Source organism: Atractosteus spatula, chromosome 19 (assembly GCF_055471065.1).
Source record: "Atractosteus spatula isolate fAtrSpa1 chromosome 19, fAtrSpa1.hap1, whole genome shotgun sequence".
In the NCBI taxonomy this organism is placed as follows: Eukaryota; Metazoa; Chordata; class Actinopteri; order Semionotiformes; family Lepisosteidae; genus Atractosteus; species Atractosteus spatula.
Genome location: NC_142724.1, coordinates 2663642 through 2805193, shown reverse-complemented (window position 1 = coordinate 2805193; position 141552 = coordinate 2663642). Strand labels below are relative to the sequence as shown.

The window sequence follows — 141552 nt, the reverse complement described above, 5'->3', positions numbered from 1 at the left end:
GGCGGCGCCTGGAGGTCAGGAGAGAAGGGAGGAGGGAACAGCGAGAGAGTGGAGAAGAGATCTGACACAAACGCCACAGGAGACACAGCAGAGCCCAGGGACATGTCGCACCAGGAGTTTCCTTCTGCATACAGCTTTCCTCTGTATTTCTTTCACAGTATCTAGTTTAGATTGATTACATAAGAAAATGAAACTGAGTTTAAATGGAATGAAGCTATCATGCCTTGCAGACAGCTCGCAGACTTCCCTCACCCAAAATTCAGAAACGGCGCCTATGGCTGAACTGGCTCATGGCTCAGCTGAATGAACTGCTCGTGAATAATCCAGCACAGGGACCAGGGTGCTGAAGGACCTTGAAAAGACCACCGGCGGTGAGGCCAGAACCATGGCCAAGCTTGCAGAGCTGTCACAGCAGCGACACCACTGTGCGAAACCCCTGCCAAGCACGCGCCAGCTGGGAGACTGCCGCCAGCACCCCGGAGGATGTTAATGGAGAGAAAGACTGGCGCTGCCGAGTGCCAAGGTCTTTTTCAAAACATGCGATTCAACTGCCGCTGGGCTTCACTCTGTTTTTCTTCTGCTGTGTACCTCCTTCTTCATACTGCTGAACCATTTCAAACATGGGGACAACCTTTCTTCTCTGAAAGCAGAAACTTAAAGGTGTACTGGTCTCCAGTAAGTCATGGAACATACACTCTGTGGAAGGCAGGGAGACAGCTTCTATAAATACTGAAGAGACAGGCTTTATTTTTAGGCAGAGTGCAGTTGAGTTCACCCTCTGCCATTGCTAGTGTGTCAAGCACTCTGGACAGGGGTGCAACAACCAACACTATTAGGATTCTAGCAGACGATGCACTGACACTCTTACAGATAAGTTGCAAGAGCTTTCCCACCATGTGCACCAGATTTCTCAGCCTTCCTGACCAGAGGAAACACCGTCTGAACACAGACACAGAGTGGTCTTTTGAAAAGGGCCTCTGGTTGCTCTCCTGGGGCTTAACAGGCTGAGCCAGCACCAAGGTGCAAGGTTACAACAAACCACCTGAGGTTTAGTTTATTCCTTAGGCTACTGATCGAATAAAGGACACGGGAAGTCAGCTGGATGCAGGACCACAGGGACTGGAGTTGGGAGCCCCTGTGTGGAAGTAAGAGCTGACCGATCTTACCGGATGATCTTCACCAGCTCGCTCATATTGACGTGATCGGGCACCAGGAATTTGGTTTTGTCCAGAACTGGCAACTGCTTCTCCCCCTTGTACCTCTCGATGATCACCTACAGGGTGAAACGGAATAAGCGGGTTTAAGGAATATACAGTAATTCCTAAACACTATATAGCATGACTGGTGCTTACATTTCAATTGAACAGCCGCAAGGGAGGGTGTAGAATCGTGCTACTTCAGTGGATTAGCAATGTGTCGAAAGGAACACTCCATCGAGACTGGTAGCTCGATTAAACTCTATGGCATTGCAACAGGCACAAGCCTTGGAAAGAGCTGGTGTCATTGACGAATACTTATTAGGATCGGTAAAATGAATTATGAGGCTAGCCATGAATAACTTTATTGCCTCAGACTCAGAACCACACTGTGCAGATGTTACATCACCCTATTATGAGCAACACATTTGCTACACTTTACCATCCACAACCCCTGTGCTTCTCAGACTGCTTTAATAAATGTCTTAGCTGCCGAAAAACACAGCTCCACTTAGTCTGGCAGCTTTTTTTTTTTAAACTGCAGACAGATTGTGTGCTGAAGGAAGTGTGGTTGTGTGAGAGATCAGAGAACCAGGCCAGGCCACAGGACGGCAGCAAAGGACGTCCCAGCTGTGGACAGAGTGACCCCGGGTAACAAGGTCTGGCACATACCCCAGGGAATACAGCTGTGAGCTGTAAGTGAACACTGTGAGCACGTGTCCCGGGATCTCATTAATCACAGCCACAGCTTGCAAAACAAAAACACCTCATGGACCACGCACGGCCTGTACACGATGAAAAAATCAGCTTTTCCCTTAGCATGGTATATGAGTATCAAAGTGTTTTTTTGTTCCTGTCTAAGATGAGGTGGTATATTGCTGTAAAGACTACATTACAACACAGGGGAAGATGCCGTTACAGCTTTGGGTGACTGAGAAGTGTCTCTTAGATTTTAGATGAAGTTTGTGACACTGGGAAGAGTACTGATCGATTAAACTGCTCAGTCAATTCCTGATTTCCACCAGTTTCTAACCCCCCTGTTTGTAACAATGCCTTTTGTGATTTTTTTCCCCTTTGAAATAAAAAATCAATGCTTGAGCTTTGACAGTACATGCATCATTTACTAGAAGCTTTTAGAAAAAATGTTTTTTTTAAAATATATATATATACAAATCTTCTAAATAGAATAATGTCCAAGCAAGGGAGCGAACTCTGAGAAGAAAAGCTTATGGCCCCAGTCCTCTAAAACGATCCAGCTGTATTAGAGCAGCTAGATTTTAGAAGAGCCCATGTTAAAAACCAGTGAGGTGTTTGAGGGGATCTGAGTGTGGTTTGAGTGTTGAGTTAGTCTGAGCTGCTCTACGGAGGCAGGGTGAGAAAGCTGGGAGAGTCTGGGAAGACAGTGGCGCCACCCTGCCCCAGGATGACCAGAAGATGTGGGAGGAGCGTGGAGCTGGTTTCCGTCTGTTTATCACTGTGTTTTACAGAAATCGGACACCCAGACTCTTTGGAGCTGGGAGGAGCCCAGGGGACAGGCTGTTCAATGCTAAGCACATCTCTTACAGAACCATTTCAGCAGTAATGCATTAGGCTCAAAACTGTGGCAGCCCTGCTGTGGTCTTCACAACCACCAGAGCTTTTGTAGACCCACATTAGGGATGTAAGAGAATGGCAGTCTGGAACTCTTTAATCAGATTGCATGTACTATGTTATAGCTGCAGCAATTTAATGCTGTGAACCAGGATAATAGCACAGTAAATGCTGCAAAGTGCACAGTAAGGTACAGTGAAGCCACAGTAGGATTTAAACCAGGATTTAAAGCCCAAGCTGTGTCACGTAGATGAAGTCCAGCTCCAGGGAGGATTAATGTCATAATTAAAAGGCCCACCATTCTCTGCACAGAGCAGCAAACTGGAGTCCCCTGCTGAGATCGCACTCCTATGCCAGGAAGCACACCTAATGGGTTTGTAACCAACTTCCTTTCCCCCTCATTCGCTTCATGCTTTTGCTAAAACCAGTATTAGTGTTTACTGGAGACTTACATTAATCTTAGTAGCACTTAAAGTGCTGGATGATGGCTGTATTAAAGTACTGTATCACAGGGAGACAGACACCCTGAACATAAATACGCACACACTGCCGTGTGTTCCCGTGATCTGTTTATTATTAAAACAATCATTCATCACTAAAGGACTGAGATTTTAGAACACAACTTTATGAAACACTTCAGCATGTGAAGCAAACTGGAGTTTTGTGTACTTTAAACATGGGGGCATCATATGCTTCATTTAGATCTTAAACGTTTGTGCTGGCTAGAAAATATAATTTTAAATTAATCTATACCTCTTCTAAGCCACTCATCACTCCTGAGGACTATGCTACTGCAGGCAAATCTGCACACGGTAAATATCGGCTGCATATCATTTAGTACTTTTTCACACAAGTCTTTTAAATAGAATAATGTCCAAACAAGGGAGCAAACTCTGAAAAGAAAAGCTTACGGCCTCGGGTCTCTAAAACACTCACGACTATCCAGCTGTATAAGAGAAAGGATTTCTGATTCAACGGTGTCTTAGTGCAGGAGTCAGTAATCTCCAAGGATCGGGAAGCAGTGCCTTACCGGGATTTTGTTGGGATGCTGTTCTCGGATCTGCTGTACCTCTTTGCAGCGGTCGGCTGGAATACAACAGGAGATAGAAGGAATATCTCTGGAGGCCTCACATACATGACACATACAGTACTAATAAACATGGCAAGCAGTCCACATTGATAACTGAGTCTCAGGGAGGGTGATCAACTCGTACTATATCTAATACATAATCTGTTTCAATATATATAATCAGGTGGTTTAAAAATATATTAAACAAAAAGGAGATATTATTTTAAGTTCTCTTTTTCCCTTCAAAGGCCTATATCTTAAAATGTTTAGAACAGGTGAAGCAGGATATAATTTAGAACAGCAGGCTAATGCGAAGCTGTTTCTCCTGTCCTAGTAACTCCCATTCTGCAGCAATTTTGGCTTTCTTCCTGGGTGATCTGCTGTGATTGAAGCCCCACTACCTATAGTGTTAATCATGAAGCATCTTAACCCAGGAGGTCCCAAATTCCTGGTGGGTCTGCTGTCTTTTGATTGTTCCAGACTGAGTGCTTAATTAAACAACTGACACAATTCTTTTCACTTAGACATATATACAATTCTTCTGCAAGTCTTTTACAGTTGATAGTGTTCAACATTCACTTTCATTATGCATTTACCACTGAAAGCCTGGTCAGACGTATTACATACACAGTATTACACAATTCAATAATTAGATTACCTATGTAAACAGAGCTCAAGTGGAAGACAGACCTGAAAACACCAGGCTCTCCAGGAACTGAGTCTGAGATTCCTGATCTAGACCAACACACCTCTGTTGGTTAATGCCAGACATCACACAGGCTGTAAGCCAGTGGAATAAATCCTGTAAATGTTCATGCACGAGCACAGGAATGAGCTTGTTGTGCAAGCAGGCGGGTAGAATTTCAGACACACACAGTGACGTTCTCCTCTGATGGCATGATTGAGTGCACCAGTCCGGAGTCACGTGCACTGTGTCTTAAGACTCACTTGCCTCTCACTGAGTCTACTACTATACCTAGCGGCTTCGTCATGGAGCAGGGGGGTCCCACTCCTCATGAATCAAAAACAAGAGCAAGCCTCGTGCCCTGCATTAACTCTCTAGTGCCCTCCGCCCTCCACTGCCCGCTCCAGAGGCTGTAACCGGTGTGACTCTCTGGGTAACCCTTGACCGGTGCAAGCAGACGTTCCCCAGCTCTGGGACACAACACTGCGCAGTCACAAGTGAAGCCCAAGCGTGTTTCAAAATGATATTCAGCTGGCACTGCCCGCTTGTCAGGGGGAAAGGAAAACAGGAGAAGCTAGTCAGAGGCAGAGCCGGAAAGCGTAAACAGGCATCGCACACAGCAGGGTTATATTCGAGCAGCAATTCTCAGGTCACACAACAGCTGCCCGAGGGCTCTGCAGCTCTCTTCCCCGTTTTTGTCCTTTGTCCCCTCCCCCTCACAGCCTGGCCAATCACAGGTGTATCTGTGCCCTCTGGTTACCAAGACCGTCACGACTGACTGTCATGGCCATACAAAGGGAATGTGACCTCCTCCCATCTGGGCACCTAGATTCAACAGCAAGTCATCTTTTATACTGACATTTATTAACCTGCTATGGTTAACTGAGATATATATATATAAATCATAACTGACAGTATATTTTACTTTATTTATATTTTCTTTCTCATCGTACATTTATGTCTCTTATTTGTTCATGTGTTCATGTTGTGTTTCATGTGTTATGTCTTTACATTCCCACAAAGAACATTTCCCACCTGGGACAATAAAATCAAGTAACACAGCCAGCTGACCTGTGTTAGCTACTGAAACGAGTTCAGCCAGGCAGTCTCTGCCTGTACCACAGATCGTCCTGATCAGAGTACACAGCTGTACACAGACGTGGCTGACTTTTGACCGCGAACACTGACAGCACAAAAATAAACAGTGGGCGAATGAGAAAAATCAATTTTCCGCTACATAAACAGCACCAGGACTGGTCTAGGCCAGAGGTTCCCACTCCGAGATAAAGGAGCTGAGCTCTCTATTTAATTAGTCCTTAACGAGGAACCAACAACTTGCTTGCTTCGAACCTTTGAAAGCTTTTCTTCTACTCAGTAGGTGGAGAACAAATAACTTAAGAAAAAGTTGAAAGGCAACCTCTAACTAAATATAATTAAAGAGCTCCAATGAAACCTATTATTAGGTTATAACAGGCAGTCATCCTTAAAGATCAGCGGGGGGTCGGAGCAGAGAGTGCAGTCATGCTGACTGAACTGCAGTTTTCCACCAGGAACAGGATAACCGGCAAAACTCCCCATTCTTTATTACAACACCCCAAGCAGTGACCCCCCATCATCTGTGGATCACATTATACTACAGTCTGACCGCGGGACCTGTGCATAATGACAGCAAAGAGGAGCTACAGCACAAAGCCCCTTGAGAGGGCAAACAGGGGTAACTAGGGGTCGACCCCCGAAATCAATTTTTCCAAGTTGGGATGTCTGCTAGGGTCACACCCACCAGGGGCGCAAATTACATCCTGGTCCTGGAGTTCTGTCCCAGTCGAGCTCACGGTCCCAGAACTGAGCCCTTCACTGATGGTATCAACAGGGTTCACTTGAATCTCTGGATTGTTCTTTGGCTCTTAAACATCATGCTGGAGGGTGGTTTCTGCCTACTGCATTTCATTAATGGAATAAGACACCACCCTTCCGAGTGGAGAAAAAACACCAAACATTCCAGCCAAGAAACGTGTTGCTTCAACCAGGAACAGCTGTGCTACAGAGCAGCAGGTGTGTGGTCTTCCCGTGCCACGATCGGCAAGCCCTTCCTTATTCACACCCACCTGAGGCGGAGCCTGAACGAGTCTATTTAAAGCAAGAAGGGAGGGGCTTTCCTCTCCTTTACCAATTAGTTCCGTGTTGTTCCGATACCGGCTGTCAGCTACAAGTCCCTAATCGACAAGACGTCTTAAGGTAGAGCTTCTAAATGAAAACCTGTAAATGTAACCAAAGTTGTGTGCTAAATGAAATAGAATGCTTAATTATCCCTCGGCATTGTTGAATTATACCGTCATAAGAAAAAAATAATATTGACCCGTTTTTCTATTTGTAGGACTTCCTAAGCCTATTGCTTTTATTTTGCCGTTACCCATACTGCAAATTTGCTGTCAAGCCCTACATCCTCTTAATATGCACGGTTTCTTTGCAAGAAATCCGTAATGAGGATCACCCGTTAACACAATTGACCTGGGGTCAGCTGGCATTCGGAATCCAGCATGCACTGTCCCAACAGGTTTTTACTGTAGTAAAAGACCAAGCTTCGCGGAGGTGAAGGGGTGTGGTCCTGCCTGAAGACGGAGCCCGCCCACCCCGGAGCTCCGCCCCCACCGCGCCGGAAACACGCGGGGCCGTCGGGTCGCCTTGAGACCTTCCTGTTGGGAGATTTCTGCAGACGAGCAGCTTTTCCGTCTGGAAGCACATTGACGATCTCTCCAAGACGAGTAACATCCCCATTAACCTGCGTGGCTGCGCGGTACGGCGCTGTCTTTGGAGGCGTGCATTTTCACACAAGCCTGCTTTGATTCATTTTTAAGTGAAAAGGCGGGGGATATTTGCGGTAAGGCGTGACACAGGTTGTCAAACTGTTCAAGACACCTGTTGAATACTCTAAGATGCGACATAACCGGGATTACAGGTCAATATCCGCTTATTAGAAAATCCTGATTTATGAAATCAAGTCCGTAAAACTGAATCGCTTTTAACGTCCTAACAAGAATGATGAAAACGTTCTTTGGGTTAATCTGATGTATAGTATGTCATGTACGTAATACATTCTGATATAGAGAATGATTCCATTTTATGCAATTTGCTGTTCTTTTGCCACCATGCATCCGATATGCATCTCATACGCGGACCCATATTAAACAGTGAATTACATGTAACTTCACTGTACCTCACCATCTCCCCCCGTGGGGTGCAAACCGGGTGCCCGCGTCGCCAAGCACACTGTGACTTCGGACCATTCTGTGGCAGCGCTGCCCTGCGGGGCTGGCGATACTACATCATCACAGAATTCTTTCGTGAAGAACCTGACATCAAAACCTGGTGCTGTTGGCTGCGTTATCTGAAGTGGTCTCGCATAGAGCGAGGTCCTGCAGTGCACCCAGAAAGCTGGTGTAATAACGGGACTCAAAGTCTCCGTCCTTCAACACCAGAGCCCATAAAGCCTGGGAGGTTTGGTACGGATGCCAACTTTTTCGGTCCTGCCGGTATTCAACGAACACCCTTACGTCTGATTTAAGAGCGGCGATGTTAACGCACGGCCTTCTGGATGGCTCCGCGTTTTAATAAACTACACGGACGTGAGAAAAACACCTTTCAACCCGCTAACGCCCGTTTCACGTACACGGCAGAAAAACAACCCACCCAGGTCGGACACAACAGAAGTGCCCGACAGGCCGTCTTAAGACGAGGTTTCTAGATTGTTTGTCTTTTTTTTTTTGTTTGGTAAACAAAAGACTGAGCGACACGACAATCTGGTAATCAATAATAGTGGGGGGAATACATTGTCCTAATTTGCAAAGAAACTGTTTATGACTTACCAAACGTCCTCCTTTGTTTGAAAGGTCTGTCGGAAGGCATTATTGTGAGGGATCAGTCCGGTTTAACGCCCGTCTTAAGCACAGATGACTGGACAACCTGGGGCTCGGATCTCTGTCTGCCCAGCTCGCTTTTGTGACAATGTAGCTAGCCGAGCAGTATGACGTCAGCCGGAGACTTTTAAAGGGGAAGGAGCCGTGTTGTGGAGGGTGGAGGAGTGTTTAGCCGACAGAATCGGCTCGATGTGTTTCATGAATCCATTTCATCCATTTTAGACGCTCTCGTATAACATAATCATTTAATGGGGTTGGAGACACAAATTTAAAAGGCAACAATAAGACCCGCAATGGTGCTCCTTACTGATAACATTGCCCATGTTTGGCTTTTCCCCCCCCAATGTATTGAAATGTGACACGTTTAAACTTGACGTTTAGAGACGGGGTAGGTGGGAGTGTTGGACAAACTGATTCATCCAGGGTATGGGCTTTGACCACGTGGCCTCTTTCAATAAACACCTCGATAAAATCCCGGGATCAATTAACTACTAACTAGCAAAGAAGCTGTATGAGCTGAATGCCCTCCTGGTAAATGACCTTTTAGATATTAAAAACAAAAATTAGAGGTCGTTACTTTTATGCGTTAATGAGGCTTTTATTTGTTTTTAGTAGTTTTGTGTTGCAATTAAAATGAACACTTCTACTGGACATGTAGGCAAAGGAAAGCTGGTGGGGGGGGGAATACTGTAGGATTCCTCACTGGGTGTTTCTGATACAATCCTGGCTGTGAAAACTGAATCATTATTTCTGCTTGATATGCATTAAGTGTTGTATGTAATGCAGAGGGCAGTGCTGATCAGTCTAATTCAGTGCAGAGAGTGCATGTACATACCAGGCCATTACAGGGCAGGCAGAAAAACACTCACACTAGCAGCAGGTTTCTGGGCTGTGGGAGGAAACCCAAGCAAACATACAGACTCTTTGCACATATTGCCACCATGAGAAGTTTATTAGATGCTTTTAAATTGACACATGACTTTCTTAAATATATATTATGGAACAAGTTCTGTAAAGGAAAAGGGTGCTTCATGGTCCAAGACAGTAGGGGCAAGAGCCAAGATGAGTCTTTTCTGCACTCGTCCAGTGGGTGGCTGTCTTTAGTCAGCTGAAGAAATCAAGAGATTTTAAACGGCCTTACATCGGAGGAAAAGCACTGTGCACGTAGTGGAATCTACTCTTCCCAAAAGCCACGGTAAAAACCGTGTTGAGCTGCAGATGCCTTTTGAGTTCACAGGTGCAGGAAATGAATGGAAACAAATACAACTCAAATTCAAACACCCTCTGCAAGCCAGCTCCCTTTGTGGAAAACCACAGCTTTCCAACCCCTCAAGTTTTATTAAACTAAAAGATTGTTTAAATGTAAATAAGAACAAGTTCTACATCCTTGCATAACGTCTCTGAAAATATAGTGACCAGTTTTTGAGCAGGACAGTGCAGGATGCTTAATCATTAATGCTCCAGGCCTTCATGGAAGCAGTCTGGAATTAAACACAGGATCGCACTGGACCCGGTCAGTCTTCACCCCTGCACTTCAGTGATTTTGTTTCCAACTCTTTAAAGCAGCAGCAGTTCCTAGCCTGTGCTTTCTGCTGCATGTGCATGGAGAATACATTCTCTTTCATTGTATAGTTATGATGTATAGCTTGGGAACCAGAGGGATGGAGCTGCAGTAAAGGTTTACTTCTTATTGCACTAAATTACACTTTTTGCACAAAATGAATACTTGTGATGAAACTAATTCATGCTTTTTTCTCCAAGATAAACCTAGAACAATTTATCCGACACTGGCACGGTTTTCGACATGAACCATTTGGCCTTCTAAATAAAAAAAAATAACTTAATAAAAGGAATAGGTCTTCTTATTCTGTAGGATTCTGGACGACAATGAGGAAGTATTCTTTATCTGTCAAAAGGAAAAAACAAAGATTATCATTTTACTGAACATTGCAAAACAAGCTTAAAATATTATTGCCTTAAAGCACTCCCAATGTCCCCCTGCATGACATAAGTGGGATTTTGTTTTAAACTATTTTTAATGTCCAGTCTGTTTCTGCTCATTTTGCTGCTTTTCTGTTTGCACAGAGAGTGAGCACCTGCCTACCTGTCAGAGCTGAACCCTCCGTGAGAATCGCCTGGGAGGTCGCAGGGCTCTCCTGCCTGAATAAGGCCCTCTCTATCCTGGCCACGCTCTGCCTGCGTGCAGCTGGCCCTCGTCCAGCTCGGACAAGGGGCTCGATCTGCACTCTGGGTGAGAGAGCCCTTAGGCTGAGCCACGCTAATACCCGTCTGCTGCTCCTGCTCGCACCCCCACAGTGGTCAGTGAGCAGGACATTGGGCGAGGGATTTTACACATCAGCATGCGTGGAGCATAGAAACACAAAAAACAGCTACTAACATAATGCAGTGAAGCTTTTTTTTTCCCTGTTATTCCGTTCCTGTATCGTGAACCAACAGTCCACTAAACCCCAGACAATTACAGGGTGCTTATGGGGGGGCAATAAGCCCAGCTCCCTAGTTTTATAAATCTCAACGAAGACATGCACTGTATATAACTCCACATACTGCTGCAAACGTCACTCGGCTCTTAAAATCAATCTAGCAATACAGATGCAAACAGCGATTGGACTAATAAATGTTTGTTTTTAAATGCTTTTGATCTGGTTACCTGGGGCGACCATGATTTCGTTTTTCTTGGAGCGGAGCCGGAGGAAGGTGAGGTCATTCTGGGGGTCGATGTCCCGCACGGTGCTCCGCGCTTTCATCACCAGCTGGTGGATGAGCCCCGAGTACTGCACGGTGGTGGAGTTGTCCAGCGTGGACTTGATGGGGATCCCTACCAGCAGGGGCAAGAGGGAGTGAGGTGGGTGACGCACGGCGCACGAATTTCAAGTCCACCCATCTTCTAAGCTCTTTATCCAGTTCAGGGCTGCAGGGGAGCTGGAGCCTATCGCAGCAAGCAAGGGGTGCAAGGCAGGGTACACCCTGGGTGGGACGCCAGTCCATCACAGGGCGCCCAAACTCGCACCAGGGCCAGTTTTTCCAGAAGCCAATTAACCTGCCAGGATGTTTCTGTACTGTGGGAGTATACTGGGGGGAAAACCCCTGTGAACACGGAGGATATCAAACTTGGTCAGAAACCCACTGGACACGTTTTGTGGCCCGCGTTTAAGAATAGTAAAAACCTTCCTTGAAGCCCTAGCGTTCTCGGGCTCTGCCTCAGCCTGCAGGGACGCTGGTGCGAGAGACGTGATGCTGAACGGCTCTCCAGGGGGGCCTGTCTGCCAGCCTCCACACTCTCCTGGGCTCACGGCCCTAAAAACAACTGGCGATGCCCACTTGAGCAAGTAAAGAAAACAGACCATTTTCTAAGTGCTTTTCGAAGTGTGGGAGCTGAAGCCTATCCCAGCAGTGGCCACGAGGCAGGGTACACCCTGGACAGGACTCCAGTCCACCGTAGGGCAGACACACTCACGCCAGGGCCAGTTTTCCCAGAAGCCAGTGAACATACAAGTATGTGGACTCGCCCAGAGGAAACCCACGCAAACATGGGGATAACATACAAACTCCACACAGACAGCACCCCAGGTCTGGAACTAAGCCCAGGAATCCACCACCATGAGGCAGCAATGCTGACCACTGTGCCACCTGTGCAGGTGGGCAAACGTACCTTCTGCATTAACGATGATGATGCCCTGGACACCCTTCTGACTTTGAATCCTCTTCAAGGTTTCCTCCACTTCAGCCTGCAAGACACGGCCGTCATCAGTAACGACCGTCACATCAAACACTGCGAGCAGCAGCTTATCTAGTCTGAGGCAGGGTTGCCAACACAGGAGAAACAGACGCTGTAAGCTTGCAGTGCATCTTCAAAGCAGGCCAGGGGTCTTACACTGACCTGCCCACCTACTGAAACACAGGAATAGTTTTACACGGTCACAAAAGCTCCCGAGAAGAAAAGGGTCTAGATCTGCAATGCTTCAGCCTAACCGTACAATTCAACAAAGGCAAGTGATTTGAACGAGCTATACTGTGCGAGGTAGTGCTGTCACACCTCACACCACGGCTCCGCTACGCTGTCCAAGCAAAAGTACAGTACTCCTACTCATTTAAGACGGAATTTCTATAATTTGACATTCATATAATCCTTTCAGTGAACTGAAACAGTTAAACGCAGCTTATACGTGCCCAGTCAACGCAGAAAATAGTAAAGTTACCAGGTACAAAAAGACCAACGCCCCACTGTGCCATGAAACCACAAATACATAAACATTCGCTGTTCGCTGATCAGGCAATGCACTCAGCTCTAAATATTGGCAGATAACATGCTGATAGAACGATTTAACTTGTATATAATCACCATTTTGGAACTGGACTGCTGTTGTTATTCCAATCCGCGATGCGGCTTCCTAGCAGCAGCGAAACACACAACACAGGCAACCGGACATGCGCAACCCGGAACTGACGTCATAACGGGTGGGCTGACTTGATGCTACATATCGCGATATTTTCGCTTCATGCCCAAGTTGGATAAAAGGGGAAGTCAGCTGGCCTGTTCCTCCTGCCAACCCCGAACTATCCACAAGGGGGAGACATAGTGTTGCGGATAATATTTCACGGTAGACTGTACGCAAAGGACCGATTCGCGTAAAACAGACACTTTATTATGTCTATATTAACATAGACTACTCGCATCGTATTTAAACCGAAGTTTTTACTTAGTTATGCCATGGAGATATGGTCTCACAACAGGATGTACAGATTCACTATTAGCACCCAAGCAGAAAGTAATCAAAAACAGTGTTTGGCTTTAGCGTAGATGCAAGAGAGGAATTCATAGAAAAAAATAATTTGTGGTTTCTGGTTGTCAACAGATTGGCAGCAACACCAAGCTTTCTGCATTCTAGATACCATCAAACTAGTTTACTACTACGTTGAGGTGATGCTCTTTTTTCCAAGAGAAGATATCAATACAAAATAATATTATCCCCACAGGTTTATTAGACTACCCTACACCTTCACTATGCGCTCAGATATTGGGAAAGCCTGTGTTTCTTAACGGTAGCTCCGGTGCTCTGGTTGGTTGCAAAAAGAAGATTTTGTTGGACCTGAAGAGCTACATTATTTTTCAGTAATGGCTGTTCTCTGCAGAGCAGGCCATCTGGCAGAGAGGTACGCTCCACTGGCAGACAGACGGGAAATGGGGAGATTAAATTAATTTTGTGTCTCTGCTCCCGAGAGGGAACAGAGCTACCAGGACTGACCCTGCGCCTCAAGGGAGAGCCCATGGCCTGGTGTCATCGCAAACGCCAGAGTTCAACCATAACAAACTGGCCATGCAGAGACACTCTTGCAAGGAGACGTTCTTTTAGGGTGAGGCCTGTATGGAGAAACAAAGTGACCTTTTGAGCAGCCATTGAAATACTGAAATCGCCGAGCAGTTAAACTCCTTGGTCTTACCGTTCATGCATCTGTGTGAAGTTTTTATTACATTACATTATTGTCAGCTGAAGCAGAGAAGTAGAGAAAATATGTTTCACGTTTTCAGAAATATAATTTACCAAACATGAAAGCGTTTTTAAACAGACTCAAATGACACAGCGGTTTGTTTGACAGTGATTTCTTTAGAATAAAGTTCTAGTGCTGAGAACATGTATGAAAAGTACATTCTGTCCAAACTAAACTGAGTAAGCCGGTGTATTTTCTTTCAATACAGGTTAGGACTGAGGTGAATACTTTGGGACCGAGCATTCTTGACATTGCTGAAGCACAGGGCTTTAATTACAACCGCAGCCCATTAAGAAACTCACAGAGACGTGACAATGGGGCAAAGAGAGGTTTACTAAAAGCCATGTGCTCTGTCAATGAGCAAGCAGCCCTTGAGTTGTACCCACAGTGCTAATGGGGGTCAGCCCATTGTTAGGGCAGGCAGGGTACAGTCTTGTGAACAGACTGTACCACTGAGACACCAGGGGGGTTCGGAACTGAGCCACTGGATTATTGGCATAGAGGTGCACTAGAGGAAAAAAACAAGTCATGTGCATTGTTGTAGGTCAGGGTTAGAATGTAAGCAATGATAAGAGCAGGCCATTAAAGCCATCACAGGTGGCTTGTGTAAGATTCCAGTGAGTTGTATCTCTCAGTATGGGGCTGGTTATTTTTTGCGCATTGCCTATCTGAAACAGTATACTAATATACTAATAATAGGCAATATAATAACTCTTACTTTGCCATTTGTACTCCCATTGTATTTCTACCTGATGAGCGTGGTTGCATGTTGAGCAGAGCGGTTTCCAAGTCAGAATGCGTTCAGGTGAAATACCCTGATCTGCTGGGGAGGAGGAGGTGCTGGAAGATATTTGTGCCTGGGGAGTGTCAGACAACAGCGGCTACGACAGCGAGCAGACGAGAGCTGGAGTCTGTCAGCCTGGCCTGGACAGCTGTCTCTGCTCCCATTACAGCCCTGCCTGCTATCTCTCCCTGAGGAATTTATTGCTTGGCAAGAACTCTGGGGATTAGAAAAAGTTACAGCTGCACAAAGCACATTCTTAATAGCTGCTTCTCACCAGGAGACCACTATTGTCCGGGTACTGTCTATTTTGCATTTCTAGCCCTGTGTGGGAGGCCTGTTCATGAAGGTGGAGAGGTCCTCTATTGCTGGTCTGCAAGGTCACTAGCTACACGTTCCCCTGGCCAGCTGGGAACACACACAGGGATTTGGGTTTTCAGTAGAACTTTGCTTATTGATTTTTTTCTTGCATGCAAAAAGGATGAGCAGACGAAAACAACTGTAGAAAACATGTTAAGAGAAGACAAAAATACAAAAGGGCAGATGCAGAAAAGGTATAGATGGAAAAGACTCCTACCCAAATTTCCATTGATCTGTTAAAGCCATAACAAAGACCAGTCAAGTGACTCAGACTCCAGAGTGCAGGGGCTCTTATACTGAACAGGTCTTTTTACACTCATTCCTTCTGAAGTCCACCCTCCAAGTTCTGTCACAGCTCAGTGACGGACAGGTGTCAGTCAGAGTAGATTGACTCACAGCTCCACTGTGGTGTGTGGGACTCATCCACCACTGGGATTCAGGTGCCTCTCAGCTCCACCAACAGTGGAGCAGTCTGCCACACCTAAAGACCAGCCCAGCATCTCAGAAGATGCCCATCTGGGCAACATATAGTAGCCATTCTGCACCAGCATCCCCACCTTGGAGACGCACAGCGGCCATTCTGCACCAGCAGCCCCACCTGGGAGACGCACAGTGATCATTCTGCACCAGCAGCCCCACCTGGGAGACGCACAGTGATCGTTCTGCACCAGCAACCCCAAGACACAGCGAATCAGGGGGAGGAGTGAGAAATTACTGCACCAGTCGAATTAAGGGGGAACTTTAGGGAAGCCAATTTATTCAGGATATCAGGGTTAACACCCCTAATTCTTAGGAACACTGGCAGAGGACTCTCAATGACCAAGTAGTCAGGACCTCAGGGTTAGTAACCCTGGTTTCACGAACTCTGGAGAACTAACATAACCTTTCTGAAATTTAGCACAAATCTAAATTGCAGTATTTGTTCTTGATGAATCATTAGCTCAATGCTAGAATTGTTCTGGTCAGACTGGAACTTGATTCATTTCAATCCCATTGATCCTGTCCTCTACTCACTATAGTCTTATTTCCTCATCAGAAAATAACCAAACACAAATTTCTGTAGAGTTCTCTTTACTTGCCTGTTTTTTTTTTAAAGAGAGACGCATGATTTTCCAAGAGGCTTACTGTAGCTGTTTTGAAATCCTTATCCTCTTTAGGAACAAAAACTACATCCTTTGTGCCAGAACTTCCTGAACTTTAGCACACGTCTTTTCTTCACAATGTTTTCTTTCCCTCTCAACACAGGATATCTCATTTCTCATAATCTCCACACTGCACTACAACAATAACTCGTTGGTAGAATTTATGAACCGTTAGAAAACTGTGTATAGAGTATATGTAGATACAGTTTTGGATGTGTGTTGATGCCTGCCATCTCCAACAATATCGCTCAGTAATGTATTAAAATAAAGTATGCTGTTGTTTCTCTTCTAAGTCTGTTGAACACTCATTCCTCACAGAAAAGGGCAGTTTAAATTTATAGTTAATTTGTTTAAGATCCACAACTCCCTACATCCTTCCTTATGTTGTGGGATATTTAGAAAAGAACAGATGAGAAAAAAGACAAAACAATGTAAGGCAAAACTGTGATGCAGTGGTCAGAAATGCTGCCCTACAGCTCTGGGGCCCTGGGTCCTGTCTATGTGGAGTTTATATGTTCACCCTGTGCGTGTGTGGGTTTCCTCCAGATGCTCTGGTTTCGTCCCACAGTCCAAAGACATACTGGTAGGCTAATTGGCTTCTGGGTGTGTGTGTGTGCTCTGCATCCCATCCAGGGTGAACCCTGCCTTATGCCTGCTGCTCACCAGGATAGGCTCCAGCTCCCCTGCACACCTGAATTGTATAAAGTGGTTAGGAAACGGATGGATAAAACGATTTTCTTTATTTTTATCAGTTTTGGATGAATCCTCACCTGTTCAATTGCGGAACGTCACTCTGACCTCTTTCTACTGTTGTTTTACCTGTCTCTGCTGCTACACCAGCTGTCCATGGAGTTCACACAGCACCCGGAGGTGTTCAGCTTAAAGAAGTTGGGTTGCGTGTATGTGGGTGAAAGCACTCTGGCGTTTTTTCCAACTTCAGTCTCCAAACGTTGACTTTGCTCAGCTGATTCATCTGTCTGAACATTAATTCAGCTGCCTGTGGACTGAACCTGTTGATCTTGGGGTCACTGACTCATATTGTACTGCATGTATCACTACATCATGGGGGACTGACGCCAATGTGACCCTGAGATTTACCCAGGTGTCCACAGAGGCTCGTTGGCATCAGCTGGCATGGCCAGGCTTGCCCGTTCTCCATGGAGTCACCCAGTTCTCCTGGGAGCCTAGGCTGTGATTTTAGTCAGCTAGAGGTGGGATTCAAACCTGTGCTCCTGGAAGCATTTGTGTTTACAAGACAGCAGTTTAACCCAGTGAGCTAACTTGGGCCAGAAGCCTGGACTGCAGTTCTGTGGTATCAACCACACGACTAGCAGTCTAGTTTCAATTCTGCAGCTCTCCCCCATCATCATCATGTATTCCTAGTCCTGTGAAGATCACGGCTTTTAAAATACTTATCATTTCATTTGATTTACTAGGGATTAAAATAATACAAGTGCTAAGCATGGCAGACCGGTGTGTTGGAGTGGCCTGTCTAGCAGCCAGGCCTGGACAGGCAGGGGTGGGGTTCACAGTGAGGCTTGGGGGATTGTGGGTAGGGAGACCCTGATCAGCAAGCCTCTCTTACAGCAGAAATGAAAGACACGAAACCCAGATGTCCTGGCTCTCTCCTGAACCCCTAATTCCTTCTTTTTGATGCCAAAATCGGGTGGGTGGAACTAAAAAAACTGGAAAGTCTCTTTTTTATTTTTATTAAATAAAACCTTAGAGGATTTGTCAGCTGTTTTGGGTGGATGAAGGCAGGCAAGAGGGAGCCTGAGTCTTGTAAGCACATACAGGCACCTCTGTGATGAGGAAGAGGCAGCTGAATGGAAGACTCATTCCGTGACTCACAGGAGCTCCGGAATCACACCCAGAGCCAGACATGGCCAAACTTGTGCCAGTGGAAACCCCCCCCCCTCTCCCCTCCCGTTTCATTCCCACCTACTTTTAAGCTGCAGTTGTGCCAACAGTTCTTCTGGAAATCCGAGCAAATCCTTCTCTCCTGCGTACTGGCAGCCAGGTCAGCAGGCAGACTGTGTGTCTGCAGCAGTATCAGGATGCCTGGTGATGTGTCAGCCCCAAGGTGGCACAGTCATAACAAACAACCAAAAGACTGGAGAAGTGACTCAGTGGGCTTGGGACACATTTCAAACCCCAGAGTGTTATGTCACCTCAACAGGCTTGTGTACATAACTAGCCTTTTTGCACTCATTCCTATCCATTTTCTAACTGTTTTATCCCATACAGGGTCATGAGCTGGAGCCTGTCCCACCCAGCAAGCCATGGGTGCAAAGTGCGATACTCCCTGGGCAGGACAGCAGTCCACTGCAGGACACACACACACCCTGGACAGGACACCAGTCCCTCACAGGACACACACACACACACCCTGGACAGGACACCAGTCCCTCACAGGACACACACACACACCCTGGACAGGACACCAGTCCCTCACAGGACACACAGACACACACACTCACACTCACACCAGGGACAATTTTCCTCAGAAGCCAATTAACCAGAGGGCATTGGAGTTCCACACAGATAACACCCCAGAAATTGAACCCAGGGCCCCAGCACTGAGAGGCAGCAATGCGAACCATTGTGCCACCGTGCCTCTCTCCCTCTAAAGTCGCCACTTCGGGTTCTATTGCAGCTCAGTGACTGACATGTGTCAGTCAGAGTCAATTGACTCATAACTCCACTGTAGCCTGTGGGGATCATCCACCTCTGGGGTTCAGGTGCCTCGCAGCCCCAACCAACAGTGGTGCACCTCAAGACCAACCAGGTGTCTCAGAAGCTGCACAATGTCTTCCAAGCCGGGGTTCCCAGGGGTTATGTCAGTAGAGGAGAAGGGGGGGCTGTTTCATCTCCCACTGAAGTGCTGCCCCACCAGGGGTACAAACAGCAGCCATTCTGAACCAGCAGCCCCACCTGGGAGACACAAAGCAGCCATCCTGCACCAGCAACCCCACCTGGGAGACACACAGCAGCCATTCTGCACCAGCAACCCCACCTGGGAGACACACAGCAGCCAATCTGCACCAGCAACCCCACCTGGGAGACACACAGCAGCCATTCTGCACCAGCAACCCCACCTGGGAGACACACAGCAGCCATTCTGCACCAGCAACCCCACCTGGGAGACACACAGCAGCCATTCTGCACCAGCAACCCCACCTGGGAGACACACAGCAGACATTCTGCACCAGTAGCCCCCCTGGGAGACACACAGCAGCCATTCTGCAACAGCAACCCCACCTGGGAGACACACAGCAGCCATTCTGAACCAGCAGCCCCACCTGGGAGACACACAGCAGCCATTCTGAACCAGCAGCCCCACTACACAGCAAGCAAAAGGAGAGAGTTGAAAAACTGCTTCACTGGGTGAAATACAGGGTTAACACCAGGAAGGCCAGATTCTTCAAGGTCAGAGATAACTACAGCAGTACACCAGGATATTTAATGACCAAATAGTCAGGAATTCATTGTACTGTTTCATCTGAAGGATGGTAAAGCACAGTGTCCCCGGTCAACATTCTGGGTGGGTGGCTTGGAAATTCTAAACCCACAGCAACAGCCTCGCTCCCCTTGAGATCTCCCTTCAGAGCACAGCCCAGGCCCAGGCCCAGCCCTGCTCAGCTACAGTGAAACAGACTGAAAGAGCATCGTAGGGAATTCTGTTTCCAGTTTATCCTGGGTTGATTCCAAGTTTTATTTTCTTTAGGCAGCTCACTGGTTTTCTTAAACACTTTGCGATGAATACATGTGTAAGTTAAAAGAATACAGCTGTTATAACAGAGGCTGTCCCACAATGTGTAAGTTAGAGAGTTAGTATACTTAACAGGCATGGGATCCCTGTCACACATTTCCATAACGCAAACGTTTCCTGTCTCCACCTCTGCTTTGAGCAGCTAACAGACAAAAACATAGCTGCCACTGAATGCCCAAGGTTATCTGGATATTGTCTTTGCAGCTCAATTTTTCTAACCTCTTTGTCTGTGAGGAAGCAGAAAGGAAACTTAAAAACACCCAGTTCATCTGAACATCTGTTTCTTTTTCATCACAGTTTTTATCACAGCTGACACCCCTACACAGAGCCTCAGAGCCAGCACTCAGTACTGAAACTCACAGAATGTTTCTCCAGATGAACAGATGCAACTTTTTTTTTTCAGATACTGAACCAGAAATCCCCTACAAACCGTGAGGAAATAAGATACAGTTACAGTCATGAAACAACAGAAAAAGACAGAAGTACTTCAGCAGTAAATAGTCTCTTCACTGTAAAGGCCCATTTTATGCTCCACCTCTCTGAGAAAGGAGAAAAAAACCCTCCTCACGTCATAATTTAAACCATCTTGTGCAGATTATGTTCAGTCTTAGCATAGCGAGCACAATAGCTGAGCTGAGGGAGTGTGCTATGGTTGAGCTGTGAGAAATGAGTTTTGACTCTCGTCTACAAGGTAGGTTCATGGTTTTTTTTTTACATTTGCTTCTCTCATTTCCTCCTCTCCCTGTCGGGGTTTCGGCCCACAGTTCAGCCCTCTCTTTCTCTGAGCTGCGGCTGAGCCCGGATCAAAGATTTCCCCCCACACACACCTTCTCAACTGAGTTTTTAAGCAACTGACTTTGTCGTTTTCTCTCTTTCTCTCATTCTCGCATTGTTCACAAGCTGCTGCTTTAAAAGAAAAAAACAACGGAAGTTTTACTTCTAGAACCGCAAGCTGCCTCAGTGATGATGTGGGCCCTGATTAATTTACTTTTAGCGTTATTTCATTTGGGGGGCTGAAAGCTTTTGGAGTCTGTCCAACTCAAAACCTTTAATAGTTGGGCTCTAGGAGGTAAGCCAACAACAGAAACAAGCGCTCCTGAACAGAGTATACAGTATGTGCAGCAGATATGTGCACAGCAGGACATGATACACATACCATGATTTATTCTTTGAAGCAAGAGTCCCTGGAGCCTTGTAGAGTTGCAGAAGCTATAGAGAAACAGATGGAGAAATTTGTAGTGGTTGTCAGAACACTGGTTGGTACAGTAGACCAGGTGTTCCCCGTGCTCGTGCTGCTGGTGTGCGTTCTGCCCAAGCTCTCATTATATAACCGAACCCTTAGCAGACCTAACGACATTTTTAATTGAACTTATTTCATTGTTTCCAGTTCCTAAACACGTAGGAAGCTGCCTTTTAACTACTGCATTTCTTAAGTAACTTAAAATCTCCAATCCTTGAGCACAAAAAGCTTGCAGAAGTTCTTACCAAGCAGCTTGAGGGTCCGGTGAAGGAGCTCAGTGAAGAAGCTGCAGTGAAATCCAGCAGGACGTGGGGGTCTCTATGACCAGGACTGAGAACCCCTGGACTAGCTGTACTGCAGTAGGAGGGAGAGCAGCTACTTGCGAGACGACCTTGTTGTGAAGCGGGTCTGATAACACCGGGCCCGTGTGGGCCGAGACTGGATCGAGAGAGGCCAGGGAGGCAGAGAGTCTCCTTGCACAGCTCCACGAGCTCTCTGGTGAGATGTGAGGCGGTAGGAGCTCAATGCTGAGCTCAGTCACAGTTCTTTCCAGCTGGCACAGGCAGGCAGGTGCCAAGGTGGATGCAGCACAGGGCAAATCAGCGCCAGGTGACCGTTCTGCCCCGGTCACGAGCAGAAATGCAGCAGCCAGCTGAAATTCAGAACCTGTTTCTCTTTTCTTTCCTTCCGGTACGGACGCAGGTATTTTGCCAAGTGGAATTCTCTCCTAATTCTCAGAGCACGGGAAAGCCTGAGACTTAGGGGGTGTCTGAAGTGACCAAATACTTAATCTTTTAAGGCAGTGGCGTGACAGCTTGTCTCAAAAAGACAGCTTAATCTGACAAATTGTGGTAGGTGTTGCAATACAGTTTTAAATCTCATCTCATTCTGTGGAGATGTTTGAGAAATAAAATATATTGCATTAAAGGCAGGAGCTGCTCTGAAAACACTGACTCACTTGCACTCCATGCATAAAACAATGGCTGTTTCCCAAGAAGTAATAACAGATGTAAGTACCCAAAAGTACCCAGTCCAGCTTATCTGATAGTATTAACAATATTACCAAGCATAAAGATAATGGGAACGATAAAAGCTGATTTTCCATCAAAGCAACATTTAGGGAGGAAGAAATATATCTGTTTATTATTCATTTGCTTAATACTTTATCCCAAGCAAGTTACGTTCAAACCGCCGTGCATCTTAACGTTCTGAGTGAGGTACCTTGCTCAAGAGAGCAGCAGCTGTGCCTCACCTCCTGGGATTCAAACCCGCAAAAATCCCTTTCTAATCCAGAGCCCTAACCATTACATCACACTGCTGCCCGTCAGCCTGCCTCGAAAGTTTGTGACCAGTTGCATTAGTGTGCAATCGTGTCAAGTCTTGCTTTCTCTGATGGCTGTGGACCATGCACACACATCTGAAGCATACGCGTCTTTGCAGAATTAGGCTCCTGCATTCTTCAGTTTTTTAAATAATCTATTTTTGTTTGCTGCCCTTGGATGAGGCTAGTGCATTCCAATCCTGACTGCATACCACAGACTCGATGGGAGTCTCTGCACTGAATAACACATACATATTGAGCAATTTGAAAAAGCACATTCTCTAATACTTAGGCCAAATATACAGTAGAACAAAGCTGAATGATAATCTTCTGCCTTCGACTCCAGAAAAGAGCTTTTCTTTCTTACCTCTTTTTTTTGGAAAAAAAAGAAACAAAACCAACAAGCAAGACTACCTTACAAATGATTTTTATTATTTACAAGTCTGTATTTTGAAATATTTTAACTTTCAAAAAACAATAATCATGTTACTTGAGTTGTTTTGTTTTATTTAATTGTGGAAAAAAAGCAGGGTGATAAAGTCGGATTTGTGCAATATACTTCAGTATGAACACTAGCTCTAATTCAGGTTAATACTCTTAATAACCCCCTTCACTATAATTTTTCTCCTCTCAATTCGGTTATTATCCTCTATTTGTCTGGCTTGTTTAAGCCTTTCAGAACAATTTTCTTCCCAGCTCTGAAAAGCATGCTCTGTCATCTCCCCTGCTGTTATGTGTGAGCACTCCCTCTGAAATGTACTTCATCCTAATCTGCTGTTCACTTATCCCAGACCCCTGCTGTGCTTCCCAGGGTGATTTTGGGAACCCACTGTCCCGCTGACACTGGCTTGTGTGTTTTTTGTGAAAGAAAACTGGTTGATTGAACTCTAGTTTGTCCCCCTGGTCTATCTGCTCCGTCCAGACACAGGGACACCTCTCTCACTGGCCTTTCTGACAGCTGCCCACCAAACTTTCCTGTGCAGTGGACGGACGATTACAAAGGGTCCTGTCTACAGTATCTGTGAATGAATCATGGGAACTGTGCTAGAAAGCACACTGCTGAAGAAACGTCTGATTTACCTTCCCATAAATTACATCAAATGTTAGTGGCCTTGGCTGCTACACTGTTAAAAGTGAAGTTGTGCCACGTTGATGATTGGGGGGGGGAAAGCTTTCCACTGCTTCTAACTTTGAAGCAGAAATAGGTCTTTCTTTAGGAGGATGTCCTTCCACCACAGAGAAACAGTCACAGTAAGTGTCAAGAGTAAGCAGCGACATCTGCTTGATCTCAAGAATATAAATAGCAGCGTCATCTGCTTGATCTCAAGAATATAAATAGCAGCGTCATCTGCTTGATCTCAAGAATATAAGTACTGCTGGAAGCAGATGGAGTACAACGGAGAGTCCATTAAGCCACTTTGCCCATAACGTCTACCCTGCTGACGCTCTGAGATGCTGCTTCAGCAAATGTAGCTCATACCTAGAAGCAGGCGTGCCAGCCCCCCCGACAGCCCCAGCCTGAGCGCCCCGTGTGCCATCAACACCGATCTCTGCTGAGCCCTGAGCAGTGAGCAGTGGTGGAGCAGGCCAGAGATAAAGCTTGTTGCGTTGGCTCATAAAGACAGCCACCAGGGTAATTAGTGCAGTAGGACGGCCACACACAGATAATGACTTACAGCTGTTCCCCAGCGATGAACAACAGTGCTTTGCCCTGAGTGGCGATTATTGCCGCTATCAAGGAATGCCTTAGCAAATGGAACGTTCTTCCGAAAAGGAAAACAGAGCCCGACCTATTCAAACAAATCAAATTGTTTTCCGAGAAGGCAGAGCACACACCACACAATGTACTGTAGCTGGCAGCCCTTTGTTATTTTTGGAAATCCATGGACACACTTCGTCATCCCTGCAGTGGGTGTAAGGAGATGCCGTCATGCTTCCCATGCTCAGAGAGGGGAGAAAGACTCCCAGCGCTCACTGGCGCTGTGCTGGTAAGGACAGATATTCCGGATCCAGCATCCTCCCAGGAGACTGGCTCAGTCCTGCCAATGTCAGCTTGCTTTTTTTCAGATCTTGAATCAGAGTCAAAGTAGCCTTTGAGTCAATAGAGCATTTAGCGACGGCAATTTAAAATAGCGGGGAGGCAGGCATCACGACGTTTCTTTGTATTTGAGATCCTGTATCAGAAAAACAGCTACAAGGGAAAGGAGGTCATTTGCCCATTCAGCAGTTTGTGGAGAATTGATCCAAGGTTTTCATCCTGCTTTTATTTTGGCTGCACTCCAGCTGACAAATGTCACAGTTGTGCAGATTTATGCAAAAAGTACACCGTTGTTAAATTGACCTAAGCTAAGCCTTTTAAACTGATGTAACTGGGACAGTGAAGACAGGGGTGATAGCTCGCCTGCGCTGGAGAAAGCCGTGCTGAGCACGAGTGTGCAGCCCTTCAGGGACAAAAACCACTGCGGTTCCCTTTCTGACCCCCTCCATCGTGATGATGTGTCTTCTTCCCAGTCCAAGGCCGACCCACAGCCTGCAGCAGGAGGCCGACAGAACTTTATCGGATCACAGCTGCACAGGAAGTGCTCTCACTCTGAACTAATCAGCCGAGACTCACCTAGATCACATAACGGCTACAAAAGCATTGGGCTCTACAGTCGGAATCAGAATGTTCCGCCTAAATTCGATATAAACAACATCTTCAGTGAAAGGAATATAATACAAGGTACAGTTAGAAAACAACAACTCACCATTTTCCTCACTTTTTCTTATGGACGCTGTTTGGGATTCAGCAGCTGTTTGCTCACCTGATGGCTTGTGTGGGGGTTCGAAGTCGGAGCTGAAGGAAAAGCACAGTCCTGACAGCAGCTGAATGGGAGACTGAGCCGAGCGCGGAGCTCACTGTTCTGCACAACGTAGTCCGTGCACAATACACAGCACAAGCAGTATGTGACAGACAAGGCCGTGTCTCTTCCCTGTGTCAGGGGCTACATGGTCTTATGACTTCAGACGTTTTAAGAAGGAACAGGGAAGAGACTGTCAGATGATAGCTGCATGTTTCTTGTGTCTGAATGGGGCTGTAAATGCCTTGTTTTCCCCTTAGCATGTGGGATCGTGTTTCATGGGCCTGCAAAAGCCCCTGCTGGTTAGTGAGCCCTAGGCTCTGTGCCTACAGTGCCTCATGGGAAATCCAGGACTGAGCGCGGGTCTCAGCCACAAGTAACACAATGAATTAATGCCTCTTTCTAAAAGTGAAGATTGGGAGGGGAAATGAGACCAGAGGCCAGACATGGGTCAAACTGTACTTTTCATTGTACAGCATCAACAATGCCTGTAAGCTGTCACTGGTTGTGATGGGTGACCTGCTTTTCAATATCACTTTTGGCATCCCCGAATGGCCTGTTTCCTGAACAAAAGACGATGTGTTCTGGTTTGTTTCCCATCTGTATCTTTTTTAGAAAAAAAAAAACTGCATTTAGATCCGTGTCTTTAGGAAGAAAGGATGTTGCAGAGTGATGTCAAGAAAAGATAGTGATGGTGATAAAAATGAACGAATGCAAATTTACTTTGAGGCTCGGTGCTGGTCTGATATTAGCATGCAGGCAGTCCGCCCTGGGCAGATAAGCATAGTGAACCTGGCTCCATGATGGCCTGGGGCTGGCTTCTTATCTGAGCCTCTGCTGATGAAGGTTTACAGTATTTATTGGCAATGGGGGAGAAATAATAATAATAATAATTGCTTACACTTATATAGCGCTTTTTCTGGACACTCCACTCAAAGCGCTTTACAGGTAATGGGGACTCCCCTCCACCATCACCAATGTGCAGCCCCACCTGGATGATGCGACGGCAGCCATAGTGCGCCAGTACACTCACCACACACCAGCTCTCAGTGGGGAGGAGAGCAGAGTGATGGAGCCAGTTCATAGATGGGGATTATTAGCAGGCCATGATTGGTAAGGGCCAATGGGAAGTTTGGCCAGGACGCCGGGGTTACACCCCTACTCTTTTAGAGAAACGCCCTGAGATTTTTAATGACCACAGAGAGTCAGGACCTCGGTTTTACATCTCATCTGAAGGACGGCGCTTGTTTACAGTATAGTGTCCCCGTCACTACACTGGGGCATTAGGACATTAGGACGTCACATTAGGTGAGCGCCCCCTGCTGGCCCCACTAACACCTCTTCCAGCAGCAACCTTAGTTTTTCCCCCAGGAGGTCTAACATCCAGGTACTGGCCAGGCTCACACCTGCTGAGCTTCAGTGGGGCTGCCAGTCATGAGCTGCAGGGTGACATGGCTGCTGGCCATAAAGTAGTGTACACACTGTACTTTTAAAGACAGCCTGAGAAAGATACCCTGAATCTCGTGAAAGAAGCAAAAACAGACATGGTTTTGCGAACCGGAAGGGACCCGCACCGATAGTAAAAGCAGAACAGATTTCAAGAGAGAGGCCAGCGCAAGGAAAACTTCACATTGCGAACCCCTGCCAGCAATTCTAAACTCACTTCTGGGCGGATAACAGCACTTCCCCGAAACCGAGTGCTCCAGACGCAGGAAAAGCCCCAATCCATGCCCCCCTCTGCTTGAGAAACGATGGACAAAAAATGTGGGCTGGAAGAGCCCAGCGGAGTATTTCCACGAGTCTAACAAGGAGCCGGAAGGCTCTTGGGGGGGGGGGTTTGTAAAGCTGGGGGCTACGCAGGGCCTCTGCTGATGCAGAGAGGCAGCAGTGGTTAAGGTCCTGGGCCGGGGACTGGTTCAGGTTCAGATCGCAGGTACGGCACCTTGAGCAATCGATGGCTCTTACCTCGCATTACCCAGCTGTGTGCGAGTAAGAGCCATCAGCCGGACGAAGCGCAGGATGAGTGCCTGCTGTCTGCAGAACCTCGGTCAGCGCGCCAGGACCAGAGCCCGGGGGCTCCAGACACCCTGCCGGCGCAGGCTCTGTCCTCGCCTCGTGCGCATTTTCAAGCGATTGCTCGCGGGGCTCCCGGGAATTGCCCGCATATGACGCGTGAGAACCCAAGGCCGACAGAAACGGAAATATCGGACGGCAAGGACGCCCGGAGGAAGGCACGGCTTTGAGACGCGTCCCCTTGCACACGGCCGGGTCGTGCGGCTCAGCACGCCCGCTGGCCCAGAAGCGAAAGAAACGCCAACAAGCCTATAAATTCCCCCAGCAACCATGACTTCCCAAAGGCTTGAGGTGACACACACAAAGACCGAACAGATTAAAATAAAGATAACGTTACTTTCACAAGGACAACCCCCCCCCCAGGTAAAAAAAAAAACAAACCAGAACAAACCAACCAGCATCCATTACAAGAATTCACTCGAGACACGCTTTGCACCCAAAACGGGGAGGAACCTAGTCAAAGCAGCAGAGGCGTTTTTCCAGAAGGCTGTTGATTGCTCACCCGGGGGGTATCGCAGTAGACGGAGCCCGGTGGGGGTCCCCTCAAGCGCGCTGTGTGGCTGGGAGGAGGAGGAGGAGGAGGAGGGGGACCGGCGCGCGGCACCTCCTCGCTGTACCGTTACAGCGCCCGCCGCGCGCTCAAGTTGGCAGCTTGCAGCCGCGCGGCGCGCCTGAAGCCTCCTTCCCCTCTGTAAGTACTGCACGGTTTCTGCTTCTGCTCCGCGCAACATGTCGGTCTTTTAGCTGCTGTAAAGGGAGCGGAGAGCTTAGGCATGCTTATAAGAAACGGTGCATTTTATGTGCACGTATATATATGTGTGTGTGTGTAACAAAACAATTTGTCCGAGACCAGTAACTTAGGCTAGAATTTTAGAAGGCGTACAACCTGTAGAATTAGGGGCTCTCTGGTAGTATTTTAAGAGTTCCCCGCAACAGGAAGGCGACGGGACGATAAAACAGCGAAGCGAAAAGGCCCCGTCGCTGTCGAACGCTTCGTAGCTTGCCCGGCGGACTCGCGAATATGTATTTTTAAGCCTACCTTAGAAAACGTGCATACGAGTTATACAAAGGAGAAATTAAAAAACAAACAAACGAGGCGCTAAGTAAATACAGCAGAGCACGTGTAATTTAAAATAAATCTGGTAGTCTACTGTGATTTTTTTTATGGGTTTCGTGTTTACCGAAATCCCACCATATTTTGCTGTATACGGAAGGGAACGATATTGTTCCTCACCTTATTGCAAATGTTGCAAATTGTTACCGCAGTGCTTTCAAATTCAGTGCCCTCTATAATGAATAGAGACAGATCTCGATTCGGTAAATAATTTACGCACTCCGTGCAGGTCGAAACAATTTTCTTTTGTTATTCAGATTGTAGCTGCAGCTCGGAAACGTCTCCCTGTCCCGTACACTGCAATATTAAACTTTTATGCTGCGTTTAGTACCTGCGCACTCCACCTAGTTACAAAGTTACGAATCAAGAGGTACAAGAAAGTGTGTTTTCTCTGTTTTGATGGGCAGCCCACAATGAGAATCGGTAGCCCGACAAGATAAAAATGTATCTGATTTTACTCAAACAAAGCTAGGTGGAGTTTGGGGACATCAGTGACATACTTTGTAACTTCTACTGAAAGGGAGAGTGGGGGAGGTCGCCTCATTTTAATTAGTTCTGCCCTCTCACACCTGCCTGGCGCCTTTTACAAGTGGAAATGTTTACGTGTCTAAGATGTGCGCATTTTAATGACCCGAGTGTCTTCAAAAACACCGCGTGTTCACTACTCCCTCCGTTTTAAAGTCTCCCTGACAGGAGCTTCTTCAAGAGGAAAACAAAACAAAAAAAATGCCTTTCTTCCGTGTTTTTCCCTTTCAGAACAGAATAATAACTTAATGAGAAGAATTCAGTTCAGCCGCACTTAATCAATTTCCTCTTAGGCAACAGTTGTCTTTTTTTTTTTTATTAATACAGCGCGCAGAAGCCACGTAGACAATACCCGTTTACAGCAAATGCAAATATATTTCAAGAAAAGAAAAAAGCTTGCGAGATCTTTGGATCAATTACTAACTCCCAGACAGGCTGGAATGGTCTCCTCTCGTTTATAACTTGTCCTATTGTACACTGAGCACCGGATTTAATACAGGAGGCTGGAAAGCCGTTTTTAATTGCAGAGATATCCCCTGTATTTAACTAGAACAGTTCTCGGGGAAACAATGAGACAGTGAAGTTCACAAGTTTACTTTTAGCGGAGCGTTTATTAAGATCCCTGCTCCCTTTTTAGGATTCGAGGCGGCCCCAGTGTGTTTATGCTTGGGAAAGAAAGGTCGGCACACATTTAATCCCACTGCTGTTCGGGAATGTAAGCATGTGACAAAAAATTGTAAATACTGCTCGGACAGCTGGCATTCTGAGAATCAGAGAGAGCACCTGGACAATTCTGTAAGGGCTAACTAGTGCTAAAAGACAACAGGATAAGAAAGGCGATCGAGCGTCTACTTCATCGCGGGTTTGTCAGTTGTTGCTGTGTTTCCAGTTTGCTCTGTGAGTTCTATCAGTCTGGGAGCAGCGCGTTCTCATGTTATCAGTGTGTTCGCACAATCGCTGAAACTGACAGATGGCAAGAGGCCGACTGCGGTCCCGCGCGTACGTTAGACCAGCCAACTTTGCGTCAAAAAGGCGACTTTGAGGATAGCCCGGGGAGCAACTATTTCTTTTGGGTGCCTAAAAACGTGAGTCAAGTCCAGGGCCCAACCTAAACGGACCGCATGGCCCCGAGGACGGAAACGGAAACGTGGAAGTGGAAACCAGGAGGCACATTGTTACGCTAAGGGTTGTGGGAGTAGGGAACCACCTAGCCAGCAAGAGCAAGGTAGTGGTGGAAGCTGATACTTTGACGTCAACCGGGAAAAGTATGGATGAGATCCTTGGATCGATTAACTCCTAACTACCAAACGGATTACATAGGCCCACTGGCCTATCTGGAAACCGTTCCTATGTTCTGAGCCAGAAGTGGGAAGAGGACCTTTAACCAACTGTTCAAAAATATTCGAAATGTATCTCGATATATTCAGCAATTAAGTTTATACGTATTATAAAACCTTCCTTATTTCCCCATATTTCAATGTCTGATTTAATTTGTTTTTGAAGTGGAACATCTTTTGCATCAGGGTTTATCTCATCTTTTACAGTAACATGCGACTTTTTATCAGCTGCTGGGAAACAAACACTAGAGTTTCTGGGGGAAGCGGAACCAGAGGCCCATGCAAATCCTTCAGTTTTTTTAAAAAGGGGAAGTTTCACTATGCACACGTCACATGCACTTGAAATTCAATTCCAGTTCAGATGCGATAGAGACGTTTTCACAGTTTGTGGTTTCTTCATTCGGTTCTACATGACTGACAGAGCTCCTATGGGCAGCTCAGCCTTTGTCACATTGACCGGTTAATGAAAGAGCCAGAAAGGATCCATATGCTGCCATCATTGATCACATTAAAGCTGCATCTTGTCTCACAGCAGCCATTGCTCTGCAGGCAAAAATACACCCTGCCAGATGCTGACACACAGAGTTGGCTTCTCTTTTGCAGCGGGTGGGCTTTATCTATTGCCATATAGATCAAGTGTGCAGATTCAGGTCTGTGAAAGAATGCTAGCAATTTCCTCACAATGTTTACCAAACTTTAGTGCAAGACAATCGGATTGTTCCGACTGGTCAATGCCTGGGCGTCCCGGATGCTCACGGATGCACTAAGGCTTCGTGAATTGCCCGTTCCCCAGGCTCTCCCTTATTTCTATACTGCTGATTTTTAATCAATAGGGATGTTGAGGGCAGGTCGGAAAGCTTTCTGCTGAATGAGTAATGAATGCACTCAGCAAGGGAGAAGCGCAGATAAGCTCGGCTGCAGTCTGGCGGCTCTCCGGCTCTGGCAGCGAAGGAGCAGAGAGCCCTCTCCTGATCAGCAGCTCCGATGTCTGGATCAGCTGAAAGTCAGCTGATTCCATGGAATTCTCCCCGGCTGACCTCGTCAACCTCGCTACCCTACCCCCCCTACCTCCTCAGCAACGGCCACGGCCTCTCCCAAGTCCCTGCCTCAGAGTTCCCGGAGCCTGATCACGGCATTCTGCTGCTCGTCCCAGGGAAGGGAGGCTGGAGTTACTCGGGCACGCTAGAGATCTCCTTGCGCTGAGCAAGCAGGCTGCAAGCTGGGCTGCTTCCAGGAGGCCTGAGCCTTCCAGTGAAGGAGAAGCGCTGGGCATTTCCGAGCGGTCCTCCAGGTTTGTGTCCGTGCAGTCAGAGCCACCGGAAGGGTATGTGGAAATGCATGAGTCTCTGGCTGTTCACAAAATGCTTTAACGAGGAGGAACATGTGCCGATATCTAGAAAAGAAGTATATGTCCCAACGGGACCTTGCGCCACCTGTTAGGCTGCATTGCAATGAACGAGGTACCTGGGGAATCCAGCGGACACAGGGCAGATCCAGGTTTGCTCCCTGAACCCCAGGGCTGCTGTCTTCCACATCTTTCATGAAAGCACTGGAAGGAGGCGAAACCACGCTGTGAAGGAGGGGGTTTGCTTCGGCTCTGCTTTGTGAACGTTTCACAGCTGAAAAATGTTCCCATTAAAAAAACGGTGAAGCTTCAGACCGGCTGACATCCTGGTCTGCAATTCCAGCTCTCGAAAGCATCATTTACCCTGTAAGAGTTGAGCTCAGGCGGTCTGTACAGAGGGTTCGCTGACACTACACTCGCACAAAGCTGTCGTTCTTTTCTTTTCTCTGAATTTGTGACCGGTCAGTGCTCTAGTCTTGTGTTCAATTTAAATTTTGTTCCCTGCAGCTCTTCCACGTTTCCTGGCTGACAGATGTTAGTGGAGTGGCACCGGGGGCAGGGGGGTTGAGTCTGTACTGCCACGTGATTTACAGCGTGCTTCTGTTTTTGAATGGCTCAGGGGCACGGATGCTGGTGGCGCCCCGGAGCGACGCGCGGAGCTAACGAGGGGCTCCTGGACAGGGGGATGGCGGCAGACTGAGCCACACGCCGGAGGAGCCCTGCTAGATCTCTCAGTACTGTATGTGGCCCAGTGTCTCCCCCGGCTCTTCACTGTGGTTTTTATTGTCTGAGCTGCAGAGAGTCCTGGCCGGATAGGATGTTGCCTTGTCGGACTACAGGGAGGCTGAGTGGAGTTTTTGCCTTTAAAGAGAAGCTCAGGTCACGGGAATCGCCTGCTGTTTATTTATTTTTTTAAAGACTGAAAATCCTGCAAGCTTGAAGCTCTGCAGGGTGCTGGATGGTTACTACTGAACATTGTGAAGCTCCAACGACTGCCCCCACTGCCTCCGGCCCGCCCTCCACGGCCTCATGAACTGCCGAAGGAAGGCGTGCCTGTGCGCGCTCCTGTGTGGGGCGCTGTTCCTCATGCTGGTCACTCATGGCAGACAGAAGTGGCCACCGGGCCTCCAGCGCCTGGCCCCTGCGGGCACGCGGCTCGCGGCGAGGGGGCAGACGAGGAACCAGACGCGCGCGCCGCCGGCCCGGAGCAGGCCCTCCGCCCGCCCGGCCCCCGGCGCCCCGTGCGGCTGTCCCTCCTGCGTCTCGGAGCGGGGGCGCTCGCCCTGGTTCGACCAGCGCTTCGACGCCCGGCAGCTGCCCTTCCTCACGGCCCAGAACGGCAGCGTCCCTCCCAGCGCGCTGCGATGGTGGCTGGTAAGAGAGCCGGGAGGGGATGACGTCAGTGTCGCTGTGCCCGGGGGGCCCTGCGGCGCGTGGCCGTGAAGGCACAGGGGATTGTTAACTCGCCGGTATGTGCTTGAACTTGCTTGACCAACAGAGTCAAACTTGCAGGGTCTGGCGGCAGTGAAAAGGTATTGGCATCCCCTGTCTTAAGCTGGTTAATTGTTATTGTAAGAAGGAGCTTAACATATCAGAGGGGACTCATTGCATCCCCCGCTGAAGTGTGGCCCCCAGCTGGGTGACGCACAGCGGCCCCACTGCGCTGCAGACCCAGGGCGGGAGCACCTGTAGAATTAAGGGGGAGCTTTAGGGAGGCCAGACTGCACAAGGGGAGTTTAACACCCACTCTTATGAGCAGTGCCATGGGAAGTTTAAAGCAGTCAGGACCTGGGTTTCGTGTGCGACCTGGGTGTCCCCTGAGCACCTCCACCTTCACCTAGAGATCGAATCAAGGTGAAGCATCCTGCTAAGGCTCTTGGTAGATGTTGCCAAGGAAGCACGAAGTAAAGCATTGCTGATCTAAGGTCCTTTCGGCTTTTGCGTTTCAGCTTTCGCTGGGATCTGGCACTTGCTTCAGCAAGCTTGCGTCTTAATGGAATTATTTTCAGTCCTGCCAGGACCAAGCCCAGACACAGCCAGCACAGAATCAGAGCGCACTTTCTGAAACACGAGGAACGGAGGCACTTTTCATAACCCCCTCCCGGGGACGACAGAAAACGCTGGGCGACTCCTACCGTTCCGGGTCGGGGCACGATCCAAACCTCATGAAGTGAAGCGTGCGCCGCACAGCGCGTCCTGCCCTTGTGCCACGTCTCCCGGTCCTTTCCAAAAAAAAGGCGCGTTCAGCCGCACGGTGGGAGGCGCGATTCGGCAGCTGGCATGAGCGTCGCGTCTCGTTTCCTTCCCACCAGGCTTTGCAGCGGTCCTCGGACGCGCAGGAGCCCGACCGGGTGATCCGGAAGATGTTCCGGGTCGTCTCCGAGCCGCCGCCGCACGAGCCCGCTGTGCCTGCCCGCTGCAGGAGGTGTGCAGTGGTGGGGAACTCGGGAAACCTCCGGGGCTCCCACAGTGGGCCCCTGGTAGACTCCCATGACGCTGTGATCAGGTGGGTATGACCGGACCCCCCTGAAGGGCGGTCGAAGGCGGTGAGCCTCGTCTGCGACCTCTGCCCGGCTATTTAGGTGCCTACAGCTTTCTCTTTTCTAGACGATCAATTCATTATGCATTGCGCGATTATCTTTAATTATGCATTAATGAGACGTCGGGGCTGTATGAAAGCTGGGAGCCCGCGACAGAGAGGAGTTCAATCAAACGTTTGCCTTTTCTTTTCTTCGGCAAGCAATTGAAGCTTCTGGGCCAAAGAAACCCCAACAGCTCAGCTCAGACAGGATTCCAGTGCCGGGGTTCTTAGTGGACCAATGCTAGTTTTAAAAGCACCAGTTCGTTTTTTAATCTGGAGAGTCCAGGTGTCCTGGCCAACTAGGGTGCAGTCCAGATATCAGCGCTTTGAGCCTGAGCTTGCTCATTAGCTGATTGGCTTGCGAATTCCCCAATATACCTGGTGGTATACCTCAGGGCTTGAACCAGCTGGGTTATCTTCAGCATACCGGGTCTCGCAATACAAGAGAAGATGCCCCAGGACTCCCATTCAAGCTCCCTTGGCCAAGGGAATACCCTTTGAAACAGGAGGCACCGAGCTTGTCTGCGCTGAGCAGGTTGAGTGCCCCAAGTGTCCGGCACAATGGCCTGAATCTGTTTCCAGAAGGCCTGTGCTCTTGCCAGCCACAGCAGCCTCTACAGTAAGCAGACACAGAGCACTGTGACAACTCGGCTGAGGCTCGCTATTTCAGGACGCATTTTTTTATGAGAAAATATCAGAACGTTTTCTGTAAATCTGGAGCCTATTCCCCGTGTGTCTCCATTACTGTAGCTGCTTTTTCAAAAAAACAAGTCGGTTATCGTTAGTTCTAATAATTGTTTCCATAACTTTGCATTAATAGAAGTCAGACTTGTTGGTCTGTAACTACTCGGTTCAGTTTTGTCACCCTTCCTGTGGATGGGCAACTCTCCAGTCCCTGCGTACAGCCTGTCCAGAGAGACTGTCGCAAGAGTTGCACCACTACTTTCTGAACACGTTAGTGACACAGTACAGTAATTATTTATCTCCTGGAGTACAATGGTTAAGATACCAACAGCAGATACGTACAGTAACGGATGTCTCTGACTGGGAATAAAGGCTCCACAGCCCATTGTGAGTAATGTAAAAATCAAGTGAAAAGTCAAAAGAAAGAGTTTATTTCAATTTCTAAAGAAGCCTTTTCATCTCTCAAAACACAGGAGAAAAGAAATAGTTCTCTGAAAATCCGGCAGTTTTCAGTGTTTCTGTATAGGTAAATGACATATTTAAAACTTATGTTGAAAAGAAAAAAAATCTCTTATACCCTATTTTAAATATTTTTGTCCGTTGCTAAACTACTACCGCAGGGTGACCTGAGGCAGCTTATTTCCTCTTTAGATGCGGTTTACAGAAAGCCAACTAGACAAACTGTCACCCAATATTCATTTGACATGTGTGCAAAGAAATTGAGACACACTTCTGCAAAAACAATCTGCTTACATCCGCTGCTGCATGTGTGATTTTGTCAAAGTAGACCAGTTTTACTGTACATTTCCATTTCTGCACATCAAAGAACTGTAATCAAACAAAACGAAATTAACCCCCCTAGTCCCACCACCCCTGCAACCTGCTCTCAGAAGGAGAGAAAACGCACTCGGTCGAAACCCCTTGACTCCGACAGTCGTAGGGATATGAAAGCACTTGAAACACCCACCTGCACTCCAGCTGAAACAGGGGTGAGGGGAAGGTAGCGCACTCTGATCCGGGCGGAGGACTCATGTGTTTTTCCCGGCTGCGGCGTCTGGCAGGATGAACAAGGCGACCACGCTGGGGTTCGAGGCCGACGTGGGGAACAGGACCACGCACCACTTCATGTACCCCGAGAGCGCGGTGGACCTGCCCCCGGGGGTGTGGCTGGTCCTGCTGCCCTTCAAGCTGCGGGACCTGCAGTGGCTGGCCAGCGCGCTGTCCACCGGGGAGATCAAAACGTACGTCCGGGGCACCTCGACAGCCGCGTCCGAACCCAGGGCGCTCGGCTGAGCTGCTGTTCCGCACTCGTGGATCAAAGAGGGGCTAAGGCAGCACAGAACAGCAGGGGCGATGCAGTGGTCAGCAGCGCTGGGGCCCTGGGTTCAATTCCTGGGGTACTGTCTGTGTGGAGTTTGCATGTTCTCCCCGTGTTTGCGTGGGTTTCCTCCCACAGTCCAAAGACATGGCGGGTAGATTAACTTCTGGGAAAACTGGCCCTGGTGTGAGTGCCCTGTGATGGACTGGCGTCCCATCCAGGGTGTATCCCACCTTATGCCCAATTCTTGCTGGGATAGGCTCTGCCACCCCCCCCCCCCCCCCCGACCCTGAATTGGATAGTGTGGACAGAAAATGGATAGGTCTAGGTAAAACTGACACTTGTTTTGTTTTCTTCCTAGAACTTACATGAGAGTCAAAGAGCGGGTTCGAGCTGATAAGGACAAGGTGAGAGATGCCTTTTGAAGTTGCTCATAATGATCGGTCAGTACGTCAGGTGGGTGGTGGACAGCTGACACAGGTTGAAGCTGACAATGGAGAAGAAAGCGGGTAGGAAACGCATGTCAGTGGTTTCCTAAAAACCCACTTGCTGTGGCAGGCCAGATTCAAATCAAGTGTGATTCGTTCCCAGCCCGTCTGTGCAAAGACCCGGCCCTGACATCGTGAGACGGGTAACAGTGATTGAGTAGCAGCACAGAGCCACAGGGAGTAATGGCCCCAGGGCTCATGCTTTGTGTGCGGGCTATTCAGGCTCAGACAAAGCACAGCTGGAACTGGATCAGTGTGTATTCCTGTAACGGTCCCCCCAAGCATCCCGTTGAAGCTGGAGCTGGAGCAGTTGATTCAGTGCTGCCACTGACCACCGCTGAAGAGAGTTAACTCTTGTTAACATTCACTGTGCCCCCTGTGGCTCTCTACTGCTATCCCATCACAGTGCCCCAGTGTGATGGTGTCGGCTACGCGTCTCTGCATCAAGCCCACTAAGCCACATCAACCTCAAGGGTGAACTGCAAAGCGTCTTCCATGTCCCCTTTTGTCAACTTGTCCTCTCAGAGACCTGCGCCAGTTGTCCACTGGAATACAGGCCAATGGCTCTGATTACAGTTGCCATACGGGCCAGCAGATGGGCTTGCTGGTCTGGATTCGGCCCGCGGGCCATGGGGGTCACACCTCTGCCTTCTGAGCTTAGAGACCTCTAGGACCTTGCAGGGGCACTTTGTACAAACCCTTCACTGGCTGTCCTGGTCCACGTTTCTGCAGGTGATTGTGGTGAACCCGGCCTTCTTTAAATACACCCACGACAGCTGGACAGAGCATCACGGGCGGTATCCTTCCACGGGCATGCTGGCTATAATTTTCGCTCTGCACATCTGTGACGAGGTGAGTGTCCCGCCCGGACCGCTTCCCCAGTTCCAGGCTGCCTGCTCATCATGGCCTTTTCTGTCTGCTGTAGCAACACCGAAAATGCTTTGCCTTATCAAAGAAGCCAAAAAAAAATTCAGACTGGCTTTTCCACAATTCAGCAGGTTCTTTTTTATAGAGGTGGGTGGCCAACTCTGGTCCTTAATCAACAATTTCTAGACATCTGGAAGAATGTATATTTTTTACCCCGAAGCGGGCGGGTTGCTCAATGAGGTGAAGTGAAACACACATCCCAAAGCCCTGTAGCTCTTCTTCCTGGCCATTGCCGAATTCATTCAGCCGGTTAAATTCCTAAATTGATGAAAACAAAAACCGTGTTCCAAGTCCTGACTAATTATAAATGCTGGATTGGGGCCATCCCTGCCTTATGCTCACAGTCCGTGTCCTGTGATGAATCGCAAAGACTTTGCTGCTGCAACCTCTGAAAACTTGCAGGCAGATGATCAGGGAGCCAGCGATGAGACTCGGGCCCACCAGCATTACAAACACGTGCATCCCCTCTGTCCGTCAGCTCTCGTTTTCCTTCCTTTGCCTAGACGCCCCTCAGCTACTGTCCTGCAGGGGTCGCTCTCACACTTGCCCCTCTTTCACACGCTGTACTGCAGCAGGACATTTAGTTGCAGCTATTATTGGAAAATAATAGCGCATGCTGCAGTGAACACCCCGTTGTGGGCGTGCCAATCAGCCGCACAGACTGTCCAGCTGCTCCCTGGCATGTCACAACACCTGGAGCGTATGGTCAGTGTGCATCTCTGTAGCTGTGCACCAAGTATCCCTTTGAAATGGTGCGACGGTTCTACCGTACAGGACAAAGACGCTCTACAAAGGGCTGTGGTAACGACACAGAGGATTGTAGGAACTGACTTGCCATCAATCGGCAAGATCCACACCATCCGCTGTCGCAATAAAGCCTGATCTGTTATTCTGAATCCCAACCATCCCAGCCACAAACTGTTCTTCCCCCTGTGCTCTGGCAAGCGGTACCGCACCACTGAAGCACGGACCACTAGGCTGAAGAAGAGCTTCTATCCTACAGCAGCTCACATCATAAACCGCCATCGTAAACACATCATAAACTCACATATTCGCTATCCGTGCAATGCCTCAGAACTCAGCACATCTCTGTGCTCTGCACTGTTTACCTGGCTGCCCTGTGTATACTGTCCTGTGTGTTTCTTGCTGTTGTTCCACTGCCCACTGCATGTTGTTGTGCTATTTTGTGCATGATGGGTGGCTGCGAGTGCCATTATTTATTATCAAGGAACAAGTAATAGCTTTATTCCACCCTGAAAAAAAGAAGAAAGAAAACAACGTTTCGGCCGTGGAGCCTTCTTCAGGTGTCAGGTGGTCAGGTGACACCTGAAGAAGGCTCCACGGCTGAAATGTTGCGTTTTCTTTCTTTTCTTCAGCCTGGAATAAACCTTTTACTTGTTCCTTTGCAGCCTAAGCATGCCGACGCAGCTGCCCACCTGAATTATTTATGATCTACTGTTCTGTCACGTACCGTGCGCGTTGTGTGAAAGTGTCGCCTGTTGTACAGGCCATGTCCCGAGAGGACAGTGCTAATAAGTGTCCCAATGTAGACACTCACGCGGCAGATGAACCCCTCTGCCCTCCTCCGAAGCCACTGGCCATGGCTGACGCTCTCTCTCTGTCCTCTCCAGGTGTCTGTATTCGGCTATGGGGCTGACCCCCAGGGCAACTGGCACCACTACTGGGAGGATAACAAATACGCCGGAGCCTTTCGGAAAACGGGGGTCCACAACGCCGATTTCGAAACCCACATCATACTAAAGCTGCACTCGGAGGGGAAAATCAAGCTGCACAGGTGACGAGGGTAGGAACTGCAAATAAAAACAACCCCCAGGGCTTTGGCAAAGCCACGCACCAGTACCTCTGTGAAACAGACGAGGCGGTGATGAGAGAGAGAGCGAGTCACAAGACAGCACCTCGTCAAGAGGGGGAAAGAGAACCCTCTTGGGGATTTTAACACTTTTCTTAAAGGATTTTTTTTTAAGCATGCTCGTGCAGATGGTCCAGAAAGCAGGGCAGCCCCCGGTTGAAGAATGGAAGGACCCGAGGAGCTGGACCTTCAGAAAGGACTGCAGACGAAAACAAAACAAAAAAAACGCACGTTTTTGCCGAGCCACTTGTTTTTATAGGTATGGACTTTTATAGGTATGGAAAAAAAATGTATTCACGTTTGTTACTGGTCCGCCACACCCACAAGCCTTACGTCGCACGACACGGGAGGAAGAAGGGTCTTGAGCAGCCTGGGGGAGGGCGGACCACCGGCGTGTGGCTGCAGTGTGGTCCCAGACCCGGGCCTCCTCGCTACGGGGAGGAGGAAGCAGCATCCGGCGTTCGAGAGCAGCTGAGGCCTCTTCTGATGAAAGAGAATAAATCTTGGACAAAACCCCAGCGTGCGGTGTGTGTGTGTTTTTTTGTGCGTGCAAAATCATCGGCTCTTGCCTGGGAACTTGGAGCAGGCAGTCCGTGCTCTGGGACGAATCGCGATGAGACTCGGGCCCACCAGCATTACAAACACGCGTATTCCCTCTGTCCAGCAGCCCTCGTTTTCCTTCCTTTGCCTAGACACCCCTCGGCTCCGGCCCTGCAGGGCTCGCTCTCACACTTGTCCCTCTTTCACACACTGTACTGCAGCAGGAGATTGAGCTACAGCAGGTAAAATAATAGCGCGTGCTTCAGCATGGGAGCGCCCCATCGTGGTCGTGAGAACGAGATGCACAGACTGTCCAGCTGTTTGCTTGTCTGGGAGCAAGGCAGTGCCATCCCTAAAAACACCATGTGGGTTTCTGCCTTTTTCTTTGCAACGTCTGTGCCTGTTCCCTTTACAAGTCCCAGGATCAAAATTTCCTTTGAAGCAGGTGTAGCATCTCCCCAACACAGAGGTAGTGTTCTGGAAGAGGAAATACATCACTACACCCTTATTATATGATCCAGATATATTACCTGAATGTATCAAAGTGCTGGTATTCTGCATTTCCACTGGTTATTCGCTAACTCGCAGCTTTGTAAAAATTGTTTAACCGTAGAAGGCAAGTTTATTTCGGTGAAAAAGGTTAGATTCTGTGCTATACTGCTTTGCTTAAGCCACACTGCTGGTTCCTCGAAAGAAGAACTTTCTTTCCCAGCTCTGGACAGAGGGCGCGTGGGTCCGCACCCCGCAGGAGGCTGCAGGACCCCCACAGCGCACTCCCCCCATGTGCGTCTGTGATTCACACAACACTTTTCACAAACAAACAAAATCCCCAATCTGCACCCTGTCAAGGAGTAACCCGTGCGTGGTAAGGCAGGATTTAAGAGAATCCTGAAGACTGTTTCCGAAACGCATCTCCCAGGGGCCTGCCTGACTGAGACATCAACCCTTCAAACCAACAGATACCGAAGAAGAGCCAAAGGCTTTCTGCAAACGAGCGTTGACACGTCCCCTTTCATTTGAGCACAGGCTTACTTCCGTATGAAGCCGGTTACTGCAAATACAAAATTCACTTTCCGCACACCTGCCTCACTGGCCTCCATGAACCCAGACTGAACTCCATACTTACATGCTCAAACTGTAGGTGGTAAGGGCAGAGGAGAAGGCTCATAAGAAAGGTGAGCAAATTCAGGGGTGCCCAGTCCTGCTGTTGGGGGGGGGGGGGGGTGATGTGTCTACAGGCTTTCTGGGTGAAACCGGTCGAGCTGAGACGGTAACATTAAGAGCTCGTTAAGAGCCGAGCTGGAAAATGTACAGGAACGCCGGCCCTTCAGGATCACAACAGGAAACTGCTAATTTAACCCACTGCAGAGCTGTAAACAAGAACAAAAAGCTGTCTCCTGTTTCCTATGGTAGCCACAAGTCAGCCGATGATGTCATGCCTCTGCTGTAGAAAATTAACCTGTTAAACAGCTAAAGAAGCTCCGCGGCCGAAACCCTGCCTTTCAGCGTGGAATAAACCTGTTACCAGGTCCTTTGCAGACTACGAATGCTGACAGCTCCCAACCCAAACATATTTCTCATATCAATACCACGTTCACACAAAAAAGTTTCTAGCTGACAATGAGAGCTCTGAAGTGTTATCTGTATTCTGTGTTTGAGACGACAATTTTAACGAATTTAATGATAAGGAAATGTTGGGTGGACTCAAGGGAACTAATCAAAGCAGGGGTCAGTATAGGTGCAAGAGTTTATTTAACTTCATTATAATAGAATAAAACCAGTTATACCATATCACATATAGAATAAACATTTTTTTCACAACTGCATTCCACCATTAAAAACAAATTTGTAAAATATAAATTGTTTATAAAATAAAAAAATAAATATGAAAAGTAAAATTGCACAAGTTAAAGGTAGATAATACTTGTTATTTCTTCTGACAAAAACAGCAGATAACATTAGAGAAAAAAATAACAACGAAGGCAGAAAAGATAATTTAAGGCAAAAAAAAATAGAAATGAGAAGCTGTTTTTAAATAGGTCTGTTCTCCCCCTCAAGTCATAGAAAAATAACAATGATACAACAGCTAGCTTCCCAGCTTAATACTCTTTGTCAATGTTACAGCAATAAAACACGGACCAAAAGAGAGCTTCAATCTCATCTGAATAATTTACAATTACTTAAAAAAATAATTGTTTGTAAGTAGGAGTGGAATAGGTAGAGTATGTTGGACAAAAGAATCGTTACTGAGTAACCCATCAGGGGAAAAGGCAAAGTGCCCTCTGGCATCTGTAACAAATTTCAAGTATTTATCTTCAGCCAGCATCTTTTTAAATACCCAGAGGAGACCAAAAAAAAGTCTTTGAGCTACTAGAGATCATCTCACAACTCACAACACACAGACTCGAAGTATAGAGGGGGGCATGATGTTGGAACAGAACAATGAGACGATTAAGAGATTTCAATTTCAAATGTTTGGTACACTTTCTCTCTCAGGCAAGCTTAGATACCAGTTTTGCTTTTTGAAAACGTTCCGTGTCACAGATGTTTTTTGTGTTCTTTGTGCTTTGATCATCACTACAACCGGAGAGCAGTGCGAACCTTGGCCGACTGGGAGTTTTGTACTTTTGAGGACCCAGGCTTACTTGCAACATCGCTGCAGGATGTCACCTTTGTGCAACAGTGCTCACAAGCACCCAGGCGCCGCTGTCCGCTGAACATCTCCCCCTCGAAAGACGGCAGGCCCTTATCGCCCAGATTCATTTCCTGCAGGCGGGACTCGGAGCGCCGGCTGCCATGGCGATGCACTTCCAGGCTGTGGATCGAATCCGGCGGCAGGAAATTTGATTGTCAAGAAGCTCTCGCTCGCAAGCGGGGAAAAAAAACTAAAATGAGGCCAAGATCGCGAGCACCTGTCACGTTTTCTGTGTTGCCGCCGGTACCTTGCAAAAAGCGTTTCTTTGTTTGCGCCTAGCACTGTCGTGGACAACTCGGGCAGTCTGTGCCACAAAAACCCATTGACGAGCAGCACCTCCTTGACATCCAGTTCTTCAGAGAGCCTTACAAGGAACAGTTTTGCAGGCTGAACACATCGCAAACCCCATTTTGAATTTCTACCCATCTCGGCTCAGGGCTCACAAAGACACGCTTCTAGACTTGCGTTTCTCACACTTGTTCCGCTGTGCGAGCTGAGCTGTTAAGAGTGCCGTGTGTGCGCAGACAGGCTGGGGCCATTGAAGACCATTCCTAGTCTGGTGGGGCTCTGTGAACCATCGAGCCTTGAGGAGCGACGCACAGCCTGAGCGCCAACCTCTCACCCCTCACTCACTCTCTCTCGACAAGAGGCCAACTGACCGGCGCGCTGGCCAGCCGAGAGACACTGCTGGCCTGGGCCATCCGCTGGTGACTGTCAGCGCGCACACAGCCACATTTCTTCAAAAATAAAATCCTGACAAAAATCCAACCCCTCTCCCTCATCCATCAGTGCTCAGCCCATGCTGGCCCACTTGTCATCTGATTATCGGCTTTATCCTCATCTAAAAATGAGTACGTGCTAATTGAATACGTTTACTACAGACAGAACCTGCAAGTGGGGCTGCACTTCGGTGGGGGGAGAAGTCTCTTCCTATATGTATAGTGCTTTCCATTGTCTTGGCGGAAGGGACAATGCGGAGCTGGAACTCTTTTTCCACAGAACAGACCCACGGGATTATCCTTGCAGCCTGTGCACGGGCTCTGCGCACAGGAAAAACCACCGGGAGGTGGGAAGGGAGGACGTTGTCTCTCTTCATTTTTCGGGGAAGCAGCCTGCTGAATCGGTAGCGCTTGCATGAACAGCGCCCAGCGTGACGAGCCCCCAGTGGAACTGCATCAGACTCGCTCGCTCCCAAACTCCAGCTTCCACTCAGCGGCTCGGGGACGGGGGTACAATCCCTGCTGCCAGCCGGGGCCATTGGGCTGAATTCCCCCCCCCAGTTTCTAATGGCAATTTTCCCCATGGTGGAGCGAAGGGGCGTGCGCAACAGGAAGTCACAGAGTCACGGAAAACACAACAGCACCCCAGCGTGTCCTGCAGCGCCTGCAACTGGCACCGTTCAGCCTGGGACCGCTCGGTCTCCAGAGGGATTTTCACACAGTCCCGAGTATTCGTGGATGAGATGTGTGTGCGATTCTATGTCTAATGCCTTTTCATTTAAGAAGCCCCATGGGAGAACGAGTGATGTGGGTATTGCGGCTGTCCCCCGGGCACGAGCAGGTACCGTGCAGGCGCCGGACTGGGGGCGGCTCAAGACTCAGGCTGCTCGCCGGCTCCACGGGTCCCCTTTATTCCGACAGGATGTGAACGAAAGACGCAGGGAACAGGCCCCTCTTGTGCGGATGTCCCTCGATGTAGCCCAGCTGAAACAACAAGACGACGCAGTGTGAGGGCCTTCACCCCACTCCACAGCGAGCTTTAAAACGTCACACACATCTTTCCACACGGCAGTTTAAGACGCCCTAAAGGCAGATGCAATGTTCCTTTTTGACTGAGCCACAGAAGAAATGCTTTTCTTTCCTAAAATGACTGAAACCTCATACTGTCTCTGTTTCTGAAATTACCAACTTGCCTTGGCTGAAAATCTATGGAAATGACCAATTAAGTACTCTTCCAGGTGTCTCTTCTTTGTCAAAAAAAGATCTAGATTTACTACTCTTAACCCTAGACAGACCTGCACAACACGTCATACAAATATCAACTGTTCAGCATTAGAAAACTAAAAAATTCACACACGTATAAATAACCACGTATGAACTGCTCTTTATAAGTAGACCCTTCTAAGATAATTCACTGGGTTGCTTTTGTAAATCACACTGACATGCTTGAAAAGAAAGCTTTAAAGGAGACAATTTCTTTGTCATTCATGTTGTTTGACTGTCAAAGATCTTGGATGCTTATCAAAGAGCTAAAGATGAGACATATTTGAAAAGCCCAGTTTTGGGAGAGAAAATTATATATTTTAATAGTTATGTAATTGTCATGTATGTTCTGCACAACGTCTAATGTCTGAACATGATTCAAAAGAGAATGCTGTTTGTTTTTTTAAAAAAACCAAGGCCAAAGTGTTTTTCCTAGACAGGAGGGAATTAAGGATTAGGAACATATTCCATGAACCTGGAAGGAATTTGCGAGAGCAATCGGAAATTTGCAAAGGACTCAGCGAATCTGGAGTCTCGGCGCAAATGGCTCCCAGCTGGGGAGCGGCTCGTTCACTGGCTTCACGCATCCCAGACACGCTGCGCGCGTTTTTACTTCCCAGCCCCTGCATCTGAAAGATGACCTCGCAAGACGCCATGTGTATCGGCACCACAAGGGAGGGAATGTGTTCTGGAGGAAAGGGAGGAGGAAATGAGATGCAAAGGTGGCTAATGAAGAATCCAGACAGGAAAGGAGGCGGAGAAGGAAATCCAGAGGGAAATTTGAAACCACACGCAGGCTGAACTCTGGCCGCAAGGGGAGGCTGCCCCCTGTTGACCAGAATGCCACCCTGCAGCTGATTTTCCTTAAAGCCTTTATATCCTGCACGCGGCGGGATAAACGCAAACTGCAGAGAGGCACGGCCCGCAGTGCCTCACCTGCGCAGGGGGTGTCCTGGGGCACAATACCTACCCACCAGTCGGCGTCCTCCTCGGCCATGACGACCAGCACCTCCCCCTCGCTGAAGGTCAGCTCGTCGTGGTGGTCAGCCACGCAGTCGTAGATGGCCTTCACCCTTCGCACCCTGGGCTTGGCCTGCGAAACCGCCCAGCCCGGACAAACAAGAGGAGAAGGGAATTGAAGGAAGCAACAGGGGAGACAGAATTTTTTTTCGGCAACTACCAGCAGAAGACGGGAGGGAAACAGGAAGTGGGAGGGAGGCGGACGGAAGTGCAATCTGTGCGTCACCTCGAGGCAGCGCTACAGACCGCTCCCTCTTAACCAAGAGACTTCTGTGAGTAAGCCTTCTTTGGGCAGTTTCTTGTGCGCACACACGCTATGAGCCGAGCCGAAGGTCCCAGGGCTGACCGACCCGTCACACGACCGGCCTTGTGGTACCGAGCCCCAGCAGGCCCAGTGCTCAGGCTCGGCCGCACCGGTTCTCCTGCCTCTCAGTTGCCGAGCCTCACGCGTACAGAGCAGCACAAGCTGGGGAGCGACACACAGGCAGACGTGCTTCCACGGGACCAAGACCCTCCTCCTTGTGTCTGCCTTTCGACTGCGTCACCAGGAAGCACACGAAAAAAATCACACAGTGATCCCGAGCCAAGTCCTGGACGGGTCACACTCGAGCCCTGAGACCCCTCTCCTCCCTGACGACGCCCACTGAATTCGGCCACCGGCCTCGGCAGACACTGCGCCCCCAAAACCTGCCACCCCCCCAGCTCTCATTAAGCTCCCCCAACTCCCAGTTTAGTTTTTCAGACTGCGGCAGGTGATCTCGCCACAGCTTTCAGGCCTTCGAATCCAGACAAGCTGGAAACTCTCTCGCTCTGCTCCCACGTGCCACCAGCGCCGCGGACCCGCAACGGACACAACGTCACCAGCGCCGGACCGTACCAGAGCTTTCCTGGGCAGCGGGTGGGGGGCGGGGGGCCCCAGGAGCGCAGGGGAGGCACCGTTGGGCTCGGGTCCGTCCGCGCGGAAGGGCGGGGAGCTGGGCAGCCGGGCTCGGCCGCTGGGCTGCGGCGTGGCGTAGATGCACTGGGGCGAGCTGCCCTCCCCGTCCGCCCTCCCTGGAGGCCCTGGGGGAGCGGGAGAGGAACAGCGTTTACCGGCTGGGGCAGCAAGGCATTCTGCGTCCATCCACATCCAGGACTCCGCCTGCATTTCACCGGAAGCTCGTTCCCAGGAGCACGAGGGTCGTGCTGCACTGCTAACCCATCCCTACCCCAGCCTGGAGCCGACACAGCGCCCCCTAGTGCGGGGGTGGATACATCTCGTGTGCAACGCAGTTCCATTAAAGCAGATCTCCTTGCTGTTGGAAACGTGCCCTTCCGTGAGCTGCATGAGAACGATGGACAGACAGGACTGCAGGTCTGCACTTAAGGGATGGTGTTTTGTTAAGAAAAGGACAGCAAAAAAACTAAAATTAAGGTGCTCAATTAGCTGGAAGATATGAGATAAAGCATTCTGGAACAGCAGTATTTGCTGTCTAAGCTGTGAAAGTATGATACTGGTCTCGCTTGCTTAAATAGAGACAGCAGCGTTACCACCCTGTACCCTGCTCTCAGCAGCGAAGCCCGCCGGGCCTGGTCAGTACTGGGATGGGAGACCACCAAGGAAAGGCAAGACTGCTGTAACAAATGGTGTTGGTGGACCAGTAGGTGGCACCCCTTTCCTCTGGAGCAGAATTTCCAATTCACTGCCCCAGTGTGGTGATCAGGGAACGCTGTGCCTCTAGGAGGTGCTGTTCTTTGGATGACATGTTAAACCAAAGTTCTGACAGCTTGGTCATTAAAGATACCATGGCACTGTAGGCCACAAGACTAGGGTGTTAACCCCGAGTCTTCATTCAAGTCCACTCTGGGTGTGAACAGTCTGGCCTCCGAAATGTCCCTCTTAATTCAGCGGGTGCAGCAGTTTCTCACCCCACCCCCCTCCCGCACAGTAGATCACCCCAGATCAAGTGGGGGGTGAAGTCTCTTCCTATATGTATAGTGCCTTCCAAACACTAATAAACACCAGGTAATATTATAACAATTATTCATTCTTAATACTCCCTTGTCTCAGTCTGAAACTGTGACTGGGTACTGCAAAGAGCTTAATAACAGTACATCCCTGCATTCCCCGAGATAGATCATTGCAGTACCTTTCTCAGGCAGCTCTGGCAGGGCGTTGAGAGTTGTCACAGTGTATTTTGGTGACCCTAAGCTGAAAGGAGAAGAAAACAGAAGTGAAGACATCGGGTTCCGTGCAGGCGAATCCTGGGTAAAGTGACCGTCATTCAGTAAAGAGTGTGCCACGTGTGCGGGTCAGGATACTACAAGAAGATGACCCGACTGGTTCGCTTGTAGCACTTTTGATATTTCTTGGAAGCAGTGAATCCGATTTCCACCACTGGAGGCCCTTATTGCTTTACCCAAACGTTTAACTTGACGTTCACCGGTCAGCGGGACAGACCTAAATCGACACGCTGCTTTTCAAGACATGTTTTTCATAGGTCATTGTTTTCTCTGTGTATTTGATTCTTTTCACTGCTGAGTGATCTTAACTTCCTGGAAGGTAAAGACATCCAAGACAATTTGACATAACACAAGATAAACGTGGCTTGGGAAGAGAGTATAACTTCGTCTTTCTGTGTTTAGACAAAGGATGATGCTTTCTTCATCGCGACATTATTAAAAGTGTAAAAATATATCTACGCCACAATGTGCTAAAACCACCGTAGCATTACCACTACTGTCCACTAGGTGGCACGCAAACCCTACTATTGAACATGGTCGCCGTTTCTGCGCATCTCGCTTTACAGCAACGTCTGCAGCCCAAAGTGAAAACACAACTCACGCAGATTTCTGATACACTCCCTCTGGACCGCTGTACCCCCTCGAGTTTCCAGGGAAGCCATAATCTGGGAGTAAAAACAACAAGGTCATGCAAACGGCTTTCTAAAGTGGACAGAGTTATAAATTGTAACGATGTCTTACTGAACCGTCCCCTCTCTGATCGGGTGCCGTGACTTGTGTCGTAGTGGACACGTTGGCCGTGCTTCCTGAAACTTGGAGGTCTTTAAGAATGCACTGTCTGTGAATGTGGTCCCACCATCCTCACCCGGCACTTCAGGAGACCGAGCCTGGCCAGTGTCCACCCCCCAGCCTGCAGTCTCGCGCCTCCGGCCCGGGCCAGGAGCCCAGACGGACAGATGAAAGGGTGAGAGCAGAGGAGGGCGACGAGAGCAGCCCGGCCTGCCTCTCCCGGAGAGGTCAGGGCCGGTGTAGCGGCGCTCGTTTGGGCACGGTGACGTCATCGCCCTCCCTGCGCGTAGCGGGGGCCTCAGCCGCCTGGGCTGGGGGAGGTCTCGGCCGGCTCCCTCTTGAGACCCGGGTTCGCGCCCAGGTGTTGCGGGGCGGGGCGGGGCGGGGCGGGGCGGGGCGAGGGCACACCTGCACTTACCCAGGGAGACGTGGCGCGGGGTGTGGGGGCTGTGTGGCAGGTGGGGGCTGGGCTCCGACAGGGTGCGCTTGTGCCGGATCACCAGGGGGGGCGGCAGGTTGCGCCTCCTCCCCGGCACGCTGTCGCAGTGCGCGTCGGGGGGGCTGGCCGGGGGCGGAGGAGGCGGGGGCACGTTCGGAGCTGCGAGGAAGAAGAAGAGAGAGAGGGAGATGAGAGCGACCGGCAGGGGGTGGCGCCCAGCCCCCTGGGGGGCGCGTCTCTCCTACCTCTGATCCGCGGGGGCAGGGGGGGAGCCGGCGAGGAGGGCGGGGGTGGCGGGGGGCTGTCCAGGCTCCGGGTCTGGGTGCTGGGGGAGGCATAGGTCTCGCGGCGGGGGTCCCGGACCAGGCTGGCCAGGCGGCGGCCCACGGAGGCGTGCCCGCCGCGATCCGGGCCGGCCGGGCTGGAGGCCTGGTACAGGCTGAAGGGCCGGCAGGAGCGCTCCTTCTTCACGGGGCCCAGCTGCGGGGGACACAGGACAGCAGCTCGGTGAGCCTCGGCTAGGTGTCGCAGAGCGCGCACACTGCCCTCTTCCTGCCCTTTCCCTCCCCACTCCCCCCCGGAGAGCGCTGACTTGGGTTTCCCCAGACTCGTCTCACGCAGGCCTCACTCGGATCGCCAGCAGCCGTGTCGCCTGAGACTCCCACCAGGCCACCCACTGGAGCTCAGCAGCTGAGACTCTGGCCAGTACCTGGATGGGAGACCTCCTGGGAAAAACTAAGGTTGCTGCTGGAAGAGGTGTTAGTGGGGCCAGCAGGGGGCGCTCACCCTGCGGTCCATGTGGGTCCTGATGCCCCAGTATAGTGACGGGGACACTGGACTGTAAAACAGGCACCGTCCTTCGGATGAGACGTAAAACTGAGGTCCTGACTCTCTGTGGTCATTAAAAATCCCAGGGCGGTTCTCGAAAAGAGTAGGGGTGCAACCCCGGCTTCCTGGCCAAATTTCCCATTGGCCCTTACCAGTCATGGCCTCCTAATAATCCCCATCTATGAATTGGCTTCATCACTCTGTTCTCCTCCCCACTGAGAGCTGGTGTGTGGGGAGGGTACTGGAGCACTATGGCCGCTGTGGCACACTGGTGGGGGTGGAGGGGAGTCCCCATTAGCATGTGCAGCTAGACATGTGTAAGGAATGATTATTATTATTATTATTCATCAATTCAGTTCAGCTTGCTGTTTCTAATTTGTCGACCTTCTCCGATTAACAATTGAATTCCAGGAATCCCACGTGTCCAGCGCCCCCTTAGTTTCTGGGGCACCAGCTTCCTTTTCCCTGCTAGGGAGTAAGGGGGCCCGGCGGCCTGGGGTCACCTTCTCGTCCAGATCGTCGTCGCTCTCGTACAGGTCCTCCTGCCGCAGCCGCCACTCGTACTCCACGTGCACGTGCATGTTGAACTGGTTGCTCTGGGCCTGGTGTATCTGGGGGTGGGGAGAGCAAGGAGGAGAATCAGTCGTGGGTGAGAGGGGGACCCCGAGCTGGACACTATTCACGAGAACATCAACACAGTCCCTGTTTCACCCCCAGCCCAGAAACACCCCCTAAACCAAGGGGTGCCACGAGGTCTTCTGCTGTTCCCTGCAACTTAGCTCCACAGTTGAACTATTAATTGGCTTAACTGGAACAGCACCTCCAGCTGCATCTGCATCCCAGCCTGAGCGCTAGTCCTACACCACCTGCGGCCGCACTCTCACTGTTGTAGGACAATCCCAGCGCAGCCTCCCCTCCAGCCCAGACCCCAGCCTGAGCGCTAGTCCTACACCACCTGCAGCCGCACTCTCACTGTTGTAGGACAATCCCAGCCCAGCCTCCCCTCCAGCCCAGACCCCAGCCTGAGCGCTAGTCCTACACCACCTGCAGCCACACTCTCACTGTCGTAGGACAATCCCAGCGCAGCCTCCCCTCCAGCCCAGACCCCAGCCTGAGCGCTAGTCCTACACCACCTGCAGCCGCACTCTCACTGTTGTAGGACAATCCCAGCGCAGCCTCCCCTCCAGCCCAGACCCCAGCCTGAGCGCTAGTCCTACACCACCTGCAGCCGCACTCTCACTGTCGTAGGACAATCCCAGCCCAGCCTCCCCTCCAGCCCAGACCCCAGCCTGAGCGCTAGTCCTACACCACCTGCGGCCACACTCTCACTGTTGTAGGACAATCCCAGCGCAGCCTCCCCTCCAGCCCAGACCCCAGCCTGAGCGCTAGTCCTACACCACCTGCGGCCGCACTCTCACTGTCGTAGGACAATCCCAGCCCAGCCTCCCCTCCAGCCCAGACCCCAGCCTGAGCGCTAGTCCTACACCACCTGCGGCCGCACTCTCACTGTCGTAGGACAATCCCAGCCCAGCCTCCCCTCCAGCCCAGACCCCAGCCTGAGCGCTAGTCCTACACCACCTGCAGCCGCACTCTCACTGTTGTAGGACAATCCCAGCGCAGCCTCCCCTCCAGCCCAGACCCCAGCCTGAGCGCTAGTCCTACACCACCTGCGGCCACACTCTCACTGTCGTAGGACAATCCCAGCCCAGCCTCCCCTCCAGCCCAGACCCCAGCCTGAGCGCTAGTCCTACACCACCTGCGGCCGCACTCTCACTGTCGTAGGACAATCCCAGCCCAGCCTCCCCTCCAGCCCAGACCCCAGCCTGAACCCAGAGGAAGCTCATCCCTCATCCCCATGCTAACAGTCAGCTGTGCTCCACCTCTGTTCATGCGTGTTTGTTGCTCACAGGAGAATTGATATACTGGAGAAGACTAGCATCTCAAGAAAAACACCACCACGCGACTCAGTGATGGGAGTCTGTCTTACCAGTTCTTCACAGTGACTGTGCTTTAGTCTCCGAGCAATATCTAATCCGGTCTCGCCCGCTTCGTTCTCTGCAAGAGGACAGGGAGAGCGTGTGATCACGACGACGGACATCAAGCCGAATCCCCCAGCACAGCCCAGACTGACAGTACACAGCGGCAGGATGATGGTTCTTGTTCACTTTGGTAAACCCGTAAAAGAATCAGAGAGCACGTTAAAGGAAACGAAAACAGAACAGCAAAAAATAACACTGATTGATAGAAACTGCACTTTCCCATATGGTAATGACTACTTTACAACACACACATAAACGCATTTGGGTTTTAAGGGGAAAAATATTTTGATGATTTAATGCGTTATAACAGTACAGCTCCTCCGCAGGTGTTCCTCCTCCAGGCTCTCTCTCGCGCTCCGCTAGAACAGCCTGTAAGGACAGCCAGCAGAACCTGGGAGCCCAGCTCTGAAAACAAATCATGTGTTAAAACTCTGCTATGCTGCTTTGTTGCGGCTCAACCGCTGTGTCCCCGCGGATCAGGGGGCACACCGGCACAGGACAGGCACTGGAGTTTTTCCACCTACTGTACAGGGTTATCGCGTCCAAGGAGGACTGCACCGTGATTTTGTGTTCCTCACATTTCAACAGACCCCAGCAGCCCAATTAAACCAAGGTCAGATTTAAAAGAAGAAAGCCTTGAATGCACCCAATCAAATCTGCCATAAAAATCCACTCTTTTAAAACTGAAATGGAGCAGTTGCCATGCTATTTACTACAGGCCCATGCAATTATTAACTGCCCATTATTTAAGACGCAGCTTGGTTGCGACAACCGTTCTGCTCAGAAGTACACGCCCACTGGACACACCCAAACGCACTCCCCTGACACGCCCACCCGGAGGTGCAGCGTCTCTAGCTGAAGATAGTACAAGCCCGAGTCTCAGGTTTGCAACAGGCTGGGGTGAACCTGGCTGACTTCTGCCCACTCTCACCTCCTATCTCTCTGGCTATCTCATGACCCAGGCTCGAAGTGGTAATGTCTAAGCCGCAGGGGTAAACTGATGCTCTGAATGAGCACTTGTACAGTTAAGCTATTATGAAACCTCCAAACTACCACCCTCGTTTTTAAAACTGCAGGAAAGCAAAATAAGTGTCTGCTGAAACCAGGGAGAACTGCAACTTGCCTGGCACATATACTGTGGTAAACTATTACTTAAGGGCATTCTGTTGCAAGCTGCATGTGCTGAGATCCCACCCAGTTTATCATTCACAGAGTGTGAAAGACTTTATAGACTCTGGCTGTGGCTCTGCAAAGAGGAATTAATCTGCTGTTACAGGATTATCTGCTACTTATGTGAAAACAGCGCAAAGCCCATTATAAAGATAACAAGTGCTTCGACTGCAATGCAGTATGTGCCAATTAGCATTTAATTATCCAATAGCCTCAGGCTGATAAGCATGTGGAAACACAAGTAATCCATCTAGTTTAACAAACGTTCCTTCTCAACAGCAATTTACAGGAACTATCCGTTTTAAAGTGCATCATCGGTCACATTCAGTTATAACTGGACGTTATGTAATCAGCTTTGCTCACTGTTTATTCTTTTTGTTGTTCAGGTGTGTGAACGGCACCTCTAATTAGATCTTGGCTCCTTGCAATGCTGATGTCTCGTGGGGATTCAACAGGCAGTTCAGAGCCTGGGGCGGCCAGGGCAGACAGCGGTCAGTGAGATCAGCGTCCTGCGTGTCCGGCTCATCACCCCAACGCCTGCCCCTGAGATTCAAGCTTCCCTTCTTTGTGATTTTCCAAATAACTCCTTGCAGATTGGCGCATCATTCAAGCGGTGGAAGAATTCATGTTTAGTTAACAGTGTTACAGGCTTTCCAGAAACTCCAAACGTCGTTACTTTTGTCACGAGTAGCCTTTTCTGTACAGCTCATGTGGGCGACTTCAACGCGCCGCCCCACAGGGGCTTGTGACATGACCCAGACTGCACCACTGCCTCCGGTCCCAAGACCTCTTGGCGCTTGCAGTGGGTCGGTTGCTTCCAGCTCCACCTCTTTCATGAGCCAGGAGGCTTGAAACCACAAAGCGTGTCACAATCCAACCGGGGCTCTGGAGTAGACCGTCCACTTTCCAAACACTTGGTCTGATTCAGGGTCGCGGGGGAGCCGGGGCCCACCCTGGCGAGCAAGAGGCACAAGGCAGGGTACACCCTGGACAGGACGCCAGTCCATCGCAGGGCACACACAGACACACACACTCACACCGGGACCAATTTTCCCAGAAGCCAATTAACACACCAGTATATTTTTGGACCGTGGGAGGAAAGCAGAGCACCCCGAAGGAAACCCACGTAAACGTGGGAAGAACTGCAAACTCCACACATGCACCCCATGTGTGGAATTGAACCCAGGGCCCCGGTACTGCGAGGCTAACCACTGCGCCACTGTGCTGCCCCAGAGCATGATGATGCTTCAACAAATGCAAAACTTTCACTTATCGAGGAGGCTGGGCTGTTGGCGGAGGCGATCAAGGTTCCCTGACAATCCCGGAGAGGGACCTGGGTTCCGAGGCGCCCCCGTTGCGGACGGTCACTTACTGATGTGCGTGTTGGCCTTCGCTCTGAGCAGCAGTTTAAGGCACTCGGTTTTGTTGTGCAGACAGCAGTAGTGCAGAGCCGTGTTTCCACGAACAGTCTGTTTGTCGAGATTGTTACTGCGGGGAGAAGCACACCAGTAAGCAGAAACTAAGCTGTGCCATTCCAGTCCCCTCTGACCTCGATTTCGCTCTATGACTGCACAGGCACTATAAGCCCACTGAACAGAAACTGCCCCCCAGCCTGTTTCTATGACATAATGTCCCGGCAGGTAACCAGCCAACAAAACCCAGCTGCTTCCATCTAATCTGCCTTTATCAAATAAATTAAAGAAGAAAACTGCGCTGGTTTTAAGCCCAGCTGTTGCTTCTTCATTATCCTCACGTGACAGAATCTCTCTTCCCTCAGCTGGGTGCAGGGCTATAAATATGTTTGCAGATGAAAATGCAGTTTTTTAGATTAAGGGCTCACTATAACATTTCCATCATGCAGGGCTGTCTCCCTTGAACACACCAGACTGGCCAGACTGCAAGCACTGATACTCCTTTTCTCTTTAGAAGCTAGACTTTCACGCTCCTGTCTCCTGATGAGTTCGATCATCTCTAGCATCTGTTGATTTATTCAGAAAAAAAAATAATAGCCCGTATCTGCCACCATCTTTAGAAGTCAAGGAAACAAGCACCAGCTTGACTTCTCAAAGCAACAGAATTCTTAATACTGTGAACCACTCAACACAAGGACTCAGCTGGAAGCGTCTGCCTCCTTCCGGCTGTTCTGAGCAACTGCACATCTTATCTCGAGAGGGCAGGGTATCTCCAAGCTCTCACCAGTTGTGAACGAGGAAGTCCACCATGTGCAATGAGGTCCGATCAGCCAAGAGCACAGCCAGATGCAGGGCGGCCTCCCCAGGCTCCTGAAGAGGGAAGAACCAATTGGCACCAAGAGTTTCAATGACGAGGCAGGGTGAGGCAGGGTGAGGCAGGGCAGGGTGGAGCCAGGCGGGGCAGGGCGAGGCTGGGCAGGGTGAGGCAGAGTGGGGCAGGGCAGGGGCGGGGCCAGGCTGGGCAGGGGCGGGGCAGGGACTGCGGACAGAGCATGCACTGACAGCGCCGCTGTGCTGCTGCTGCCCCCTGGTGAGCGCCGCCAGTATAGTACCTGTACAGGGCTGTGCAGCGGCTGGCTGAGATCCAGCCTCTCGCCGTACAGCCGGAGCAGGGCGAAGATGTCCCGGCTCCTCACCGCCTCCTGCAGGCTCCTCCGGAGCGTCCCGGGAGAGCCCCCGCTGTGCCGCGCGAACTGCCGCTCCATGTACTTGGACACGATGAAGTCCTTCCGCACAGCCCTGCCCGCGAACCGGGAGGGAGACAGAGGACAGGAAAACTGAGCTGGGGGGTATACAGCCATCTCTAATTAGAATAAATACAGTATTGTAATATCAATAATGTTAGTATTGATTATGGTGATGTCATGAATGGGGCTACTTTTAAAACAGTATTTTGTGATGCAAAAAGTTAACCAGAGTAGAGATACTGCATAATTCTCCTCTCGAGAGAAATGACTTCACATTTTCTGCCTCTTCTTGCTGTGCAGATTTATGTACTGCATTAACTCTGGTGTGAAGAGCCATTTAGCATCGTGCCCTGCTGCAGAGGAGACGGATGAGCCCTCCGTGCCAGCTCTGCAGTGCTCTGACTTCAGCGGCTCTTCTCCCCCAGTCTTTACAGGGCCAGCATGAGTAGCTTTCATTCAGGCTTTCCCTGGCTGTCATGCTGCGCTGAGCACGAAGCTGCTGCTGCTGCATCTTAGCAATGCTCCCTTCGTGCATTAACAATAAGAACAGCCGCCACATTGCTTTGTAAGATAAAAACAGGCAAAAATGAACCGAGGCCCCCACGTGAATTTTCTCTGTTCTTCTGCAACATATAATTTAAAGGCACTTACAAAACAGAAAATACTCACAATAAATTCTTATTGGCCACTGCCTCATATAGATCATGCAGGACCGAAATCGGAGCACCCCTCTGCCCTTTCCAGAGTTCTTTTAAATGGAATCAGATGATTTGCACGAATGATCAGTAATTAGCAGGTGACCCAAACTTTACAAGCAGGTGAGCTATAAACCTAACTGGATGGGGGCATATCCAGGGCCAGTGTCGGATGCCACTGGACTAAGCTGGCAGTTTTAAAAAATAAAATCGGATTTAAAAAAATACATATATACAGTCCACTACAGAAAATACAGATACCTTTCTGAATAATGCTATAATGAGAGAGAGTGAGTTTAAGGGTAGCCTGCAGCGATGACCCCTGTACCCACATGGAGAGAACGAGGATATGCCGACAGGCTCCTCTGACCCACCCACCCATCCATCAAGCCAATCACCATCTGGCTCTGCACAGACGTAAAAGATCATTGGAGGAGATACACATCCCTCAGTGAGATCACCGCAAGCCATCAGGCACTGGGAAAGTCACAGGGGTCTCGGTTTCACTGGGATCTGAGACATCCTGGAGTACTAGCCGTGGGGTCACCCAGCTTCACCCTGACGGTGCCCACAGCAGCAAGGAGTGAGAGCCTTTCATTGGTCAAGTGACCCGGGAGCGCACAATTCAAACAGCGCTGACCTTAACCATGTTAGACAGAGGACTGGCTTTCACAGCAGAAAAGGTCAAAGCTGTGCAGCGGGAGAGGATGGGAGCAAGGACTGTCAGATCACGAGCAGGCAGTCAACCCGACGAGAACAGTGACAAGATCACGCCAGTGACTTCAACACGGATTTGTCCTGTCGAAGAGACCTCTGCTCAGGGAGTGCAGCTGATGACGCTGTTACACTGCGTCTATCGTCCCTGACCTCAAAGGTACAAAGCGGATATACTCCGTCCTTGTCGGCGAGGTGGGACAGAGTGATCGCCCTTGATCTGCACGACCAGGAGAGGCTCTCCCAGCCTGCCTGGCTCTGCGGGGACTGTGGCCGCGGGTGACACGGAAAGCCCAATGCCCTTGGCGGGGGGGTGGAGAAGAATCAGATATGCCATCGGCTGGCGCTGGAGGCCAGAGCCAAGTCACCCAGCACTCAGCATCTCTGCGGCGTCGGGCTCCTGGGAGTGAGGAGAGCTGCTGCAGACTGCAGCTGCTCGTGCACGAGCTGAGAACACTCACATCGGTCTCAGTCTCTGGGGAGAATTCTAGCAGCCTAATATAGCAAAGCCAAGCGTTAGACCATGAGATTCATATTTTAAGAAGCCTTAATGACCCCATTTATTTCTGGTTCCGACGAAGATGCGTAGCTCGTGCAATTCCCTTCAGTGGAAAAAATGGAGCAGACTCTTTTTAAAGCGACGCCAATGCCCGCAGCAGTGGAGATTTGTGAGGGAACGCGAGTGGTGCGTCTGGTGTGACGATATCACCGAACGGAGCTGCGGTTCAACACCACAGTGCGAAAATAAACTGCTTCACAGCGGGGTGCCACTGGCGCACTTCTTCTCAAGGGTCATTTCTTACAGACCATTTTCAGCATTTTTATCCTGCCTCACCAGCTCACTGTCCACTACACTGTCTTTGGTTACCAGACCTGAGGTATTCATTCATTTTTCATGTGATCTGTTTTGGAACTGAACTGCCAATACCCATGCTTACTGCGGGCAAGACAAGAGAAAGAAACGGTTAAAACTTTGTTCCTTACAAACATTCTGGGGTAAAGTGACAGCGCAGAGGTCACAAAGCCACAAGGTTGGCAGCACAATCAGGGAGAAAAAGTAAGAATTCTGCATTCAATGAGCTGAAACACCAGGGTCCCTGTGGGAGAAGAGCATCTTGCCTCATTAGATTAGAATATGGAATTCGATAGATCAGAGAATTTGGTCTCGATGGCACAGAACAATAACCCTCTGCAGTCACCTCTGTGTGTGAGAAATGGAGTAGTTACAGAACACTTCATAACTCACATGTCACTGTCAGCGGATGGTTTCAGAGAGGTACTGGGGAGGTTGGCCTCCACAATTTCATTAAAGCCTGCATTCCCGACATTCTTGGCCAGCTGGAAAGAAAAAGAGACCAATACATCCTGGATGAAGAAAATTGCAGCTACCTCCTCCTACAGTGTTTTCAGATTCATCACGCAGCTGTCTGGCTCAATTCTGCGACTGATCCATCAATAGATCTTCTGAAGACACAAGAACTTTTAAAGAAGACAGGCAAACAAACTTTTTTTTAGCAGCACTGTTCTCCGGCTTTTTAATGAAGAGGTTTGGAAGGCAGACAAGTCAGCAAAATTTTAGTTTAAGTGACAGGTAGAGTTTTAAAACACATGTGAAGTAACGCAAAACAGGCAAATCAGCTTTTGATTAAATGTGAAGGAACGTGGTGCTTGCTATAGAAGCCGGCAGGTGTTTGTTTGCCTGTGTGTTCTGCGGTCTGACTGACTCCAAGGAGATCACAGCCAAGTTCAGGAATCCAGTCAACCTCCCCACAGTGCACTGGGCAGGGTGCTGTGTACTCCGGATCAGACATACGGCCAACCGGCAGCGTCCAGTTTATAACTCAGACAGAGCGACAGGTGTAGCAGCGATTGCCAAGGGTTGAGCAAACTGCTGGTTTTTACCTCTGGAACGTGTGTGAGAAACAATGAAACTTCACGCGCTCCGCCTGCATTATCCATCACAGCGACCTGTCCCAGCTGAGCTGAAGCTTTGCGCTGAAACGTTCAGCACACAGGGCCAGCCAAGGGGCAGGGCAGAGGCGAGGACTCACCAGCAGCTCGGAGGTGCCCAGCTTGTCCAGGGACAGGGACTGGATCCGGGAGTAGTGCACGCCCATCTCCCGGTGGATCCCGGAGCACTCGATGCATGCCAGGATTCCCAGATTAGTGGAGAGCCAGGTGGGGTCTGAAGAAGATAGGCACCAATGAGCGCACAGTGGGGACCAATAATATAGCAAGACACTTGTCCGTTCTGTAAGAAGCGCCACTCTCGGCAGCCAGACAGCTCCTCACATCTTGTAAAAGCCCTGGGGTCTCATTCTAGACCCTCACGCACAAATACAGTTCCTCACTCCAGGCGCACACAAAACATGCAGGGAAAAAAAGACCAGGTCAGTTTGAGTGCTGAAAGAGATGTATTACGGGTGATTTCACCTTCGCCATCCAGCTCTGGGAAAAAAACAGATGGGGGACATTAAGCCTGCTTCCTGACAGGAGAGACTCGTGATTAAAAAAAAAAGATCTATTGCCCAGAAAAAACTATATTTAGAATTAACTAACTGCTGCTTCTGTATCCAGTGTGACTGAAGATGTGGCCCATTAACCACATTGCTCCAGACTCAGATCTGGTCTCCTCACTTGGGCTCTGTCTCAAATAGGATTTCAGGCTGGTTACACACATCGGCCTCATTCGAGAGACACAGGCTCCCCCAGGCTGCAGGCGTGCTACGCAGTAGGCCTGTTCCTCCCCTCTGCTTGTTCTGTAACGCACTGTTCCAAGTTTACTGCACCCCGTCCTGTAATTATACATTAATATTCATCTCGGCGAAGGCGTAATGCTTAACTTATCCAATATATTTCCACCTAAGGGCAGTTCTTGCAATTCGTAAAAAAACAATGAAGTGCGATTTTATTGCGCGGTACTGCTCTACTGCCCTTCGTACCGACAGGCTGTCATTCATATCGGACCATTCCAGAGAAAAACCGGACAGGGGCAGGTAGAGACCCATGTGTTTCCTGTGATGACCGCAGGTGAAGAGACTGCTACACAGGAAGTCTAACGGGAGGTTACTAGCGTTAATTAATCTTGTATTCGTTTGGTCATGCTGCGACCTGACCTTGACCTCTCCCCCTGCAGGGGCGGGGGTGCACCCTGTGTGGCCCCAGCTCCTGTGCCACGGGGTTCAGTGGGCAGTCTGACCTGGCCGAGCGTGGCGTGGCCCCAGGCTCACCTGGCGCCCTGCAGTCGCAGCACATGTTGTTCCCCGGCATGCGGCGGACGTCCTCGATGATGCTTTTGGTCAGGTCCTCGATGCTGTTCTCTCCGCTCGGACGCCTCTCGTCCAGGGCCACGTTCAGGGCCTCCTGCTTGCTGTTGGTCAGGACCGAGATCCACCTGCAAAGACCCCAGGAGTCACAACCCGGCTGCCCCGCCCCACGCCCCGCCCCACGCCCTGTGTTAAAGATGGGGAAATCTGCTCTGAGCTACAGAGGATGCTGGGGGGGGGGGGGGGGAGATATTTCAAGGCTTTCTTTTCGCTGTTGTTTCTCAGAATCCTCTACAGCCGGGGAAACATCAGCCAGAATGATGGATTGCAGCTGGGTGTCCCAGGGGCTGGCTGGGCTCAGTGCTGTCGAGAACAGGGCTGCTTCCTGCTGACTGGCACATGAACGCAGCCTGCGGAGGCATCAGCCCTCTCTGGGTGAATCCCACACTCCGCTTCTGAAGGCGGCAGAATAAGCAACTTACAAACAACCGAGAGGAGGTCATCTAGTTTGTCAAACGTGCATGTGAAACCATAGCCAGGGAAATCACGCCTTGTGCACCCTAAGAAATAAGGTGTTTACCAGTCACAAAAAAAACAGCTTGCACAGTGAATTGTATCCCTTTTCCCCCTATAATGTGAAAAAATGTCTGTTCAAAGCGGAGTGTGAATCATGGAAACGCCCAGTGAGTGAAAATGGCAGGGAGTCTTTACTTACGCAACACACTCTGCCTCGTCGTCGGCCAGGAAGTGGTACGTGCGGTTATCTAGACAAAACATGGCAAGAGAAGAAGGGAGCTCTGATCAGGGGATGGACAGAGGGGGGCCCTGCCACAGTGATGGGGAGACTAGCAGTCTCCTGCTACTTTAAAACAAGTCCCTGTGAAAGTAACGTTTCATGCAGGGGCAGGCCACTGCTGGCGTAAGGTCAGTCTGAGCATAAGGCTTTCACACCTGTGTCCTTAATTCTAATATCCTGATGCACAATAAGCCAAAGACTTTTACTCAGGGTTAGGAACTACAGGACAGAGTGATGAGAGTTTTTACATTACACAGCTCTTATTGCCCAAAACAGGCAATGACTACACAATGGAACTGCGTCTGCACTTATGACAGGCTGGGCTCTTCCGCTGAATGACTTTGATTCAGCTGTTGGGTCCTAGTATAAAATGTTCTTAATTGACTAATTGATCTTTTAATTACTTAATTGGTCCAGCAGCTGAATATCACTTTAACACTCAGGGTTAGCTGGAGCAAAGACTTGTACTGGAAGAATCTAAGCCTTGGCTGGATCTATGGTATCGTCTGCTTTAATCTCAGACATGAACACACGTCGGTTCACTGACTATTTGCCGCTACTCTAAAATCTGTGTGATCTAGGCAGAGCCAGCGGGCCTGCGGTGGTGAGAACTTACGGGAGATGAGGTCGAAGCACTTCTTATCTTCCTGGCTGGGCTTCACCTGGCAGGTGAGCAGGTTGAGTTTTGCTGGAGGTCTGTTGGGCTGAAAACGGACACAATTACCCAAGTTGAGCTCCAAAGAAAAAAGCAAAACAGAGAGGTATTGAATGAAGGCTGTTGAAGAAATGCATGGCTCCTAATTGTTACCACAGGGCAGCCTCTGGGCTCAATAAACAAGCATTTCAGAGGTGCTGTTTCAGCCCAGCTTGCAGCCTGCAGCAACAGGCTAGATTCATAATGCTGTGACAAATCCACCTAAAGTCAACATGGCAAAAACAAGCGATACACACCCTCACAACCTCTTAAAGCTGACCATATGTAATCCTCAGTTAATGACTTACCATTGCCTCCCTCATATTCCTCTAAAACGAATAATAGTCTATCTCTAGGGCACGTTAAAAATTGCAATCGATCATCACCTCAAAACTGATGGGTGACAGAGGCTGTACAAGTGAGTGAGTCAATGATACAGAACCCAGGGTTCAGTCCTGCTCACGTGCAGTCAGTGTGCAGACAGTACGCACTGCCAATCATGCCTGAAGACAGTGAATTACATTTTTACTCAGTGGGCCGATACTCTTAAATGATCTGGAGCTCATTCACCTTACTCACAGTGGCCAGAAAGCGGAGTGAATGGGTCAGGTGTCGGACACTGGCCCACATGCAGACTCACACATTCTCGGAGCCCCGCCCCGTGCTGCTATCCAGAGACTGGGAATGTTCAATCTGAAGCACTGTATTCTCTACTCCCCTGATGGAAAGCGGTAGTGTTTGTGTGCGTGCACGCTTAAGCTCACGTGTGTGTGCGAGTGCTTGTGTGCGAGTGCTTGTGTGCTCATGCGTGTAAGCATGCGTGTGCGCTGGCTCTGGCTCCGGGACAGTGGAGACGGTTATGGACGACACTCACCGTTCCATGAGCAATGGTCAGGTAGCAGTTCTGGACGGCACATTTCCTCTTCTGCCACACCTTCCTCAACCTGCGGAGGAGCAGAAACATGAAATACACAACACAGGAGGCTCAGGAAACACAACACAGGAGCTCAGGGTTAGTGTGCAGCGTCTCCTCACCTCCCTGGCTTTTCAGATAGTCTTCCTGGAGCTCTGTGTGAAGACAGGTACATGCTGTCCCTTTTCCACAACTAGCTGCTGTTGCACTGCATAGTTCTGGCCCAGGAAAGGCCAGTGAAACTGACAGGCTCAGGCCCAGGGGTTAATTTCAACGAGAAAAGTAAATGGACTGTAATTTCTGGGTTCAATGCAATGCCCAGCCTGGAGAACTCAAACCCCCTTAGCCCAGTCCCAGAACAACATGGGTGCCAACTCCGTTCACACAACACAAAAGACCTCCAGGAGTACAGGTGACAGGAGCAGTATGCAGAAAAGAAAAAGAGTGAGAGAATCCGGGGCCTCACCCGTCACTCTTCTTGTAGAGGCAGCCCGACTTCTCCGTGCCGTACTGCTTGTTGCCCTGCAGCTGGTGCATACTGTAGACTGCCTGCCGGCTCAGCGAATCCTGCAAGGAGAGAGAGAGAGGACAGGAGCACGATTTCCCAGGCTGGCGGGGTCGCTCTGCTCTAGAGTGAACAATGGAACTATCTGCTAGGTGGAGATCATGATGCGCTGGCCAGGATGGCAGATTCAGACAAGACAGCAGCTCTTGACAACCTGACAACGGGTCAGGTTAAAACCAGGAACTTCCGGGTTGGCAGTGGATCACTGGTGGAGCACAGAACACAGGTTCCGATAGCTCTGTAGTGAGCAGAGGTCGATAACCTACATCGGTCTTCACACAGAAATACTCCCCCCTCCCTTGAGCTTTAAAGACGGCAACATAGATTTTTCCAGGAGTCCCAAGTCAAACGCCACGATTCCTAAACACATTTGAACACTATTAAGATTCTTGGACAAGATGTTAGTGCACATCTTTGACATGCAACACAGCACAACAAACATGGATTTTCATGCACCAGCAGACAGATGGAACATGACTCAGCACTTAATTCCCCTGAACTGCGACAGCACAACTCCTTCAAGGCCCAAGCTGGAATCGGACAGTGGCAAACATTTCCTCAGCTTCCTTCACTGCCTCCTCGCTCGCCTCATAAGCGCCAAGGTGTGCAAAAAGCTGAACAGACTTTGGAAGGCTTGGCAGTACACGCCACATCATTCCGAACGAGAAAGATCGTTCCCGCAGCGCTACTGAGAGGACAGGCACAGCTGTGCTCATCTCAGGCAGTAAATAATGGAGACCGGGCTCCACAGAATAATACAAGATAAAACGAGAGGGGGATTTCTCGCAGTCGAACACTGAACGTAGAGCAGAATAGTTCTGAAAATCTTTTAACAACGGGAGTTTTTCACACTCAAGGCATGCAGAGACTTCAGAGGAGTGCCGGCACTTTCGCAGTTCAAACATTCACACGGAAGGGCAGACTTACTGTTTCTATTACCTCTCTTTCTGGGATTCTAGTAAAACTACGTCGATATTTTTCAGATCCCTCGAGGGTCAGACTTCTTCACCCTCTCTCTTTACAACACGTTTATTTACAACGGGCAGATCGGAGAGGAAAGTTAATCCATCGCCGGACAAACGCTTGTTTTGGATTCGAGGCAGCTGATGTCTAGGAGCTGTCTCATTCGAGGTGGCCAGTCAAAAGGTGCTGAACGCCATGTGCAGCTCTCAAACGCGAAAGGCCGGCAGCAACACTGAACATGCGATCAGATTCATTTCAACAATTACTGTAGAGGCTTAAAATTCAACTCACTCTCCTAGTCTGGGTTTGCAGCATTCAGTGAAACCCATGTGAAGTGGAATGGTAAAAATCAGAGAATAATATTAACACACGAGGAACACTGTGCTACAGGAAAATTAATTTACAACACATCTTTCTCAAAGTGATCTGTGAACCCTTGGGTTTAGATGACAAGAATAACTTTATCTGGGTCATATTTTATTTGCAACAAAGTATTCTACAATCTTTAACAGTATACTAAAAAAAAGTTTAAAAAAAGTGTAACACTCAATAAGCCTGCACTGCAAAGCACACTCATGGCAGAAACATTATATTATTAAAATAATCCCCCACAAATCACACACTCGGTATTACTCAGTATTACTGTGTCATACTTTGGATGGTCTAATCTCTGTTGGTCTCATCTGACTACAGTCCTTTTTATTTTTTGGTCATACTTAAGCAGCTTGCTGAATCATCCCTCCAATCATGACTGGCCGTCCCTCACCGTTAAAGCTGCTTGTTTCTCAGCGTTCTAATGTACATTGAAGAGGTCTTGACTTCTTAAGGCAGCAAACCTGAACCTGAAACTCTGGATTTAGGTCAGTAATTTTCCCTGTTGGACTTGAACAACTACCAATTCATTAAGGAGAACATCCATCTCATTTTGGGGTCTTCTCCTGAATGTAATGCTCTGAACCCTCTCACCTACGATACTTGGGGATTCAACAACTCAATCACTTTCCTCCTCTGTGCATCTGCCAAAACAACGCTGGAGAGATGCATACATATTATTAAATGAGCACCCCTCAAATACAGGGGAGCAGTGCGTTTACAAATCTACGTAGTAAACTCAGACCAACTGCACGAGCGTCTGCGTCAGGCCCTGCTGGGGGGAACAAGCCAGGCCAAACCAGCAGGTACTGCTATGTTTGGGTCTGTTCCCTTCTGTGCCTGTGCCCAGGCCCATTGCTTTACTGTGGCAGAGCTGTAGGGTTCTCAGGCTCCCCCCCCCCCCCCGTCCCCGGCTCCTGCAATCTTACCTCCTTCTGTTCGGGCTGCAGCGACAGTCTCAGCTGGTCTCGCAGTGAGCAGAGCTGCCTCTTCTCCTCGTCCTGCCTGTGTTTGATCTGGTCGTGGAGAGAGTGGACGAACGGCACTTAATTAGGAGAGAAAGCCTGGCTGAGGAATTCTGCACAATATTGGCCTTTTACACATCCTACACATTCCTGCATCTCATGCTCTCCTCTTTCTGCTTGCTTTGCTTTGAAGCAACAGGAGAGTCCTTAACACCACAGAGTGGAAGAAAAGGCCTTGTTTGAGCAATGCTGTGATGGTGAGATGCTTCTCATCAAGAAATCTATAACACTACTTTCTTCTGATTCACAAAATGTTTCCTCTGTTAGTTTCATGTATTCTTACATTATTCACACGACGGTTTGACTACACAAGGCTTAGAAAAGCACTTGACTGTCATCCAGCTCCTTGACAATGATTGCCGCCTGAAATGAATTATCCTTGTTCCCCCAACAGTTCGGATTTTATTCTGAACACTGGGGCTCACAGAAAACAGAACCGGTGAAGGAGCTCCTCTAAGAAGAGGCACACAGGGCATGAAAAGTTAATGCGACATGCAGCAGGCAACACAGATCAATGAAATGAAAAGCAAAAAAAAGTTCTTTGCGGATCAATACGCTCCCGCCAAGCACATCGTCTGCTCTGGGTCTCATGCTAGCACATTCTCTGCAGCTGTAAAGTGGATGTGCTGTGGCTTTGTAAAAGCATGAGTTACATGAGATTTGCTCAGGCCAGTTAATGTGAGTTAATATGTGGTATTACATAAACCAGACATGTGGGGAGTACTCATTCTGCCTCCCCTTTCACCCTGAACACCCCCATCACAACCCCAAGTGCTCCCTCCCCTGTGCCCCATGACCTTTGACCTTATTTCGTCACCTTCCACCGGCCTGGAAGACTGATGGAACAGTAAATCGAGCTCTCGATGCAGATTTGACCCAATTCTCCATTTGCTTTCAAAGCTTAGAAATGTTTTGCCAGGTTTTTACTTTTGAAAGATCTTTTGAAAGCAGGCCCACTTGGTCAGCTGTGCATTCTTCACGGATGGCATGAAAACAAGTTAGAACTGCAACACATGTGGCAGGCAGCATCTACAATCCAGCACAACTGGTGACAAGCGCACCAGCTATACTGCCCACGCACAGATTAACGTCTGGTTATAGACTCACGCTGTTCAGCCCTGTTGTAAGTGCTTCTATATACTGCTTCAGCTTCTCCGTTGCGGCTAAACATTCCTGAAAGAAACTGAAAAGGGCAAAAAAAAAAAAGGTTAAACGATCAGGCAGGAGCAGAAGGGCTGAATATCTTAATCTTTCAGGCCCTGGAACAGCTCCACAATGGACAGTAGGGCTTTAGAAATGGAACTCGTTCCAGAGGTGCAACAGAATGATATAATCACTGTTCACGCTAGGTGAGCCTCAAGGGGTTCCCGTCTCCCCATCACTGCACACAGAGGAAGTCATACTAATGCCAAGCATTCCCAAACTCTTCGTTTCAGGTCGGAGGTCTGCTCTAAATGCACCATGATCACCCATCTGTAAGAACCTGGAGGAGGAAACTCCAGCGCCTCTGTTAACAGGCCTGTCCCAGCCTCTCCAGAACCTGCGTGTCCAGTAATATTCCACCGGAAGCAGTGGAGAGCCCTGCACAGCTCATCTTGTAGGGGAAATGGTCCGACTCGTAAGCGCCCACAAACCCCACCGCTGAGCCCATCCGTCTCCATACAATACAACTGGGAATGGCGATGTTCATAACCACTAGAACACTCTGCTGTAGTTATGGAGGACCTGAATGACCAGACAAGTCCACAGCTCTAAATGATAATTACACATGCACAGCAAGATCTGAATGACTGCAGCAGCTGCAATTACTTTAAACATTACCTTGAAGTTGATTATACTGACGTCTTTGACCTGCACATTGGCTTCAGTATTAATTATTGTTACTTAGATGGAATATTTTCACTTGATTAATCTTTATCCACTCTTTATTTACTCAACGGGACAGAAACTGAAACCCTTCACCACCTGCCCAAAAATGGAAGTCTGGAATGTCCCAGGACTTTTGGAAACATTACCCTTCTCCAGAAAAGCAACCGCAGTATGACACACTTCCCAAATATCAGAACTGAACTGAAAACTATTATTTTTTAAAACGAAAAAAAAAATTCCTATGATGTTCAACCCTAATGCATATCGCACACTGAAACCGAGTCGAGCTTCCTTAAAATGTCAACACGTCAAGACAAGGCAAATGTCATTAGGTTGCACTTCCTGCCTGCTGCCTGTCATTACACCTTTTTACTGGATCTGACATTTCCTGGGGCTTTGCTTTAAAAAAAGACAATTCAGGTACATGGTCGGTCTTCAGCACCTTCTGAAAACATCAAGCCACTTTGGAGAGACTCCGCCTGTAATTCCGGGGGATAGAGGAAAGGAATTTTAACAGCTTGTGTTCTAATTAAATAGCCCTGTACTGACCCCAGGACAGGACTTCTCAGGGCTATTATTGCTTTTACAGTAATGAAAGATAAACAGCTCTGCCAGTAGTGTCTGAGAGTGTTGAAGCTACAACCTCCCACCTGAATGAGAGAAAAAAAGATCAGGCTGCTAATTGGTGATGACTTTCGGGGTGATTTAAGGCAGCATGAAGTGCACACTGCAGTAATGCATGCTGACACCCTGTGGCCACAGGGTAACATGTCCACCTGGGAAGAGCGTGTCACACACTACGTGGGAGACTGGTCCAGATACACGTACTCCTTAACAGTCACACATTCTCCCTTTAAGGACAGAGAGCAACCTGTGCTGACACACCTCTCCAGTTACTGCCTACCGTGCTGCATGTACTCCTGAGACAAATGTGACCACTTATGAGGGACTTGAACCAACCTATGTGTGTTGCAGCAGTAATTCCTTCTGCCGACTATGAGCAGGATGTGATCCTGTGGTGGGGTCACCTTTGGTTTTAAGACTCATGCTGCATACTGTACATGCATGACCGATATCGCTGCTCTGGAATCGATGCTGGGGCTTAACAAAATGTCCTACACTGAAGCACTGAAGACCCTTTTAGTAATCTGGTGCAAAATGGCGCGTGTTCATATACAGTATACCCAGAAACTGCTGTACAGAACATCATTTTCGGTATTGTTTTAAGTGCTTGTCTTACAGATTCTGCATTCAAGATAAAAACAGAATTGTTCTGTCTGCGCTGAGGCCTGACTCCCCCATCCTCCCCCTGGCTTGTGTGTTGCAGATCCAACATCCAGCAGATGGTAGCAGGTTGGACTTACTTGCACTGCGAGTGGTAGTGCTTTATGAGGTTCTGCAGCAGGTCGAATCCTTTCTTCGTCTTGATCTCGTTCACCTTGATTAAGTACTGCGAGGAACGAGAGCACAGAGGAAGAGAGGGAATCAGGCGCTGCTCTTTCATCGAGTAAATCAGGCGTCCTGATTTTGCACAGGCTCTGAGTGGAGCCAGTAGAAAACAGAGCAGGAAACAGATAATCACTCGTGCTTCCCTGCTGGAAATCAAACTGTAGCATGCACTTCTATATCTAATATTGGGATATACCGTATGAATATTACTTAGTTCTGTTTCATCACTTTAGAAAAGCAACATCTACTTTTAAACATGTCTTAACCCTGTACATTTTTTCTTACCAGATCCACGTGTTTTTATCATTTATAACCTTGTATAGTACTCCTTAAATTCCTCAGACACTATTTAATTATCCTATAGGGACTGGCAGCAATAGGAATATATTAATTAAGGCTGGAGAAATTGTGTTTCGAACACAGTGATTTGACTGGTTAATTAAACCTAATGAAAATCCAAAGAGATGCATTCTGAAGCTTTGATGGAACAATATTTCCTTGATGAGTAAAATGCAAATATTGGAAATCAGACTACACGCAGATTTTGGAAACGTTCTGCTGATTAAAGGCTGCCTGCTCCCAGTGCCTGGCACCCTGGGGCACTGGCATCAACCGCGACTCTTCTGCACCAGCGCAGCATCAGCTGCACGCCTGCCGACACACTGATGTGACCTCTGATCCCGAGAGCTCACCTCGCACATCTGCAGCTGGAACATCCGTCGCTCCTTCTCCAGCTCCTCGGCAATCTCCCCGCCACTCACCTCCGTGCGCACCATTCCGTACTGCTTGGCCAGCTCGCGCTTCTCCTTCTCGATCTTGGTGCTGGAGAGACATGCGCAAAGTGCAGGCATGCTAGGGGTCACCGCACGGCCCGAGGAAGTTCCGAAATGCATGCGTGTCAAGTGGAAACGTCTCTTTGGAGTGCAGATGAAAAAATCAAACAGGATTGCAGAAATGTATCTTTGCCAGCCTGCTTTGAACACAATTGCTCTCGAAGGGTACAACCCAGATACAAGGTTTTAGAGTCATTTACAGATTTAGGGTTCTCAACTACAGTGATACAGCCGGGTTCTATTTTTAAAATTTTTTCTTAGGTCTCTAATAGCCACTCTCTAAGAGTCAAACAAAGAAAAACCCATTGGTGATCTGTAGGAGGCTAAGTCCCCTTATAGAAAACGTCAATCATCGCATTTCCGAGCCAGCAGCATCATCATCACCATGTCTGCCCCTGATTATCAGCTCCTGCTGGACAGAGTTGCTGAGGGGAACCCTAATTAGGACGTATCCTCTGCTCGCACAGAGATCTGTAATCCGAGCCCAAGGGATCTTGACCGTTTGAAACTCAGGTCATAAAACCTGAAAGGAGCAAAACATTTACTGAAGGAAAAGCAAAGCAAAAACACAGCTTCACTTCCTTCCTCTGAACAAGCCAGCGAGACACATCCAGCGCTTCAGCACTTCACTGTGAAGCACGATGGAGAGAGGGCAGACGGGCGCGATGGCAGCCCTGCCTGAGGCACCCCTGCACGCTCAAGGGCAGCACCGGCGCTGCGGTGTCTAACTCACTCAGGGCTGCTCTGACGCGCCTCTAACTCAACAACAAACCTGCTGCCCTCCAGGCTCCACAGACACGGGTGCACTTGCGTGCCTCTGCCATTCACTCTGCCCTTCAGTCGCATTAAAACCACTTGCGTCTGGATTTCTGTCTTCGTTAATGTTTTTTTTTCCGCCTAGCGTGATACATTTAAGAAAAAGAGGCTGTTTCCTAGAAGGGCAAAGCCGCGGGGAGCCGTTGGAATAAAACAACATAATTTCCACTCTTGGAAACGATGGCAAAAATTCACCAAGGCCCTTGAAGGCAATTTGTTCTTGTTTCATTAAAAGAATTACTTAACAAATTGAATGCATTCAGGGCCGATGCTTCAATTTATAATAAGCACACAGGGCTTTGTTCTACAGTCAGCGCGTTTTAAAACTGTAATAAGGAGTTTAACTGTGCTCCACATTCATGATACTTGCTTTTGTTAAAATTCAGTATCTGAACCAGAACGGCTGTTCATTCTCACAGAAAATGGCACTTTAAAAAAAACACGTTAACAATAATAATAATAGTTGGCACCATCAGCACCGTCTGTGAAGAACACTTACAATTTATTTTCATAATCCTTCCATGCTCTGTCAAAGGGCTTTTTCAAATCCTGCAGGAGACAGGATAAAGAATTGTTTAGGGCATAAGGTTCCAGTTTACGTTTGTGTTGATCTTCCTTTTAGAAGAGTGATATCCATTTCTGATCCATCCTTCCCCCAGCCTTTTACATAGGAATGTGAGAACTTACAAATCTACCACAGGAGAGGAGGCCTTTTGGCCTGTCGGTGTTGAGATGCTTCTAGCTTACTGCTCTGTGGACTTGGAGGCCGGAGAACCCGTTTCAACAGCACTTTCAACACGGCACAACCCTACACTGTCTAGATTACCCACTTCTGTAACACTGAGCCTTGAGAAACAGCCACTTTCAGGAGTCCGAGCACTTAAAACAAGTCATCTCATAGTCTCTCTGCGAGACTGAAATTATTAAGTGCCTTTAAAGGAACACCAGAGTTTTATTTCTTACTTGTTGCGCTAAACCAGTTGCACGCTTCCTCGTTATTGCAGGGGCTAAAGAAATCTCACTTGTTCTTTCGAACAGATGTGCCAGTGAAAACAGCTTTGAAACAGAAGCAGCAGAGCTGACACAGGCCATTCCATTATTGCTGCACAGAATCGGGAAGTCCGCTGTGGAAAAGAATAGCTATAACTGTTGTCCCCTGTGATTTCATCGTCTCCCACCTCAGAGAGGAATTTTTAGAATGAGCTTCTGTAGAATAATCAGACTCCAAAGTACGATACTAAACCACAGGACACTATATACAAATGCTTTAATCACTTCTTGAAAGGAACTGTGAGTTTCTCTAATCTCTCTGCCCTTTCCTTGACCTTCTGGGATGTCTCTCTGTATTACAAACCTTCACAGAAGTGTCTGGGTAGAAACCCTCAAGGTTACTGACTGGAAAAGCAAAATCGACCAAATTAATCGCAATCTGCAATAAGGAGGTACTTAGCTGCAGATGCAACCAGAAACTATAAGGCCTTTAAAGATTACTGCAAGATTTTGACAAACCTGCTGATGGTTAAAAACAGTAAAACAGTTTTATGTATTAAATACAGATTTTAATTAACAGGGCAAACATTAATGGAAACAAATAAAAAGATTGCCTGCAGTTCAAAACCAAAATAAACAACATTAGGCTGAACCAATTGAAAAGCCAAGCTGCCCAATTAAACTAAACAAAACCTGCTCAGTCGTCTGTACTGTCAAGCTGAACAATGAGCTGTCTCAGTTTGAATGGCTGCTACATTTTGATAATTACAGAAAATTAACATTATAAAAGGCAGTCTTTTGTTATAGCCAAAACCCATATTAGAGAATTCACTTGGATTTAATGCAGATATTGGGAGGACAAGTACAAGCAAATAAAATAAATTTCTCCACCATGCAGCTTTGTTCACCTTCAACCTTTGAACTTACCCCTTTGACCTCTTTCAAGTCCCCTTTGACCAGCGACTCAAGGGAGAAGTTGATGTTGTGATACATGCTCTGTAACTGAGAGAGAAGACATGGGCAATGTTGGTGCACTGGACAGCAGCTGTTCCTCTTGTGACCTGATCCTGGCAGATCTCAGGAGCTCAGCAAGGCTGGGCCTGGTCAGTACTGGGATGGGAGACCTCTGACCCAGTAAGTCAGGTTGCCTCTGTAGGCTGATGGTCAACCAGTAGGTGACGCTTTTTCTACCTCATTTCCCAGTACAGTGACTCGGAGACATTACTATGCAGAAGAGAGGTCAGACTAAGAAACTAGGTAAGAAAAAATAAAAGTGCCAGATGCCCATGTTGCCAGCCTGGAGCGGAAATGTCTTTCAGATGACTGTTTCACTATTGGCCTTCAAACATCCGGCTCAGAAACCTGCCCACACTGCCCCAAGGTTTTCAGTGTTACATTTTCTTTGCCAGCAGGAAACAGAAACTGAACAGTAACACACACATGGCCAGGTCTTTGGTCTTACCACATTCTTCATTGGTGTCAGCAACTCTTTGGAAAATTCTGCAAACTTATTAAAGGCAGAAGCCAGCTCCTGTTCTCCATTATTCCTGAAATTTACAGCCAGTTTCTCCATGGAATTGATGTAGGATTCTAGATGCAAAATGTGATCTGGAAAACACAGCCCAGGCATACATACTCTTTACCTTTATATTTATACAGTTGTAGAGCAAATTACTGTAAGTCCTCTAAATGAATTAATTCACTAGAACACATTGACCAGAACATGCTAGAATGAAGTAAAACCCAATAACGTTAAGAAGTTTAACAAACTATACTTAAAAACCTAACAATAAAATAGCCTTGTTTCACATATAGGGTGCAAATACTCATGTACACAACTGATTTGATTTATATTATCATTTTTAATGGGACCCAACTTCCATTTTCTAAGGTATGCTGATTCTTGGCGATATTTTGAGAAAGTAACTAAAATTACTAAAATAAAGTTCTAGCCAGCTGGTCCTTTAACAAGGTGACCCTAAACCGGAGCAGGTGAAGCTGAGGTTACTCCTGAGGGAGCCCATGACTTGCAGTTACACCATTTCTCCACAGGGGGTGCTCTTTTACAAAAAGGTGACGACCCCCCTGCGCTAACTGCCTTGCAGCACGTCTGGAAACTGTGCTGGGCTGGGGGCTCTGTAGCAGACTGAGCAAATGATACAGCCTCAATCGGCTCAGCAGCAAATCTCTAAACCAGCAGGCATGCCGTCCCTTCACAAACAACGACTTTTAGCGGATGAAACCCTCAAGCACCCCTTTCTCCTCAATCTGTTTTCTGTGGGAAGGGCATCCCGAACCTCAGGCCCACTGGCAAGACTGAGCGGAGGTTCCAGACTCCTAACTGGGAAGTTGTAGGTTTGATTAACAGCTCCTCACACTGCTGGACCCCAGTTTTTACCCCACTAATTTACCCCAGCGGCTCCAGTCCACACCTCTATAAATAGGTACCAGCATTGCTGAAGGTAACCCTGCTATGAACTAGTGTCCCATCCGGGGCGGAGGGGAGGGGGGGGGGACTCGTATTCTCTGCGTGCACTTAAGGCAACAGAAACCAGGATACGTTCAGGCCTGATGGGCTTCTAGACACCGGACAAACTGTGCCCAAGCTCCAGGTCTCCGAGTGCCTGTCCGGTCACTGTGAAAGACCCCGCCACCTTTTGAAGGAGGTACTGTAGGTGGAGGGCCAGGCTCTTCACTTGCACAGGTACAGTCGAGCCCGGTCGCGTCAGGTGTCCCTGCAGGAACACGGCCACCCGATGGGGCAGGACGGCAGGAAGCTGCTGCAACAGTACCTTGACCCGAGGCGTGCTTAGCTTTGGCCCCTTTCTTCATCTTCTGCAGGACAGTGCGATCCGAGTCCAGGGCCTGAGACACACGGATAAACAAAGAGCCTGGTATTGACAAAGACGTTCAATTGATTCCTTCTTTAAAAAAAAAGCCTCCTGGAGGCTGTGTATCTGCATGTAGGAGAGAACAGTGCTGATACTGTCTGAATCGTCTGCTGCCCCAGAAAGGCTCCATTCACAGCTGAACCCCGGCTCTCCTGAACACACTTGGGGATGCACATGGCTTCATTCAGCTGAAATCCCCTTTTTTGCGGTTGCCAAGAGCCTCTAATTTTCTGTTTCCCTAAACCTTATCCTACATGGTCCCGTCTCGGATTATTTTTTTTTCTCCGTATTTTCTACACGAGAACTGATCTTTTTTTTCACCTGACGCAGCGGGATCACCAATAAACGGCCTGTTATCCTCAGTCTGCAATTCCCATCTGCGCTCCGAAATCGCGATGCTTCGGAAGGACGACGAGCAGACAGGGCCGTTTCCCTGCCGCTGAACTGGGTCTGTGTTCCGACTGGACCCTCTGCAGAGGCAAGAGAGGCCCGTTCTCACACCCGACACAGGAGTGACCGAGGAAGCCCTGTGGACAGAGCCAGCCAAGCACAGCTCAGCCTCTGCCACAGAGGCCCGGATCAGAGCCATCCCATCCATCAACAGGACCAATTAGGAACAGGCAACATCTCTACTTAGAATAATGGCCACAGAAGAAGACGCCTGCTTCCAGAGCTCGGCCATTTCCGTACACTCCCAAAACCTAGGTAGAAAACAGCCCTTCTGGGCACAGAGTATATGTGGGACAAGAAAATCGATTCATATGTCATGTACGAGGGGTCAGATTCATTGTATGAGGGAAACGAGTAGATCTCTCTCCACTGAAACGGATGAATGGTTGGGAATTTCGGAGGAAGAATTGATATCATCCCAAATATGATCTGAGCTTCTTCCACGTCATTTAGGTCTGTGTTCCAGGTAGCAGCTGCTGCCGACACTCTGACCCGCAGCCAGCAAGTAAAATGCCACGGACAGACTGGAGGAGGACAGGCTTCCTGCTGCGCCCGGAGGAGAGCTGATTAAAGACAATGTCTCATGCCTGCTGTTAGCCTCTCTCCACTGAGGGCTGTACTGCGACTGCTGAGCAAGCCAGAGTGACAGAGAGCGCGATACTGCAGCCGTCTTTCTGCACAGCCAGGCCCACGACGGCACTGGGGACGGTTATCTTGGGGGCCAGCCGACCTCTGGTATAACCGAGTCGCAGAAAGAGAGAGAGGGGAAACCAGCAGATGAAGCTCCTGCTAACTGGCAGTGTGTCCTGTGGTGCAGAGCCCTGTGCAATAAAGGATCCTTATATGGTTTATCAAATTATAGGGGATATTACGTCAGTTCCCTATATGGTCAGTGATCACCACACTCCTCTAAGCGGGGGTAAATTAAAACACACCATTTTGCCCCGCAAAGCCCCTGGCCGTTACAAAACTGTTTCTCTTCTTCTTTTCTGTACTCAATGTTGCCAAACGCCTTGCCGTTTCTAAACAGTGGTTCGAAGGGCAGCATTGCACAAAATGGCAAAGTCGTGCTATTAGGCAACGCCGAAACTGCGACGCGCATGCAGAAGCTAATTTTAAAGTCACTTGAACGTGAGCACTTTTCCCCGGAATTTGTCTCAGATTTCTTTTTCTTTGGATTCTCTGCCCCTTATTTGGTTCTCCTTACCCACCACACTTGGTCTCATACACTCGCCCACAGGCCTGAAGAGGCTGCACAGATGAAACATTCTCCTTTTTCCTCCTTCTTCCTACTGTGCACAGTGTAATTAACCTCTACTTGTTCCACCAAAAGACAATTCCCACGTATACTGTAACTACAATCAATTAAAAAAACTATTATCAGGAAATAGGTTTTTTATGGCATTTTGTTCAACATATATGATATACATACATCATGCTCATCATTCGTGCGTCATCAACTGTGAAAGACGCAGGCTAGCACTGCTGACAGCAATAAAAGCTGCACTTCTGCTTTGCACCAGGGTTGCAGACGCTGTGTGCCTTTTGGGATCTTGGGATTCTGTTTAATTCCTCCAGTAAAAGCTGGACAAGCACATGCCTGCACATTGGTCTCAGAGCCCTACACACCACATCATCCTAGCTAATCCCACAGATGTTTAATGGGACCCAAGCCTGGGAAGTAGAGCATCGATAAGCATGACTGTCACATCCTCCTCGTGCAAGAACACGCAGCATGAGGTTGCTGTGCTGGTGCTGGTAAGCGGTCAGGACAGCCCTGCAGAAAGGGACAGCTATTGTGGCCCCAGGATGGGATCAATGTAGTGCTATGCGGTCAGGCTGCCGTCGGTCACTGCAGGTGGAGCTCTAGAACGACACTGTACGGTAGACATTCCTGCCCACATCAGGACACTTGGACCACCCCAACAAAGTGACCTGGTGCACACAGTCGATAGAGTGAAGCTCTGCAAGCCGACATCCGTCACAGTGTGCTACACGAAACATCGCAGGAAGGACTTGGGTCTTCTGCTGGCAAGCCCCCTGAGGTCATACCAATGGCCCCTTACCGTGACTTGATATCCTGCAGCTTAAATCACCCCATCGCCTGTGCCCAGCCAACGCGCCAACCAGTGAATTGATTGAGTGCTCACGCGCTAAAGGCGCCACAAGCGTGATCACGGCCTGTCACGAATGATAACTTGAATTACTATCCAAAATCCAAATTCTTTACTCTTCTAAGACTGGACATGTGCTAATCTGGTGAAAAGATTCTTCAAGAGAGGAGCAGGGAGAGCTGCGAGATCTCTCTTTAGCTCACCGGGCTGGGTCCCTGTTGAGTGACGCGGGAGTCCCGGGTTCGAGCCCCCGACTGTGCGGCAAGGGCGCCCGCCTGAGTCCCCGTTGCGTTACAATATATACCTAGTCGCCTTGACTCTGCTTGCCGAAAACTAGTTCGAAAGGAATGGAGGGCCACGCACAAAGCTGGGGGGAATCCTGACATTCCACCGCGGCCCCTCATTAAAAGAATGCAATCTCATTACCTAACGAAGCGCAATCTCTCCCTCGCTCCCTGAAAAAAAAACGCCGACGGCAACAAGAAGACCCTGAGGAACATTCCAACGGGGCTGCCTCACGCCGGAAAAATTCTCTTTCCTCCCAGATTTCGGGGGTAATTACATCCTTAAAGGTTTATATTTAGTACAGATGGGAAAAAAAAGGAAGAGGGGGAGGGGGCGCTGGTGAATGACTTAATTGTAATCAAGACGGCAGAGAATGACGGGAGAGATCCCGTCCGGAAAAAAGAGCATCTTTAGATGAAGCAGAAAGCACGTGGCCGAGCCGACACCACCGGCAGTAAGAATGGCGTTTCTTGACTCTTACTGGAGTTCCCCGACATCATCCATGAGTCACTGGTCATTTCCCACAGTGCTCTAATGGTTTCATCACGAAACATAGGGCAAACTGTGTCCTGAGCAGCTACTCAAAGCCACCATTACCAGACAAATTGCTGCAGTGCTCGAGACATCCATTTGAGCAACACAGTCAATAATAGTCTGATTGCATTTCCAGCAGCAGGTACAGCAGTTTAATAGGGGTTTTGTCATCCAAGTGCTTATAAGTCAGAAATAAGGTAATCAGCACACCAGTCCCACCCGAGAGGGAATGAAGAGGCTCCGTCTGTCTTACTGGAACCAAAAACGGGGAGCTTCAATATTGCAGAAAGCAAGCATGTCGAAGAGCGCTGTCTGGAAATACTGCATTACTGGCAGAAAACCACTAACGAGCCGAAGAAAATGAAGAGTCTAATCTGGTGTAAACCAATAGTTTCGGGATTTCCAGGTCCTTAAAGCAGTGCAATCATTCAGAGAATCCGACTGAGAGGGTCGGATATTCTACAGTGGTCCTCTGCGATGTGGGTATCTGAATGAATCTCATCTGATTTCCTGTTCAAAGAAAACCAGGAGAAGCCTTCTGAAGAAAAGGGTGGGGTTTTGGGCATACACGTCTTTCTGCTGTCCCCTTGGCAGCCCAGTGAGGCAACCGAAGCACTTCTTACTGAGATACCAGCACCACGGCCGCACAGATTAGTTTCCTACTTCACTGAAAAGCCCCCAACTTACAACCACCAGGCATCACACCCCCAGTTTGGAAGACAAGCTGCTGTAGTTTTCAGAGGAGGGAGGATCTGTTTCTCCCCCTCTGTCTCTCTCCACAGACTGAGCGCATGACACGTTCCGGCTCAGTTTCGTATGAGCTGGGCTGCAGCTCCCAAGTTTGATTTTTCACTGCAGAAAAAAACTGCAGATTTTTCACTCCCTTTGCCCAGAAAGTGTGGCTATTTTCACAAAACATATCGGGCAATTGTTTGCCCTTTAACAAGATGTTTTGCTTTTTCATTGCTGGTCTTTGTCCAAAAGCTCAAAATAAAGAGAAATGACTTTCAAGGAGAAAAAAAAACAAAGTCTTCAGTCGTTCTCCCTGCCCACAGATCTCCACCTTCCTGACTCTGTGGAAAGTTTCCCAGGAGCCTCTGCCTACACCTACTTGCACCCTGGGACGTTCTGCTGAAAACACAACAATGCGTCTTAAAATCCCGTGCCAAGATAACGAAAAATAAAGGCAGCCTAAAATCTGAACACACAATTGGGCCTGTGCAGAGAAATCTGAATTGTAGGTGGACACCATGTACGTGTACATTAGTCCCTGGTTAACCTACCAGCATGTGCTTGGATTGTGGGATGAAGCTGCAGCACCTGGGTGAAACCCATGCAAACTCCACACAGACAGCTCCCCAGGTCCAGAATTGAACCCAGGGCCCCAGCGCTGCGAAGCAGCAATGCTGATCACTGTGCCACAATGCTGCCCTACAGCTGAATATATATATATGTTTAAAAAGGATTATACTTCTGCTTCCAAATAAAATGCTTCAGCTAATTTTCATACATACAAAACTTTAGGAAAGGAAAAAAAATGTAGTGCTTTCATTAGGGCAGAGTCCTGGTTTGCAGTTCTGCACACACCATGCGCTTATGGATAAATTAATGTTCTTATTTCCTGTCCACTGAGAGACAGCTATTCCCTGGCTAGTAATTAGCTATGAATGCTGTACTGAAGCCATCAGATAAAAATTCTGTTCAGAGTCCCAGAGGACAGAAGTCGCAAACCTTTATGGAGTGCACCGAGACAAATGCATTTTTCTCCCGACAAAAGGTCAAAATATTTTTGTGTAAATATTTTTATGAGGTGCAGGTTAAAAAATATACATTTCGGTGTAATATTGAAATATTAATATTATATAATTAATAGATATACTTGTGTCAGTATGTCTGCAAGGGAACACGACGGCGATTCTCAGTGAGCAGGCTGGGAGTTTCCCTGCTGCTGCTGTCTTAGTGAAGAGGACACAATGTCCCGCCCCCTCTCACCCAGCGCACCCCCCCCCTCCCCCCATTTAAACATCTGGAACTCCAGAGGATGAATTTTACGCCTACGTTCAAGAACAGCATGATCAAGAACAAATTCTCAAAACCTTCCGAGAAAATCCCTTTCCGATTTCTTCAAGAACATTTCATCAAAAATAGTAACTGTAAAGACAGGGGAATACTGCTGGACGGGGCCCTGTTTTTAGCCTTTAGTCTTATGTCCTGGCTGAGATCTGAAGGCAGAAGAGAGTGGGGTCCATTACTGAGAGTGTCTCCCATTCTCCTTCTCAGTTCACCTGTCCCTGGAGTTCCAGGTGACTCCCTGCGCAGCTGCAACCTTCCTGCGCAGATGCCAACTTCCTGCGCAGCTGGCTTCTTTGAAGCCCATGACACTCCTCACCTTGGAGCCCATTGTGAACCTATTCTCTCTCACCAAGGTTTCAAAGTAATAAACTGTGAAAAGAGTTTAAATCAGTCCTAAATCAGTGCAGACCTTTCCTGAATTGTCTGTTTATTGTGAGCCAATGATATTGGGGTCAAAGCACCGACAGACTTTGAGCACGGCATTCTAAAGCACTGCTATTCATCCTGCTGCAGCCTTAAGAACTTGACTGTTTCATTAACAGGAAACATTCAAGCTCACAGAGCTTGTGAACAACGAACAACTATAAAGTGCCGAGTTGTGAAACTGATAAAAATCGACTGCAAGACAGAAAGCCACATCTTAAAAAACAACTGATCCGCACAAGACCAAAAGATTAAGACCCACAGTTGCCTCTCTTTGTGTTATCCAGCTCAGCTGTCAAAAAATTGACTCCCCTCGCAATCTCGGTTTCCATGGAAACTTCTTCCTGTTTCCCTTATCAAGATCTCGCTCCCCTCTGTCTGTCTGACACAGCACATTTACCGACTTCTCAGCCACAGAAAGAAAAAAGGCGAGGACCCGTCTACCCTCTGCCAGCATCTCCTCGGTGCCAGAACCCAGATGTGCAGCACCAGGAACTGCGAGAACACGGAGAACTACTCTTTCTGTTCCAGAGGCCCACGACTGTGGGTAGTATTCCATTAAAAAAAAAACACATACAAAAATATATTGTTTTCTTATCATTTCAGAAAACAACAACAGCCCTATATTACTGAATTTATTTTCCAACTTATTTTTAAAATAACACATAACAGCAAATCCGTAAATCAAAACTAAGAAGCTCTATTTCCAGTGTCTGGAAAGGCACTGACGTTCTGCTCTGAATATAGCTCTGTCACGTCAAGAAAACCTTTCCACAAATTTTCTGCAATATGAGCCACTAGTTAATGTATTCTTATCACATAGCCCTCCTCATTAAGCAGTAAATAGACTCCTTGAAGCCACAATTTTTTACGGCTGTACACTACCACACAAGTGATATTTCACACATCAGGTGCTGCTCGATTACGCTGTTCCTTGGCCTTGCTGGGGAGTGCATCAGTCTGGCTCTCTCTCCATCTCTGCAGACTGCACCATGTTGAAGATCCTTGCCTTGTCCTTTCCCACCCCAGGAATGAGCACTGGAGTTTCTGAATTGGGCAGCTTCTACTCTCTGCTCTCTTCTCATTCACTGAACTCACTGCAGGGAGAGATCTCTAAAGCACATCAAGGTTTTCAAAATGCAGAGACCACTGCAAGCCTTTCCACCAGTTCGGTATGCAGTAGCACTCACTTTATTAACCCAGCTCTACACCTGGAACAATTCCACCAGAACGCTACTGATTGTGGGCCTGTGAGGAGGTACACAGTGCACCATGGACTGTTAAATTGCAAAATCGAACAAGGTGGCACAGCCCAGGGAAATGCATGTCCAGGCCATTAATGAGCAGGAAGTAATTATACCGATTTAATTCCAAGCAGACTCGTATTATACAGTATAAAAACCCTGCAGCATGCTAGGCAGTACGTTATTCTGTACCACCACTTTGTTAACAATGCAATCAATATGAAAGTCAATATTTTTTGTTTTGGGACATGTTACACCGATTCTCCAATAACCCCGTAAGACTGGTAATATTTTGTTCAACCTTTTTCCCCCCTTTTCTGTTTATGTAAATCCCAGAGATGTGACAAAAACCTAATATCCTCTCCCCAGCTGGGGAAGGTGGGGGTTTATCTCTCCTCCTGCCTCACTGCTTCAGGAAGGCAAAGTGAGATAATGAGAAATCCATCATCCTTTCATGCTTCTGAAGCCAATCAGCTTCTCTCAGCTCTTCAGATGCTTTCAAGAGAGCTAGAAAAACTGAAAATATAGCATGGGCTTCCAGAACTCGAACAAGACACCTGTGGTTTGGTCCTCTGGATCAGAACAGGAAGGCGCTGACGATTACAATCTGGGATCCTTCCAAGAGCACTGGAAAATGACTTTGGGATTAATTAACTTGCAGCCATCACACAAGCAAGATAGCTCATACAGCACCCTCGCATTTGTGTGCATCACAATCATAATACATACATTTAAATTCCCACACATCGGAATGAAGCCCTGGCCGTTTCCAACCTTAACAAAACCCGAGATATGACACTGGATCAAAGTAATGAAAGACACAATCCATCGTCATAGAACTACAACAGCTAAGGACGCAACACTGTACTTTTTTAAAATGATGTTAGCACCCAATATACTGTTTTGCAACATTCTTATTGCAAAACAAAGCAGGAAGAAGAGAATTTCTGCAGTAGAGAATTCTGTGCTGCTCTACAATCTACTTCTCAGATGTGGACTACGGCAATTACATTTCTCCCCTTGACAAGAACAGCCAAAATACAGACTGCTACCACACCCCCCAGTAAGGACATGTCAGCTCTAAGTACACCTCCAGCATGCAAACCAGTAAACATTCTTTCAGTGAAAACCAAGCTCAACACACATCAGCTGTCAGTGGGGAGGAGAGAGGAGTGATGAAGCCAGTTCATAGATGGGGATTATTAGGAGGCCATGATTGGTAAGGGCCAATGAGAAATTTGGACAGGACGCCTGAGTAACACGGCTACTCTTTTCGAGAAACGCCCTGGGATTTTTAATGACCACAGAGAGTCAGGACCTCGGTTTCATGTCTCATCCGAAGGACGGTGCCTGTTTACAGTATAGTGTCCCCGTCACTAAACGGGGCATTAGGTTGGGCGTCCCCTGCTGGCCCCACTAACACCTCTTCCAACAGCAACCTTGGTTTTTCCCAGGAGGTCTCCCATCCAGGTTCACCCCTGCTGAGCTCCAGTGGTCTGCCAGCTGTGAGCTACAGGGTGACATGGCTGCTGACTGAGACCTCTGTCTTCCACCGAAGGGAAATGCGAGGTTTGGGGTTTGTGTGGGTGTGTGTGTCTACACTCTGCGATGGAAGGAAAGTTCTACAGACAATGTAGGTGGGTCTGTGCATGCTTCCTGCACAGCAAAGACAACCGAAAAAAGTCTCAGAGCATCTCGGCCATCTTCTCTGACCCCTTCTCTGATCCTCTTGGACATCACATGTCTCAATAACGCAACGGCTTCACTGCATTTTCAAAAAGCAACGCATGGTGTTCATATGGATGGATGATAATCATCCTGGCACACTCCACGGAGAAGGTGCCCTAGCCCGGAATCGAACCCAGGACCCACGGGCTGCGAGGCAGCAGGGCTGACTGCCACGCCCCAGTGCCGCCCTCTTGCAGCTTTACGAGTGACTGCATTTCATGCACATCAGCACTATCCCGCACGCTTACATGAAAAAATTAACTTAACATAATACGACAACAACATGTACGAGAAAACTATGGAGGACAGAGCTGTGACAGGCATGCGAGGGTGTTCGACAGCTTCTTTCTTTTGGGGCAGAATGAATGAATATTTCATGGAGTCAAATCAACAGCACCCTGCACTCTGCCACTGGGGTGGGGGGCAGGGCTACAGCATGCAATAAGAGCTCCTTTACATCGCTAACTCAGAGCTGCCAGTAATTTGCCGAAATCCCAGAGGACCACTGGGAAATCACAGAGACAGCGGCGACGACTCTGATGACCTTATTAATGTACAAAGGCCTGGGGCTCCTTTTCGTCTCTGTGTGCGCCGGAGTCACAAGGCATGGGGCACCTCATATCCAGCACGGAGTCTGGGAATCCTTTTAATGATATCAGTTCCCAGGGAAAGACTTCAAATATTTGGGATAGGAGAATGTTTGTCTGTTTGCTTGATGCTGGCAGTCACAACTGCAGAATGAGCGTTATCGTGGTGTGGAGCCGACGAGGAATTAACCAGTTAAATACCTGGAAATTCAGAAAGCACAGCAGAAAAGTACGAACAACTTTCCATAGTTTGACACCGTATTCCGATGCAGAAGAATCAAGGAATAAAATATAGGCAGTACACAATATTCATCCATATGCATGTCTGACACACAGATTATGGAACTACAAGCCATGCTGGTCTTTCTGCATTAATCAAACTTTAATGCAATTGAGTAAAAGTGGGGATTCTTGTGCAGGCAGCTACATTTCTGAATTATCTTCCCAAAGTGCACAGACGTGCCAGGGCTTATTGCTCTCCACAGCCAGTGTCAGCTCATTAAGCTGGGATCACTTACTATTAAAGTGGAGAATAAGAAAGAAGAATCTGTTACAGACGGCTGGTGCTATCAGAGCTGGATTCATGAGTCCCTTCACGCTTCGATCCTGTTCATTTGCGCAGGAGGCTGTGGGCTAATGGCAGTCATGCCTTATCGCGCCCGAGGAGCTGAGTCAGTGAATAATGAGCTTCGTGGCCACAGGGCTCGTCACCTCTCCTGTGCTCAGAGAGGTGTGGAGTGGGGTCGCAGGGGGGTCGGAGACGAACGGTTTTCGCCCCATCGAGGGCGGAGGGAAGAAAAGACAGCGCCACACCTCTGGCCTCCGGTCGAGCCGGTGGCTTGGAATGGGAGCAGGTGCGTCTTTAAAGAAAAGGTGGCCGGACTGTTTCCCGAAAGGCTACAGTTGGCAAAAAGCTCTGCATCCCAAACAAGTAAATGTGCTGACGAGCGTGCAATTAGCTGATGAACTGGAGCGGTATTTCACTCGGGGGTTCTCTAAGGAAGAACTCAGCAAGATGCCTCAGGCAGCAGAGGGACAGAGTTCTGTATTGACAGCTGGCTATATTGGGTAGTATCAGCACACTGCAGAAGAGGGACGGAGGACTTTGGGCACTGGAAGCAAACGAAATGAACAAATCCAGGGTCTGATGGCATCCTACTGACTGTACTCAATGTACTGACTGTCTTCTTTTTCAGCAGTCACTCAAGACATCAGTAGTCATACCCAGTGACTGCAGAATTGCCAATGCAATACCCACCCATACAAAGGATGGCCAAACAGAACCAAGCAATCACAGAACAACTTTCTATTACAAGCAAGGATCTGGGACCCATTATGAGTTCTAAGTTAAAGGACCAGTGGAATGGAAATAACATCCCAAGAAAAAGTCTGCATGGATTTATAAGAGCTTGACTTTTAAGAGTTTGGATTAGAATAGGTTAGCTAACAGACATGTTAATCTTTTTGTGCAAACAGGCAAAAGTTGTCAACTTAGTGAATTACCTAAATGAACACAGAAACACAGACCAGAAGGACCCGAGTCCTCAAGAACCTTATCTGAAAATGCATTTTCAATGCGATTAAAACAGTAGTAGGCATTTCTTTATCCAAAGGGTTGTGGGAATATTGACTGATCTACCCGCCCAACTCCCTTGCTTCCCTCAGGAAACACCGGATGAGCTCCTTGGATCAACCAGCTACAGCACATCAAATGGGCTACCCTCCCGTTCTCAGTCCAAGATGAACCATGTAGGGGGTCTGAAGCCTGGAGTCTTGTCCAACTCTTGGACAACCTGGCATCCTTAAATTCCCCCTGCATTCAACAGGTGAAGCCATTTCTCTCCCTGATCCGCGGTGCAGGGGGGCAGCTGTGTGTCGCTCAGGCAGGGGCGGCACTTCAGTGGGAGGTGAAGTGGGCCTCTTCCCACATCCTCTTTGGGATCCTTTGGGATCAAATCCTTTGGGATCAAACGTGCTCCATAAATGCCAAGACTTAAAGTCTTTTATCAATGATGTAACTGAGCTAATTTCTTGGATAAAAAGTCTCACCTAAACTTTTTGTTTGGTATTAAATCAGTTGCCAATTACAAGGCCCCTGTGTGACTAGCAGGACTCTGCGGGACCGTTAGGGAGAGGAGTTTGGCTTCCCTGACCCTGAGTATCGAGCCCGTGGGGTCCTGTAGCAAAACACCTCACAACAATAAACACTGAGATCGACTGTTTCTAATTCTTTTTTGAGACATTAAATCAGATTATGGTTATCAAAATGATAACCACCTCCTGTGCCCCCCGGAAGTGAGAGGGGACGCAGTACTGGGCTAAAGTGAAAGACAAGTACCGTCCGTGCATCTGATGAGAAGGTCCCGACACTCCTTCTTCTTGACTTTGATTAACTGTGATATTCCAGAGAGAAGCAGGCGCAACACAAACGATGCCTGGCCAGAGACTCTCGGGGCCTCTGAGACTCGGGCTGCTCTTAAAACTCAGCAATGGTAAACGGATGCAAGGTGGACAAACGACAGCGTGCCTGGAAACAGTCAATGGAGGATTTGGCTAAAAAGTGTGGGATTGTTCCTACAGACTCAAGCTGCAAAGAGCAAACAGTCAGAAATCAGTGTGGTTGTTTGTTATTTGTGGGGAGTGGGGGGGGGGGGGGGGTGCAGATTGATTTGATCCCTCAGCCTAGCAATGGGAAAAACAAGATAATCAGAGATTAGGTTAGGGATCCTTTAAGCTGTTAAGAGCAGGCATACATTGCCACAAGCAATACAGGAGTTAAGGGCTGCCGTCTGCCTGGTAACAAAGCTCCAGACAGACGAAATCGGTCGGAGAAGGACTCTTCCGATTGGCCTTCAAATCTTCTCGTCAATAACTCACTGGCCAACAGAGGGCGCTCTACAGCATAGGTTCCCAATCCCAGTCCCAGAGGGACATGTCTCTGCTGATCTTCACTCCAGCTGGGCTCTAAATCTCCACTGATAACTGGTGACTTTAATCGATCTGGCTGGTTGTTTAGACGGTTGGTTTGACTTTTTTCAGGGGTCGTTTTCCCAACACAGCTTTCAGCAGCGCCTCCGTATCAGATGAGGAACAGGCAAAGGAGGGAATGACAATTCCCACCAGCTCCCACAAGGATAGTTTTTTTTCCCCTTTGCAGAGGTCCAGTTCGCTACATCTGAGACAAACACACCTGAAAGAGGGCAGTTCTGAAACCCAGGATTAAATTCAATTACAAATGCAATCTGACTTTTGACAATTTGGCTAGAGCTGAAGGAAAATTGTAAAAAATGTCCCAAATAGAAAACTGAAAGAGACAGCACGAGAGCTCAGAGGTCCGCATTGCCGCCTCACGCCCCTGGGGCCCTGGGTTCAGTCCCTAGGGTGCTGTCTGTGTGGAGTTTGCATGTTCTCCCTGGGTTAACGTGGGTGCTCCGGTTTCCCTCCCACAATAAATAAAAAAACAGCTTTAATTGTTTTAGCTTCTAGTTAAGATTTGGTTCATTGCCTTCTGGGGAAATTGGCCCTGGTGTAAGTGGGTGCATGGCTCTATCTGTGTCTATGTCTGCGTCTGCCCTCCGATGGACTGACGTCCCCTCCAGGGTGTAGCCTGCCTTGCACCAGGTAAAAACCAGAAGACACAGCGATCCTCCAGGTCCCGGGCTGGGACACTAACAAAGTGGGATATCACTGGGAGTTTCGTGGACACAACCTGCAGACTCTCCACCCTGCGGGAGAGTGATGGCGAGGTCATGAAGTCAGAGCAGACAGGCGCAGGAGCGGTAATGACGGGCTCTGGCCAGGACGTGAGGGTGCTGGGAACAAGGGCCTGGAGGAGAAACAACAGACGCGGCTCTCGGCACAATGGGAAAGGAGTGTGGGAGCAGACAAGCACCTTGGAAGAAGTGAAACGCAAGCGAAGACACTGAAGATGCTGCAATGACCAACGCCCAGCTGACGGACAAACAATGAATTAATCAATGACCGATCAGTCCTTTCAATAACGAAGCCCCTTTCAAGCCTGTATCCCAGGTCAACAATTAGCTACAGGCCAAAAAAACGCAAAAAAAACTGCACAACCATGTTCAAGACAAAGGAGGGAAGTGAGAGTTAAGAAAGAAAAATGAAAGGTACTGCAGGACCACGCACAGAGCTTCTGGTTGCTTGAAAACATTAATTTCCTCCCTCAATGATTAGTTTTTCCCCCCGCTAGCAAAATAACGGGAAAGCAATTTTCCCGGAGCTCAAAATAAAACATAAAATTAGAAAATACAAACAGCCTTCTGTACTGCTTTTCCAATTTGGGTGGTCCAATTACCTTCATAAAAGCGCCATGTCCTTGTGCAAGTCATACTCGTGTGGACACTTAGTCCAGCGATTACAGGACTGCAGGAGAAATGACAACAGTGCTGCCTGACTGAGCTGGCGTGGTCTGGTCACTGTCAGCACACACTAGCCTGGCAGGCAGCAGACCACCCTTCGAGAATGGCCGCCACTCTTAAACAGCAAGGGATTTCTGACGGACAGAAGACAAACACACTACTTATGCGAGCTTAGAATCCTCGGCAGTTTGATTTTTTTTTAATAAATTCCCCTGTATGTCAGATTTCAAATGCAATCTGCTCGCTCCGACACTGAAACAATATCTCGGCCGCAGGAAGCTGAGAGACAGTCGCTGCTCGATTCACAAAGTAATTTGCACTTAGAAGAGCAAATTTTTATTTCACACAGCGCGGGTGTAATTCAGGCGGCGGGGACAATTTAATCAAGCGCTCTTCATCACATAGGGAGCAGAGTCACATTTCGAGGAAAGACAGTGGGGTCACGCTGCGAGCTAGACAGGCGCAGAGATTCCTGGTTCTGACTGTCACTCTTTGACAAAACTGAATATCAGAGAAATCTGCTTAAAGTTATCCCTTGACAAATTACTGTTAAAAGACTCATGTTTTAGAGCTTATCATATTATAACATCAATAAGATAACAAGTGCCTAATGATATTACACATTTATTTTAGAAAGCAATGAGAATGTCTACCCAAGTCAGCAGCAGAGGGAGAATGCCAGTTTATTGCATACTCATGCAATAAATCCTTAAAATAACTGGAGCTAGACCATTGTCTTATATTTGAAATGTAGAAGTCCATTCTAATTTTAACAGGAAGCCACTTCCATTTAAGAAGTACAGGTGCTGATGCGGAAAAGGTTTAGTTAGCTCAAACTGAAGCCTCTTGTGCCTTAAATTAATTTTACTTGTGGGCTGGTACAGATGATGCATTAGTGTTACACAGCGAAAAACTGTTTGGGAAAAAAACTGACTTACTGCTGATCGAGACTGAACATGGTGCCGAGTTCTGGGTTACTGGTACCCATTTCTGCACAGGATTGCCATACAGAGATGGACTTTTCCTTAATCAGGCTCCTGACATCATTATGAGGTGTGAAACCACTCAAAGTCACATTTCAGGGAAAACCGATGGGTGGGTTTCACCTAAATGGCCACTAGATTCAGATAAACTCTCACAGGAGCAGGGGAAGTGAAACAAGTTGGATCTGCTTTAGGCACAACACAGAGCCCACGATGCATCACCTTTTCCTACTTGACATTCTCTGTTCGAAAACACTGAGGTTTGTCCCAGTCTGACCCTGCAGTGGGTGAGATGAGACCCATCCGTATACTCAGCTCAAACCAGCAAGTCAAAATGTCGAGACCAGTGAGAAGATGCGGTATTGCATGTTGACAGCCAACGGTCCACTGCTGTTTTTCCAGGGGAAAGCCAGAAGAATTTTGCATCTACACAGAATGTCCCTGTCGTCTTCTCGTTTAACTCCAAGACTGTACGGAATGGAAAATTAATGTATGCTGAACAAAGTTTAAATACTCTACTGAACTAGAGTAAACTGGTTTCATTAGTCAGGCACAGGCACAATTGCACAGCAACCCTCTGTACCCCTGTCATTTCACTTTAACTCGGGGGACCCCAGCCCTGGTCCTGGGGACTCGTCAACCCCGCGAGACCCCCTCACCCCCTGGGTTCCTTTCTGCTCCAGCCCGTTGCTTAATTTGATCCTTAACTGAACTAAAAAGTTGCCTGAGTAGAGCTTGGGGAAGCTCTTGAGTTGCTTATGAACCACAGTAGTGACACAGCAGCGCTCAAGGTGTTTAAGAACTCCGCGCATTAGTCCTATAGTTAGGTCAGTTAAGGACTCAATTAGTGTTTGTGACTGCAAGCTCTGCTGGACTGAAAGCCAGCACGTATAGGGGTCTGCAGGACCAGAGAGGGGAACCCCTGATTTAACTGGTGCATGAGCTGAAGACATTTGAATAGCAGAAACAACAGGCATTGCGACAAGCTTAATGTTGACCCACCTACTGGCCACAAAACACAAGGCCAAACTTTGGGGTTTTTTCCTGGGGTTAAAAACAGGAACAAAAGAAACGTCTCATCACGCTGTGGGTTTGGAACATCTGGGTCAAAGTATCGATCTAATCCTCCGCCCTATCTGCGCGCAGGTAAGATTGAGCTCGACCCTCACGGCCCCTTTTTCCAATTCAGCCGCCTCTGAAACAGCTGTCAAACGGCGCTAGAGCTCATCGCGCAGTGCCGCCCGGGCTCAGGAGATTCCACCTGCTCTTCGGCGACAGAGTCACGGGGACATTTTTAATCGGACGTCTGAGATTTTCTTCCAACGCCTGATTTTCTTAAAGATTGTAACAAAAACAGCACATGAGCGAGTCCGAAAGGTGCGCGTGCCCAGGCTGGCCAATTAAGTGGAAACTGCAGAGATTTCAGCTTGACCCAAGCGTGACTATAAATAGTTTGTGTTGAGTAATGTCAGCTTGAGCAGACTTGTTACGTAGTTGATTGAAGGTGGAGAAGAAAGGGTGGACATGAACAGAAAGACTCGATGCTTCTTTGTTAACCCAACGGGCATTAGAGTAAAACCAGTTTTACAGCCCTGGGCCCTCTTGCACAACAGTGTAACAGAGCTTTCCAGCATTTTTAGGGTTGAATCATCCTCAGGCAAATGTGGAAGCAGTTTCACTCTTGCTACCTTTTTTTCAGTTCATCCTCCAGCTCACCTGCTCTCAGACACACCTCTCCGTCGGACCATTCACAGCACAAACACCCAAGATGCTTGATGCCGCAGGAGGATCTATTGCTGTGATTTCAAGAACCAGTGCCTGCAAAAATTCTCTGAGAATGATCATCTTTCGCTCAAGAACAGTTTGCAAGTCAAACACCCTCAGGGAAACACCAGGAGTGGGGAAAACAAACAAGCCTTGCTAAAATAGTGTCAGATTGCTGTATTTTAATGCTTGGGTGTGGCTGGAGACTAAGACTCAGAACAGCCTAAGCTTTCTCAAACACTCTGCGAGTGAAGCTGTGCAAGACCGAGTTCCTCTTTAGATCCAGCCCTGCCCTCTGATTGGAGAGGGGCAGTGCATTTTAGACAGGCTACAGGCCAGATACGATCACTTCCACTCTGGTGTAAAACTATTTAATCAGAGCCTGCAGCACTGTCCTCCAGCTCAACGGGGTCCAGCCCTGGTTATGGAGGTCCACACACCAGCTGGTTTGCGTTTCAACCAAACTCTCGGTTACACAATAAAACCCCTAACTGACTTCGTAACTGGACTGTTGCAAGCTGATGGACTGTTTACAACATGGTGGAAGTCACCTTTTAACAAGTGCATTTTTGGAGTAAAACAAAATCCCAAACATCTGGAGTAGAAACAAACTAACAAATATTCCAAACCAGTAGGTTGTTAGTTCAGTTAAGGCGAACAAGCTCAGCAGGTGTTTGGGGGTCACTCAGAGCCTCCTGGGTGTACATCAGTGCAAGACAGAGGAAAAAGGGGGATTGATGAGGTCAGACAGAACCTAACGCTCCAACAGACAGAACCAATTCCCTGTCATAGCCCTCCTCCTTTTATGTCTTGAGCCTTTCCAGCTTTGTTGCTCTTCTTATATTCCCTTGCGTACAGAATTTGAACTGCAAACGTAGGGATTGTACAAAAAATGAAATAAAGCGGTCTTAAGGATCGTACTTTCAGCGCTAGCAATGCATCCCAACACCCTGCCTTAATCTACAGAATAGGGACATGGCGTTTCTTGAATGTCAGACAGGGAGAGCACTGACCACGTGACGCACAAAAAGTTGGTCGGTTGGAGGCTGGTTTGGCTAACTCTCCTACCAGAAATAAAGACCACGAGGCCTCACAGGAACCACGTGACTAGCACCTCACAGCTGTGGCACAGCAGCTCTGCCTCCTCCGTACTGCTGCACAAGCACTCCCTGGACTTTCAAACGAAGAGAGCAAGCTGTGACTGCTCACTGAGGAACCCGAGCCACGCACGCCTGCAGGCGGTAGCGGCTCGTGTTCACTCTGTCTTCACTAAATGGGCTCGCCATCTGTACTGTAGATGGCACGCAGAAGGTCCTAAAATTAAAAAAAGGGAAATCTGACGTTGGAGTGGACGCGATGATACAGCTACTGTATGGTCTCAGTCATGAGGCAGCTGCAGTCTCTGTTTTTCCCCTTGTAGGGACTTATGACGCGTGACTCACGCCTGCAACAGCAGCCATTCCCACAGACACCCTAGACTGCAATCACAGCCACTGGCAGGGTGGGACAGAGGTGCCCGGCTCATTGATCACGGGCCATCAGGGTGGGAAAGAGGTACCCTGCTCATTGATCACGGGCCATCAGGGTGGGAAAGAGGTGCCCTGCTCATTGATCACGGGCCATCAGGATGGGACAGAGGTGCCCGGCTCATTGATCACGGGCCATCAGGGTGGGACAGAGGTGCCCGGCTCATTGATCACGGGCCATCAGGGTGGGACAGAGGTGCCCTGCTCATTGATCACGGGCCATCAGGGTGGGACAGAGGTGCCCGGCTCATTGATCACGGGCCATCAGGGTGGGACAGAGGTGCCCGGCTCATTGATCACGGGACGGGCAGCGTGGGATGGAAGTGGTATTTCACCATTCTGCGCTCGTCCACAGCCTCTCAAAGACACATGCAGCTGAGCGCAGAGTCCCACAAGGCAGAGACCACCACCAGCACTGCCTGAGCCAGAGACAACCAGGGCACGACAGATGGGACAGGGTTCGTAGGCGGTCACCAACCTGACCGTCCACAAAGAATCTGCATGCTGGCTGAAGCAGCAACAACGTCCACTCAGTGTCCGGGAGGGCAGGGTCCAGTCAGGCCAAAGACCTGCTGCAGCAGAGAGCACAGAGCGGCTACAACTGACCGCCGTCAAGAAAGATGCAGGGCTCTGAGCCGAGGCGTGCTGGAGAAGCAGAGGGTCTCCTGTTGTGGTCAGATGAGGCTGTTTATGATAACCAGCCCAGAAATGAAGGTGCAGATCTGCTGCCCTGAGCAACTGCGGTCAATTCACGCCCAGCCAGGCCTCGTCCCCGGGCTGACAGCGAGAGATCCGGGGGGGTTCGGGCTGGACCGACGAGCCCCGGTTTTCACCAAGCAGACAGGCAGCCGGCTAGACGCCAAGCCCTGCATCCGAGAGCAGGGCCTGACGCAGATGAGCGCACGCAGGACAGCAATTAATCCCACAGGTTGGGAAGAGCTGAGGCGAAATCATGTGTCCATTACGTCCGGCTGAGTATGTGGAGGGGAGAGGCTTGTTTTAACACGACTGCTAAAACCATGAAGTTACGAACACAGCTAGTTCTTCATCTACAATGAAAACGCTTTTAAGCACAAGAGGTCGCAAACCCTTCCTGCCTCAACGACTCGCAACTTCAGCTCATTTCTTTTCACTTTTGCTTTCAACGTGAAATCCCCCTCTTTGACTAAAGCCTCGTACTCTCCTGCCTGGTGGGCGAGGGCTAGCCAGCTCCCGGGAGACCGCTCGTCTCCGGGGCGAACCCGCTCAGACTCAACAGCAGGATTTGTATCAATTAGTTCTGCTCGGCGCTAATTTAATCACCCATTCAGGGCAGCGAGACCCCCCTGGCTGAGAGGGAAGGGGGGAAGGGGGGGAGGAGGTCAGGGCCGTCAGCGATCTGCGATGAAAGTGCAGCGGCTCATACAGTAACAGCACAAAGCTGCCTCCCCCCCCCCCCCCCAAGCCCCATGTGCGGAGCTCTCGACATGACCAAGCATGTAACAGGCTACCATGTCCAATTCGCATCGCTTCCAGTCGCCCGGGTCATTTCCATGGTGACGCCGCGGCGCTGCTCTGGCGCTCCGCCGCCAAGCCCTGCCTCAGCGCTGACCCTCCGCCGCGCACTGCGCGTATCACCCCGGCGCTTCGCCCGCAGCGGTGCGCTGTTTCAAGCGCTTCTCTGCCTGCCGTCCGCAAGCACCGTCCCGAAATTAACCGAAGACGCGTTGTTGTTTTGTTTTGTTTGTTGGTTGGTTGGTTTCCCACCAGCTTGGAGAAACGACGTCTGGCACCTTTTCACAAGCGACCACTGCGCTCCTTTTGTCTTTTCAGATCTGCGTGGCCGTCGCTGACGGTCGTTCAACGGAGCCGCTTAGCACGATTCGTCAAAAAACACACAAGCCAGCCAGCGCTCCGCTCTGATGAGACCGAGCCAAGGGCGCTTCGCAGTTGCGAAGCCACAAACGGCATTTAAGGCAACAGTGCTGTGTTCATTTATACCTACAATACCTGGCCCGTCCACATGAACTCGTTTTGTTTTTTTTGCCCGGTTCTCTTTGTGGTGTCCTGGCAAAGGCAAGGGTAGCTACGAGGAGAAGACACAAACGAGACTTAGAAAACCAGCAGGCACGTAAAACAGGGACAAATCCGTTTCTATAGCACGCAGCTCCTCTATTGCCCATGCCTGCCTGAGTCGAGACAGAAATAAACGCCAATCCAGCCTTAATGGGCTGTTGCACGTCCACGCTCTAGATGGGAGCGATTCTCGGGCGGGCGGGGAACCGGCGGACCCTCTCGCACCTGCAGCCGAAACGCTGCCCGGCGGCAGGTGAGTCCATCTCCCCGATTAGCTCCAGCCGTGAAGTGAACCAGCGGGACCCAGAAACACACACACACACACAAAAAGTATCGGAACGGGCGCGTTTTGTTTGGCAGCTGTGTGAGAACAGTTACAGAAGTGCGTCGTTCGCCGATGTTATTTCTTTAAATAAATATATATACACCGCCTGTGTCCGCACCGGCTTTCGGTAGCTGCTTGCACGGCGAGCTGACGCGACCCCGCAGAGAGACCAGTACCGGCGCGCAGGATGCAGAGGCGATCTTGGCGGTCTCGGAACAGAACAGGGGTCACCGGCGAGGGGTTGCGTTGCGGGAGGGGTTGTTTAAGACAATGCACTCGACTCCGCGCTGCAAGGCGCTACGATGCGTTTTGGAAAGAGCACAGCACCGCGCAGCGCAGGGTCTGCACGAGTAACCCGGCGAGCCGCCGTTCAGCGCAGTTCAGCGCAGTCCACCCCCCCCCCCTGCGCTCTCCCCGGCTCGGACGCGGTCTGGACAAAGGGCGCACCGGGCGGAGCGGAGCTTAGCGGACGAAGGCAGGTATCTAGAGCCGGGGGTGAGGGGGAGAGTTGCAACCGCCGGTGTGAACAAACAGGGGGAGGGAAACACAATCACAAAAGAGCCCGAGAGAGTGTTCACAGGAGCCATTCATACGCGCTGCTTTAACCCCTTTCCCCCGCCGGCTCAGCCGAGACTCATCTGCACAAGCTACCTGGTTACACACACACGCACACGGGACTCCACAAGCCCGTAACGTCCCGCTGCGGTTCCTGCGGCTTGGACTCGGAACACAAAAGGCAACTTCGTCTAAATCTGCAGCTCTCGCCCGCGCCTCACTGCCCCAGTCTCTCCGACACAAGGCTGGGGGGGTACTGACACCTCGGAACGGTACCTCCTCGATGCTGTTCACGGCGTTTCTGCAACTTGACATCTTCGTGGTGAAGGCTGAGGTGGTTGGCGAGCTGTAATCCTCCAAGGTCTCGGCGATAAACTCGTCGACCGAAATAAACTCCGGCATTTTTGGATTTTTTTTATTTTTTTCGCAGCTTCTCCTGCGACGCCGGTGTGAAAAGTTACAGCGGGGGGAACAAAAAATAAATAAATATCCGACAAATGAATATCAGCCTGAAGTGCAGGAACGCGCGCTTACTCCCCTCGGCAACCCATCTCATTGAATTAAATGGAAAAAGAGGAACTGGCGGCCGAACACGAGCACCTCGTGAACGCGCAGGCACAGGGGTGGCGCGCTTCAGCGCGGACGCGCCGCCGATAGTAGAGTCTTATTATCAACTTGGTTGCGTTCACCGGATGGGGGCCTTATGAAGATTACAGGATACACGCAGCGTTTGGAGCACCGCGAGCAGTTGGTACATTTTGCTGCGTGGGAAAACGTTTATATTTCATAACACAGACGGGCGGAGGAGTGACAAAGAGCTGAGAATTAAGTACGAGCTTTACCTTCCGTTCTGGAGTAAGTGAATTAATGCAAAATTATTCTCCAGCATTTTCACACCTCCCATTAAAAAAAAAAAACAACAACTATCAAATACATTTAAAAAATTAACATGCGTTCTCTAAAACGCTGGAGAATTGTATAATGCATTATGCGAGTTCTGTTTTGGGCTTCTAAACGTGAACTCCGCTCCCTTAACAGTCTATTAAGATGAGCAAATCAAATGTCACTACATGCAGACCGCACGTTTACAAAATTAGAAAAATTGTGCACTTCTGATTTGAAGCATTGTTTCCGTTTCCGGTCTCTTACAATGTTGTTAGCTTATTAAGTTTAACAAGTATTAACTATACTCATTTGGCGTCTACGTCTGGGTTTATCGCATCCCGATTGATCCTCCAGAGAGGTCATTAAAACCCCTTAATGAGCTTCTCTCAAAAGTCAAATTTGAATCCAGAATGAATCTGAGAGTCACGGGGAGTTCTGATTTCTGATATCTGCTTAATTCTGCCAAACCTAAATAGTGCCTGCAGGGATTCATGGCTTCGTGTAGGCAGCGTAGAAGAGGTTACATTAACAAATTAAGTGAAATTTTTACTGATAATGTTTTTCCACTTAATAAATTAGGGTCGGGCATGGAGCGGTCCAATGCCCGAGACTGCGTGTTATTGTGGGCGACAGTTTGTTTAGCAGTGCTGTGCGGTTAATAGCGCAGTTAACTCGTAGTCCGAGTGCTGGTGTGTTTTCATGATCTCGGCAAGGGCAGTGAATTGTACTGCCGACAGACAGTTTTGCATTGTGCGTGCTTGCCTTTGTGCTGAAGGGCTGGTGTGTGTACACGTTTTTTTCCCCAGACCCAAGGAGAAAATGAAGCAGAGACAGTCTGGCCACCCTCCGCAGTTCTCCCCTTCATCCTCTCTTGTGTGTCAAAGATGATTTTTGGGAAAATCCCATACCAGTGAATGAGGAAACTCAGAGCCCAGCCTCTCTGTGGCCAGTGAAAGGTCAGAGTGCTCTCTAACTATCATCACATATCCTGACAGAGCAGTAACTTATTAGTTCACGACCCACTACGCACCGCAGAAACACCGTCCTGACCTGGAGAAGTCTTCTACAGGCAGTTCCAGTTTAAGCGCAAACAATTGTACAGGCCCTTTCCTACGGCAGTGGAAATGTCCTTATCTTCTTTCTCACAGTAGCTGCTCAGGGAAAGGCAATCAAGAAAGAAAATCTGCGCTTTGGCAATTAAGGAATTTCGTTTCTCATTCTTGGTTGTTTTTCATTTTGTAGTACTGAGCTTGGCTTTGAACCGCTGAATCATATAGGTCATGGAACAGGATGCTTGGATAGGGAGCCATTATGATCCTAGGAAAAGTCATTATTTGCAAGTTTCATAACCGACAGCTGTGATGGATTTGCTGGGGTCATCTGCAGGTATCAGGGTGGCGCAGTGGTTAGCATTGCAGTCCAAAGGCATACTGGGAGGTTAATTAGCTTCTGGGAAAAGTGGCCCTGGTGTGTGTGACCTGTGATGGACTGGCGTCCCATCCAGGGTGTACCCCATCTTGCACCCGTTGCTTGCTGGGATAGGCTCTAGCTCCCCCCCCCCCACACACCCCTGAATGGAGTCATGCCCTTAAATTCCTGAAGGGGGCAGTGTTCAGAGTGTCGCTTGCCCCAGAACATTCAGTGCTCGTGCTGAATCAGCAGGCAGGCAGCACACAGCAGATACACTGACAAAAGCAGGGTTTTGTGAGCTGTCACAGCTGCCATCCCCAGAGTCAGGGTCCTGAGAACCGTCTGAATGGAAAAACAGTTGTGTGTCATGGTGTTGTGATCAACACAGGCCATTTTAAGGAACATGGGAAAGGTAACCAACAAGAAGAGGCTTCCGGTAGTTAGTAGCTGAAGTTGATCTGAGCTGCTTCTCAAAAAGCTGTTTCTTAAAAGAAACCAGGGTAACAATGGCATAGCTGGGTTGCTTGTTCCACACTCCCACAACCATTTGTGTAAAGAAGTGCCTCCAGTTTTCAGTTTTAAATGCGCTTCCACATGTTTTCCTCGTGGGGCCCACCTCCGGTCCTGGAGGGCGGGGTGTCCACAGGCACCCTTTAACACCCCAGCATCTGAAAAACAGGGGGAACTGGTCCCATTAAGGCCAATGGAGGTAATCAAGAATTGAATTAGCGTATAGACCAGGAGACGTGACTGCCATTCAAGAGAAGATGGAATAGGAATTCACACGCCTGGGACTGGGATCAGCAAGTATCCCTGATGTTTGGGATCTACTTACTGACCAGGAGCCTCTTGTTCGTTCACAAAGATCTCCCCATTACAAGAGGCACAGCTGGGGACACTTGTATTCCTGCCCCTGCATGGAGCTGATAGTATGTTCACTGTTCCTTAGTGAACGGTTCAGGAAGGCTTTACTTTGTGTGCTGTCGGGGTTCCTGCGACATCTTGCACAGCAAGAGCGTCTCTGCAGCAGCTGCACACACAGCCATGACGCTGCTCAGCGAGGGCGATCAAGAAGGCCCAGAAAGTCTTCTGCAAGGGGCTTCCTTTTTAGAACACGCCATTTATAAAACTACTCGCAGTGAATTCCCTTTTTTTCTACATTGCAAAACATTCTTATCTTGCAGCAGTGGCTTGAGAGGAAGTTCTGTTGAAATCGGACTTCCCTGCCCCCCCGTCTCTTCTCTAGCTGCTGTTGGGATGCCTCGGACTAGTGCCGCTTGTGTTTGTAAGATGTTATTAGTTACTGCATCCGCAGTGATGATAAGTTTACCGGACACAACAAGAACCGCAGTCGGCTGTCAAGAGGCAGCTTGAGCGAAGCTTCAGACAGCCTGTAGAATTAGTGTCAAGGAAGCTGAAGACAGATCTTTACAGGCTTGGAAAACGTGCAGGAAGTATGCGAGTCCCACTGGTAGCAGCTGAGAGGCTTTACAGAATGTGAAAATGCAGTATGTTGTTGCTGATAGCTGTTGCTGATAGCTGGAATCAAGGCCAGGAAGTCATTTGAGCTAGACGGGCCAAGTGGACTCCTCAGTTTTGAATGGACTCCGCCTCGTTGTTAAACGTTTTTTCATACCCTGATGATGTAGGGGTCAACATGGTGGAGTGGCGGCTAAAGTTTCTATCGCACTGCTCTTGAGTCCTGGGTTCGATTCTGGGTCCTGGAGCTGGGGAGCCTTCTGTGTGGAGTTTGCATGTTCTCCCTGTGTCCTCCCACCTCCCAAACACATGCTGGCTCTCTTCCTAGCAAGTTGTGCATTCCCACCTTATGCCCTATAGTCTCTGGGCTGCCGTGATCCTGGCCAGGGATAAGTGGCTTTCCAATGAGTGATGGCTGGACAAGAGGTGCATGAATCACGCCTGGTTACTACTCTTCAGGAAGAGAGAGGGGACTGGGATGCAGAAAGGGGTGGAGAGAAGCACAGGATCTTCGGGAATGTTCCATGTGCTTCCCAACTCCAAGCATATTTATTTTCAGGAGTGGAACCTGAAACATCTAAAGGGCTGTTAGGCAGTGCAGCTGGGTAGCCGAAGAAGACAGGGGTGGGACTCTTCTCTGCAGAGGCGTGTTTCAGAGGGGCTGCCTGTGAGCCCAGAGCACATTGGGTGGCAGCCAGGATTCGGAGGTTGTGACTGGGGCTAAGTGTTGTCAGAAAGGGAGGGTGTCTAGATTCACCGGAGCAGGAGAGCAAGGTGGTGCTGGGAGGAGGGGGTGTAGGCTGGCATCGGGACTGTGGCCTGGAGTGGTTTCATTTAGGATCTGAGGGTTTCTCCAGGGAAAGATGTTTAGGGATGTGTGGGGCGATGACGTCTGTGCCAGAAACATTTAGGTACAAGTCTCTAGCTGCAGAAGCAAAAAGAAATTGCCTCTGTGCAGAGACATGACCTTTTAGAAAACTAAAAACGAAGTAGAAAAAAATAACTCGTTCTATATAATAACAATGACCTTTAAAATAAATAAATATTATATATATATACACACACAGAGGAAATTGTTTCAGAAATTGAAAATACTGGATCTAGGCTTCTCAGAATCATAGATCAAAATGAGAGCAGTCTAAGTGAACAGATTTGTATCTATAATTTAGTCAAGCAAATGCTCATGAAGCGATGTCGGAGACCAGCTGCAGTAGCTGCATAAGAACACGAGAGGGGGCCCCAAAAAATCACTTCATGAGGCGTGTGATGTGGAGAGAGAGTACGAATTTGGGCCACAGAAATTAAGCAGAAGTTAATTCCTTATTTTAAATGCGTGTGCACTCGTCTGTAGGTAGGTCTCAGCCCGTAATCAAGATTAAGGTTAAACAATTTTTTTTTATTTTTTAAAAGACGAATTAATTTTAAAAAATGATGGTAGAAACACAACAGTTCAGCTGTCGAACCTTCCTCAGGAGTGACGATAGTTGCACGCCCTAAATGCGGTTTCTTGTTTCTGCTTTTCAGCGTGGAATTAACCTTTATTCGTTTCATGTTGAGAGAGTGTTTTGTTTTTTATTATTATTTAATACAATTGCACAAGATTTATCAACATATCCTGAGGGGAGCTGTATCCTAAAGATTAGTGCTTACACCCAATAAACATTACACAGATAACAAGGATCATCCATTATATGTCACTGATCGGACAGTGTGAACACGTGTGAGCGTGGAAAATGGTATAAATGATTTAATAAATTAAAGCATTTGCTTAAGGTATTCCTAAGGTCGATCAATGGAATCCCGTGAAAAAGACATCATGGGTCATTGTCTGTCAACATGCTTTTCACCTTCATGTCTCAGTTCTTAAAAAAAAAATAAAAAAGTGAAAAGTTAAAAAGCTAAAAGTGAAACTGCTACTGCAGGACTCGGGAGTCGAGCTCTGCATTTATTAAAAGCCCAGTTGACTGGCACTTTCATTACAGATGATCTGGAAACTATTAAGTGCGTGACAGGGATCAGCTGTCCAGTTCCCACATGTGAATTCGCACAGAATTAATAGGTGTTTCCCTCCAGCCAATCAGGAGGGGTGACAGGCAGACATCGGAGTCCTGGTCTGGTTTGGACCCGAGTCTTGTAACATTAGAAAAGTGACATTTCCCGTGTCCCCTGCAGGTGGTGTTAATGGGAAAACCGCTCTAACTCGTGACAGAGCCGTCCAGGCGTCTGCAGCATCAATCCACTGTCCCCTCCTTTCCAGCTGTGCATCCTACAGCTCAGAGAACTGTTAACAATCAAGTGTCGCCATTAACAACTCTGAAATCACCTTTTCAATCTAATACTGTATATTAATAACAAAAATAACAGCTACGGGGGTTCAGAGTACATGTTGAGAGAGAGGGGCTATTCCTTTTTTAGAATGTATCGATAAAAAATGTGGGTGTTTTTTCGAAAATGTTGTTGCAACAAGACCCTCGGCGGTAAGGAGGAGGGCACTGCGATTCACTACATGAGGCTGCAGCAGTGCGACAACCTGCTGAAAGGAAGGTAAAATGGGAACTGAACATTTACACATGAGACCGTTGGCACAGCTTCTGTAACCCTCTGCGAGCTCCTATCGCCAGGCAGAAAGCAGGGAAAGATCAAGCAGCTCTGGTGCGCCGATGGGAGAAGGAGACCCTCGTCAGCACTGCTCTTCAAGGGTCACGCCCTGCCCTTCCCACCCTCGTCACACAACAGCCCCACTTCCTTCCCGCGGCAGTGGCTACCCTGGTCCTCTAGTCTCCCTCTCCTGTGCCCCGTGTGCGTGCAGATCTCTGGCCAGGATGGACTGGAGCCCACGTGTCCCGGGCGAGGGCGGGGCCTGATGCCTGGACCCGCTGTGGCGCTGGATCACGCGGCGGGGTTCCAGCGACAGCCCAGGTTCCCATGGAAACAAGAGCCAGCAGAAGCCAGGCTGGAGGATGCTCCATCCGAAGGCAGTCTGCTGACCTCTCCAGCAATGTCATACCCTGTCATTCCTGACATTTCCAGCCTTCGGCACAACGGGGATTTTCCAAAGGAATAAGCCGGTGCGAGGCTGAGGTCTGCCGATCCGTTATCACGCGCCGATCTGCATGTTTCTAGACGCCCCCAGGTCGAGACGAACAGACCAGCGATCCGGCACGCGTGACGTTTTGCTAGATGGGCAGATCGCTGGATTAACGACCCAGGTGCTTGTTTTTAAAGCATCCTGCAAATCGCCGTCTGGCTGAACACCGAATAAACGTATCCACACGTGTGGAAGAGCGTCCCGATTTTCCAGCCCACAGGAAGATGCGGGGCTCGTGATCGCCGATAAAGCAAGATTGTTGATTCTTCCGCGCGTGCCAATGAAGCCCAGACCGCTGGCCCACACGAGCAAGGGAAGCAGCTCGAGCTTATTGGAATTACAAGCCAGCCGTGTCTTAATGTGCTGCCCCGAAGAAGCACTGCCCTTGCCACGCAACAGCAGGCTCATGCTCCCAGACGGGGCTCGATCAGGGAAACAGCCAGGCCCCGGTCCTCGCTGCCGGCGTTGCCTGCGCTGCAGCAGGGTGTCACGGCCTCCTGAAGCCCAGGTGCCTTCCTGCAGCGCATCAGCTTCAAAGCAAAGCCTCCTGTTTTCATGGGAGATCAGGGTTGTCAGGCAGGCCACTTACAGGCTGGCTGTAACGACAGCAGGCTTCTTATTTTCCTGTAGGCGGTGCGCATTCCCGAGCTGCGGCATGCCGGCCGAATCTCGGAACATTTGCGCGTTGTCGCCGTGTTTGCTCGCGAGTTTTTCGCTGGGCTCTCCAGTTTTCTCCCACCTCCCAAAGGAAAGCATGTCAGGGGTGCCCGGCTGCTCACAATTATTTCTGGGAGCTGAGGGGTTTGTCAGAATGGGCCGTGGTACTGTGGAGAAGCAGAACCAGGTGAACTCAATGGACCGACTGCCCTCCTGTTATCTGTGGCCTTACTGATGCACTGATGGGAATAGTGTGCTGCCTGAATTGTCTGCTGAGAAATGATGCCTGAATGATAAAGTGCTCCTTTTCTTCTTATGACTCAAAGAAGAGATTGTCCTAATAGGAGCAACAAATGTGCCAATTTTTTCTTCACAATTTCAGTTAATCTCTTTCTGTCTTTCCTTGCTGCATTAGTGTCGCAACCATTGCAGCACTGAAAATGTCCACGAGCATTTATAATAGCAATATTATAAATCATAGCAAGCCATCAACAGCCGATCATACACTGTCTTTATTTAACAGCAATGAGTGTGGAAAACAGACAGGGTTGCAAAAGGGCAAGGCCACTTGATCACCACAGTCATGTCCAGTCTGCTTTTACAGCTCAGAGCACAGTCTAAAGGCAGCTCTCTGGGTCTGCTCACTCCAGCAGGACACAGCTGGTTCATATGGGTCTGTGCTGCAATTCTAATTTAAATCAGAAACATACTTTTTTCAAGGCAGAACGACCTTATTGCTGTCAGACCTAATGTGTGAAAAGTAAACCACCCATCCTACAGTGCTGGAATCTCATTTATTTATATTTTCATTAAATATCTCATTGTTTTCAATAAAGCGACAGGTTTATAATGATAAATGACACGCCTACACAAAACACAGACAGAAAAGAATTGATCTTGTGGCTACTGCATACGCTGCATTAGGACTGAGCTACAATAAAACACCAGCATCTTACACACAATGACCCGAAGGCCACTAGAGTAAGGCAAGGCAGAGAAAGAAAACGAAAATGAGAAATTTCAATCTGTCCCTGTTCACCGTTACACCATAAGGCAGCTCTTAAATGCCATCTGGATGCGTGCTTGTCAAACGAAGGTGCCGAAGGACATTTAAAAGACGTCTTTCATCACAGCAAAAGATTCCTTGGCTCTTTAGAACAGAGCCCCAGCACGATGGATAAGGTCATCATACATGATCATATTCTCCAGAGTTAAAGAGACGCTCGTCTGACAGGAGGCCATTGTTAACGGCAGGAAATTGGTGGATGTAAATTATTCTAGATTGACTGGCTTCCGCTGGAAAAAATATTTTCAGCATTGCTAGGCTACAGTTCTCCAGGCTCAGACAAATTGATTCTCTGAACAAAGTAAGTAGTCCGATTTACTTTTCTCTCAGCTTCATTGTGTGAATTTCTTTCAAGAATTCTATATTTTACCCCCATTTCTACCAGCCCATTATAAATTTTTTTTACCAGTAATGCTCTGAATGGACAACAGGGGTGTTCAGGTCGCCACGGTAACGACAGAGCGGTTTCAGGTGTTTGCTGATAATGCGGAGCAGCGCAGAAGGGCTGTCAAAGAGTCATTAATGATCTTTTTCTGCGCTCACGTACAGCGTCCTAGGCTTGGACATCCCTGTGTTTTTAAAAGAAACAGTGCAGTCCCTGCCACCTCCCAGAAAAGTACAGCTTTTTTGCCTAGTATATGCATCAGCCTCACGCATGACTGTCTGCTTCAGGCCCTGCATCTTGCCTTGACGGATATGACTACGCTACCAAAGCTGTGATCCTCGCAGGGCCGTGCTGACAGAGGGGAGGAAGAAGAGTCTGGTTCTGCCCGACTGTGCATTGTCAGCGGGCCCCCACCCCTCCCCCCCCCAGTGCTCAGCCATTGACGATCAGCTGGCTGATTTGTCCAGGCAGGGTGTAGAGGATGAGGAACAGGAAGAGAGCCAGGATGACCAGGACAACGAGAGCAATGATGTACTTCTTGTACTTCTTCCAGATGAAGAAGATGAATGTCTTCATCGGGTTAACAAACCAGTTGAAGGAGGTCTTGGGACGACTGTAACAGAATGGGTAATGTCCGTTATTTTCATCGTCTTCACCGCAGAGGTGAGGAATATGATGAAGATGAAGAAAGAGAAGCAATGATGATGGTTTAATGCTATTCTGATTCAACTAAGACTTACATGGGGTTTGAGTCATAAGGGAACTTTGTGGGCATCTCTCCTGTTTTGACAAAAGCAGCAAATATCATAAAATGCGAGGGTGCTGGATTATGGGACTGTTCTGCCAGTATAATGCGAGGGTGCTGGATTATGGGACTGTTCTGCCAGTACAATGTGAGGGTGCTGGATTATGGGACTGTTCTGCCAGTACAATGCGGGGGTGCTGGATTATGGGACTGTTCTGCCAGTACAATGCGGGGGTGCTGGATTACGGGACTGTTCTGCTAGTACAATGCGGGGGTGCTGGATTATGGGACTGTACTCACTTGGGTTTCTCCAGGGGCTCTGGCTCCTTGCGTGCTCGGCCCACAGGGTTCTTCTCAGCCTCTTCCAACGTCACCAGCTGGAACTCGGCTTCCACCTTGCCCTGAGCATGGCAGAGACCGTGAAAACCACAACACTGACTCTGACGCCTTCCCCAACCTCAAGCCTGCCCCATCGCACGCATCACTACGCAGGAATCCGACACTTTCCCTAAACTTCCCGCCTGCGCCATCGCAGGCATCACCATGCAGGAATCCGACACTTTCCCTAAACCTCAGGCCTGCGCCATCGCAGGCATCACCACGCAGGAATCCGACACTTTCCCTAAACCTCAGGCCTGCGCCATCGCAGGCATCACCATGTAGGAATCCGACTCTTTCCCTAAACCTCAGGCCTGCGCCATCACAGGCATTGCCACGCAGGAATCCGACACTTTCCCTAAACCTCCCGCCTGCGCCATCACTCTCTTTATGAATGCGAAGCGCGCGGACTCTACTTTTGGTCCAACCAGAGCCCAAGCCTGCGGTTTCCGCTTTGACCTACCATCAGGACAAAGGTGTTCCCGCTGGCGTCCACGAACTGCAGGTCCTCCGGCTTGATCTCGCCCCGCTTGCTCTTCTTCTTCTTCTTCTTCTTCTTGTTCTTCCGGGCCTCCTCGGCCTCCCGCTCCTCGCGCTCGATGTCCTCCTGGCTCTTCAGCTTGATCAGCGGCCACCAGCCCTTCATCCTCTTGCTCCTGAAGATGGAGAAGCGGGGGCTGGCCTTGTCCTTGGCCATCTTGACGCTGCACTGCGCCGAGGACTTGGCCGCCCGCACCATGTCGTTCAGCCTCAGCTCGATGGAGCCTGGGACGCAGGGAACGAAAGTTGAAGGGGGGTGGCCTTTGCTCAATCTCACCAAGAGCAGGAGAGAATCATACAGGTCAGAGCAGTGCCAGCCATCCCATCAGACCCTCCTGTTGAGTGGTTACCACTGTTTCTTTCTCAGCGTTAGGCTGAGCTGTGTAATGTTTCAGTACTGCAGCCTCCACGGTGTGGCTTGCCAGAGTATTTGTACAGTGCCAATCCCATCAGCCTGCTGCTCTGAGCTGCTGTGGGCAGGTGTACAAGAATCCTGAGGTGTCAGCTACTGCTTAGTGGACAATCAATTCCCTAAGAATCGGTTCCTTGCTTTTGTGCAGCTCCCAAAGCAAATGAAGGCGCAAAATCAGAGGGAGAGCCGGGCTCCCTCCGTGTGCTCACCCAGGAAGTCGTTGGCGGCAATGCGGTCGTAGTCCCAGACCTGGAGCACCAGCACGGCGGGCTGCCGAAACTCCGACTCCTCCAGGGAGAAGATGGACTCCTTCTTCTTGTAGGTGATCTCCTTCTCTGTGGGCAGGTAGTCGAAGCGGAACACGAACCTCCAGTTGAAGTTGCCCTCCCCCGTCAGCGAGTTGAAGTGGACGTCCGTCTCCTGCTTGTCGTCCTCGAGTCCTTTTATCCAGCTGATGGGGGTGGGGGGTGGGGGTGTATCGAAGACATGAGGATACATCAGAGGGAATGACTGAATCCCATCCATTCATCTATCCTTCCACCCATCCATCCAATTCGTTTTCTAACATCATTATCCAATTCAGAGTCATGGGGGAGCTGGGGCCTATCCTGGTAAGCAACCGGTGCAAGATGGGGTACACCCTGGACAGGACTCAAGTCCATGGCAGGGTACACACACCAGGGCCAATTAACCTCCCGGTATGTCTCTGGACTGTGGCAGGAAACCAGTGCATCTGAAGAAAACCCACATGAACAGGGGGAGAACATCATAACTCCACGCAGATGGCACCCCAGAAATACTCAGGGCCCCAACGCTGCGAGGCAGCTATGCTGTGTCGCTGGAATGCAGAGACGTGTCCTCGTCCTCACCTCTCCCCTCCGCCCCGCCCTGCCTGCTCTGAATGTGTGAACTTTCCCCTTTCTCACGTGTCTATGATTCCTTCATTTCTAGCGACTCACAGGAGCAGCTCCTACCCTTTTATATAGATGTCGCTGGAAGGCTCCCCGGTGAAGGGATTCACATCATCCAGAACGACGTCGTCTGCGTTCCACACGATGACGCGCAGCTCGTAGCTGGGGAAAGTGGCAAAGGGAGAACACGACCGAATAAACCAGGCATTGTCGGCTAACACATCTGGTACAAGATGACGTTCCACTGTTTTTTAAGGATAAGGATGGCTGCCTGAGCAGGTTGAAAATAAACACGTTCAAAATCGATTTTTTTTTGTCCCGTTTACTTCAGCTGACTGACACTTTCATTGATTTTCAGCAAATACCAGGCATGAAAGGACAGTGGAGTCTCAAAAGCCATCATTCGCGATTGCTTTACCTGATGGGGAGGCGGGGTTTGATATTGACAGGGGGCGGGGCCGGGACATCTACAGGAAACATGTCGATCCACATGTGAGCGTAACCCTGCAAGAAGCAACAAGGAGGCTATTGCCAGAGTAATGGAGAAGGTGTCTCAACAGAATTAAACATAAAAACAGAGATCGGTTTTATTGAGAACATAGGTAAAACTGGGGTTTCAGCGACATATGGAAGTGAGTATTCAATCAGTGTCTTTTCAAAAGATCTCTCTCACCTGTGACAGGTGGAGTACAGTCATGGTGTTCTCCCTCACCTGTGACAGGTGGAGTACAGTCATGGTGTTCTCCCTCACCTGTGACAGGTGGGTACAGTCATGGTGTTCTCTCTCACCTGTCGCAGGTGAGTACAGTCATGGTGTTCTCTCTCACCTGTGACAGGTGAGTACAGTCATGGTGTTCTCTCTCACCTGTAGCAGATGCAGTACAGTCATGGTGTTCTCTCTCACCTGTGACAGGTGAGTACAGTCATGGTGTTCTCTCTCACCTGTGACAGGTGAGTACAGTCATGGTGTTCTCTCTCACCTGTGACAGGTGCAGTACAGTCATGGTGTTCTCTCTCACCTGTGACAGGTGAGTACAGTCATGGTGTTCTCTCTCACCTGTGACAGGTTTAGTACAGTCATGGTGTTCTCTCTCACCTGTGACAGGTGCAGTACAGTCATGGTGTTCTCTCTCACCTGTGACAGGTGCAGTACAGTCATGGTGTTCTCTCTCACCTGTGACAGGTGAGTACAGTCATGGTGTTCTCTCTCACCTGTGACAGGTTTAGTACAGTCATGGTGTTCTCTCTCACCTGTGACAGGTGAGTACAGTCATGGTGTTCTCTCTCACCTGTGACAGGTGAGTACAGTCATGGTGTTCTCTCTCACCCGTGACAGGTGAGTATAGTCATGGTGTTCTCTCTCACCCGTGACAGGTGAGTACAGTCATGGTCCTCTGCACTATTTTCTCTCTCACCTGTGCCAGACCAGGTTTCTCGGTGTTGAGCAGTGAGCGGACCTCTACGTGCTCGGGCACCAGGTTGCAGGCGCCCTCACAGAACTCCCTCATCTCACCCCAGCGATGCAGCACACACAGGGCCTTGTGCTCATCCAGCTCGTTCAGGTCCTCCTCTGTCTTCTTATTCTTCTTCACCAACTCTGCAGCCCATTAGAAAAACCGCTCTTTAATATGAGGTCTGACCCTTCACATGCCTTTCAAATATTTTCTTATAATGCATAGGACTGCATGAGATTCATCATTCATATATCTTCCACATATATATTACATGTGTCCTGTGACACATTTTTTAGCTTCTAGTATGAAGAACCTCTTAGATGGTATATAAAATTGTTAGCTTAACTTTGAAGGAAGGGGTCTGCAACTTTTCTGCTTTAAAATACACATCTTTAGTGTCAGGATTCAACAATTGAACAAGCAACCTCACAATGGAGTAACGGTTGCTGATCAGCTCCTGTTATCCTAACACTGTTTAAGGAGACAAAGAAACAGACCTTCAGGAAAAGCCTCATTAGGGACTTTAAATATCTTGTTGAGGACTTTCACTTCTGACTCCCGGTATTCTGGAGAAGGGATACCATTCTTCCGGCACAGGTCAGCCAGGATGGCCGATGGCTTCTTTGAATCTCGCCACTGATTGTAACCTTCCCTGTGATGGAAGGGAGACACAGACTGAGTGCAGGCAAGAAACGTTCATCAACATGCAAGCAGGACTCATCAATGTGCAATCAGTGTTTGGGAACATGCAAGCAGGACTCATCAATGTGTGATCAAGACTCTTCAGCATGTAACCAGGGCTTGTTAGTGTGCAATCATAGCTCGTCAACATGCAATCAGCTTATCAACGTGCAATCAGCTCATCAACGTGCAAGCAGGGCTCGTCAACGTGCAAGCAAGGCTCGTCAACGTGCAAGCAGGGCTCATCAACGTGCAAGTAGGACATGTGCAATCTGTTCTTGTCAATGAGCAATCAGGATTCATCTAGCCAGGATTATCAACATACAATCAGTTCTCATCAACATGCAATCAGGGTTTGTCAGGGCACATCAAGGTGCAATCAGGGCTAGTCATCATGCAATCAGGGCTTGCTAATGTGAAAGCAGAGCAATAGTCTATTACTATTGTGGTCTGTGCCCAGGATAAACAACCATCTGCCTGGTGCAAGTGACAAACCCGCTTCTTGATGACAGTTTCCCATGGAATACTAATAGTAATTCCCAATCCTAGTCTTGGAAGACTGGAATGTCTAAAGGGTTTTGGGCCAGCTGTGCTGTTAACAGTCTAAAGTAACTCATTATTGGCTGAACTGAACCAGTTTAGCAGATTTTCTGGTGCTGTTGCTGTCTTAGAATAAAAGAGACCTAGAAATCCTGCAGACAAACTGGCCCTCCAGGACCAGGACTGGGGACTCCTGGCGCAGAAGGAACATCCAAACAAAACCTGCGACTGGCACGTGGGCCGAGGTTTCGCTGTCACGGGAGGTTTAGGAACCTCCAAGGAAGGCAGCGAACCACAACCCCCCCCTCTGCCCCGGATGGCTCCAGCTCCCCCCTTCCCCGCCGCCGCTCACTTGTCGTAGTGGAGCGCCAGGCCACAGCCCGCCCTGTGCCAGCTGTAGAAGCGGTTCTCCAGGTCGATCCGGGTCTCCCCGATCATGTCGTCTGAGCCCACCAGGTCGTGATCGAACACGGCAAGGGTAAGCTCCGTCTCCAGGGGGAAGGACACCGTCAGCTCGAAGACTCTGGGGAGAAGTTGGGGAGCACGGGACCCCTCAGCCTGAGTGTGCCTGAAAATCCACTGGGATGTCTTGTGCACAGAAGCCAATCTACCAGCATCTGGACTGAGGAGTCCGGTTTCACACGTGACTGTGACATAGCTTGTGCCAAGTATTACATTTCGGACAATTTCAAGATGGTTATTTTTTTTATCCCTGCAAGTGCTTCAGAATTCTAACGCTTGGAAAAACAGAACATGAATTAATAACTGAATTGAAATGGAGAAGGAAGTATCTGTTTAGGGAACTGAAACAGGCAGCTACATTTCCTCCAGTGACTGACAGACACCAGGCAAGGAGTGCAGAAGACCGACAGCTGCTGTACTGTATGTGAGCACGTGTGCTCCGCATCCACATGGACTCACTCTCCAAACACGGGGTTCAGCTGCTTGGGGATGTAGCGTTCCTTGCTGTCCAGGTGCTGCTGGCCCACCTTCACCACCACATAGGGGTCTGCCTTGCCGTTGGGGTCTGTGGGAGCCAGGTTGGTGGCCTGGGGTTCGAATGCAAGACGTTAAAAAGTCATTATGAACCCCCCTGCCCCCTCCCCCCTCCCTTCAAACTTCACGGGATCATGACCCTCACGATGGCGAGCCGCAGAGACGTCACTCTGTCACAGGCGGGTTTTGCCCCCCATGGGGATGAATAAAGTATTTTGGAAATGAGTTGAGTTGTAAGTTGGTTTTTAAATCCTGGTAGCACCTTTCACGCATGCCTTCCGGCCTGGAATCAAAGGTACGATTGTCTGGCAGTCGGCAAAGTTGTCTCACTGCCGCAGCACTCATAAAAATACTGGGGGTGAGGACTTTATATACCTGCTCCAAAATATACTCTGCGGAGCCAACGGGTGTCTTTGCCCCTGAAGCCCGAAAGTAGTTGAGTGGGAGGAGTGACTCCCGCTGGGGCTTGCACTGACAGCAGTGCAGGTAGTCACTGGGGTCACAGGGCACCCTAACCTGACTCAGACTCGCACGGCCGTAACCTGGAGACCCCTAAAATCAGATCTCGGGGTCACGGTGGGAACCCCAGTAAGCTAAGCAAGCCCTGTGTGCACATGTGCCGATTCGTGGCTCTGTACTTACCTTCACCATGTACACCCTCACCAGGACCTTGATGGGCACGTTTTTGGGGATCCCTTTGGTAATCTGACATTCTGCATCCTCATCTTCTTTTGAAATGGGATAAATTAAAAAGGAGCCCTGAAGAGCGAGAGACACAGCAAATACAGAGGTAAGACCAACCCCCCTTCAGTCACAGAACAATACCGCTGGGGGACAGAACAATGGCTTTTCAGGGATGGCTACCCCGGGGAATGTATAGTTTATCGCATTAATGTGGCTCTTTACTCCTCCGGATTACAGCTTGTTAATGCAGTAAAGGTCAGTTTGTTTTCCCAGCTTTGACCGACTTCCAAAGGTTGTGTTTAAATTATTTTAATCCGAGACATCTGCGTTAGTCTAGACTAGGATTCCTTATGGATTTTCGTGGGTGTTTGTCCGATTCTTGGTCAGTCGATGACTCTGAGCAGAGAGAGAGAGAATGAGGTCTGTTGGAGAAGAAGCTGCTGTCAGGGAGGCTGTGGACACTGAGAGGGGGATGTGGCTCTTCTGTGTGCTCGGACCGAAGTGCAGGATCGAGCACCTTGTACTTCCCCATGGTTCGCTCTTCCTCATCTTCTTCCTCGTTCTCGCAGTTGGCCTTCCCTTTGAAGATGGGGAAAGTGTGCAGCCAGTCCATGAAGTCCTCGAACTCCTGCTCCAGCTCCGATTTGTAAAGCTGCAGACACACAAACACGCCACAGAGTTACCAGGCAGCAGGCTGAAGCCTGATCTTTGACCAGGCCAGTCCTTCAATTACTGCTCCTGGGCTCCCACTCTACCCTTCTCAGCCTGTCCCGCGGAGCGAAGACTCACTTTCAGGGTAGCTATCATCTTTCTCTTCGGTTTGGGGGGCTCCACCTCAATGATCACGTTGTCCTCCTCTGCTTCTATCGCAGCCAAGTTTAAATTTCCACCATCTGGAGAGGGAGACCGAAACCTCAGAACCTTTCCGGATGTCAGCAAAGTCAACTGATCAGCATTTTAATTTCTTTTCCAAAGGTCAGAGTAACAATGTCTTTTTTTGTCTTATGGTGAGAAATGGTGCACTGAATATTTTAAGTGGTGAGTATTCTGAATGATTCTGAATTATTGCTTTCCCAATTGACAATGTTCATCGAAAGATACCTAAGCCTTTTCCACAGGCAGCTTATGGAAAGGGTACCCAGTTTCCCTGTTTTTAAATCAGGCTGAAGGGGTGCAATGCCTCTAAGAAATGTGGCCTGACTGCCTCAGCCCTGATGACCATACCTCCTTCATTTTGTTCTTCATTTTCCTCTTCATCCTCTGCGTTCTGTAAACACATGAGGCAGTGCACTGTAACAGTTATCAAGGCTGGAGAAAAACTAAAGGAAATAAAACCTTTGAAAAGTCTTTGAAAAAGAAAGAAGGGCTCAAGCACGTATACTTGTTACTGAGATATTGTGCTCGCAGTTGCTGGCGTTATACCTGACTTGGATTTCATACATGAATGGTGAGTACTCTTCATTTTACGATTCCTGCTTTAGTGCTCTTTCACTCACTGAGTAGAGAAGGAACAGAAATAACTCGAAAAATGCTTTAAACCTCAGAACATAAGAAAGACTGCAAATGAAAACAAGCCTTGCCACCCATCTAGTCCAGGTGGTATTATGTCAGCCCTCCCATTGGCTGGCTTTTCCCACCTGGTTCTCCAACTCAGCCAATGAGGCGTAGTATTTCGACCACCAATCCAGCTCCTCCTTCTCCGGCTCCTCCTCCTCTAGTTCCTCCTCCTTCAGAATCTTCAGGGGAACTTTCTTCAGGGGAGCCTGGGGAAGACTTATAGCGTTGCACAGGATCCCCAGTTTGCACAATAAACCAAAGAACAGTTTTAGTGTCATGCATGCTCAGCGACCCAGCACCTGGAACGTGCCCCTTTATAGTATACAAACACAGACGCAGGTGTTCTTTCCAAATCAAATGCTGTACATTAAAACGAAGCAATAAAAGAAATCCAGAATCACACAGCAGTACAGACGCAAGAGCGAAATGTAAAAGCAGCAGGACAGTTTTACAGAAGGCCCCGTTGTGCATGTGATTGTTAATGCTCCCCAGGGGGCTTTATGGCAATGAGAAACTAGTGATTATCCGAACAGCAGCATGGGTTCCAACAGGGCCTTCTGAAGCAAACCTACAGCTGCCGCTGAATGAAAGCTCTCCGAGAGAAAGCAGAGGCAGCTCTGAGGCTGGGGAGCAAACGGAAACTGTAGCAAACATCATGGGGCAGCTGGATGTTTTAAAAAAGCTTTCAGGCCAGTGAGATTTAAAAATCTGCCCTTAGGCATAATTTATTTGGCTTACACTTTTATCCACTGACTTTAGCAACTAACATTTGCACCCATCTATACAGGCGGGTAATGTGCTGGTACAATTTAGGTGAAATGTCTTGGTCACAGATACAACAGCAGTGTCTCACCTGGGATTCAAACCCACAACCTTCCAGCTAGAAGCCTGGAGCATGAGGATTTCAGTGTGAAAATAGGTAATTAGGGTTACTTCAGTGATCCATAAAAAAAGATAACAGCTTCTAACTGAACAGAGTTGACTGAGAAGACTATGGGGAGCTGATAAGTATCCCAGGTCCTCAGAGGCACTGGCAGAGCCAGGCTGTGCAGACAGCAGCAGGGCGCGCGTGCTGACTCCCTGCCGGTCAGCCTGCACAGAGCCAGGACTCCAGCAGACTCACCGTCACCAGGTTGATGGGGTTGATGGGGATTTTGGTGTCTCTGATGGACAGCCCCTGCAGGTCCATGTTGATCATGGTGTTCAGAGGAGTCACCTTCTTCGGCGGTTTCCTTGCTGAAAGGAAAACACAACCAGGGTAACGTGAGAGTTTATCTCCTGAGCGACCCTGCTCTTTTAATCCTTATTTGTGTTATGGCCCATTGAGTCCATACTTCTACAGTAAGTGTGGAAATGTATGAGGGGCTTACATGAGAATTAAATGTTCCATTGAGTGGGCAAAATTATTTGTTTGACATCACACCTACTGAAAAGTGCATTTTAAAACTGAAACATGACCTCATGTCCTCATCCACCCAGGAGTGGTGAAGGATTCTGGAATTACAGTCTTCGGACTACGGAATATGAACCAGGAGCCTGTTGTCTAAGGAAATCAAAGACAGAGCACACTTAACTTTTCTGTTGATTCTTCCCTGCTCTTTTTGTCTGTAAAAAGCTGGCATAATAAGGTAAGGATAACGCCCAGTACCCTTTTTTATGTCCAGGGTAATAGAATTGAAAAATGTCAACAATTCAAGTGTCCTCTGTATCAGGAGGAATCACCTGTTGTCACTGCAGTTTCAGGCAGGTGCTGGGTGACTCTAGGGGAGAAGTATCAAGTCATGTCTAGACAGAATTTTCTCCTGCTGGTTTCACTTAGAGCTGCGTGGAGACACTGACTCTGTTGATGAGGTTGTTCCTCTGCTGCTGTTGTTGACTCTGAAGGAAATTTTGGAACTCTGTACCTCCTCATCGAACTCCTGCTATCTCAGGTATGTGCTTGAGCGTGGGGACACTGGCTTTGGGGAATTTAAGTGATGCATGCACAGACTGGGCCCCTGCTCTGTGGACCAGAGCTTGGCTTAGGAGATAGCCACTCACAAAGACCCTGCTGACAAAACAGTCCCTCTGTTCATTTATTCCTGGTGACAAAAAACAAGCTGTTTTCTCTCTGGGGCAGCGTTGCTGACTCTGCCCGGGCACAGTCACAGCGGCAGCGATTCACTTTTCTGTAGACAATGCGCTCCAAATTTCTCCAATTAATTCTCCATTGCTGGATTTTTCCGAAGCCCTGCAAATGAAGTTTTCCTTGGTTTGGTTTGATTCCGGGGGAAAAAAAAAGGCACCACATATCTGTGCGGATCGACTGGCGTAACACAAGTGAAGTACAAACGTGAAAACGAAAGGAGTGGGAGTTTTGCAGAAGTGTCGCACCGAAGCAGCAGAACACAGCTCGGCCGTTTCGGGAAACTCAAGTGACTGAGATGGATGAAGCGCGATAGGGCTTTAAAAATGAATGAACGAGAAAATAAACATGTTATGTAGTGATTAAAGCCACACATTCTTCCCAAGGGGGGGGCGATCATCTGACCACACTAACTTTGAATGTAGTGTGAATTTGATTTAATCAGGAATTAAATCCAGTCACTAGCTAGTCATGTGATGGCTCCCGGTCCACCTGGTTTGCCTGACCTGAGGCGCTGCAGTCCCTCTGGAGCCGCGCTGCCGCCCTCCTCTGGACGCTCAGTGTAACTGCACCGTCTTTCCTGTTGCGTGGGACTTGCGTGCGTGCGTGTGAGTGTGTGTTTTTTTTCTTTGCGACATTTCAGTTTAATCTAGCCGAAGGACGTGTTTGCAACCTAGATGTGTTTACAATCGGGTGGCCTGGTAGAACTGATCACAGGAATGTTTAAACGGGGCCACACGTGACACTTGTGTTACCTCCTCCTCCTCTTCCTGTTCGGCCAGGTGGTTGAGTCAACATTACTACAGCGGGCTTCGTTGTGCCCAGCGGATAGGAAAAGGAGAGAAAACGCGGCGCTGAATCCGTGGCGACTCTGGTTGCCCTGTCTGTCTCCTTGGGTGAGAGGTTCAAGGTTTAAGAGCAAGAGGAAAAGGGGTTCATTCTGTCTGTAATTGTTAGAAACGGGGCTCTTAGCGAGACGGACAGGCACACAACGCACTTCAGCACTCCTTCCTTCGGAAGATCCTAAACGCGCATGTGTTCCCCCTACCGGCTCCGTCACGCCGGAAGCCCCGCCCCCGCCGGCCGGGCGGCTCACCCTCAGGCTCCTCCTCTTCCGCCTCCTCTTTCCACTCGTCCAGGTCCTTGGGGGCGAAGTGCATGAGGGTCTGGACCACGTGGGTGCCCACCAGGACCAGCCGGCCGAACGCGCGCCGCTCGAAGACGAAGATGGTGAGGGGGGGGTGCAGGTACACCAGCTCCGGCAGCTCCTGGGAGGAGGGGGGTCAGTGGATTGGCAGACATACCGCTTACTGGACACAACCATCATCTTTGGTTACTGAAATTGTTTTTTATGTTCTTTTCCATCATTTTAAATTCTTTCTGTTCTGCAGTGGGGATGCTATGTTAAAGGCTTTCTGCAGGATTCCTTCTTATATAGTTTATATCCTTCTGTCCTCTAACCTCTTTACCCCTTTCAGGGTCATCAGGGGAGCCGGAGTCTATCCCAGCAAGCAACAGGCGCAAGGCAGGATACATCCTGGGCAGGACGCCAGTCCACCACTGGGCAGACACACACACTCACACCAGGGCCAGTTTTCCCAGAAGCCAACCAGCATGTCCTTGTGGATGATAACCCACTCAAACACATAGAGAACATACTGTAACGCAACGGGGGCTCAGGCGGGCGCCCTTGCCGCATCAGGTCGGCCCCACACCGTCCGGGGCTCGAACCCGATGCGGCAAGGGCGCCCGCCTGAGCCCCCGTTGCGTTACATTGGTGTCAGAAGTGGGATGGGATAGCCCTTCGCCGGGGACGGCGATTTAAGCGGGGGAGAATGTAACGCTACGGGGGCTCCGGCGGGCGCCCTTGCCGCATCTGGTCGGCCCCATCCCGACTGAGGCTCGAACCCGGGACTTCCGCGTCTCTCTGCAGCGACCTAGCCCCGTGAGCTAAAGAGAGATCTCTCTACAGCCCAGTAGCTGTAGTCCTGCTATCACAGGGAAGGGCGGTGACGTCACCTGCTCTGGTACGCCGGCTCTTACACAGTGTCTGTCGGCCGTAAGCGTTACAATACAAACTGCACTCAGACAGCACACTGAGAGCTGAACCCAGGCCCCGGCTCTGTGAGGCAGCAATGCTAACTGCTGTGCCACGGCGCCGCCCATATAGTTTCTATCTTGAACTCTTATTTAAACGGACTCCAGACTGCCCATTCCGGCCGCTCTGCCTGCTCGCTCCGATCGGCCCGCGGTTTCTCGGGAAGCTCACCACGTCGAAGTGCTTGACGATCTGGCTGAAGTTGGGGTTGAGCTTGTAGCTCTGGATCTCCTCGGACTCGATCCTCTGCCCTGAGCACTCCATCCGGACCTGCGGCCGCTCCACCTCGAACAGGTTGACCCGCCTCAGGTCCCGCAGACCCCAGTACAGCACCTGCAAGCACAGCGCCGTTTCAGCTCCAGCCGGGCCTTTGCCTGCGCTGTCCGTCGCTAAGCCAATCGGGCGACCCTCACCGGTCAACGCCCTGGGAGAGATGTCTCTGCACAATCGGCACCACTGGTGACACATCAAGAGCCTCCGGTCCCACAGCCTTTTATACCCTTCGGAGGAGTAAGATCTCCTGCTGGCCGATTCGGGCGGAGCTCGCTCACCTCGATCCTGAACTTCTTCAGCACGGGCCGGACTCCCTGTGGGATGATGTAATGCCTCTCCTCAGGCAGGTACTCGGGCTCCCTGGGGTCCACGTCCGCCGGGAGAGAGGGCTGATGGGAAAACAGGGAGAAGGGCAGGGGGTGATCTTCTCCGCAGCTCCTGAATTGCAGCTCAAAAGAGCGACCTGGTTTATAAAGGAGAAACTGCCCATGCAAGTCTGTGTACTCCACAAAAGAGCTCGCGTAACATAATTTTGGTTGTACGGACAGTAAACCGGAGAGTTTGTATCTGCACCACTGCTGTGATAAAGGTGTCTGAGAAATACGGACACCTCGACAGTTCGTGCACTGGTGTCGAGGGCTCTGCTCTCCCTCACTGGCCGGCCAGCAGGGCCCCTCACCTCTCCGAAGCCGGAATAGTCCAGCTCGATGAGCTCGAAGGCGGCCAGCAGCTCCCCCGCCTGCGCCTTGCCCTTGCTGATGTCGAAGAACTGCAGTGAGGGCTTCTTGTAGGGCTCCTCTGTGAACTTCAGCTCCGGGTCAGCGAAGGCTCGGCCGATGGACTCCGGGCTGCCCTGCGGACAGTGCGTCAAGCAGGTCAATACAGGAGAGCAGTCCAGGCCCGTTGACCTCAATTACCCCAGTGACCCCAGGGAGGACACTGAACAGGGGACTACAGTGAAAAAGAGGAGGGGTGGAAAAGCAGCAGTCTGGTAGAGTAGACCTCTGCATTTACAGTTCAACTGGCAGACATGTATACCAGACAGTGCATCGTGGGAAATGTGGACAATTCCTCTGTTTTGTCAAGTTAGGGCAGTACAGCAGGTTGATGCTTATGGGTTTTTTATCTGAAAAAAAATCATGAGATTGTATTTTGACAAATTCCATGCTTAAAAATGGCCGAATTTGTTATGATATTTTTTTGGTTTTCTGTATACTTTCTGAGCAATGCAACATTAATTTTGCTAAAAAACTCTCACATTACAAGCAGACAGCCAGGTGTCTTTCTTCCTTTCAAACCCGGCGATCTACCGGAAGAGCCAGTGATCACATGGCTTACAAACTTGTCATAGTCGTAGATGCTGATGATGATGACAGGGGGGTCACTTCTCAGGTCCTCCTTACTGCCCTCCATCAGGATCGGGTCGAACAGCAGCAGCTCGTTCCAGGTTGGGGAGAGAGTCTCCTCCAACACCTGAGACACATGGCGGCGAGAGAGGGGTGGGCAGTGAGCAGGAGAGGGCGACGGAGACGGACAAGGAGGGAGGAGAGTGTAAGGAGACGAAAGAAAGGAGGAAGCTGGGGGTGGAGAGATATTGAAAGATAGATAAAGAAGAAGTCAGAGAGAAAGTAAGAGGGTGACAGATGTGCTTTAGAGTAGCATAATAATAAAATCATCATCGTCGTCGTCATGGGTAGTATGGTCTTGAGGTGGTTAGCGTCATTGCATCTTAGTGATAGGGTCCTGGGTTCGATCTCAGCCTGGTGTGTCCTCAGTGTAGAATCTGCATTCCTCCCAGTGCCATACCCAGAAACACGCAGGCTGGTTTGCACTGCCCCATGACAGACTGGCATTCTGTCCAGGCTATATTCTGCCTCGTGCCCTTTGCCTGCCAGGTTAGCCTCTGACTCACTGCACCCCTGCATTGGGCTAAGCAATTACTGAACATGGATGGATTAGCATTATTTTATAACCCACCCCCATGAGGAATCGCCAACTTTTTTGTCTCCACTCTCGGGAGAGAATGAGACTCGCAGAAATGCTCCTCCAACACGCCCGTCTGCAGATCCGTCTGAGGTCTGAAGCAGGCAGGAGAGCTGAATCTGACGAGTCTCTCACGGACGGCTCGGCAAACCTCCAGCGCCCCGTCAGTCCCTGGGGTCAGCTGAGAGGACCCCCACCTGACAGGGGTGTGCGTGCCACCCAAGAGCTGTGGCAGTGTCCGTAAGACAGACTCACCCTGGTCACCTGGCACTGAGTGGAGAAGACCACCTTGGCGAACGGGTCAGAGAGCCCATTGTCGTCGGCGGCCAGGATGCCCCGCGCCTGGTACAGGTGGGCGCGCAGTTGGAAGTAGCGACTATCTGCAGGAAAGAGACGGATAGGAGCTGAAAGACCCTCAACACAGCTGTCCCGAGAGTCCACCTGTGCAGGTCTCCAGCTTTACTGCTAGCTAAGGAAGCTATTTCATACAAGCTCAGTAGCTTGATGTTTTTAGATTGGGATGAACGAGCCGGCGCCTAGCCTGAGCAGCCGAGCAGAAAGAACTAAGAGCTCTGCAGCCTGGAGTGATGGACACATCTTGGCCGACAGTCACTGTCCTAACAACAAGCATAACCATCACAGCAACAGCAATCTGACCCATATCCCTTAACCAGGATACCCCCCATCCTGATCCAGGAGAGCTGGGGTATCTGCAGGATTTCCAGGATTCTCTGAAGCACCACCACTTAAAGAGCTGGGAAAAGCTGGCGAACTGGTCTAATTAAGCCTGATTGAAGATGTGAGCCCAGCTGGACTGGAAGCCCACAGATAAATTAATCCTCGGGAAGCAGAATTTGGGAGTTAACTCTGACCCCTATTTTAGCGATAACCTTTGTCCCAAAAAGCAGCGGATGTTTGCAGCTGGCTGGAGCCATGAACATTCCATGTAAGCTGTCCAAGCTGAGAAATCACCGGTCTTGCAGCTGCCTGGACACAAAGAGTTGGTTCCAACACTGGACCTTGTTCGACTGTCAAACCACACACCCCAGATTTTTTTATAAATCGGGTGTAGTGTCCAGTCCAGCGGGCTCACTCACCCTCGCAGGACAGTCTGGCTGGGGGCATGCTCATGGGCAGTGGGGTGGTGTAGGTGGCCTCCTCATACAGAGGTCTGAACTCCGCCGGCAGGCTGCTGAGGCTGTTCTTCACATACTTGGTCACACCCAGCCACACGTACACCTCCAGCTTGGCGAAGATCTCCCCCACAGGCCCCCCGGGCACCTGGGGCAGGACAGGGGACCGAAACACGTCAGACTGATTTCAGACACATCAAATTCGCTGTATTAGAAATGTAAAGATGGAGAACAATTAATCAGAGAGCAGGGAACAGTTCAAGGTCCTCTAGCTGCTTTTTAAACTGTTTGTCCCTCCCCTAGTCCACTACTCCCTTCACCACTAGACTTCTGCAGACACTGAAGGCCCTACATTGTAACAGGAAAAAGCTGATTTTGTTACTGGAAAATACGTGACCCGCTTTCCCCTCTCCTAAAGGTTCACTGTTTAGCTTATGTCTCTGATCCTGCAAGCACGGATCCTGAGTTTATAGGGTCAGATCTGAGGGAAAAAGAGAAAGAGAGAGGTTTTTACACATGCCATTTTCAAGCTTCTCAGCCAGAAACAAAAAACTCTCAATACCGAGATCTGACCTTGAGAATCCTGAACGGGGTGATCAGCGTGCGCCAAATACGTATCGCTTTTACATTAAATTCATTGCTTTAAATCACCCGGGTGCGCTGAATATGAGTAGCGCGTCTCCCTCGCAGTGCTGTGTTAAAGGAAGATGGGAGGCCAGGCGTCGACCAGACGGCGTTGGAGGAGAAGCGGAATCACCTTCATGTAGACAGTGTGCAGCTTCCCACAGTCCTTGCCCTTCTCCTCCTCCACCACGGAGTAGAGGACGGAGTGCGCGGGGATCCGGGCGTACGCCAGGCGCCTCCCGCTGCTGATCATCCACAGGAACACGTCCGGCAGCGTGCTCTGGGGCTGAGGGACACACCACAGTCATTTCAGAAACCGGCTTGCTTAATTACTGTGTAATAAAGGTGTTATTGCTATGGTAATAACACATTCAATAACACATTTAGCCAAGTTCTCCAGCTTTGTGACATGCTGTTTATACATTCAGCTGTCAGTGCCTCTATACATGGCACAAATTGTTGATAACCTTATTTATGTCAGTTATTAGTAAGCATTACACCTCTACCTATACAAGCATTCAATTAATATACACACAATCTAACAAGGTTAGATTCAAGGACAGAGAGTGACTGACTGCTGCACCATGAGTACCAGGTTAAATACACAGAGCTCTCCCTAGAACTCCTCTTGATGGACAGGTAACACTCCAGTTAGACCAGAGCTGTGTCAGGGACTGTAACCCGACACACAGTGGCAGCACAGACTGGAGACAAGGGCGACAGTGTGGGTCCATATCAGTTAAAACACAAACAGCATAATTTGCAAAACACACAAGAGAATGGCAGTTAATAATAACAATACATCAAAATGCCGAATAAAAGTCCTTGTTCTGGAATGATGGATGTCGGTAAACTCACTGTGAGTGAAACGTTCATATGAAATGTCTCCTAAGTGGTCGTCACAGTCCTGCTCTACACTGTGCATATGTATTCCCACACATATTCCCATATCTAGAGAAAGAGGTTACTACATATTTTATTATAGAAAATTGATACAACATAAATTAAAAAGTAGATCATGCTCGTGCTGAAACTGAATATCTCACCTCCTTGGAATAGAATCGTATCTTCCTCAAGATCTTCCTGACATCTCCCAGCTTCTCCCTCACGGTCCTGTTGGTGACTCTCCGGCGCACACGCAGTGCCTGCTTGGCCAGCATGACCTGGAGACAGGGCAGGAGTCACAGCCTGCTTAGGACAGAGCGGACAGAGACACCCAGCGATGGGCAAGGACACAGCTCGCAGTGGACAGTGACACACAGCCTGCAGTGGACAGAGACACAGGTCGCAGTGGACAGAGAGACACAGCCAGCAGTGGACAGAGACACTGGTCGCAGTGGACAGTGTGACAGCCTGCAGTGGACAGAGTCCTCCTATGGCAATGTCATCTCTTAGCCTAGAGTGGCTAAAAATGTTGTGGCTAAAAATATTTGTTGATGAAAATGAGACATCTTACATTTATTTTAAAGCTGAATCTATGCGCCCATTAACAAAACATCGTCCGTAACCACACAATGGGGCCACAGATCACCCCTTCCGACTGAAATGTTTTCCTTGAACAGGAGCCTGTCCTGCGGTCGCTCCACTCACGATGCTTTTCTTCAGGAACTCCAGCCGGGACCTGTCCAGATTGTTGGGTCGGGTCATTGTCTTCTTGTCCGCATGGGAGCTGTACTGCCTGCGGGCAGAGCAACATACACAAGAATATCTCAAGTGAAACTGCAGCAGCATTTCCCTTGGGTTTGATCTGGCCTGCTGAGCTTCAGCTGTGAGTTTAAGAAGTATTTTGCGAGCAACCAAACCAGCTAGATGGGTTTAATGGCCTCTTTTCAAGTTCTCAAGTTGTGCCTTTTCACTTTTCCTGCCATAAAACATGCCTTTGCATTACAGCACTACTGACTATTCGCAGAAAGACTTGCCTTGCTTTGTCCTGAGGACTGCCCTCGCTTTGCTGGTGTGTGAAGTTAACTACATGCTCTCGGGTCATCGTCAGGCCACTTCTGACTACTGCTGTCCACCCGAGCACACTTACCTAAGCAACTCAGCCCCAGCCTAGATCTCAGCCATAACCTCCACACGAATACTCCAGCCCTAAACCTAAGTCAAAGAGCGGCCATAACCGGGTCCCTAAAATACTGGTTATTTAAAAGCATCAGAGTATGTAAATTAACCTGTGTCAGCACTGAAACACCATTATACTACATATAGTACACTGTAGGTTGTAGCTGCAGAGACAGGTGAGATGATGCAGAGCTGCTGGGGCTCTCCTATGGGTTGTTCCATAATGTATTATAATGACCCCTCATCCACTGCGGGTTTTTCAAACAAGCAATTTGAGTACACACAGTTTTTCCAGTGTGACCAGGTTTGGCGACCGTTGGCAAAAAGATTTGCATCAATGCAGCTTCGAGCGTGAAAGCCAGGAGTAACGTTAGCTGTTTACTCGGAGTGGTCAGATCTGTGTAGCTGGTGTGGATCCTACAGCTGCAGTGCCCAACCCCGGTCCTCAGGGGCCTCGGTCAGCCAGGTGTATAGGTCTCTTTAAATCTTTACTTTTTTAAGAACAAGGAAAGGCTTCAAACTGTCTAACTGGGGCAAATGATGTGATCAATAAGGTAATGGGCAATTAAGGGCTCGGGTGGACAGAGAACCGTGAATCTGCTGGCCCTGAGGACGGCAGTCAGGACTGATCTACAGCCAGCGTGTGAAGGATGTTACTGTCTCTCTCTCTTGTGCCGACCATGTTAGTGATCAGGACTGTGCGCTCAGCAATCGCTTAAGACAAGCTCTCCGTGCTCTTGGTGGAGGGGAAGATAGTTTCAAATCAACGCTTTGGATTTTAAATACTGCTATTTAAAATATGCTATTGCACAACAAGCAATGTTTTCTCCTTCTTTCGCTTTTGACGAGCTGCATTCATTGGTGTTATAGTTCAGTGAGCTGACAGATCGCTTTGGTAGACTGTCACAGTGTGTCACCACAGCCTTGTCACCTAATCTATTTTGCCTACTAGGTTATAGATGAAAAAGCTTAGGTTGTCTTCGCCACAGGGGTTTTTAGACCCTGATCCACCGAGATACCACTGTGTTTATCTCAAGTGGTGTGGAACATCAGCGCTCCAGAGCCGAGGCTGGGGTTCGAGGGGAGGGTGCAGCGCCCGCAGCAGCACTTACTTGCAGCTGGCCACAAACTCCAGCAGGACGTCCACCAGCCGCTCCTTGGCTCTGCTCTTCGGCCTCTTCAAGAGCTTCTCCACTTCGTCAACGCCTTGCTCCTGACAGGCGAGGCGAGAGGGATCAGACAGAGAGCAAGGGATACTGTATACACAAAAGGGCAGCAACTACAACGGCTTTGGTCATACAGACCGCTGAGCCCAAAACCGTTGCTGGGGTGGAGACCTACCAGTCTGTCGGCCATCTTGGAAAGCCAATTGGTTGCGTAGAGGCGGAAGTTGTAGTCTTCCCAGTAGTTCCACACGTAGAGACAGGGCTTCTCATACAGCAGGGGGACACAGCTAAAAGACCTGTGACACAGCACGGAGAGCCAGACTGAGCAGCAGAGCAGGTAACGGCTCTGAACTCCATATATCATCTGTCAACAAGAAACCTCTCTTCCTGGGACCTCAGGGTGGTCGGTCTGCCCGAGGCCTGACAGCACACAAGCTCTCTCCCTCACTGGATGGGACGCCAGTCCAACACGGGGCAATGCAGAAAACGACAATTTGGAACAGCCAATGAAACTTCTCGAAGTTTCTGGGATGTGGGATAGCACTGGAAGACACTGATGCAGCCCAGGAAACCCCACAGGAACACGGAGGGAACGAGCAAATTCCACCGCCGGAATTGAACTCTGTACCCTGGAAGCGTTAACCTCTGTGCTGCCCCTTTGAATGATGAAAAAATGGCTGTGCAGACACAGGCTTAGACAGACTCAGTCGTGTTACACGATCGCACCCCTCTGCCTCCGCTCCGGCGGTCTTACCTGTCGTACTCCGTGGGCTGTGGTTTCAGGGGGCCGGTGACGGACCTGTCTCTGCTCCCGGGGGCGCTGACCTCCACCCGCTCCAGCTCGTCCTCGGATTCCTCCAGCAGGGGCTGCCGGTCCTCCCCCTGCGCCTCCCTGGCCGCCCTCTTCTTGGACTTCACCACCACGTCCGCGGCCTTGCCGTAGTTACCTGTGCGACACACCGCGGCAGCTCTTACGCCTGGCCCCGAGAGGAGCACGGGAGAGACGGGCCTCCCCGAGCAGGCTGGGACGTACCGATGGACAGCTCGAAGGTGAGGGGCTTGGTGCCTACGGAGGGGTTGATCATCGTCACTTCGAAGAGAGAGGCGAACAGGAGGAACTCCTCCTTCTCCCCCAGGAAATTCTGCAGGAGAGAAAACGGACACGGGGGAGGGATGAGGCTTGACTTCAGATGGGTTCTCCCTCTGCCAGCGACACGTTCTAAAAGCATGGATTGTGAAAAGATCCGGATAATATTTAGATGGCCTTTTAAACCAAAAGGAAGCTGTGTGCCTTAAACAAAGGGTGGAAATAAATATTTTGCTGGAAAATGAAAGATTGTTTTAAATTGTTGCTGTTTTAGCTATTGTTTATGTTTCTTGTTTTAATTTTTGGTAACACTTTAAGTGATGTGTTATAAATTAGCACTAAATTAATTAGGAAACTCCTATTACATTCTAGCCTCTAATACCTCTTTGTTCAATTAAGGCATGAAAAGATGTGAAATGGCCGCCCATTTCCTACCCAGTTAATTTAATTTCTCTCTTCTATTACAGTGAAACTTCCTCAGGCCAACAAAACAGAGCTGGGATGAGAGTAGAGTAGGTTTCTTTTCATTGCCTTTTTATTATTTTTTTATATTTTCATTGCATTCCAATAGATCTCATCACAAAAAAAAAACAACAATTATCTTAGTTCTGCCAATAAAAGGTTTCTGTGTAGCAGCTGATCAGACACAGCAGGAGCAGGAGAGTGCGGACAGCAGTGAAGAAGCTTGGATCCCCAATCCGTCAGGAACAGAGGGGGCAGTGACTCTGACCTCGGGGAGGGGGTGAGTCTCCTCCACCTCCACAGTGACTGCCCCGGGCACCTCCGAGCTGGAGTCCTCGGGTTCCTCCTCCGGACCACTGCGCCCCTGCGCCACTGCACCGAAACAGCAACACGCAGAGGCACGTCAGAGGGCTAGCCAGGACCTCCCCACTGCCCCTAGTCCCCAAACCCGGCCAGGACCTCCCCCACTGCCCCTAGTCCCCAACCCCGGCCAGGATCTGCCCCACTGCCCCTAGTCCCCAACCCCGGCCAGGACCCTCCCCACTGCCCCTAGACCCCAACCCCGGCTAGGACACTGTCCCACTGACCCTACTCCCCGAACTCAGGCAGAACTGTGTCCCACTGACCCCACTCCCCAAAAACCAGGCAGAACTGTGTCCCACTGACCCCACTCCCAAAGCCCAACAAACAATACTCTGTCCAACACCTCTACTCCCCTAACCCAACCAGGACTCCATCCCACCAACCCTACTCCTCAAGCCTGGGCAGGACCAGTCCCAAAGCCCCTACTCTCCAGTTTGCTCCTGTTTTCAAAGTCTAAGATATCTGGAACTTTAGGCACTTATTTGGTTTTAACAATAGTTGCCCTCGCCTCTGATGTTTAATGAACATCAATTATGCCTTATGCATGCTACAAGTCTTGAACATGAACAAGCTGTTTAGACACACGGTGATGTTCTAAGCAGAACACTGTACCATGTGATGACATTGTCCGCAGGGATGTCTTTGCCCCAGTGACACTGACTCTCATCCCCCAGGCGCCTACCTTCCTTGTCCTTCTTCTTCTTCTCCTTGGACTTCTTGCTCTTCTTCTTGAGGGTGAGCCTGCTGAAGGTGCTCTTGACAGCGGCCATGGCCTTGTTCTCCACCACGGCGGTGGGCGAAGAGTACACCTCCACAGCCAGCGACAGCAGGATGCGCCCGCGGTAGAAGATGCCCTGGCCCAGCCCCTCGTTCAGCTCCCGGTGGATGTCGTTCAGGACCGAGTTCTGCGGGGACCCGTACAGGTTGATCCAGGAAGGCCCAAAGGTGGGGTGGAACCCTAGGGATGACCAGAGACATGATGGTGATGGTACCACTGGCCCACTTTTTGTTCCTGGTACGAGGCTCCGACCACTGGGAGATCAGGCCTTCTTCTCTGTCATGCGGGACTGCGGAAGGATCTCCCAGCCCATTCCAGAGCCTGTAAGCCTTTGAATTCTGTTTAATTGACCGTTTAAATGATTGTGTGCCTGCCATTTTCCAATTTGATTGCTTTATGGTACAGCGCCTGGAGATCATGCATCTTAAGAGGCACTTTCAAATTTTAATGTTTTTTTTTTTTGCCCCATCTGGCATCGATTTGGAGGAGTATTTGCTATTAGAAGAGGGGAAGTCAGTTTTGCACTGAAGGAAAATGCTCGGGAAGTGGCCCTGTTTTTTACAATCCCTGACTGTGAATCAGTATATACAAACAAGGGGAAGCAGTGTGCAGCAGCGATTAGGACTCTTCTCTCCTGGCACTGCTGCTGAACCCTTGAGCACAGCGCTTTACCTTGCTTGCGTACTTGGGTGTCAACGGGTAGGTGTAAGCTTTTGAAAGCCTCAGCCATGTATTAATAATGAGTCAATGCAATGGAACACGAAACACAGCCAGAAAGAAGCGGATCCTGCTGGGGAAAGTAACCAGCGTTACCATTCCTGGTGGGGTCGGATATCTGGTGCAGGTCCAGGAAGTGTGTGGCCAGGGCGACGTCCCCGATGTTGGCATCGTCGAGGACCTGGACTTTGATCCTGCGGGCCAGCGGGGGGAACTGCTCGATGAAGGAGATCTGCTCGTTCCACTCGGGGGCATTGGTGTCGCTCTCCACGCTCGTCTCACCCTGGGGACAACGACACCTCACGCTGCTCAGGGCCTGACAGTGTCACACGGTCTGCCTCATCTTGGTGCAGCGTCTAGGTTTCCTGCTCCTTTCTGACAGGAAACTACACAGCACAGAACACTGATCCCCTCTGCACAGTGTGCGATATGATTTTGAATAAGGGGTTGTGGGAGTCTAGTAAAAGATCACAAGTCACTTTGGGCCTTCGATTAATTTAAGACCATAGCAAGAGAAACAGCTGGCTGTTGGATATAGTGATCCACCACTGTGGCTGACGTCACTGCCTCAACTGAGAGCAAACTACTGTGGCTGACATCACTGCCTCAGCTGAGAGCAAACAAGTTTACTCAAGGCGTCCACAGCCTTACGCCCCAGGCCGGCTCTACTGTTCTGCACACAGGCCACAATGGAGAGCACTCAATCAGGGATCTAGGACATGTCCTTGTGTCTTTGCCTTCTGAGAACAGCCACAGCCCTTTCCCAGAGCTTATAAAGACACAGAAACAGTGTCTGCGCCCACCATCTTGTAGACCTGTGTCAGAAGTGGAGGCAGATATGTGTGAGCGGAAACCCTGCCCTCTATTGCATCCCGATAAGGCATGGCATTATCCAGGAAGACCCAATGTTATTCCCAGAATTGGTGTGGCACTGTTGGAATCTATGGGTCTGCTGATAAAGACACAGTTTTAACAACGTCCGTGTGTTTGCTGTCGGTCTGTTAAAGGAAAATAGAGGGCACCGAGTGAATGGCCAGACCACATCCTACAAAGTAAACATTCCGGGAACGCAGGTGTGTGTTTGGTGTGTGCGGGCGTGTCTGTGTGGACCTACATTAAACTGTGTCATGTACCATGAAAGAAACAGACAGCCCTGAGGCATCCTGGAAAAAGACTGCAGACACAAACAGGGATCACGTTTCAGCATTCTCACAAGTCATTAAATAAATGTTCCGCTGAGACCTGGAAGAGCCTGAGAGCAAACCTCTCACTGTTTAGCGGCTGCTTAGCTCAACGAGCCCAAGAAGCCAGAGCTCATCCAGGTTTAAGAGTTGGTCAGACGAAGAGTTCCTGACCTTGAACCCGCAGCCTTCAAGTTGGGAGTCCAGAGCCCTGAGCACTCTCCTGACCTGTCCATTTGAAGGCAGGACAATATTTTCTGAAACTGAGCCAGGTCGCATGCCTCCACACTGTATGAGCACTGGGATTCTCTCTTCTACCATTCCTCACCAGACTAGAGGGTGGAACCTGAAGCTGGTTTTGGTCTTGTTACGTCTTTCTTGACGCCCAGTTATGAGGGACGGGCTGAAACATCCATTGGAAGTGGCCCTGTTCGTACGGTACACTGACATCCTGACCGTGAATTCGTATACACGAACAAGGGGAAACCGTTCTGGGGACGGGCGCGAGACTCAGTGGTGTTGACCAGCTCCCCGCTCGGCCGACGAGCTCCAGGCCCCGGCGGTCGAAGAGAGGCGTCACAGCCCCGTGGCGTACCTGCTGGCCGGCGAACGTGACCTGCACGTAGGGGTCGATGAAGACCTTCTTCTCGCCCATCATCTTGGAGAAGCTGCCCATGAAGCCGGAGTTCATGCTGGGCAGCCCCTCCGCCTTGTAGACCTTCACCACGAACTTGGCCCAGGGCCGCTCCGCCGGCATCCTCTTGGGCAGGAGGAGGTTCCTGTGGAGGGAGCGAGAGGGCACTGGAATCAGGCAGGGGAGTCTGGGAAGGGGCACCGGCTGCCTGAAAGAGGAAACTGGCGAGACCAGAATACTGCATCCATGGTGCGCAGGCATCAGACCCTCCCAGCCACTCCAGAGGTTTTCAGAACAACCCATCCCCTGCATATCTGAGCCAATTATCGATGAATCCCTAACAATTTGAGGATTATTAAAAAAAGGCAGTGGAATTAACGACCAATTGATTATTGATTGATTCACCAGTGAAAAAACGATGGTTCTGTTTTTTTTCAGCTGAACATGGTATTTTCCACCTCACTTCGGACCGCTCTTCTGCGCTCCGCGGTGGACGGCCCCATGGTGCTCTTGCAGGTCTGCGGGCCACTCACTTCTCAATGTCGTCGTTCTGGCTGCCCGCGGTGGGGATGCTGGGTATGCCCATGGAGTCCCCCTTGGCCACCACGCTGATCGTGCACTTCACGTAACCTTTGATCCCTGTCCGCGTGTCTTTCGGGTCCGTGATGGGGGCCCACTTCTGGTAGAACCTGTGGTCTGAGCCGGGAGACGCACACACACACACACTGTTGCGTTAGGACCTGTATGCAGGTGATTTCTGTTTTCTAACCTCTCACCAGCAATAACAGGTCATGATCATTCTGCAGTTCTCATTGCTGCTATTGTGCAAATTCACAAGACAGTGTCTAGATCACTTATCAACGTACCGTAGAACTCTGCTGAATTGCTTAAATTCCACAGAAAAAGGCAAACAAACCACTAACAGAGCTAATACACTGATTGCAGTGTGGGACTCAGCTGTGATCTACAGCATCAGAATTCCGAACATCATCATGCATCTGATTAAGCTGATTAAGATCTGGCTAAGATAAGGCTAATTTAAATAGTTAACTGAGCAATTTTTTTAATTGCAATTTAGAAATGGGTTGCAATGAAACTCACAAGCTCCTTCAGCCCCAGCTGCATGACTGACCACAGGGGCAAAGGCCATAAGGGCAATGGGGGGCCCTCACTGCAAGATCTGCTCACGGTTACCTGGCTGGTTGTAGACTGTGCTGATGTCAATCTTGAAGGTTCCGATCCGGGTCATCAGGAACGCCAAGGTCTTTTTGTGAACCACCTGGAAGAGTGTGCATCCCAGGAACATTACATTCTGCAGGCAGGTAACTGCACCGTTAACGCATAGAGGTGTTCTGGGAAAGATATTTGGGACAGCCTGTGTGTGTTTGCTGGGCTCTAAACAGCTCAAAGTCAAAATCTCATCTATTTTGAAAGCCCACAAATGACCATCCCACATCAACGTCCCTGAACAAACCAATATTAACTGCAGGGCAAAAGGGAAAAGCTGGGAATGTGTTGGAAAGTCCTTTGAGGCTTTTGCACCTCAAAGAGAAAAGGCAATGTGATAGCAGTCTTTTCCCTGTATACTCCAGCACTGGAGGAGAGGAGAATTCAAACACACAGGCCACTTACTGAAATCTCAATAACTTTGTCAAAGAGAACCTCCTGGGTCTCCTGGAACTCAAATATAAAATTCTGGAAATAACAGAGAGAGGGGAAAAAAGAGTCATTACAGCTTCTAGCATAACAGCAGAGGAATTGCAACGGCATTAATTGGAATCTGGTTACCTTTGTGCTTCCTGGAGACAAGCAGTTAACAGCAGTTGAGAATACAGGAAATACAATATATGGCTCTATAATAGCCTACAAACAGGTTAGCATCCCTTAAGGCTGTGATAACTGATGAACAACTTCAAGGTTCCCTAATTCCCTGTTGAAATCTCTGCTTCAGTAGCCCAGAGAGACAGTGAAGAGAAAGCTGGACTGGGAAGGCGTCTTCATCCCCACCGGTGTGCTTTACTTCAGTGCTGAAACTCATGTTGCGTCCAATGTTTTTCTCTGGTAATGCCCACCTCACCGCGACACTGTAACCAACACCGTGCTCTCAGGAATGCCAGCGAGCTGTCCTGAGTGGGAGTGATAGCACATGCTCTGTCCGTCACAGCGGGCAGTGTGCAGCGGGCAGCTCACCTCATTGTAGAAGGGGCAGTTGGTGGACTTCTGGGTGGCCGTGTGCTTCTTCTCCTCCCCCACCCTCACGTACACGGCCGGGTTGATGTTGACTCCCACCAGCTTCTGCGCCTCGATGACGTTCACGTTCACCTGCGAGAGAGGGGCAGTGGGGGGGAGCAGCAGGTAAGTCCGTGCCGTGTTCTCACTCCCTGCTCCTACGCTGGCTCCTCAGTGTTGATGGGGTCAGGCCAAGACCCCATTCACATCAGTGCTAAGGTTTTATAAGCTAAGGACTTCTAGAGGCCAGGGCACTATCCTGTCCTCCTTGGGACAAGGCCAAGACTGAGACCCTGGACCTCAAACCCATTTCTAGACGTTACTGGGGTCAAGCTCAAAGTGACAGAGATACTCCACCTTCTTTCCACCGCTGAACCCCAACATCAATCAATCTACTAATCAACCAAGGAAATCAAGAACCACCCATCACAGTCTTTCACGCGTGTTGTAACTGGAATGCTTTCCCATCTCCCTGCATGCTGGGAGACATCCATCCACCTGAAGATCTCCATGTTGCAGTGAGGGGTTCCCTGTCCAGCCCTTGAGGGCCACAGACCAGCAGGTTTCTAAGCCTCTTTAAACCAGCAGCACCTGAAAAGCTGAGAAATACAGGACTGTGGCCCTCCTGGAGGGGGTCTGGGAAGCCTTGATTTTTAAATACCTAGACCTTGGGACATGCGCCACTACGATCATTTTCGGAGGCCCGGGGCGTTCCCTGCTGTACCCGGAGCTGGCCTGGTGTGTGCGGTGAGCGCTGTACCTGGAAGCTCTGCACTCTGGGAACAGTGGCCAGCTCGTGCCTGGAGAGGAACCTGCAGCGGCTGTGAGGAAGAGCAAACAAGCGCGCCGGTTAGAAACCCTCAGACAACAAGCCAGCTCCCCCTAGAGGGGCTTCCAGGCATTGACTCCATCGAGTCCGTGAGAGGCGTGTTTGTAAGGAGAGGAAGAGGTGAATAATCCTCATGTGGAGGGACAAGCAGACCGGAAGCATCGGGACAGACCTGAGGATGGAGGTGAAGGTCATGTTGGCGCACTCGAGGTCCGCCGTGTCGTAGTCGTCGTCGTCCTCGTCGTCCTCGTCGTCCTCCTCGCCGGTCTTCACCAGGCTCCGGCCCAGCTTCCGCGTCTCGCGGTCGAGCCGCTCCGGCCGGATCGCCTGCTTGGTCCTGGGAACACCGGAGGCCCGGGGGGTCACTGGGGAGCCGGAGCCAAGACTGGCCCCTCCCCTCCTCTCCTCTACCGGACCGTTACCCTCACCGCCCCCGCGGAGCCTGAGAGCTCGTTTTCCAAAAGCCCGACCGAAAGCTTCCGGACTCCTGCAGGATTATCCGTCAAGAGGCAAGAGCCTCTGAAAACACAACTGCAGGAACAGGAAGGTCTGATGCTTGGTTTTTCAACATCAGAGTCTCTCTTCCCTGAGAGACAATGGAGATCGTTCACCCCCCTTCGAAAGGAACACCAGATTACTGTTTGTTTTATATATCGTACGGAACTATCTACAGTTCAGAATAGGTGTTGCATTTATTCAAATGTTATAAACGAAATACATTAACAGGCAGACATAAAGACTACGGCGAGCATCCTGACTGTGGATTAATGGCACATTAATAAGTAAAACCCTGATCCTGACCCTAGCCCTAACCACTCCCCTGTCTCCAACACAGTTTCGTGAAGAGTGCTCCCAGGTTCTTACCCAGGCTCGGAGAAGCCGACGTTTCTGATGACGAGTCCAGAGCTGTGAGGGACAGAAAGAGGGACGCTCAGTCAGAAGGGAATACAATGAGCACAGGGGCGTGGGCTTGGTGCGTTGCCCCAGTGTTCCCTGCTGATGGGGGTGGAGAAGGGTGTGGGTCTCAAACTCACTTGTCAGCTTCCTCGTAGAACAGGAAGTCGTCTTCTTCCCAGCCGCCCGCTGTACCTTCCATAGGGTGATACCGCACATCCAGCTCAATGTAGATCTGGGACGAAGAAAAAGAGTCATTAATTTATTCACTCACTCACTCATTCATTCATTTATTAGCTGCCAGGAACTCGTCCATCCTAGAATCTCATCCATCCATTTCTTGAAGGCTCCCAGACAAGCAGCTCCCATACCAGGGGCTGGGTAGTTTGCTCCAGACCCTCAACACTCTTTGTGTAATGAACAGCCTGCGATTTTGAATTCTAAATGCTCTTTCACTATTTTTTTAAAATTGTCCCCTTTGTCTGCGGCAAATTTGGAGAATTCAAATACTGCAATAAAATCAGACTGATTTAATTCCAGCTGAGCTTAATTGCTGAGCTGGTTTTCGTTCCAGTTGCGCTTAATTGCCTAATTGAAACCTTAATTGAACTAGTACATTGCTTGATTGGAACGTTTGTAAGTTTTTTTTTCCAAATCAAAATGTTTGGAAATGTATATTACTTGGGTGGGAAATGCTGTAGATTAAAGACTGAAAATAATCAAACAGTTCAAATGACTCCTGTAATTAACTCAATCAAGTTTTGAGCTGTAACAGAGCTGGGCTGGAACAGAAACCAGTAGGTTTGGGCCTCCAGGACCAGGACTGGTCTGTTACAACTGAAGGAAAGAAGAGCTGAATGTTTAAATAGTTGCCAATCCAGTTCGCTGCGATCTCCAGCGCTTCCTATGAAAAGGACACGACATTGTTTGTATGCAGATCTGGAAACTACATCTCCAATTAGATCTGCCTGCTGGTTCACAGATGACCTGACAGGCACTGAGGTCTGAGCAGGCTTTCAGGGAGGTGAGCTATACCTGAGGAATGCAGTCTAACTCCCATTGTGAGAGCAGCACTATAACCGTTTCCGATAACAGACTGCATTCAAAACCCTGCAGGTACAGCATATTGTACTCTTTACAGAGGTAAACTATATTTTCCTGCAGAAATACCCTCAGGTTATGTTTCCATGCTACACCAACACAGAAATGTTTTTTTCTCAGCTACAAGCATGCAATTATAATAACTGTCCATTTTTTGAGGGTGTGTGTGGGGGGGGGGGGGGGGGGGGGTTGGGGGTATGGTGGATAACCTGTTGAATCCCCTCTCTCTCCGGACTGAACTTCAAAACTGAGTTCCAAAATAAACCTGCTCTCTGCAGTGACTGGGAATAAACCTGCTCTCTCCAGTCACTGGGAATAAACCTGCTCTCTGCAGTGACTGGGAATAAACCGGCTCTCTGCAGTGACTGGGAATAAACCTGCTCTCTGCAGTGACTGGGAATAAACCGGCTCTCTGCAGTCACTGGGAATACACTGGCTTTCTGCAGTGACGGGAAGAGAAGATGGGGGCGCGGAGGGCTCTTACGTCAGTCAGGCTCTGGCTCTTGTCGGTGAGGGGCTCCTGCAGCAGCAGCCTCCCAGCTGTCACCAGGTGCTGCAGACTGATGACCAGCTTCCCCAGCAGCCTGAGGGACAGCGAGGATAGTCAGACACTGGACACACTGACCGGACACTCCAGCTATACCCTCCACTGTGGTACCTGTTCCCAAGAGGTCAGTGCACAAAACTCCCTTCTGGCTTATGCTCATGTCCAAAGCAGAGGTTAGTTACAAGTTTTTAACATGCAAATCTTACTACCTATGTAGAATATGAAAGGGGCTGCAATCGAAATCTGGGGGCAATACTGCTCAAGTGTTGCTCTGTGTCGCGTCTGCAGGGAGTCCTGGGATGCGGGGCCTCGTCTCTCAAGCAGCTCCAGGCTCCAGGTGTGGAGGCAAGCAGCACACAGACTCGCCGTACCAAAGGGCCCCGACGCGGGAGAGCTGGACAATTTGTAGGACGTCGGGGATGTGACATCGCCCTAACACTCTTCCTGCTTGTACGCGAGTAGCGGCAGCGTGGAACACCTGGACCGGCTCCAGCTGCAGTGCACTGGGAGCTGGATGTCCTGTCTGGGGGCCCACCTGTTGCTGAAGACCTTGCTGCAGTTGTACACGCTGATGGACAGCATCTCGTCCTTGATGAGCTTGCCGTAATGAGGCCAGCGGAAGTGCTGTAGGAGTACAGGACAGCGGGTCAGCGTTCGTCATGCAGGCAGTACTGTAGCACCGAGCTCAGCCCGTCCCGCTGTCCCGTGAGACATAAAACCGAGGTCCTGTCTCTCTGTGGCCATTAAAAACCGTAAAGAGTAAGGGTGTTTCCTTGGTGTCCTGGCCCAATCTCCCTCTTGGTTTTAGTCGGGAGTCCCCATTACCTGTAAAGTGCTTTGAGTGGAGTGTGCAGAATAGAGCTATGTAAGTGTACGGAGTATTATTATTATTATTATTATTATTATTATACGCTTTATTCACCTTGCCTTTCTGAAACGGTTTGTTCGACTTTAACAGAGAAGGATTCCCACAGTGCAATCAGTGGCCTTGCGGGAGCCCGTCACAGTACGAAGTGTTTGCTCTAGTAAGAAGAATGTACAGGTGATGGCAGGGGGCCGCCTCAGTCTGGGCTTGTGACTCTAATGACTCACCCCAGTGGCACAGGCGCTGCTGGAGAACAAAGCTTTTGACTGAGACAAACACTGTATCCACTCTGGGGGGGGTGGAACAGCCCCGCCTGCTCACCGCTGGTCTTAACCCCTTCAGCTCCAGGACAGGACCTTTAAAGTCTGAGAGTTTATGACCAGGGGACTTTCGAGAACTCACACCAGTTTGTAGAGAAATTAAGCTGCTGCCCCGCTTAAATTGGATGGAGAAAAAGGCACAGCGCAACGGTTAGCTTTGCTGCCTCGCAGTGCAGGGGCCCCGGGTTCGATTTCAGACCTGGGAAGCTGTCTGTGTGGAGTTTGCACGTTCTCCCCGAAATTCATCTGGTGATTCCGCCGGGTGCTCCGGTTTCTTCCCACAGTCCACAGACGTGTTGTCCGGTTGGCGTATTAGCTTCTATGAAAATTTCCCCGGCGTGAGTGTATGCGTGCCTGTGTCTGCATGTGCCCTGCCATAGCCTGGCGTCTCGCCCGGGGTGTACCCCACCTTGCCCCCCGGGACAGGCTCCAGCTCCCCCATGACACTGAATTGGAAGAAGTGGTTAGAAAATGGATGTAGAATCAAGGTGCACTAATTGTATCAAAGGATTCAAAATGCTGGGGTTCGTTGCCCTGGTCCACTTTGTCCTCCGGGGGTCCCCTAAGTTCTTGGATCTACTTGCTGAACCATAGTTTATTTAAAAGGTGCAAATGGACAGCTTGCATCATCGTAAACCAACTAGATCATCACAGCCTTCAGGAATCCTCCTTCTCACTACATTCTGTTGTCCTCCCCCCTGAAGTATGCAAATTCCCTAGAATTGCAAATTCCCGATTAAGAACAGCATGCTTCAACAACCCACACACAGAAAACACCAGCTCAGCAGGTTCTAGGGGGGAAAAAAACATTCAATTTAGTTGAACTGAACAATTTAGTTGTGATTAATCAAGAGGGTGATTTGGAGTCCATTCGGAGCAAAAAGCTGAACACTCCTCAAGGACCAGATATCCCTTGATTGAATAAATTACTTGCTTCGTTAATCAATAATTAGTTATTGATTAATAACAATTAACGAATCATTGGCGGCTGTCCTGGACCAGGGCTCTTAAACTTCAGGCAGATGTCAAGTAGGATTACAAGGCTCCAATGAATTTAAAATGAAAGTAATAAACCTGACGAGCCTGTGAGAGCTCCTACACACTGGAAAGCACAGGAACCTCCTGGAGTCCTACTGTACCTCATTGAACACGGCCTCATTCTCGCACTGCAGGATCCTGGTTTTGTGCGTAAAGCCTGGAAGAAAGCAAGCAGTAAGGAGATCAGTTCAGGGCTCCAGAGGGAAGAGCTCCCAACTGGAACAGTCACATCCCTGGGCAAACTGGGGCAGCTCCTGAATTCTTCTCATCCTGGAGGAGCGGAGATGAGAGTTGCAGGGTTTGTTCCTCCTAAACAGCAAGTTAAAAACTTGAATCCCGTTTTTTTTTTGCCCTTTAATTTATGGGCGAAGGGGTCCCCCAAGTAAACCTAGCCCAGTGGTGGCAGCCTTTTCTCAAATCGCTTAATACCCCAAAAGAAAAATAGTAGTTATAACTTCAATTGGTACAAAGATTCGTCTTGATTTTTGTCATTCAGCCCAAATACAGTGAAGATCTGGGCGTGATGTTTTGCCAAACTGTATGACGACCTGTGGGTTGTGGTAAAAGACTGGTTCCCAGTTCGAGCCACTGGTTCCCTGCGTCACTGATAGTCCATGTGTGGAAGGCATCTTCGTAAATCAGGCGTTACAAAGAGAAACTCTCTGTAAGTCAATTCCAACAAAAGTGTCCAATAAGTTATTATGAAAAGAAGTTTCTAAATAAGCCAATTCAGATTGTAGCAGCTATGAAGGACCGGCTGTGTGGTACTAGTACTCAGCCTGTGCTTTTCTAAGGCTCTGGCAGAGAAAAGCAGGCTTTACTGTGCTGAGACAATGGTTCCTAAGCTCTGCAGTAGGAGTACTGCAGACAAATACAGCCAGGAGGAAAGTAAAAGAGCTTAAGGGCTAGGCAGGCTCTTCGGACACAAAGGGAAAGCGTTAACTTAATCCTCCAGAAAAAAGAGAATCTACAATGGCAGGTTGGTTTTCTTTAAAGGAATCATTACATTCCAGAGTTTGAACCGGGTATTGTGGGGGAAAAAACAGGCAAAGATACGAGGGTATCCCTGCCTTGTTAAAAGACAGCAAATGGACGTTAGCACTACATCTGTGCTGGATTATTAAGTGCGGACTGGAGTTCCCTGCACCCCTCACGAATGTTTCAAATTCAACAGCCAGTCCAAAGAAGAGTGTTTTAAATTTGTCTCACTTGATCCTCAGCACAAGGCCAGAATCACCCCTCCAAGAAAACAAGCCGTCAAGCCCTTGTTTTGTGGGTGACCTCAGCCTTCAGCCACCCCTGGGCTGCTGGTCTTCGACAGAAGACTTGTCCAGACACACAGGGAAGAGCATCTCCCAGCACTGGAACTTCCCACCTCTCAGAGGTTAACCAGTAACCGGGCTCTGCCGGCAACAGAGGGGGCTTCTGGCGTTACAGAATAAGAGTGAGAAATACAATATAACACTGTAACCCTCTCCCTCTGTAATAGTACTATTAGAACACCAGAGCTCAGCGGAACAGTGTGCAGACCTCCCATATACTCATTCATGATCTCATTTAGTCACAAATGGAAAATTAGCATCACCATTCATATCTGCAATCCTTTGCTGATTGTATTTCTCAGATCTTAGATCAATTAAATCAAAGTTAAACTGCTCTGATACCAGAGACCATTGCAATTTAAAAATAACTTAACTTCTCCTATGCTTACAGAGATGGGAATACAAGTCCATGTTTCACTCGGCCCATTTTCCTCTCGATTCCTCGAATACATATGAAAAAAAAAATATTAAAAATGTATACATATCAAAAATATAAATCAGGATACTCGCCTCTGAATGACAGCTCTACTTTTCGGTCATATTTCCCTGGTAAGTTGGTGATCCTCTTCAAATTCACAGTGATGGACATTTTGAAAACTTTCCTCAGCCCCTAACTGGGGTCCGTTGCTCACTGTATATATATATATCTCTCTCTCACTCCCCCGTCTCCTGCTCCGATCTGACTCTCAGGTAACCTCCATCCTGCAGTGATCTCACTGCCTCCCCGCAGAGTGCAGAGCTCCTCTTTGGGCAGAGGAGTGACCGAGGGAGCTGTGACACCTTCCCTCTCCACTCGGCCCCCTCCCTTGATACAGGGAGACACAGATTCAACCGCTGACTCACCCAGCAGGTTTGGCCGCTACAGACCAAACGGATCCCTCCTTCACTGACGCGCACTGGATACACACGCGCACAGGAGGCCCTGGGCAATTACCTCTAAGCCAAGCAAACAGGCAGGCAGGCGAAGCCGAGCCTGCTGTCAGCCTATCAGTCCGATCCCACTGTCCAGCCCCACTCCCGCACACACAACACAGCAGCTCTTATAGGTCACCATGAAATCGGCCACTTCCTTACAGCATTGGCACTGGGACCAGTTCAGCAGGTTGATTTAATAAGATTAAGCCATCCGGAGATCATCCAAAGCTGTAGACTGAGTAGCCTTCAGCTCCTGCAGACCTGCTGAGCTCTGTCCCATGAATACATCGCTTGCTTAATTGATCAGTAACTTCATCATAAGGTATCGTTAGTAACAGGTGACCTACAAGACTAACAACATTCGGCTCTCCGGGAGCAGAGGTCCCTGCTTTAGAGGACGTCTGGTGCTGGCAAAAACACTGATGAGTCAGCAGCTCTGTTGAAGTGTAGATCCTTACCAATTTCTCCCTGTACAAAACAAAATTCCCTCAGGGGACAATAAAAATCTGATCTTAATAGCCTGCCATCCTACCCTGTGCGACTTTTTAGAAATTAACACTCCGTAACTTTCAACTGCATTCACTGGGGAAATACTTGATGAAATCTGCTGGTTGTCCTGCTGTGCTGGAAAAGGTGAACCCTTCAGCATTTTGAGTTACATACAGAAACTGACTAAGACACATCACCGGAACACAAGCTAGTCCCAGCATTTTTCCTGAACTTTCAGCTTCACGAGTTCTGCATCGCACTAAATCTGCAAATCCAGCCAAGACTGGCAACAGCGCGTCTCAAATGTGTTGTGTGCAATTATTATATTTTCTTCTTTTCGGGGCTCAAAAAGCTCCTTTCCTTGAGATGCCGTTTTGACCAGATGTATAGCAGAAGGTCAGGACACCTTGGTGCAGATCATGAGGAGCTCATGGTTCGAGCATGGCTTGGCATGGCCAGTACTGGGAAGGGAAATTTCCAAGTTGAACCGGTTTTCTTTCTTGCTGTAAG

General features: G+C 49.2%; 5 protein-coding genes across 9 annotated transcripts in view; 1 reads left to right on the top strand and 4 right to left on the bottom strand.

Moving 5' to 3' along the window:
- The window catches only part of map1lc3a (microtubule-associated protein 1 light chain 3 alpha), a 10500-nt gene extending 1937 nt beyond the window's left edge, over positions 1 to 8563 (bottom strand). The window contains exons 1-4 of the mRNA XM_088937272.1: positions 8404 to 8563; positions 3817 to 3872; positions 1167 to 1273; positions 1 to 8 (exon numbers count right to left, since the gene is read on the bottom strand). The exon at positions 1 to 8 is cut by the window's left edge and continues 1937 nt beyond it. Of these exons, the coding sequence (XP_088793398.1) occupies positions 1 to 8; positions 1167 to 1273; positions 3817 to 3872; positions 8404 to 8443 (211 nt within the window). The 5' untranslated portion in view covers positions 8444 to 8563. The remainder of the gene's footprint in view (positions 9 to 1166; positions 1274 to 3816; positions 3873 to 8403) is intronic.
- An 824-nt stretch (positions 8564 to 9387) lies between these two features.
- On the bottom strand, positions 9388 to 12918 carry dynlrb1 (dynein, light chain, roadblock-type 1). The gene is made up of 4 exons (XM_088937273.1): positions 12815 to 12918; positions 12125 to 12200; positions 11123 to 11290; positions 9388 to 10360 (listed from the first exon to the last, which is right to left on the bottom strand). Exons 1-4 carry the CDS (start codon positions 12815 to 12817, stop codon positions 10317 to 10319), a joined length of 291 nt encoding a protein of 96 aa, XP_088793399.1. The 5' UTR covers positions 12818 to 12918; the 3' UTR covers positions 9388 to 10316.
- A 7694-nt stretch (positions 12919 to 20612) lies between these two features.
- On the top strand, positions 20613 to 40198 carry st3gal8 (ST3 beta-galactoside alpha-2,3-sialyltransferase 8). Of its 5 annotated transcripts, none has more exons than XM_088937267.1 (7): positions 20613 to 20708; positions 32432 to 33186; positions 34125 to 34318; positions 36139 to 36318; positions 36757 to 36802; positions 37616 to 37735; positions 39442 to 40198. In XM_088937267.1, the coding sequence occupies exons 2-7, from the start codon at positions 32842 to 32844 to the stop codon at positions 39607 to 39609; spliced, it is 1053 nt and encodes a 350-aa protein (XP_088793393.1). In that variant the 5' UTR covers positions 20613 to 20708; positions 32432 to 32841; the 3' UTR covers positions 39610 to 40198. The 5 variants fall into 5 exon arrangements, with proteins under 5 accessions (XP_088793393.1, XP_088793396.1, XP_088793392.1 ...); XM_088937270.1 differs by having other exon boundaries at positions 20650 to 20708; positions 32320 to 33186; XM_088937266.1 differs by lacking the exon at positions 20613 to 20708 and adding an exon at positions 27913 to 28182.
- A 1760-nt stretch (positions 40199 to 41958) lies between these two features.
- Positions 41959 to 96471, bottom strand: unm_sa1614 (un-named sa1614). Its single transcript, XM_088937561.1, has 28 exons — positions 96217 to 96471; positions 74817 to 74889; positions 73487 to 73632; positions 72952 to 73026; positions 71534 to 71583; positions 70078 to 70207; positions 69301 to 69386; positions 67175 to 67250; positions 65972 to 66058; positions 63609 to 63709; positions 63104 to 63173; positions 62152 to 62239; positions 61455 to 61503; positions 60704 to 60867; positions 59525 to 59658; positions 58720 to 58811; positions 55930 to 56116; positions 55602 to 55687; positions 54778 to 54893; positions 52184 to 52251; positions 50700 to 50807; positions 49614 to 49848; positions 49348 to 49527; positions 48742 to 48805; positions 48047 to 48108; positions 46795 to 46979; positions 45868 to 45990; positions 41959 to 44618 (listed from the first exon to the last, which is right to left on the bottom strand). The coding sequence occupies exons 1-28, from the start codon at positions 96340 to 96342 to the stop codon at positions 44544 to 44546; spliced, it is 3036 nt and encodes a 1011-aa protein (XP_088793687.1). The 5' UTR covers positions 96343 to 96471; the 3' UTR covers positions 41959 to 44543.
- Positions 96472 to 104028: 7557 nt separating this feature from the next.
- Positions 104029 to 140256, bottom strand: fer1l4 (fer-1 like family member 4). Its single transcript, XM_088937560.1, has 46 exons — positions 140149 to 140256; positions 138418 to 138473; positions 136629 to 136717; positions 136031 to 136130; positions 134586 to 134680; positions 134416 to 134457; positions 133724 to 133888; positions 133483 to 133543; positions 132684 to 132815; positions 132126 to 132188; positions 131688 to 131772; positions 131027 to 131189; positions 130455 to 130638; positions 128775 to 128961; positions 127866 to 128141; positions 127089 to 127192; positions 126305 to 126413; positions 126026 to 126218; positions 125447 to 125567; positions 125218 to 125318; positions 123635 to 123722; positions 123091 to 123207; positions 122178 to 122330; positions 121385 to 121568; positions 120543 to 120667; positions 119643 to 119777; positions 118984 to 119157; positions 118583 to 118693; positions 118203 to 118364; positions 117030 to 117201; positions 114932 to 115044; positions 113889 to 114014; positions 113476 to 113518; positions 113041 to 113144; positions 112769 to 112903; positions 112210 to 112326; positions 111493 to 111620; positions 110924 to 111094; positions 109848 to 110002; positions 109312 to 109493; positions 108315 to 108400; positions 107960 to 108058; positions 107195 to 107436; positions 106497 to 106798; positions 105956 to 106056; positions 104029 to 105523 (listed from the first exon to the last, which is right to left on the bottom strand). Exons 1-46 carry the CDS (start codon positions 140225 to 140227, stop codon positions 105343 to 105345), a joined length of 6111 nt encoding a protein of 2036 aa, XP_088793686.1. The 5' UTR covers positions 140228 to 140256; the 3' UTR covers positions 104029 to 105342.
- Between the last annotated feature and the right edge of the window lie 1296 nt (positions 140257 to 141552).

Coding starts and splice junctions, on each gene's coding strand:
- dynlrb1 (XM_088937273.1), bottom strand. Junction 11,291..12,124: donor CATCATCGTTAATGCAGAAG/GTACGTTTGCCC, acceptor CCCTGCTGGTAG/GGATCCCCATCAAGTCCACG. Junction 10,361..11,122: donor CGAAATCATGGTCGCCCCAG/GTAACCAGATCA, acceptor TCCTTTTGACAG/ATAAAGAATACTTCCTCATT.
- st3gal8 (XM_088937267.1), top strand. CDS start 32,842: ATGAACTGCCGAAGGAAGGCGTGCCTGTGCGCGCTCCTGTGTGGGGCG. Junction 36,319..36,756: donor TCCACCGGGGAGATCAAAAC/GTACGTCCGGGG, acceptor TTTTCTTCCTAG/AACTTACATGAGAGTCAAAG. Junction 37,736..39,441: donor CTCTGCACATCTGTGACGAG/GTGAGTGTCCCG, acceptor TGTCCTCTCCAG/GTGTCTGTATTCGGCTATGG.
- unm_sa1614 (XM_088937561.1), bottom strand. CDS start 96,342: ATGCCGGAGTTTATTTCGGTCGACGAGTTTATCGCCGAGACCTTGGAG. Junction 58,812..59,524: donor TGGGCACCTCCGAGCTGCTG/GTGAGTCCTCGC, acceptor TTTTCTTTCCAG/CTGGCCAAGAATGTCGGGAA. Junction 44,619..45,867: donor AGGAGGACGCCGACTGGTGG/GTAGGTATTGTG, acceptor TTGTTGTTTCAG/CTGGGCTACATCGAGGGACA.
- fer1l4 (XM_088937560.1), bottom strand. CDS start 140,227: ATGTCCATCACTGTGAATTTGAAGAGGATCACCAACTTACCAGGGAAA. Junction 134,681..136,030: donor AGAGCCAGAGCCTGACTGAC/GTAAGAGCCCTC, acceptor TCTTCGTCCCAG/ATCTACATTGAGCTGGATGT. Junction 108,059..108,314: donor AAACCCCGCCTCCCCATCAG/GTAAAGCAATCG, acceptor CACTTTCCCCAG/CTACGAGCTGCGCGTCATCG.